Genomic DNA, 121,896 nt, shown 5'->3' with positions numbered 1-121,896 from the left:
TGAGTCTTCTTAGAGTGTACTGAAATGACATGTATTTATTTCCTTATTTCCAAGTTTTAGACGATGTCTCTTAACAGACCCTGACTGTCATTTCAATCCTGGTTAAGACATACATCAGTGCAGCTGGGGACACAGTAATCTGGTTTTTGATTCCATCTGAGTAGTCAGAAGTGTAACTGTTTGGCCTTGTAGTTGCTGGTATTTAAACAAAAGAGAGGTGACTGTGTTGGCTGTCGTACATTCCCAAAGCATGGCAGGGCAAATGACAAAAGAGCAATTTCTGTAGGGCAGATACGGCACATGCAAAAATGTAAGAAATAGTGGATCATTTAAAATTCCATCCAGACAGAAGGACCCCTGAGACACTGCAGAGAGAAGTGAGAATGATCACTTGATGCCTCTGGGGCCAAAGTAAGCAAAGGTCTGGGGAGAATGCACCACCTGCATCTAGAGGAAAGCAGATGAGTGGTCCCCAGTGGGTGGGGTGGGGTAAACTCTGGAGAACAGTCTGCTTTAAACACCTGGAGGGCTCATGCCTGTCAAGTTAGGACTTTTCTGCCTTAATCCTTATCCTTTCCTGTGATCCTAACATAGGTAATCATAAGACTCAGTGGATGGAATGATGAGGAATAGAAACACAAGCTTTTCTTTCTTTCTCTTTCTTTCTTTCTTTCTTTCTTTCTTTCTTTCTTTCTTTCTTTCTTTCTTTCTTTCTTTCTTTCTTTCTTTCTTTCTTTTTCCTTCTTTCTTTTCCTTCCTTCCTTCCTTCCTTTCTTTCTTTTTCTTTCTCTTCCTTCCTTCCCTCCATCCCTCTCACCCTTTCTTTCTTTATTTGGCGGTGCCCACAGCATTCAGAATGTTCTGGGCCAGGGATTGAATTCGAGCCACAGCAGTAACAATGCAGAGGCTTTAACCTGTAGGCTACCCTGGGACTCCCCATAAGCTTTTCTTAATAGTTCCTAGACTCCAGGCTTCCTTGTATTCAGGAAGTACAACTGCTGCAAAAGAGAAAAGCCTTAATACTAAATCACATATGGACCTTTGACAATTATGAGGGACCAGATATTTTCATTACTCATCTAAGAACTTTTATTACCTATGACTAGAAAGTCCTACCACAGTTTTCTTCCAGACAGTGCCTAGTGACTATAATAAAGTTACTTAATGAATTGGGCTTGCTTAATGGAAATGTGTGTGTGTGTGCATGCGAGCGTGCATGCGTGTGCGTGCATATGAGAGAGAATGTATCTTTTAAAGCATGACTTTGCAGTTATTTCTTGAACTCTGTAAGTCTGTGCTCTCCATTTCTCCATGAGTAATTTTTTCTCTCTTAAAATTGAATATCCCTAGCTCAGAAAACTTGTGTTCAGACCTTATCTTCAGACTGGCACAATGAAGTACGGGTTTACCAAAACCCTCAAGAATACTATCCTCCTAATACAGACATGGTAAACTATTTGCAGAATTGCTGGTGTGTGCATTAAATGCACTCTACTTTAGTAGAGAGGATATTCTATCTCTAGAGGTGTTACTGTTTTTACATATTTCATTTCATCACTAATCAGGGTTTTAAAAGACAAGCAATTCATATTTTTCATTTTACTACTTAACTTGGCATGGGCTTGTTTTTTGGCTCTATTTTGCATGAGTATGCAGAAGAAACTTTGCTAAATATAAGCATGATAATGTCTTTCTAAGGCTTTTGAAAAGCATCAGAATAATTTACACAATATTTTTATGAGTTAAGTTTTCTATTGCACCAGTAAATGCATTGTAGAATTCTGTTTTTGTTTTGTTTTGTTTTTGCTTTGTCTTTTTGTCTTTTTAGGGCCGTACCCACGGCATATGGAAGTTCCCAGGCTAGGAGTCTAATCGGAGCTATAGCTGCCGGCCTACACCACAGCCACAGCAACGCCAGATCCAAGCGGCATCTGCGACCTATACTACAGCCTATGGCAACGCTGGATCCTTAACTCACTGAGCAAGGCCAGGGATCAAACCTGCAACCTCATCGCTCCTAGTTGGATTCATTTCCACTGCACCACAATGAGAATGCCAAGAATTCTTTTTTGAAGTAAAAAAAAAAAAAAGTGCTATACAGAAGTAATCAGAGGTTTTATGGAAAATATTGCTCTTCATTGGGTCAGCATTTAAGTTTGTTTACTATTTCTTCTGTCTGGAATATTTCTTGCCCTGACTACCCTCTTGCTTCCTCTATCCCTGCATTCAGAAACTTCCCTGACCATCTAACCTAAATCTGAACTCTTATTAATTTTCTCTTTCTTGATTCTTATTTTTCAAAGGTCTTGACCTATATTTATATGTTTATTATCTTTCTGCCGCCATTGAAATATATGTTTGATAACAAGAGGGGCCATGTTTTCTTCCCTGCAGTATTTTCAGAGCCTTGGAACAGTGGGCTCTCAATAAATATTTGTTGAATAAATGAATGAATGGATGAATGAAGGGATGTATGCTGGAAATGCCTTTCCTGGTAATTCAAAGTGGCACAGCTGTCTGGGAATCAGTCCTGGACAAGAAACTTCTAGTGGTATTGCATATCCATTTGTAACTTGTTACTGAATTAGATTTAAAGGAAGGACTTGGTGAATTTATACCATGACCACTAAGATAAACAACATAGCTATGATATCACCACCATTTTTCAAACCACTATGGGCTTGGCTTAGTGCTAAAGACAATATACATTGTTACATTTACTCTTCCATGCTACACCATGTATGTACTCAATGTACTGTTACCTCATTTATTGAATTAAACTGGGTCTTATAACCTGCTCAAGGTCACATGGCAGGTGAGCTCTGGCAGCACCAGGACTCAAACTCAGGTCTGCCTTCATTTCAAAGCCCAGTCATAGCCACATGACTGTCACTGTGATTGTCATTTTCTTATATATGCTGGTTATAATCTTACACAGCTGACTCTGACAGAGGGAAGCATTCAACGTGTTCTTAAATGAGTACTGGCAGGCACATTAATGTGGAAAGCAGTGGTGCAATAGTTAGCATCAACTGTAACAATTGAGCTTATTAGTCCAGTAACAAGATAGATTCAGTGTGGATAAGTATAGAATCAACCAGATATCCTACTTGCATCATATATAAAAATAGAGGTTAAAAACTACAGAATATATAGGAGGCCAAAAATAAGTTCACTACAGGTGACTCTCTGGAAGACAAAGTTTGTCCTTCCCTCTCTCTCTCTCTCAAATCTTACACTCTCACACCACCCTGAGTCATATATTTGCTATAAGGAAAAGAGAGTTCTAGGCTTGTCAAAGGCTTAGATTCTAGTCCTGACTCTGCCTATTGTGACACTTGCTAAGTGACTGAACAGCATGCATGTGGGGAGTTCTGAACTGCTTGGGTTAATTAGTGGGTCTGCCATTTGCTGCCTTTGTAATTTTGGATGTTATTCAAACTTTCTGTACCTTAATATTCTTGGATATAAGTTGAGCTGTTACGAGGGTGAGTTAAACAGTACAAATAAAGCTCTTGGAATAGTGCTTGGAATATGGTAGGGGCTCCGTAAGTGTGAGTCAAATGTTATCTTCTCCAGCGCAAATCTTCCAGCACCTGTCCTGTCCCTTCCTCTTCTTCTCCCTCTACCTCTGCAGGGCTCCTTTGCTCCCCCTGCGGGCCAACAGCCGCAGTAGCAAGCCTGCTGGTTGCTATAGATATCGAGGTAACGCGGTAACCAAGGAGACCAAGGCGGAAGCTCTGGGCGGCTCGCTGCGGCGGGCCACAGTGGGTGACGCAGATGTCTGGGGGCTGCAGGTGGGTCGGTTGCTTGCGGTGGCGGCGGGCGGCGGGTCTCGCATTTGGCATAGCGGGCTGTATACCCCTTCTGGGTGGTGCGGGTAGCCGGGCGGAAGGGCGAGAAAGGGGGCTGGGCCCGGGGGGAGCTGGGCCGTGGGGGAGCTGGGTTCGTTGGCCCAGCAGATGTTTGCTGAGCAGTTGCCTTGTGGCCAACACGGTGCCTGCCAGCTGCAAGAAACCGCCTTGACTTCCGGAGTTGAAAGTGTTCTTTTTGTCTGAACAAAAGACTTCCCAGCCTGATGCTCTTGGAAACATGAACAAAGGTGAACACCAAACAGTGAAACCAGGGCCTTCGTCACATCACTTGTACATTTTCTACACTCCGACCTTTTCGAATGAAGTCTTTGAATCTTATTTGAAAATTTTGATTTCGTGGCAAACCATAATCACACCTCTTTGTGTAGCCTTCTTTCTGCCTGGGCGGTCACATACATCCACTTGGTTCTAAAAACCCACTCCTCCGAGTAAAGGTCACAGTGAGGGGTGTCAGATTCCTGATAAATGTGAAGCTGTGGAAGTTTTTCTTCTCTTATCAATCAGCATTAGAGGAGCTCAGATATACAAGTCAGTTTTGTGTGTTCTTATATGCAGAGTTAGCAAGACTCATTAAAAAAAGGAGTCATGTAAAGTTGAAGCCTACACAGGGTTATAAATGTGCAAACTGTATGCTTAAGGAAGACTAGGGAAAAAAAAATTCACCTGTACTTCCCTCTAGCACCTTATTGGCTAATAGAGGTCTGCCCTGACCTCGCATAATATTGCGAGTTATATTACAAATTAATTATTTGAAAGACCCTAAGTCCTTTGTTTCCTTCAAAACACTTAATACTTCCAACAATTATTTTGTTTGCTTTTAGATTTTTTTCCTACTTCCTTCACCAGAGTATAAGTTCAGTGAGGGATAGTACCATACCTGTCTTATTCCTCAGTGCTTAACCTGATACCTGGCACATGGAAAAAAGAAAAATAGATTTGTGGAAGTGGGGAAGAAGGTGTGTTTGTTTTAATTTTTTTCCCATTGAGTTAACTAGTTCAAAGCAGTAAAAAAAAAAAATTAAATACTTAAATGGCACATTATTACTGACTGTACACTGTATGTAGGCACTCTACTAATTGCTAGGGATTCAAAGGTCAATGGTAGGACTGCCCTCAAATATTTGGGATACTTGAGGAAACAACACCTATATAAGCAAAGTAGCCAGAAAAAAAAATTTTTAACACAAGGCAGCATATCCAAATGATACATATGCTGTCCTTACAGGAGGAGAAGCTCACTTCTGACAAAAGAAGCCTTCATGATAGGGGTAGCCTTCAAACTGGGCCCTGAATAGAATAAAACTTGGTAAACTGAGAAGTGGGAAAATAAAGCATAAGGCTTAGGAAGATTGGAATGCATAATGGAGGATCTTAAATACCAAGCAGAGTAGCTCAGTATTTTTTTCCTGTGTGTGTAGGGAACTATTTAGAGACAAAAATTTGTGACCTTGTATTACATGGGAGCAATTTAACACCCAGACTAGTTTAGATGATGTTTAAATAAAGTGCTATAAAATTTAGAAAGTAGTTGAGGTCAAACAATTCTTTCTCTAAATTTCCTTTTAAAGACAGGAGTGTGAAAGGGGAAAGAATCTGAATGATATTAATTAGTTATTTTATGTAGAACAATTTAGATTTCAAATCCTAAGAGGAGCTAACAGTTTGAGAATAAAATTATAATTTCTGGCATTGTCACCAATCTTGGATTATTTTCCCATACCTAAGATATTCACAAGAGAGCACCTGGTGTAACAGTGGATTGTGTTGAGAATAAATGGGGTAAATAAACTATCAAAATATAAAAGGACTTAGGTTTCTAAAAGGTTTAAACCTTGTATTACTATTTGTAATCATACAAAGTTTTTAGTTGATAATGGAATGAATAATACTTTCATATAACTTTACTATTGTGCCTTTCAAACTTTTTTTGAGCTCTTGAATAGTTTGACCCAAAAGCTTAATATGTAAAAAGGATGAAATCAGAGCAGCTGTGGGCAAAGCAAAGTCTCTATGATCCTCTCATTTACTTTTCAGGGTATTTTCTAAGCCTCCCCACTTCCCTGAACCCCGGACTCTCTGAAGCCCTTTAGTAGCCCACATCACTATAGGCCAAGGCTTGGAGACCTTCTGTTCAGTATTCAGCAAATTAGGGAAGGGGAGATCCCCACTGTTTTTACTGGATAAACAAACTGAAACTCAGAGACCCCACTCACACAAAGGTCTTCAGAACTTAAACCTCGTATCAACTTTTAATATTACTTATCATTTGTAGTTGGAAAGTATTTTAAAGGAATATCTTGCCTCTTGATATTTAAAGCCAAACTTTTTCAGTTGTTCTCAAGGGAACCTGCACATACACACTAGGTAAAAATAGTGCCCTGAAGCAGTGTTTAATTATCAAATATCTTGCTTGGTTGAAAGATTGAATGCGCCCTAGATGTTAATCTCTAATTTACTTTTAAGACCTATGGTAGGAGAAAATGGCCTATATTTTTTTATTAGGCCACTTGAGCACAGGATATTAAGCTAGGGATCATATGTTTTCAGTTCTTTCCTTAGATTTTATATATATATATATATATATATATATATATGTATGTATAACATACATATGTATGTTTAAAATAGGGATTATATCAGGGAAAATATTAAAAGTAAAATTATTTTGTTTATTTAACTCTTTTTAATTAAATTCATTTTCATTTAACATTTCTTGCTTGGGTCTCTGACTTCTAAGTATTGTGGAAACCATTCTACTCCATCCGAAAGAGCTTGCTTATTAGACCCCATTAAAGTATATGCTAAAGTAAGGAAATATCTTTATTTATTGCTTTTAGGTTTTCAGGTCTAAGATGATCTGGGTCATTAGAAGAGTCAACTAACCTTAGATAAGTTTTCAATTACCTAAAAACAGTGGTTTCCCAAATATCCCTTCTACCAGCAGTGTGATGGTTACATTCTCCAAGGCTAGAGCAACTCGAATATTCTGAGTTTCAAGATTTATAGATCATCGTAAATTCCCTATTTCCTTTCTGTGGTGGCAGGCCTTGATGCTTAGGTTGCTTTCCCCAAATGGGAACTTATGTGGAAAGATCACTGAAACCGTCATGTACAATTTTGGGACATATTGTGTGTATATGTCTGGGGAAGAACAAGTTTGGGGACAGAAAAATGATGCAGTCTAATAAATCAGGTAATTAGAAAACTTTCCAAATAATGACTGAACTTTTGGTATTTAATTATAAGAAAAAAATTGATTGACCAAAGGACACAGAATTATGAGGTTTGCATAATAGGGTTTATCTGTATTTCTCTGGTTCCATTAGGTGACTAAAGTTTTGTGCTTTCCTATTCTTCCTGCTGACATTGTTATATCCTTGCTATCCCAAGAAAGGTGACTAATTCTCTGTTGGTTTAAGGAAGGGAAACAGGCAGAACAGCTTGACTCACAATAATAATCTTCCTTTTTTCTTCATACAAGAAAATTGGCTTATGTGTGTGACTTGATAAAACATTTAATTGTGAAGAAGCCTTACTAATTTCATTCGGTGAAGTGAAATGCCCCCTGAATAAGACTATTTATTGGTTAAATCACATTATCAGCAGAGCTATGAATCTGAATCATCTCATCCTAATGAAATTTACAGATTTTTCTTTCATTCATTTCAGTCTTTATATATCTGTTCAGCTTTATGCATATGTACATACATGTATAAAATTATATATTCAATGCATTGGTGACATTAAGCAATTTAAATTATTAATCATACATTAACTTTGGAGATTCTTTTGTTTTATTTTTTAATGAAAATGGTTAATGATAACATTATGGAACTTTTCATGAACAACTTATTGACAATAGATGAGGGTCGAGAGGTTAGATTTCCTGATTAAGATCAAAAAGGGATATGTAAACTGTGTTACTCTATGCCTTGGAAGTTTTTAAAGGTACCTTTGGTAGCCTCTGATAAAAATGAGACAAAAGTTTTACCTACAAGGAAGGGGTAGAAGCAAAGCAAATCTTAGTTTTTCATTCCTGTGGTATCTTTTGTTCTCTTTGACCCTGGTTTTAGCTTTAGAGACAAAGTTTGGTGGTTGAAAAGCAAGTCTGAGTTAGATATACTTGCTTCTGTCAGAATGTTTCACAGCATTGTCATAATTTCTATGGTTTTCCCTTTGATTGTTAGTTCTTTGAGGGAAGACACCGTGCCTCATTTACCATTGTGACTTCTGTACCCCCAATTGGGTCACACAGGAACAGCTAACTGTAGATCGAAGGCTCAGATAAAATTAGTCCTATGATGCAACCATTACATTACTTACAGTATAAAATTTTTTTGAGTAATTCCATTTTTGAATTCTCCTCAGAGAATATATTCCTTCAGAATTTCCTCCAGGATAGTAAAAATCTACCCTTCCAGGCTAGATTTGATTTTTAGAGGTAGAGTAATTGAAACTAGATTTAAGTGGACAAAGCACTTGCTCCTGCTGGACAGTATCATTTTTAGTTTTGAATGAGGCACAGCAAAGTAGATTTGTGTGTGTGTTGAGTATAAGATGGACTCTGCAGACAATTTCAAAAGAGACATTCCAAAAATGTTTTGATCAGTTCTTGCACTGCTTAAAGTATAAAACAATTTCCCAGAGATTTGATCCATTCAATTGTATCAACTCTAGTGTCACAATAGACTTAAACTTGGTGACTCCTGGTCTGATGCCTTTTGTCCTTTGTCTTTGAGCAAACCTCCTAACCTGTTTTCTTTTCTTCCCTCTAAACTTTTCACTGACTCTCATTCACTACAGAATACACTACAAATGCTTTTTGTGGGCATTTAAAGTTTCCTATTATTGGGTCTCAGCCTACATTTCTAAATTTACAACAATTTCCCCCCCTCCATTCAAAAGTTGTTCTTTCTGCAATGGGGAAATTTCAACCATCCACATCCTCATATATTAGCCTCCCTTTACCTTAAAGTCCCACTTTAAATGACAGCAGTCTGCAATCTCTTATTTCTCTCCCTTTTTATGTTTTACAGCCTTTGTAATTACTACCTTGTGTTATGGCTTTTGTGTATAAGTCTTGTATGCCCTGACTCTGCAGTGTTTGAGTCCAGAAAACAAATCTCCTTGGGCCCTGACTCCTTTATGTCTCAGTAAAGTACTGAACCACAATGAATATTTATAGGGGTTATGAGCACATAGGAGCATATATGTATAATGACTGTATCAAATGGTTTGGGCATTTAAGACTCTGGACTCTATAATATTGCCTCTTATATTTCTTTAAAAGTGTTTGAAGTTTGGAAACTCTTATTTATGTAAAAATTGAATAGTGCATGCAATTCAGTAATTCAGCATTACAGAGTAAATTATTGTAGAACCATGAGTAATTGGGATACTCAGGAACCAGGGTATTCTGAATAATTTAATTTTCTGGTTAACTTGGAGTTAGGTAAAAAAATCTTTTTTGTTTTATTTCTTGTTGAAAAATTCTCTCTAAATATGCTAATTTCCAATCTTAGGCAAAGAGCATCATTAAATTTTTCTTTGATAAATGAGGATATTAGAATGCCTTTGAGTAATTATTACATACTTTAATTATCATTTTATATTAATACATATGTAAAAGAAGATTTTTGAGTTTGGATTGCATTTCTGAAGTTTTCACTATATTTAGCCTTGGATGTTATTTTTGGAAGAGAATGAGTACTTGATATGTATTTTATAATTGTAATCATAGAGCCAGAATATGTACTCTATTTGTCTTAATGAATTCATTCTTCACTTTTAGTTGAATGTTTCCACAGTCTTTTGCTATAGGATTGTTGGTAAAATTTTAGTTCCATCAGCTATGTTATAGTTATATTAGCATATAAATATTTGTTAAACATAACATATGTTATAACTTTTGCTGCTTAAACTTTGATTCAGCCTTTTCCCTCAAAATAATTTCTGGTTTTAAAGTTTTCCTGAGTTATATGTAGTTTCAAATTTGTAACTTAACTGCTTTACCTCTGACATAATTCTTTTGTCTTTGTTATTTTTTCAGAAGGTTTTGCAAATCACAATAATTTTTAAACAATACTAAGAGAGTAATCATGAACACTAAAGATTTTGTGGTTCTTCCATGGGGAAAACCTGGAAATTCTGTAAAGCTAAAATATAAGTAAGTGCACATATGTTTATTGCTTAACTATAAGTAGTTGCTGAAGTTTCTGTATGCTATAATTTAGAGTATTCTTTTCACATGAGGCTGTTTAGAGTTGAAATCAAATTTTGTGAATTTTTATCTCCTTTTTCCTCACATTGCTTTTTATTTTTATTTTATTTTTTGTCTTTTTAGGGCCACACTAGCAGCATATGGAACTTCCTAAGCTAGGGGTAGTAGAATGGGAGCTCTAACTACCAGCCAGAGCAACAGCAACGTGGCATCTGAGCCACATCTGTAGCCTATACCACAACTCACCACAACACTGGATCCTTAAAACACTGAGCGAGGCCAGGGATCAAACCCGCAACCTCATGGATACTAGTCAGGTTTGTCACCACTAAGCCACAACAGGAACTCTCCCTACATTGCTCTTTTTTTTTTTTTCCCTGAGAAAGTAGATTTGAAGTATTATAAATCTATAATTTAAAAATTAGGACTAAAAATATCTATTCTACAAGAATCAATGTAAATTGGGCTTATCAACTATTGAAGCAATATAACAAAAAGTTGCAAATATTTTTGTAACACTTATTCAAAATGTTAAAAGAATCACCCTAAGAAACTGAAAGAAACTGAAATTTAAGGAGGCTATTAGAGTGAGGGACCTTTAAACAGGGAAGAGAAATCAGGAACTACCCTTAGACTTTGCATAGTTAAAGGACATCAGGTTAAATTCACCTTTTCTGGGAAGGGTATTTTTTGTCTTAGATTACCTGGGAGATGTATTCAACCTAAGCCAAGCAATTCTGGGTATCTTGTCAATTTCATGACATGGTAGGAGTACCAGAAGGATCAATATACTGTTTCCATTTAAGATCATCTACAGTCCCTGGAAATTCCCAAGGCTTTCCTCTCAGGTATTATTCAGGGCCAATCAGCATGGGTGGGGGGCAAACTGTGGATTTTTGATTTTAGTTTCTGAGTTCCCTGATCCAGATCAATAGTCCTGTGATTATTCAGTGTCTTTAGAGCTTCCCTAATTCTCCCTTCACATTTGAGATCCCGTGTGTAAAAGCGTTGTGTCAGCTGGAAAAATGTTATATTGCATTACCATCATTAGGTTTACTAGTTTTTGGTGGGGAGGGGAACTATCCAATTGTTAGTATTACTAATTTTCCTTTATACAAAAAGAGAAGGAGCTATGTGTTATCTGATTTTGGTGATATGTTTTAAGTCTGTGTTTATACCTATAAACATTCATCCAACAAACATTTACTAAGTACACATGTTCTACACACTGTGCTAAGGAATGATGGATACAAAAGAAGGAGGTCACAATCTTTGCATTCAGGTAGCTTGTATAAGATGTGAGTAAGTAAAATTACTTTTACAAAATAGTGTTATACATGATGTAACATTAAAGCATAGGCAGCTATGAGAACATGGCCCAGACTGCTAGAGCAAAGATAAGGAGGTCTCTTGGCTTTGCTGGAAAAGCTGTTAGTTGGATAGTTACTGGGTGGAACTTGTGCAAAGGCACATAGACACGTAATCTGTGGACTTTGAGATGTAACCAGTTTACTAAGATTTGTAGAACAAGATTGGAGAGAAGGCAAGGCCGTATAGTTAATAAGTTAACTTACATGGAATTTATCTTGGAGGGGAAGGGAGACATGTTCCCTGGCCTGCATGTCTCCCTGATCCACCCATGATCCACAACTCACAGAAGCTAGCACAGGAACACCCAGTCTATGGTAATTGCTCCGGAGTTTCTTTCTTGCCCTTTCCTTGTTCCTTTCCTTGTTCCAAGTCCTTTTATTTTGACATTCTCTTAACCATTGTTTCAATATCGCCTGACATTTGGGTGTTCTCCAACCCCTTTCTACCTCTTTCTCAGCCCCCAAACCACTTCAGTGGGCTGTCTCTGGCTCTTGGATTTGTTGTATTGACATCATCTCTGTAGGACCAACTTGAGTTGTCCTTCTGACTGTATCTAAGTCTGTCTTAGACACAGGAGGAATCTTTGGTCATGTTCCAGATCCATGGAATCCCACCATCAATTTACCCAAGTGGCCAGTAAATAGGCCAGTTTTTTTTTTTGTTTTTTTGGGTTTTTTTTTTTTTTTTTTTTCAGTCTTACCTCTTTCCTCTACCACAGTGGGAGTTTCTAAAACATCAAAGCCAACAAGTAACACAGTCATATTTGTGCTTTTGAACTCTTCCTCTGAAGGCCGATTGAGACTTTGTGCAGGAAGACCAGCTTGGGGACCAATCCTGAACTGTGTCCTTAGCCCACCCCAGAAATAATGAGCTCAGGAAATGACATCACTGTCTTCCTGGTCACTCCATGGGTTGTCCCGGGCTCCTTCTTTGTCCCTTCTCTGGTCGGTCACCTCCTTCTGCTTGGTCTCCAAATTCAGTTAATTGTTTCCTTATATTTCTCAGATGTTCCTGTTTTTCTCTCCACTGTCTCCATGCAGTCAGACCAGCACAGTCTCTCTATTATTAGGATTACTTAAATAGTCTCCTAACTGGCTGCCTTGCTCTCAACCTTGTACCCTGTAATTAATATTCCATTATGCAGTAAGAATGATCTTTCTAAAATGCAAGTCTGATCAATTCCCAATTCTCTTAAAACCTTTTAAAGATTCTTATTGCTCATAGGACACAAACCCAATTCCTCATCATGACCTGCAGGGCTCTTCATGATTTGGCTGCTGTCCACTTCAGCAGTTCCATCTCTTGCTACTTTTCCCATCCTGCACTTAATGCCCAGGCACAGGGAACTTATAGTTCCTTGACTGACACATTGTTTTTTCCTTCTGGTGCCTGCAGTTTTCCTTCTTCCTGGAATACTGCTCTTACCACCTCCCTTGACTGGCTAAGTCCTTTTCATCCTTTAGGGCTCATCTTAGTCTTCACCTCCTCCAGGAACTGTTCCTATGTTCCCAGGGGCTGGGCATGTACCCTTCCTATGTGCTCAAGTATCTCCCTGTGCTTCTCCAACGAGAGCGCCATTATACTTGGCTTCAGTTACCTTCATGCATGTCTTCTACAGTGGAAGCTCCTTTGGGTCTCACATCCTATCACTTACTATAGTGCTTGTTTGTAGGATGGGTTAAATTACTCCTTGTGGAGCAGTTACAATGAAACTAATGCCTCTCTTTCTCAGTCTCTTCAGCTTCTCTGTACCCTCTGGACAGTTTTTGCCTCCTATCACTCTCCACATAGCTCTCTGGATTTGTCCACTTGGGGCATATCTTTGGCCCACTTCCTCTTTGGTAACTGCTCACAACCTCTATGAATTATTTCTCTTATCTTCATTATTCTTATTTTGGTTCCTTGCCATTGCATGCATAGGTGCCCACACTATTCAATTATATAAATACTAATGTAATAATGAAAGAAGAGATTTATACTCATGATAGATAAGGAAAGCTAGAGAACTAGGTTGGCTTTTTTCTGTAAAGGAGAGAGTCAGTGACTAATGCTGACAAGGAACCAGAGTTATAAAATGAAGAAAATGGCTTATGTCAAAAGCTTGATGAGCTTCAGATATTACTACAAAATCTCTTGTACGAGAATCTGTAAGGGGGCTCTGCTCTGTCCTCAAAAATTTTTCTTCTTGTTGCTCTCCTTAAGAGGAAACAATAGGTGGTGCATAGCTCAGCTGGAATTTATCCCTTTGATGGTACCAAAACCCTTAATATGTGCTTTTTCCCTAATAGGCCCCAAGCAGGCTTGCTCTTTTCTGTTTTCTTTGTATTATACATACACGGCATGTTTTCCAAGATGATTAGATTAGCAGAAATGTGTATTCTGCCCATACAGAATAATTCTTTTCTATTTTATATCTATGTTTTTCATTTTTTATTTTGAGAATTGCAATGTTTTTAATTTTTATTTTTAAAATTTATATTTATTTATTTATTTATTTGTTTACTTTTTAGGACTGCACCCATGGCATATGGAGGTTCCCAGGCTAGGGGTCAAATCGGAGCTACAGATGCCAGCCTAAGCCACAGCCACAGCAACGTGGGATCTGAGCCTTGTCTGCGACCTACACCACAGCTCATGGCAACTCCGGATCCTTAACCCACTGAGCAAGGCCAAGGACCGAACCCGCAACCTCATGGTTCCTAGTCAGATTCATTAACCACTGAGCCATGACGGGAACTCCCAGAATAATTATTTTAAACATTATGATTCTAACCACTTGAATCTTTCACAGTAAAGACAGTATGAAAATTAGAGAGTAATTTTTATTGTAACTTATATTTGTGTGTCATGGATGTTTTTGCATATATAAAGACATAGCTCATGTGTCAAGTGTATTATGCATTGAAATCTCTAGCAATGTAACAGGAAAAACAAAAGTCTAGGATTTGAAGCAATACTTTGTTTCAGGAGAATATTAATGGAAGGTAAATGCTAACTTTAGAAACCATATTTCAAAGAATACAAAGGAAGTTGTTATTAAAATGCTTAACCATGAATTTATTATCCATAATTTTAATGGAGGGCAAACAATGATGTAAAATTATCCCACCTTTTCTTTCTCTCTTTTTTGTTTGTTTTTTGACTCCAAATGAACATTCTGTATTAAAACCTTATTCAGAAATGCTCAAGAACTGAGAATGGAGAAAGTCCAGTTAGAGTTGGAGAACCAAGAGATGGAAAAGAAACTACAAGAATTCCAATCAACAAGGAGCAAAGAAAAGGAAGAAAGAGGGTACGTGACATTTTTAGAGAATTTTAGAGGAATAGACTGAATTATGTCATGAACTATTTTATACATTATTGTCATTCCAGTGATGATCTGATCTAAGTGAATCATTTCTGGCTTTTCCTAATGAATAAGCAGTATTAAATTTCCCCTATTTTTTCTATTTGTGTCCCTTTTCTCCAAACCTTATTTGGTCCTTAATACACTGACTTATTTCTCTTCTTACATTACCCTTCTGAACCATTTATAGTCTGGAATGTTTAGAACAGAAGTGCTAAATTTGTCCTTTGCTCCCGTAAAATTGCCGTTAACAGAAGATTGCCAGTTTAGGTTTAAGGCATTTTTATTTATTAAGAGACTTTTGGGGCAGGGGCTTATAGGTACATAGACAAGAATCATATGGACCCTCAAGCATGTTTGAAGTATTTTTAGCAATTGTGCTTTACTTGAAATTTTATTAATGAGAGCTCTCTGATATTATGTTTGCATATCTGTACAAATATTACTGAAAATTTTTCTTTGTTGTAAAAATGATAAATATCATTAAAAATATAATTAAAAGCAAGTAGAACTGATAGTTATATAGTGGAAATTATCCCTTCTTCACTGTAGGCTGACTCTCAGCCTATTTAAAATGTTTCTCTCTACAAATGTCTTATCTTACCCTTGTACAAGCTATGTGTGTATATATGTATATATGTATGTGTGTTTGAAAGTGTGTTTGTGTTTGTAGATTAGTATCTGACATGTCTCTTATGTTTCTATAAATGAGGTTATCTATAAAAATATGTGAATGGATTCACTCCCTCCTTGTTTATTTGATATCTCTTAGTGCTCTTGCCATATCAGTGCACTGTGATCTCATTCTTTTAATGGATGCATTGTATTTCTTTGTGTGGATATAACAGCATTTATTTTAAAAGTCTTGATTAAGTTTTTAGTATTTTGTGATTATACATGCTTACATGAATATGCTTCTACATTTATTTTTGCTAACATATATGAGTATCTATGGGATAAATTCCTACCCAGGTAATTTTAGATCAGAATATATGGCAGTTTACACTTTGGTAGACATTGGAGAACTTGTCTTTCCAGTAGGCTTCAAAAGTGTACAACTTTCTCCTACAGAAGATGAGAGTGTGTGTTTTGTGTGCTTCTGGTGGTACTAAATGTTACCAGACTTTTTGTGTGTATTAAATTTGCTTTTTTTTGTGTGTGTGTGCTCAAAATGATGATCGTCAAATATCTCTGAAGTACCTCCTGAACCATTAAAGAAAATTCAAAGGTGTATTACAGTGTCATTAGTATTTATTCTTATAGCTTTTCTATTTGAAAGGCTATTTATGACACATAACACAACCCTCTCAAATAACCAGAGCATGGGTTTAATCAAAGACATCTCCATGTGATACATTATCCCAGCTGCCTAAGTTTATTGTGTATCTTGCCACTCTTATCCTCATGATCCCATGGCCACTTCTCTTGCTGGTTTGTTTGTATTTTTTGTTTTTCCTTTCCTTTCTTATTTGTTTAAATCTTTACTGCTTTGGACTTAGTTTGGGCTTCTCACTGGATCATGAATATATCTGTGAATCAGAGTTCCTGAAATCAGCCCCAAAGAGCAAGTTTTTATTAGTTGAAGAACCTTTTTTTGGATGTTTTCAAAAATATTATAAAGCTTGACTGGGTTTTCAGCATGGTTAAATGCTTTTCTAAGGTCACATAGATAGTAAATGTCAGAGCCAGAATGAGAACCTACCACTCAATGGTCAGGAAGATGGAAATCCAGTGTTCTGATCATGGCTTTATTATTTATTATTTCTGTGACCTTGGGCAAGTTTTCCTCTCATTATTTTTTTAAAATGGGAATTAGACTCTCTGCTCTGTTGACTTCACAAAATTTTGTGAGGCTCAAATAAAAGTGCTTTGAAAACTGTAAAATGAAACAGTTTGACTTTGCAGTCTCTGTTTCCTTTCACTGTGGGAGCTGATTTGTGGTCTTAATAAGGAATTCATCACTTAGTAGATCTACTGAATATTTGGGGTATTGTTTTGCTTTCTTTATCTTTTTACGTTTGCAAACCCTTAGCCTTTAAAACTGCTTAGAAATCTGTAAGATTTCCTATAAGTCAGTAAAGCTTTCTTTAGTCATTGTTCAGTGTCTAAAAAAATGAAATTCTTCATTTGTGTTTGGACATTTCACTTTTATTCATTTCTTCTCAAAATTTCACAATATAGTATAGCTATGTTTTAGAATTACTGAGGATATTGTGGCCTTATTGATATTTCATTTTCATTTTGTGGTGGCCTGTTACATGGTAACAACTGAATATCCATTTCCTGAAATAGGGAAAATATATTTATTTTCATTAAAAGGGAGAAATGTATTTAGCAATTACATTTTGTCTTCTGTTTATATATATTGAAGGTCAAGTGGGTATCACTGGAAATCTGGACAAGTTAGCAAATTGGGTAATCATTCATACATGATGTCACAAAATAAAGGAAATGTTATTAAGGTAAGAAAATACCATTTGATTCTCAGGCCATTTGCTGGGAAGATATAAAACATTTTTTCAGATCTTGTGTTTCCTCCCATCCTGAAGAACCTACTAGTCCTGTTTTAATAACTTTACATATTATTGGATTTTGATTAAATTTTATGGGTTAATATACAACTTTCTTTATTCTAATGTATTTTTGTTTTTTATATGCAAGTTGATTTGTTGAAATTCGCCTTCAGTTGAATTTTTCTAAACTGAATTTTTCTATTCAGTTCTGGTTTTAAATTTGTGAAATAGAACTATGTAGTTCTACACTAAAGTGAAAGTGAAGTTATTTGATATAACAAAGAACCGACTTATTTCTGCCTTTTTATTGTTTCATATTTATTTAATGTGTTTATGTTTTGCTTGAATAATAATTATTAATAAACTTGATTCTATGTGTGAAAATACATAAGGGGAAAATGCTTAAAGTTTTCTCAGCTATAGAATTGCTTTATCTTTACTATGCATTATAAAGTATGACATTACATTATATTTAAGTTTAAAAGCAGATGAGTGTCCTTATGTAAAGAAAACTGTTTTGCTTCTCTGGATTCTTTAGTACAAGATTCGTGACTTTGTAAGTTTTAACTTATATAGCTTTTTCTCTTTTATATACCTGTCATTAAACTTTCATTGGGCCAGTTGGCCTCTACGAACATCTTACTCGGCACTTCTAACCTTTTTGCTTTGAAAAGGCATTTTATTCTTTAGTGTCACTCTCTTACTCAGATATGTTTCTTTAATTTTTGGATTAAAAGTTTTATAATCCACTTTGCAATTTTCATTATCTTTCTGAGAAGTGTTCCATGCTTTAGATATTGTTGTAAATATAGTATATTAAAAATGCTAACCCTTTGTGATTATTGATTTATTTATTCAATAGCATTTATTAAAGGCTGTCTGTCTTATGGTGAATTATCCTTGTTCTCAAGGAGATCCTTACCTAATGTAAAAGATGATGCACATATGAAAATATTTACAGGAAAAGTCACTATAATTTTTGCCATTTAGTGTATGAATCATTTGTGCTTGGGAAATAATAGTTGAGTTCTACAAAAATTTGAGTCTACTAGATATATTTATAATGAAAAAGTGACAAATAAGTCATAATGTCAGTTCCCATAATCCTCATAATTAGGTAGGAGGGTGAAAGCATAGGGGCTTGGGAAGCTACAAGGGCAGGAGTAGAAAGTAAGACTGGGGAGTTCCTGTGTGACTCAGCAGTAATGAAACGGAAGATGTGGGATGTGGGTTCAATCCCTGGGCTCACTCAGTGTTAAAGATCTGGAGTTGCTGTGAGCTGTGGTGTAGGTCTCAGACATGGCTCAGATCCCATATTGCTGTGGCTATGGCATAGGCTGGCAGCTGTAGCTCTGATTTGACTCCTAGCCTGGGAACTTCCATATGCCATAGGCACAGCCTTAAAAGGCAAAAACAAAAACAAAAAAAAAGGAAAGTAAGGTGGTAAGATTGGGCAGGCGGGTAGGGGGCCTGAGTACCAGACTCAGGAGTCTAGACTTTTACATTGGGTGAATAGAATTCCCTGATGGCTTTGGAGCAGGAGAGTAGCAAGGTTAAGGTAATGATGTGTGATCATTGATCTTGTTACTATCCAGTGCATTTGGAGTTTATGAGTATAGAAAATGTGATATTTGAATTCTTTTGATCATGTACCACGTCAATAAAAAATATATTTCAGGGCGTTCCCATTGTGACTCAGCGTAACGAATCCCACTAGTACCTTGAGGATTAAGTATCCGGGGTTGCTGTGAGCTGAGGTATAGGTCACAGATGCGGCTCAAATCTGGCATTTCTGTGGCTGTGGTGTAAGCTGGAAGCTGCAGCGCTAATTCGATCCCTAGCCTGGGAACTTCCATATGCTGCAGGTGCAGCCTTAAAAAAAGCTAAACACAAAACAAAACAACAACAACAAAAATGATATACTCAGAGAATGGACTTTCTATCCATGAACTTTTTATTTACTTATAATTTATTTATATACATACTAATTTAGTAATATATCATGTGCATTGTGGAACAAAATATGGAAATCAACCAAGGATGATATAACCATGAGTAGATATTTCTTTTTTTTTCTTTGATCTTTTCCTGCGCTCCCTCAGGCATGCATACATGCTACTTTGGAGGTCAGAGTTACAGAGTACAGAAGCAGTGATATAGAAGACTATTGAAAGAATCTAGAGGTCAGATGAGAAGAGTCTGAATTAGAATGTAGCAGAAGAAATATGAAGGAAACATGGAACCAAAACACAGTGAGAAAGAAAATGAAGTCAAATATATAACTGATATTGCCCAGGAGATAGAATAAATAAGGGAGCAAGAAAAAAGTTCTGGTGTTTAAATTTAGAGTTAGCTAGTTGGCTTCCTTCTTCCTTCCCTCCCCCGATTTCTTTCCTTCCTCCCCGAAGCTTTATTGAGGTATAATTGGCAAATAAAATTGTAAGATAGTTAAAGTGTGCAACATGATGATTTGATTTATATATACATTTTGAATGGATTTCCCCTGAGTTAATAAACACATCCATATTTACCTTTTTTTTTTGTATGAGAACATTTGAGTTCTACTCTCTTAGCAGACTTCCAAGATGTAGAGTTTTGTTTGCATTCTCAAGTGTTAGTTGAAGCTGAGAGAGTAAATGTGCTACCTAAGAATATATAAAAAGGAGAAGAAAGGTATAAAGGGCAGGTATGAATGAATAAGCTCAAAGAATATGGAAGCAAAGAGAATTTTAGTGTTTACTCACAGTTTTATATCAGTCAACAGTGCTTTTCCTGTTTTGTCTCATTAAGTGCTTGTGTCACTCTTAAGAGGCAGTTGTTATTCTTCCAGTTCCACAGATGAAGTAATTTAACATCAAAGAAGTTAAATAACTTGCTCCTGTCAAGGGTCAGGGTAAAGAACTGGAATGCAGGCTAGTTCTAAGATAATTTGTCAGCTCTCCAGTAAAGGGAGCCTGAGAAGAGAAAGAATGGGAGAAGTAGAGTCAAAGTAATATAATTTCATAGAAAACAAAAATAAATGAGGACATTTTTATAAAAAATGGAGACATCAACCTTGATTGATGTGCTGTGTATTGAAAAAAATTTAGTATAATTTATGCAGTGTTTTTCAGCGGGGCATTTCTCTCCCCCCCCAGGAGACATTTGGCAATGTTCGGACATATTTTTAGTTATCACCCCTGAGAGGAATTTTTTTTTTTTTTTTTTTTTTTTGAGGCTAATGGTGTCTTGTGGCTACAAGCCAGGGGTGATGCCGCACATCTTACAGTGCACAATGTATAACAAAGAATTATTTGGCCTCAAATGTCCATGGTACCAAGGTCAAGAAATCCTGTGCTAGATTACATAGATTAAAATCCTGACTTGCTTCCTTATCTTTATGTTTTTAGGCAAGTGACATAGCCTCTGGGCCTTGCGTTAGCATATTTGTAAACATGCATAGCCATACTTGCTGACTACTTCACAGAGTTTTGAGCAATGTGAGAGATAATGTGTGTGAAACCAATTGTAACATTAACTAAAAATCACATTAAAATGTTTATTTACAGAGACTGAGAATTTTTAAAAAAACAATAAATTTGATTTGATGGTTGGATTGTTACCAGATGTAAAATATGTATTTCAAGCGGTTAAAAAAGAAAGGCAGGTGGCGACAAGTAAAGACTGAAGTTTCAGTGAACATGAGAACAGAGGATGAACTCTCAAGGCTTTAATGGGATCGAGGGAGATTTTATTACATGTTTTTTAGAATCGGGGAAGATGAGAGCCAGTTTGTAGCTGAGGTATAGATTCATTCATGGTGACAAAATTGAAGAGCCAAATAAGAGAGGAATCAGTTGCTTTCAAGACGTAGCCTTTGAAGACGTAGCTCAGTGAGGAGGGTTGGAGCCGGGGAAAGAAGCAGATTTTCTCTGAGACAAGAAAGATGGAAAAGAAAACTGGTGGTAGAGAAGGTGCATTTTTACTTTCATTTATTTATTTAATTATTTTAAAATTTTTGGCCACATCCACAGCATATGGAAGTTCCTGGGCCAGGAATCAAATCCAAGCTGCAACTGCATCTACATCACAGCTGCGACAATGCCAGATCCCTAACACACTGTGCCGGCCAGGGTTCGAACCCACACCTCTCCAGCAGTCTAAGCCACTGCAGAGACAACGCTGGATCCTTAGCCTGCTTTGCTAAGGTGGGAACTATGAAGGTGCATTTTCTAGAGGTTGCTTTTGACAGGCATTGGGGCAGCAAGCTGTGGAAAAAACCTTTTTTTTTTTGTCTTATTGCCTTTTCTAGGGCCGCTCACATGGCATATGGAGGTTCCCAGGCTAGGGGTCTAATCGGAGCTGTAGCCACCTGCCTACACCAGAGTCACAGCAACTTGGGATCCGAGCCATGTCTGCAACCTACACCACAGCTCAGGGCAATGCCAGATCCTTAACCCACTGAGCAAGGCCAGGGATTGAACCCACAACCTCATGGGTCCTAGTCGGATTTGTTAACCACTGCGCCACGACGGGAACTCCCTGTGGAAAAAATCTTTATGGGAAGATCTTAACATTCTTAGTAAATTTGAAGGCAAGATCATTGTTCAGATTAAGGAGGGGAAATGGGGTGAATTTGAGTTTTGGGAATGGGGAAGGTTTGGAGTAGCCACTATGGGACTCATATTTGAGGTTTAGCTGCAAACGAATGGATTGCTGAATCACCCTAAGAGCCCACTGGGCTTATTCAGCATGGATTTTCAGGGGACCCAGGGAGTATTATTTCATCACAATGGTAGGTAGATGGGAGGTCTAAGAGAAAGGAGGTAAGTTGATTGTAGCTAGCACTGAGAAACTCTGAGTTTGGGCTTTTGAAGGTGTGGCTATTCAGATTGATGCTTAGGTTCAAGGTTTGGTCATAATGGTCAGCTGGCTGAAGAGGCACTTAGATATTCATAGTAGTCAGCATGTCAGAGGGTTTTCAGCATCAGGATGTCAGGTGACCAGGGACAATGAAGTCTCTGTACTCATCACCCAGAAATGTGATGGAGAGAAGCACTGAGCGGATTGCTACGGTTCAGGTGGAGGAAAATCCTGGATGTTGATAAAGGCAATGAGTGGGTGGTAAGGACCATCAGTAGAGGCAACTTCGATGAATGATGAGAGTAGAACAATATTCTGGAAGTAGCACTGAGGAGCAAACTGGGAGAGCATTTTCCTTCTCTCCTGGTGAGTGAAGGGAAGCAGAGATGGAACTATATTACCTCTGGAGAGTTCTATGGAGAAGGCTGTTTGTGAGGAAAGATGGGTCCACTTAGTGTGAACTTTTGGAAGAGATATTTTTAGGAAGGGTTTAAGACATAAGATAGTTAAATTGACTACTTAATAAAACTTTCATGGAAGGGCACATAGAAAAGAATGGCAAAGGTTAAATAGCTAATTGGATTACAAATGAGAATATTTGGAGGGGTGGCTTGTATGATGAGGAGTATAGACCCAGCATGGCAGATTTAGGCATTGGTGGCAGGTTGGAGGTGTTTGAGAATGCCAGGAAGGCTGATGACAGTGTAGTCTGAGCCCAGAGGCCCAGGTGATATGTGTCTGTGCGGTAGAGCCACCCAGCTGCCCTGGGCCCAGATGACACCCCTTGAGCATCTCCTGGTGGAGGTATCACTGAGTTAATAAGATATAGGCTTCAGTATATTGAATTCCTGATGTTTTACATATACTTTCATATGCATATCCTTATATATATATATATTTGTATGTGCATATGCATATAGATGTGTGTGTGTTTGCATGTATACGATTGTGTGTGTGTGTGTGTGTGTGTGTGTGTGTGTGTGTGTATCCCTGGCCCAGCCCTACCCCACCCTCATCTCTTTCCCCAACAGATAAAAATCAGACTCAGGAGGAAATTCTATTTACCTAAAAATAGCAGCTAGCAGTTTGTTCAGTGAAATATTTTTATGCAGTTTGATTCATGTGAAGTAAATACTCAGAGAACAGAAAAATATTATTCACAATAACAAGAAGGACCTCTAAAATTTCCCTAATAATGAGTTCAGTTTTCTTTGGTGTATCTGTTCTGCCTAGGTAGCCTATAACCACATAGATCATGTTGCAATTTGGATGTATCATTAAGGTAATAATATTGGATAATTTGGTTATAAAAATGAGATTAAATTATCTGTAACTTGTAGAGCACTGCCAGTTTAAAAATAAAAGTGTAATTCACATAAAATTGATTATTTCAATCCTATTTTCTTGTCTGCTGTGTTTGGTACATAGCATCTGAGCAGCTCCTTCAAGAATGTGAGTGAACAAACAAATGCCCTTTTGAAGCAAAACCGCTGGATTCACTGAGAATAATCAGGCCTAAATTTTCAAAGATGACTGCAGTTGGTACAGCCATAGACATAGAGGCAACCATTGTTCTCATATTCTCATGTACAAATTGGGCAATTGAGCATGCAAATTGCAAATTGAAAACGAGGCATGAATCGACAGTGTGTGTGTAAATGTGCACCATGCTCCATAAATGGCTATGTACTTCAGATGCTGGTTTTAATAAGACCAAGGCAAGAATGTGCAGCTGGCGAGTCTGTTTCATTTCCTAAAATCTTAAGAACCAAAGATTTTAAGTGACGATTTATTTGGAATACCTAGCTATGATTCTTATTTACTTTTTTTTTTTTTTTTGGCTACAACTTGGGAGAGTCAGGGATCACAAATAATATATTTGAAAGTTATTATCTATGATGCTTAAACATGTGGTTCTCTAAATTGGGCAAATAAAGATAATAATATTAGCTTCTACAGTAACATAAGCAGAATAGTTCAGTCAGAATTCAATTTAGATTTGGTCTACACAAAGTGTTTCAGAAAGATCAGAGATAGAAAAGGCTTACTGAACCTTTAAAATAATTGAACACTAGTGCTTTCCTAAAATCATTTCATCATGATATATCATTTTTGTTTGAAGATAATTTATGACATTTTATAAACCGGTTTATATATATTTCAAACATTTAGTTTTCCTTTAAAAATTTTCTTTTGATTTAATTAAAAGTTCTCTATATGCATTAATGATGATCTCCTATTATATTATTCTTTCGAAATGTTTGTTTTGTTCAAGATGCACCAAAATGTTACGGCTTTATAATATTTTCATTAGTAACTTAAACTTTGAGTTTGTATACCTGACAAATAATATCTATTTTATTAATACAGCTTTCTGCTGGAAAAGTGAAATTAAAATTACTGAGGGAACAGCTTCAAGGTAAACAGTTTGCCACTGTATTATTAGTTGCTGAAGATATAATTCCTTTTACATTTGAATTACATAGAAAATTTAAGTGTTAGAACAAGAACTGTTCATGCAGTATAGATTCTAAACACAAAAATGATAACTCTTTATCTTTGATATTCAAAATATATTTTATCTATTTTGGGGGGCACTTATGTCAAAAATCGACTTAGTATATGATTATAATACTGGTATTTTTGAAAAGCGAAGACTTTGATGATGTTGTTCCTTAAACTTTAATATAATCTTTTAACCAGGAAGAAAATTTTATCAGTACAAAATTATAAATTGAAAATTACTCTGGGAAATTAAACAAATGTTGAAATTTCTTTAGATTTTAATAAATTATTTGAAAATGGCAAATACCAAAAGTAAAGTTTGATTTTACAATAATTCTAAAAGAAATTAGATTTTTAAAATAAAGTATAAATGCATTCAATTGAATAGGTAGGATAATTTGATAGAGCAAGTTATAGAAATACATATGACATTTATTATAGAAGTTGTTCTGTGTTGCTTCAGTTTGATGGATAGATGGCACTGAATCCTATAGGAATCCTATTAAAAGCATAGTCTTTAACATTGTGTTACTTTAGTTCAATTACGTTATTTAATTTCTGTTTTTTAGTTATTTAGTTCAATTTCTGTTACTTAGTTCAATTCGGTTTACAGCAGAATGGATACTGGTGGATTTGTGTGACCCTGTGGTTGCAGGGGGTGGGAGAGAGGACCCCCCGGGAAGATTAGACTTGGCTACATGCCATTCTTCTTGGGGCAACATATTTAAATACTGTTTGGGCATAATTTCATTACTTTAACAGAAAAATGAACATCATATTTTAATGTGATTGATCTGATTTTTTTTTCCTTTCAGAGCCAGTGAAAGAGCCATTTAATTATAAAATGGCAAATTCTTCTGAAAGTGAAAAACCCAAGATAAAAGGGAAGGTTTGTGGACAGTGTGAGACCAAAGCTGCTCTGCTAGTACGTGCACTGTAATACCATCTTAGAACAGAACTTTTACCTGGGCTCATACACCCCTCCTCACTTAACCTGCTTTGGTAGCCGTGTCCTTTTCCTTCGTGACTGTTACTAAGGGTGGAGTGTGCAGGCTGCCAGGAAAGGCCAACACTGCACAGTGCACTGACTCTCAATCTCCCATTCCCGTTAAGGACACCACCTAACCTCCTCTCTCCCTCGGATCATACCTGTCAGCACATAAACATTCTGCAGTATTTCCCAAACCAAAACCACACCAAAAATTCTTCTCTGGTCTCCACACCTCCCTCTGTATCCCTATAACACTTCTAAAGACTTGTCTTCACTTGCTATCATTGTATTTCTCCTCCCATTCTCTTTTTTTAATTGAGGTGTAATTTACTTGCTGTGAAATGGATAGATCTTTTATCTATCCCCATCACGATTATAGATTACCCCATAGGGTTCCCTTGTGCCTTTTCCAATTAACCCCCACAACAAAGCCAGTCACAGTTGTGATCATTTTTAGCAGCTTACATTTAGTGGTGCTAGACCTGTTCTTGAACTTTATATAAATGGAATGCTATGGTATGTATTTTTCTGTGTGAGACTTTATTGGTTTTCTGTATTCTTGACCCCTTAACATGAGAGTGCCACAGAGCTTAGTCCTCAGACCTCTTCTCTGGTCTATTTATACTTACTCTTTAGGTGGTTTCATCCACTCTCCTGGCTTTAAAGACAAATTCTATTTTGTTGGTTCTCACATTTACATCTCTAACTCACACCTTTCCTCTGAACTTTCAACTATACTGCCTAATCAATACTTCTACTTTAGTGACTAATAAAAATTGCTAATTTTACATGTTCAAAATTCAACTTTTGAATCTCTCCATCAAAATGTCTCCCCCCAAGTTCTCCTCATGTCAGTAAGTTCAGCTCAAACTTTGCTTATCCTGGTGCCCTTTATAAAAGAGCAACAACTGAGCTGTACTCTCTAGTTTTGTGAAGCTGCCTCATCATCTGCATAACGTTTATCACTCTTTAATGTACATTTATTTGTTTGCTTTCCACAAACCTACAATGTAGACTTCATGAGAGTAGGGATTTAGTTTTGTTTGCTGCTCTGTGCATATCGCTTAGACTTATGCCTACAATTTAATAGATTCTCAACAAATAATTGTTGAATAAGCAATTTCTTTAAAACTTTTCTGATATTGAAAAAATTGTTATAATTAAAGATAACCAAAAGGAAGCTCTCCATTATCTTTTGCAAATAAAATATTATATACACTTAAGAAGCAGTTTTCCCCTTAAAGAATTTGATGATTATAATTAATATTTATGGATTACTATAACTATTTATTATAATTTCAGAGAACTTGCCTATAATCCCTTCTGATTTAAGATTGTATTACCAGCCTTATTTCATGGCAGTTTTAACTGAGCTCAGAGAGTTGGAAGGCTCTAATAAAGAGCTAATAATGTCAAATATAAAACCCTGGCTCTTGGTATAAAGCTCTTACTATTATATCATACTAATTTTTTTCTTGCTTGATATAATGATGAACAACATTTTAAGAAATTTTAACAAATTATACCTATCCAGAAATGTTTAGAAAATATAAACAAATGCTAATATTCCTGAAGCTTGAGTATAAAAGCTAAAAGGGACTTACTGGCAGAATTGAACTATTGGGAGTCCACTGCTCATGATCTGAAAAAGCATTTGCATAGGAGCTCTGAGTCACTATTTCTTGTGAATCTTGTTCTGTGTAGAACACTGTTTAAAGGCCATGGAATTTCAACAATACGGCATATGGAGATAAGGCTTGACTAGCTTGGAAATATAGGCTCTGTTTTTCCAGAGAGAAGGAAAAGCAAGTGAAGGACATCCCAGACAGAATAAATGGCATATGCCTTGGCTGGAAAGCAGATGAGAGTGATGAAGTGTGCAGTGATTACAAAACTGATTTTCCTGAAAACTATTGAAAAATAGATGCCAGGATTTAGTCTGTAACTATTCCTAAACAATTTTACCAAGATTTTAAGAAAGCGTGTTTTTCTATTTGAAATGCAAATGACATCCCACATTACTTGTTAAAGCACAACAAGTTTTTTCAAGAATTCAAGTGTGGCAGATATAATGACCTCTGCAGTGGTGAACTCTGAGGTTACCTTATGTTCTTAGCTTCCATCGTCTAGATGGTTATGCTGACTGGATAATCAGACTGAACCTTTCCGTATCTTCATCAGGGAAAATTATGTAGGGCTGGGAGGTAGGGATTAATAGCTTACATTTTGGGGGTTTGAATCTCAACTTTGCCTGTTGTTAGCTCGATGACCTTTAGCAAGTGACTTAAATCCTTTATATTTCTCTTTCCTCATTTGTAAAATGGGATAAAACAGGTAAGAGTAGTCTAGAGCTCCAAGTTGTTGAGGATATTGATTAATGTGTATGGAGTATTTGGCATTGTATCTAGCACATTGAGAGGAGATAGTAAGTTGTATGGCTTTTGCTGTTGGCACACGGTGTATACGTCTCATTCATATATGTTTATAGTAAAAATAAAAAAACTTCAATTTCCAGATTTCTTATTTTTACAAGAAATTCCATGGGCTTTGGGCTGTTTCTACATGACAAAAGTGAAATGGATAGTTTAAAAGTACATATTAATTTGGCAAATGTGGATAATTTAATTAAACTCAAATGGATTCTGAAGGCTTAGCATAACTGATCTAGCCTTGATCAAATTAAAAAGATATTTGCTAAAACTGCACTTGGGTATTCCATCATCGAAGAAGCATCTGTGGTAGGATGGGGCCCATATCTACATTTTTAGTATGTTCCTGCCAGTTATACAAACTGCCTAAAAAGATTTTCCAGTTCGCGGTCATTTTAACCCAATTTGAATCCAAATATGCTTGTATAACAAAATACTAAGCTTAGTCTGCGACTCCAGCTTTGATCTTCCAGTACATCATTCGTTTGGCTACTTTCATTAAAAGTCTGTTGTTAGCAAATACTTGGCTTAGAATTATATGCTGAAACTGACTCTCCATCCTGTATATCACACTGTAAAAACAGTGTCAAATATTTATGAGAAATTTATTAAGATATTAGCAGATATATTGCAGAATACATTTTGAAATCTGAATTAATACAATGATATTACCGTATATTTAAGTGAATAGCTTTTTATTTAATTTCACACTTACAAATTATGGATTTCGATAATGCTTTTATCATCATTTCTTTAAGAGACTATAGTTCTTGAAATAATAGTTGAAAGCCTAGGACTAGTTCCCATAGTAGGGATAGTATTTGTTTTTCTTCCACTTAAATTAAAAACCAGTCCTGTGTAGTTAATCGCATTTGAAAAATACATTTGGATTTTTTTTTTTTTTTTTGTCTTTTCTAGGGCCACTTCTGAGGCATATGGAGGTTCCCAGGCTAGGGGTTTAATCAGAGCTGTAGCTGCTGGCCTACACCACAGCCACAGCAAAGTGGGATCCAAGCTGCATCTGCGACCTACGCCACAGCTCACGGCAATGCCAGATCCTTAAGCCACTGAGCGGGCCAGGGATCAAACCCGCAACCTCATGGTTCCTAGTTGGATTTGTTAACCACGGAGCCATGATGGGAACTCCACATTTGGATTTTTTTTTAAGTTTTATTGATGAATACTTGATTTACAAGGTTGTTATAATTTTTGCCATTCATCAAAGTGATTCAGTCTTACATATACACATATCCATTCTCTTTCAGATTCCTTTCCCACTTAGACTAATAACTACCTGACCATGCAACCATTTGACATATTGGATTTTATTTTCTTGCAGATTTTATCAAGGATTTTCAATAAATCATTAGTACTGCAATTAATAGTCCCTGGTTATTAGTAATATGGGTCATGGGTAAGAGCTCAAGCTTTGAGCTAGTCTCTGGGATTGAAATCCTGGCGTGTTAGCTGTACAACTGGACAGATTCTCAGTCATTATGTTTCTTTGTTGCTTCATCTAAACAATGGAGGGACAATGATCATGCCAATCTCATGGAGCTGCTGTGAGGATTAAATGAGATGAAACATATGAAACCTTAGAATGATGAGAAATTGCTCACTGAGTATTGTGGATATTGCTATTTATTTATTTATTTACTTATTTATTTGTCTTTTTTGTCTTTTTTAGGGCCACACCTGCAGCATATGGAGGTTCCCAGGCTAGGGGCTCAATTGGAGCTTTAGCCACCGGCCTACACCACAGCCACAGCAACGCCTGATCCAAGTCGTGTCTATGACCTGCATCACAGCTCAGGATTAACGCCAGATCCTTAACCCACTGAGCGAGGCCAGGGATTGAACCTGCGTCCTCATGGATCCTAATAGGGTTTGTTAACCGCTGAGCCACGACTGGAACTCCTGTTATTGTTATTCAATTCTACTCTCTTTTTTTTTGATTTTAGTTTCCTTTTAGTTCTATAAAATGTCTTAACACTTTTAACCTTTTTTTTTTAGCGTTTTCCTGATTATTTTATATTTAATAAGCATAGCTACATTATTGTAGGTAACTGTATCACCATATGGGGACTTACAATACAATTTTTAAAAATTAATGGACTCTGGTTGGGTTTTTAATAAGAGTTTAGTCTATTTTTCTTCATCCTATACATTCTTGAGCCTTGTTACTCACTGTGTGGTCTGCATCCTGCAGCTGCAAGGGCATTACTGGGGAGCTTGCTAGAATTCAGGGTTTCAGGTCCCATTCCAGACTCCCCAAGCCAGAGTCTGTACAGTAACACAATCCCAGGAGATTCATATGCAGAGTACAATTTGAGATGTGTCACAGAATTGCACACATCAGCTACCACTGTCCCATACACGGCAGAGGAAGAGCCTCGTTTGCGTCACCCCAGTCTGTCTCAGCTGCTTTATACTTATAATTCTCTGACAGGAGGAGAGAGACAGGAGAGGGAAGAAATGAAAGCGCCAACAGAAATACTAAGCCCTCATGCTTTCTTATTCGTGGTTACTGGTTGTTCTCAACCCAGGCTAAACTCAAGGAAATGAGGGCTATTAGCATTTGCACTGTTTTTGTCCTACTGTAAAGGGTGTTGGAGTGGCTATACAACTGCACAGTAGTAATTACTCTCAGTAAAAATTCCATTTTCTTTTCTCACTCTCATTCTTGCTTGATACCATCATAGATGCAGCTAGGTCACACTTCTCAACTTATCTTCAAATTTAAAAAATGACATTTTAACATCATAGAGAATTTGCAAGATAAATATAAACTTGTCCATAGTCATTTCACCAGTCATAAACATTGCTGACATGTTGATGTAGTTCCATCCTGTTTTTTTCTTATACTTTTTTTTTCCTTTGAGGAATCTTCTAAGAAGGCTTTTGAAACCACATTTTGAGAATCACCAGTGAACCAGTGCCTTTGAAAGAAGTCTGTGGGGATTTTTGGGTACAAATAGTATATATACCCTTTGAAAATAATTGTGCCATGTAAATTCATACAGAAAGATAAAAAAACTCATCGCAATGAAGTTCTTTTGGCCCAGAGATAACACTGTTTAGTTTTTATCAGGTTAAGAAGTTCGATCTGAGGCTTCTGGGATTTTTTTTTTTGTATTTTTTGTATAGTTGTATTTACAATGTTGTATATTTACAACTTGTATAATTGTATGTTACAACTTGTATAGTTGATTTACAATGTTGTGCCAATTTCTGTATAGTTGAAAAATTTTTAGTGATTTATTCAGAAATTGTACATACATATATGCAACTAACACATATATCTCAAACCTACTTGTAACTTTTATATTTATTTTGCTATGAGAGTTATTAGAGTTTGTAAGTGAATTTTTCTCAGTTACATCTTAACTGAAAAAAATGATTGTTTCGTTTCCTTGGGCTTTCAATTTTGCTGACATACTAGGTGTGTAATTTGAGAATTAAAGGTTATAGAAAAGAGTTCTTTATACAATTTTTTCTCAAAGTTATATTTTATAAGATTGTATGATTTTTCAATATCTTTTAAGGTATGCCTTGAATGTGGAGAAGATTATTGTTCAGGATGCTTTGCTAAAATTCACCAGAAGGGGGCACTAAAGCTCCATAGAACAACTCTTCTGCAGGTATGACTTTAAAATGCTTTACTTGTGGTGTATTTATAAAATGTTTCAACACAAAGATATTTAAAATATGTTTAATTATCTAGAATTTAGGATAATTTACAATTAATTTCTAAAATTCTATTATGTACAGTCTTTACATACAACTTAAATTTATTTTACTGAACACTAATAGATTTTATTTTGCTGTACACGTTGTTTTTTAATATAGCTCCTGAAGCACTTAGCTTGATTAGCGTTTTTAGATTATGCATTCTCTCTATGAACTTGACATTTAAAAATTAGACAATATTTTTATCTATTGTGGTTTCAAATGAACACATGATTTGTTTTAAGTATTATTTCTGTCTAGTTTATAAATAGAAATCTCTTGTTTTCGTCTCGTTTATTTTATTATTTATTTATTTATTTATTTTTGTCTTTTTGCCCTTTCTAGGGCCGCTCCTGTGGCATATGGAGGTTCCCAGGCTAGGGGTTGAATCGGAGATGTAGCTGCGGGCCTACACCACAGCCACAGCAACTCAGGATCCGAGCCACATCTGCGACCTACACCACAGCTCAGGGCAATGCCAGATCCTTAACCCACTGAGCAAGGCCAGGGATTGAACCCAAAACCTCATGGTTCCTAGTCGGATTCGTTAACCACTGAGCCACGACGGGAACTCCTGTCTCATGTTTATTTAAATAAAATAGTTTTTTATTTGCTCTCCCCCATTATTGTTTAAATAAGCTTATCTCTCAGGTTTCTACTTTTCCTCCTATATATATATCAAAAGCTTTTATTTATCCTCACACAGTCATTGTTTTTTGAAATGCCTAAACTCAAATCTTGTCAGGTGGCTTTAAAATTCTAATACTTAAACAATAAATATGGCTAAAGTCAGCTATAACATTATACCAGTTATATTTAACGTATTGATTTGTCATAGATTTCATTTATTGTACAGTAATTCATTCAACTCATATATATTGAATGCCTTTTAGGCAGCAGGGTTAATGCTAGGCAGTGACCCTACACAGGTGAATAGGATCCTGCCCTTAAGGACCCGGAGATAAAAGTGAGAACCAAGGGCCTTGTATAATGGGTTAAAGAATTTAATATTATCTCATGGGGTTTAATATTATCTGTATTTAGAAGTGTCACTGGTAGACGTCAATCTTTACATGTTGCTTCAACATATATGTGTTGGTAGCTCTCGTGGATGCCAATGACTGAAGTCATAATAACCACAAAACATAAAATTGACCTCACTTATATCAGTATTTACCAATGTCAGTTACTTTCGAATAGCTACTCAGTGTTTAGCGCCTCCTGGCAAAAGTGATAGAGGGAAAAACAAAAAAACCATCCACCAACTACTCTGCTGCCTCAGAAGGTATTATACAACTGGATGGTCAAGGTCATAGAAAATGAAAATTAATGTATGTAAAAGGGAGTATAATTGTTATTATTATACAAATAATATGGAATATAACCAAAGGCACTCCACTTTAAGGATAAGGAGTATAATTATCCCACTGTGAGGTCACATTAGAATTTTCCATTCAGTGATTTGTTCACATTTCCTGAATTATCTCTCAGTGAATTTAGGCACTGAGCCAGTGTGTGGAAGATAAAGAGAAAAATGAGACATGGCTCCTTTCCTCAACTTCAATATTTGGCCTTCAAGTTTATCTAAGTCTGGTTCTCTGTCTTCCCTTCCTTCCTCTCTCTCTTCTAGCCCTCTGTCCTTTTCTGTCTCCTTCCCTCCCTTCCTCTCTCTGTCACACACACACACACACACACACACACACACACTCAATTTCAAAAGACAAACTTTGCCTTTGTGATATGGTTTATTGTTGTCCAGAGGCAGATATGACATGGGTCAAACCATGCTTACTAAAAGCAGTGAGACATAGCGTATATATACTAGGCATGAGCATTTTTCTATTCCATGTTAGTATCATTAAAACAGAAGTATTCTATATGTTAGCATAAAAGGATATGATCTCTGTCAATTATATTCTTGAAGGTTCTAAATGTGGAATTGATGGGGAAGTAAGAGAATTATTTATTGAGCATAAACTTCATCCCATCCCATATCACATTTTCTAGTTTTGGTTGCAGAAGAGGAAAGGTTGGTAAGCCAGAAATAGTAGAATGGTATTTAAGTTCCTAGTTAATCTCAAATTGTAGACTATGCATTCATTCCTAAAAATTAGCATAAATGAATTTCATAATGTGAATACAAATCAAAGAGCATAGCAAGTAATAATGAATGCTTGAGAGTTTTTTTTTCCAAAATATAGGAGTTCTTTTATGTATATATTTAAAGTTAAACAGTGGTAAATAACTATATATCTTCTATAATCATGTTACTCCTCTGGATTGCTGTCTGGTCTGTAGAAATCAAAGGTACCACTTGGTGCTTATCTTGAGGATAGTACTGGGAAATTCATTGTCTGCTAGGGATGTCAAATTGTGAGGCTAAATCATAGGAAAGAGCAGAGACCACCTGTATTGAGAGCTAAACATACATTGTTGTTGTTCTCCTTAATAGAACATGATTTCACTCACCCAGATTGCTAGGTAATACTTTGAAGGATTGCTAAGTAATTATCTTTTCCAGACAATTCAAGAACATTTGATCATTTTTCAACAAAACTTTAAATTAAAAAAGTTTTTTTAAAGGAAATTATTTCAGGAGTTTCCGTCATGGCTCAGTGGTTAACAAGTCTGACTAGAAACCATGAGGTTGTGTGTTCGATCCCTGGCCGTGCTCAGTGGGTTAAGGATCCAGCGTTGCTGTGAGCTCTGGTGTAGGTTGCAGATGCGGCTCGGATCCTGCATTGCTGTGGCTCTGGCATAGGCCGGTGGCTACAGCTCTGATTCAACCCCTGACCTGGGAACCTCCATATGCCGTGGGAGTGGCCCAAGCAATGGCAAAAAGACAAAAAAAAGAAATTATTTCAAAATCTATAACTTACTCCCTCCCAGCTTTGTAAAGTGTACAGTGAACAGAGTCTTACTGTATATCAGTGACTCCTGCCCATAATATTGATGGTAGCTATTACAACCATTATTAATATGAGGCCTCAGCTACCTGATGTAATATGTATAGCTACACATTCATCCTAAGAGATTTGCTATTCTGGTTATACTCTAATTTGCTTCTCTATCATGGCCTTACCCATTGTCTGCCATCACTTCTTGACTTTAAGCAGTTGTCCCATTAGCTGTAAGCTATTTTCTTACTATTTCTCTAGCTGTTTAGCCCCCCTTTTTTTCTCATCATCTTGCTTTTTTTTCTCTTGTTTCCATCATTCTTTTCTATGCATGAAAGTTCTTGGTACTGTTTTGTCTTGACCTGATGACCATTGTTCAGTAATATGTGGATATCTCTTCCTGTTTGGCCCTAATTTATTTTTATTTTTATTTTTTATTTTTTGCTTTTTAGGGCCACACTTATGGCATATGAAGTTTCCCAGGCTAGGGGTCGAATTGGAGCTACAGCTGCTGGCCTACACCACAGCCGCAGCAACACCAGATCTGAGCCGCATCTGAAACCTACACCACAGCTCACAGCAATGCCGGATCCTTAAACCACTTAGTGAGGCCAGGGATTGAACGTGCATCCTCAAGGAGCCTGGTCGGATTTGTTTCTGCTGCACAACAACAGGAACTCCTGTTTAGCCCTTATTAACCAGTCATAGTCTTTCTAGTTTTCTACTGTTTTGGTAACCTTCAAAGTCATGAGATTTTTTTGTTTACCTGTAGCATATACTATTGTACATCAACTATATTTCAATTTAAAAAAGATACAAATTGTGGAGACAAGGAAAAAAGAAGTCATGAGATTTTTTTTTGTTGACTGCTGCATTCATACCTAATCAGATGTTAGAGCAGGCGTCCTATATCTGTATAATAAGCATTATTATATAAAGAGCAAGCTTTCTAGTTAATGGCTACCATACTTTATATTATTTAATCTATGCTGGGGTTTCTGGTTATTATAAAGAATAGCGTATTTTGAGTGTTGTAAACCATTTTAGCCCCTGGCCTGCAGACCAGTTAGATTTTTGTTTTTTTAAGGCTGCATTATCGGCATGTGAAAGTTCCCAGGCTAGGGGTAGAATGGGAGCTGTAGCTGCCGGCCTACACCACAGCTACAGCAACACCAGATCCAAGACATGTCTGTGACCTATACCTCAGGTCACGGCAATGCCTGATCCTTAACCTAATGAGTGACACCAGAGCTTGAACCTGTGTCCTCATAAATACTAGTCAGATACTGCTGAGCCATGACCGGAACTCCCAGACCAGTTAATCTTTATAAAGTTCACATTCAGTAGGGACCATTTTGTCCTGGCATAATTTGTTTCACTTAAGAGATAAAACCCTAAAAAATTGAAGGCAAAGTGTTACCATTTCCATGTTGACTAACAATTTCAAAGGGCCTTTCTTTTGATTTACAATTGATTTATACTTGAGAGTGATTTCGGCACAAGCTTTTTTTTTTTTTTCTTTTTTCTTTTTTTACCTTCTGTAACCTCTGTTAATAATTATCTGTAAGATAATGTGTAAAAGCATGAGGGGAATTACTGAGGATAAAAATTCTACTTCTATATTTGGAATGATTTTCATCACTAAGGTTTGAAACAAAAGATTTTTCACTGGCTAAACCTCACATTGATGAAAAAGAAGGCTTTACTATATCAGGCATTCCTATTTCCTTTTTAACAACAAAAGATCAAACAGAAGAGACAAGGTTAATCAGAGATAATGGAATATAGGGGGAAAAACAAACAAAAGGCATTCCATTGTGAAGTATGACATGCACAAAGGGAGGTTGGATTAAGTAAATCATTAATAGATTCTGGTATGTATATTTTCTTAATTGGAATGGAGATTTTCTTAACTGGAAAGGTGAGACCTTGGGAAAGGAGTGGTTAGTAATGCGAGAAGAGATAATTGAGGTAGAATTTCCATGTTTTCTCATATGAGCCATTTATATGCAGCCTCTTTACTTTTTTATTTACAAAGAAAGGTATCCCTATATAAATATGGGTTATAATTGGGGATATTTGTTTGTTTGAACATACTTACAGGAAAATAACTACCAGGCAGAACCTCAGTTGTCATCAGAATACTACTATTTATGCTATCTGACTTTAGGGTAGATTTTTTTTCTTTCATTTGACAATGACCAGTATCAGCTTTTAAGTTCACTCTATCATTTTTCTGTTAATGTTCAGAAGAATATAGTATTTTTAGGCCATAGCTAGTCATTTGTGTAATATCATGGTTACTTCCTTGGATGATCTTAACATACTTGTTTTAAATGCTCTGTACACACGTGTTATAGATGCAATGTTGTGTCACCCAGAACTTCCTCCTTAGAACCGAGACACTCGCTTCCCTAGCTGCCTGGCGTGTTGCCTGCAGATAGATCAGAGTTGAGTCCCTCCCCTCAGAAATGCCCTTCCCCAAAGAGAACTGCCACTTCTGAGCCTACACTCAATCCCTGGAGGCAGCCCATCACTGGCCCAATATGTGGCTATGCTAGAGTACAAATTCCCTCAAGCCCTTGCCTCAGTTGGGGACAACTCTGATGGGCCATCACAGCTCCTCCCTTGGGGTGAGCAATTACATCAAATTCAGTTTTCCTCTGCACCCAGTTCTGCATCCTTCACTTCCCCGAAAGTGTTCCTCTCAGAGCACTCCCCAGTAAAACTCAGCCAGGCAAATCTTAGAATTTGTCTACTGGCAAACCTGACCTGTGACAATATGTAATTCAGACTCCAATTACTTGCAATTATTTGCCTTATTTTAGAGTGTACTGCAATTTTTCAAGGTCACTACAAAACCTTTCTTTCTTCACTTTCCAGATTCTGAACCAATTGAGAAACAGATATTAGAGTCAGAAGGTAGAAATCAAAATATCAATTGTATAATTGATGCAATCAGAATTGGAGGCTGTTTCACGAGTGTTCAGACAAATCCAGCTTCCTCATACTTCCTAGAATTGATTTTTTGTCACTCTCCCTCCCCCCACCAGCAACTACCATATTGTGGACAGGACCTACCCAGAAAAACTCCTTAATGGATGTCTAGATTAGGATGCATCCTCTGGGAAGGCTGCCCTTAGAGAACCCTGAAGGGCAGAGATAAGCATGTGCACTTTCTTTTCCCAAAGTCTCACAGACAAGATGGAAATATAGAGATGGGGAGTAGATGTTCTCTCAAAAAAGGAAGTACTATAAATTCACATGATTTTAGAGTCTAGGTCATGTCAGTATGTGGTATGACATGGTATGTTACATCCTAACACATATAAATTTGCTATTTATAAATATTACTATTACACATAAGGAAAAATAAAATATTTAAATATATATATAAACAACTGAGTATTGACATGTTTTTCTTCTTTCTTAAATATGCATAATGCTATTAATGAGTATTCCTTGTACTACAAGTCTGTGTTCATTGTGATTCAATATGATTATCACTTTGTACTTCCTCTGTCAAAGGAATTTTTTAAACTATATTGTTGTTATCTAGTCATTCTTTTATAAAAGCTTCAAATTTCAAATAAATTTCAAATCCTGTGAGGAGAGGAACTATTTCTGTCTTGTACATCACTGTATTTGTGGAGCTTAACATTGTACCTGGTATGTTAAAAATCACTTTTTTTTTTCTGTGGCCACAGCCACAGTCACAGCCACAGCAACACCAGATCCAAGCTGCGTCTATGACTTATACCACAGCTCACAGCAACACTGGATTCTTAACCCACAGAGTGAGGCTTGGGATCGAACCCACATCCTCATGGTTTCTAGTCGGGTTCATTACTGCTGAGCCATGACAGGAACTCCAAAATTGCATTTTTGAATGAATGAAAACATGAATGGAATCCTGAATGATATGATCAAGCTCATGAGATAACTTAAAATTACATTTTAAGTAGTAGAGTTTATTTTTCTCTGAACTTTGAAAGCCAAAGATTGGATTATTAAAAGAGTGTGTGGTATGTTAATATGTTGGTGAAGGATTAACAAAACTCTTTCCCTTTGTGTCTGAGAATTTGACCTTTAGTTAACTTTCTAGCTCTTTTCCTAGGAAACAGATAAAGCACCTAATATCATCTCTGTTCCTAGACAACTTACTCATGGTAAATGACTTCTGATTGGCAAATGGCATCTGATAGAAGGGCTGTAAATACCTGAGGAAGCCTCAGCTCCCTGAGCACTTTGTAACTGGTGAGCTTTGTAACTGGCACATGGGCTGTGGGGCTTTGTAACTGGTGAGCTTTGTAACTGGCACATGGGCTGTGGGGCTCTGGAAACAACTTACTCATGGTAAATGACTTCTGATTGGCAAATGGCATCTGATAGAAGGACTATAAATACCTGAGGAAGCCTCAGCTCCCTGAGCACTTTGTAACTGGTGAGCTTTGTAACTGGCACATGGGCTGTGGGACAGATGGGGATTGACCCTGGTCATTTTCCCATTGGCTCTGTGAAATAAGGCTTCTAAATGAGGTATATCCCTCACCTAGCTGAACGGTACTTCTGTGTGAACTATTGCAAGACTCTCAGCAGAGAACAACTGATGCCTTCCCACTGGCAAACTGTTGTTCCTGTTCTTATCTTTCTGAGCATACTGTTGCCATGAGTAGTTTGATGACAGCCTAGTGAGTCTAAAAGTTTAGTTTACCCAGGCAGACTCTTTGGAAGACATTACAGTTAAATCTTTGATTAACCAAAATTTCAAAAACCAGAATGATGGGAAACCCAAAAGATAGATGAGGAACACTTATAGAGCCATCATTGACAAGAATTTTTAAAAAACAGTTTTATCAATATATATTACATACTGTACAACTCATCCATTTAAAGTTTACAATTCAATGGATTTTAGTATATTCACAGATATGTGCAACTACCACCACAGTTAATTGTAGAACATTTTAATCACTTCAAAAAGTAACCCTGTAGCATTTTGCTACTTCTTTCATCCTCCTCTGCCACTCCTCCCAACATCCCCCTGGCTACCACTGATCTACTTTCTGTCTGTATGCATTAACCCATAGATTAATCCATATATGTACTGTGTATTGCATCACACAATATGAGATCTTTTATGACTAACTGCTTTTACTTAGTATAATATTTTCAAAGTTTGCCCATGCTGTGACATGTATCAGTGCTTCATTTATTTATGGCCAAACAGCATTCCATTGTATGGATATATACCATACATTTTTTTATCCATTCACTGTTTGATGGACATTTGGCTGTTTCCACATTTTGGCTTTTATGAATAATGCTGCTGTGAACATTTATGTACAGGTTTTTATGGGGATACATTTTAACTTCTCTTTGCTGTATCTCTAGTAGTGGAATTGCTAGGTCATATGGAAACTCTAATCGTTAATTGTTTGAGGAACTTCCAGAGTGTTTCCCAAAGTGGCTGATCCATTTCACACTATCAGCAGAGTATGAGACTTCTGATTTCTCTGCGTCTCAGCCAACCTCATTATCTCACTTTTCGATTCCCGTATCCTAGTCAGCATAAAGTAGTATCACATTGTGGTTTTGATTTGCATTTCCTTGATTACTAGTTGTGTTGAACATCTTTTCATGTGTTTATTGGCCAACTTGTATATTCTTTGGAGAAATGTTTGTAAGGATTTTTGAGAAGGCAGTTTCAATATATGGAACATTTTAAATATGGGACATTTTAAAGCCTGCCCTTCAGTGAAACCACACCTATGATGATGATATTTTTAGATGCCGGTACAAAGAGAAGCTAAGGAAAGGGAAAAGACTACATTTGAAAGGGTGTGGAAAAGGAAAGGTAGGATATCTGATACTACTAGTGAAGACTTGAGAGAACATTCGTGGTTTAATGAGTATATTACAGAATCAAGTGAAAGAGTAGCAGATACAGTGAGAAGGAAGACACAGTACATAGGTTTAATGCAGAGATGGCCTTAACTCTTCTCAAAGGGAAAAGAGGGTGTTTCTGTAATATTTATGCAAAGGGAATCTAAGATAAAACTCATATATATGCAAGCTCAGAAACTTTCAGAGATGGTGTGAGGGTCAGATTAAATGACAACAAATGTAAAAGAATTCTTCTCGCAGCAGGTGCTCCATACATTAGGTTTTATTAGTAAGGATATGGTATTTGTGGAAATTCAATGCAATTCCTATACCATCTAAATTTAGAACTTAGAAAACAAAGTACATTGATTATAATGGGTTTAAAGAATTAATGAAATATTTACTTTTGATTTTAGGGATGTTGTCAAAAGTATTCTAATAATCATATATTTTGGAAGACTTTTGTGAAAATAAAGTAAGATAGATTTTTGGAGAAGTACAGATTTCTTTATTATCCAAATAAATAATAAGAGAATCCACATATTAGAGGGGACTATAAAGAGCATTAGTCTAAGAACCTGTGAATTGCTTCTAGCCAATAGACTATGACAAAATGAAGGGGTTTTGTAGATGCAATTATGGTGCCAAATCAGTTGATTGTGAGTAATTGAAAGGGAGCTTGCTTAATCAGATGAAAGCTCTTAAAAGGGAGAGTGAGGCCCTCCCCGAGGTCAGGGAGATCCTCTTGTTGGCCTTGAAGAAGTAATTTGCCCTGTAGTGAGAGGGCCTGGGAAAGGGCCACGGACAAGAAAGTGTGGGCAGCCTCTAGAGCTGAGAGCAGCTTCAGGCTGGGAGCCAGCCTGAAAACCGGAACCTCAGACCTGCTGAATTCTGCCAGCAACCTTATGAACTCAGAAGGGAACCTCGAAAGGAATACAGTAAGGCCCACATCTTGATTCCTGGCTTCTGAGACCTGAGCAGGGCATCCAGTTAAGTTGGACTTAGACTCTGACCCATGGAAACCATAAGGTAATAAATGTATATTGTTAAAAAAAAAATCATTGGTCTAATCACATGTATGACCCTTGATGAATCAGTCACAGTGATGCTGGTTATTTGAGGAGTCTTTATAATTTGCAGGTGCTATTCATATTATCGTACATTTTTTTCATGGAATCTGACAAATTTTACAGGGGTTTTCTTAGTATATTTTATGTTCATTGGTCTTTATGGGATTAAAATTGTCCAATTATAATGTAACAGCATTATTATATATAAAAACATGGAAAATTATTGATTGTTATTTATTAGTGAATTTATTCTACTATGCCTAAAAATCTGTTATTTAAAGCATTGAGTATTAAATCATTTGTTCTTCATGCAGCTAAAATATGCATAATTGCTGAAAGCAGCTAACTCATCTGGATGCATTATACATGTAATATTAGTTGAAAACAATAGTAAGTACTTGCTAAGATAATTAATATAGTGCATAATTATATGGCATCAAAACTGCAAATAGAAAGCAGATTGCAGGTGTGAATTTCTTATGTTGTTTTCTTGTTGCTATTCTGGCTCACTTTTAAGACTGCTCTCTAAATAGAATGTTTAATGTTGTAATACAACTTGAAAGGCAAAATTATTTAGAACGAGATCACATTTTGTTATTTTTCTTAATACCAAGGGATTTAAAACTTTGACAATATATTACCATTTGAACTGTTACATTTATATGCAATATTGTCTTATTTTTAAATAGTTTAACTACATCAAGTGTGTGTTATTTCATTATTCTCACCTGTTACTTTATGACAGTACTAAATATTGAGTCCAGATTAGTTTTATTTGACACTTACTGTCTACTGAATTGTAAATTGCATTTATAATCAGAGGTATGTGTCCAGGTCCTTGCTTATTTTTATTATCTCTTTAAGTGTCAAGAAGAAATAATAATACATAAATCTTTGATTAATAAAACCTGCGCCATTAGACCTTTAGAGGAAAGGTAAATCTAAGGGTGTGAAATAATGCTGGAATAAGCAGTGAACTTCAGTCACATGAATTTCACACTTCCAGGATTTGATTTCCAGGACTAATTTGCAATAAGTAAGTTTTTGTGCCATTGACATTTTTGTACTACTTATGCAAATTCCATATCTGTTTTTAGAAATATGATGAGCAGAACTGGATTTAGAACATGATTCTCTTGTGAGTTCCTCTGTTGCAGCTTTCTTTCACCCTATAAATATTTAGTTTTCTTCTATTTCTTCATATATTTATATGGGGACTTTTACTCACACTCTATTTTTCTTTCTGGTGTCTGCTATATGGAAATTTCTGAGCAATGTTTTTCGACTTTTCAGCTGACCTGAAGTTAACTTTTTCTTTCTTTTGTTCCTAACAGTAGATGAGATCTTTGGTCAAGTCATTCATGTATATCTTTTACTTCAAGTTTCATAGAGAATTCAGAGATGACCCTATGGTAAAGCCTGTTCTTAAGGAATAAATTTGTGCTAAGACTCTCTGTAAAGATGGTGTCATCAGAAAAGCAAAATTACAGCTTGCTCTAAGAATAGAGGATAATGTGAAAAAATTGTGAGATTAAAGCTCATCTTTTTCATTTAATGGGTTAGGATGTTTAAAATTATCTATTTTTATAAATAAATTATTTTTACTTTGCAAATATATGTTTCCTAGGTGGAAATTTAATGAGCTTATTGTGTCTTATCATAGATTTATGATAATTTTAGAAATTTATCTGCTTGGTGTGTTAGTATTCCTTCTTTTCTATGTAGCTCCCAACTCAGATTAAGTCTGGTTTATAATTATTGCTTTTAGGTAAAAGGATCTTTATACTATTATCATGCACTCTGTTTAATGCAAAGTATAAACAGAAATATGCTAGCAAGATAATCTGTGGAAGTTTCTTTGGATAAATAAATCCTGAGCAAGTGTTTTGATGATTTTTTAATTAAAAAGTTAATTTTATTAGAAATTAAAGCATAATTCTTCAGTGTACATGTATTAGCACCTTAACACAATATATGATTTCTGAAAAACTTCCCATTCTGGGCAGTCCCCTACCTAACTAACAGGGATTCAGAAAAATTAGGATTAGGGGAAGGCCAATCAAATCCTATGGCACTTTGTGATCAGAGCCCTAACAAAAACAGTTGGCCATCCTTGTAAAACCCCTGGTACATGTACCTTGAGGACTTGTGCTGCCTTCTCTGTATTTGGTCCTGGTAGCAAATAATTTCTAATGACATCATATTTGTCAAAATGAAAACTCTGAATCAAACTGTTGCCTCCTTTATTAATCCATTATTTTAAATCAGAAAGAGAAGCTTTATAACTTACTTATTTACACTCACATTTTTTTCCCAGATAGCTTAACTGGAAAGCTAAAGCCATTAAAATAATCTGTTCTTGCACTGTGGGAAGGCATTTTTATAGATTTTCAACTTTTTACCTAAGGTCTTTATATATTACTAAGATTTTGGCTTTAATTGTGAGACAGCTTGTCCCCGATTGCCTCGAAACAGTAATGTGCTGGAAGAGAAAAACTTAAGAATCAATAAAACTCCGCAGTTGTACTGACATCATTCCCCTATTTACCAATTGCATATGAGGTAATTCACATCAAAGAAACCAGAGAAAACTGTACTTGGGAAAATATTCTCAATAAGAGAGGGAAGTGTTTCCTCCAAAGTAAGGCATATATATATATATATATATATATATATATATATATTTTTTTTTTTAAATTCCATTAGTGCATAATTTGATCTTTCTGCAATGATTTTTTTTTAATAGTTAAAAGCTATGCAAGTTCCAACTGTGTCCAGCAATCACTCTAACCAATCATAATGTTTCTCAGGTTCTATGTATGTGTAAGACAGTTTTTCTTTTTTTTTTTTCTGTGTATGTGTATATGTGTGTACCTCTATCTCTGTTACCTATTTGCCTAGCAAGTACAAATGAAATAACAGAACTCTTCTACAGAAACTAGAGTTTTCAGTTTTTAATACAAGACTGTGGTTACAGTAAATCTATTCAAAAATTTTGCAGCTGGAAAATCAATGAATGTTAGCACCATAAAAAGAGACATTTCAGCATTATTTTTTTTTTTTTCGAACTTAGGAAGTCGCATAGGTCTAAATTATGTGTGAAGGTCTTTGAGCTGGAACTTCTGGATCATATGAGGAGGCATGGCTATGTCAACATGATCATTAATATTTATTGCTGGATAGCCAGGGTTTGGGATGATGATGGTAGTTAGAGTTTTGAAGCACTGACACTGCCATAAAGTATATCATTTTTCTAACTGAACTAAAACTTTTTACTCTTGGACCTTAACTTCTATAAGGTGCCATCCATTCCAAAATGCTATAAAATATCAACCCTCTTTACTTTGATTAACGATACATTGTCAGAGTGATGAATTCTTCTAGAGTGTAATTTGAAAGATAATATCATTCTGGGAAAAAAAAATGTTCAGGTGAGAATTTAGAACAGTTACAAGATGAAATCCTACCATCATGCAGTGTAGTGAAGGATGTCGAGGAATCTGGAAATGCTGGCAGTAAATCACATTCTTTGGCTTTAGTTTAAGCTTCTATCCTACAGTAAGATATATGATTTCCTATGTGCCCTGAACACTGCTTTGGTTTGATTTTTGAACATTTTGAGCACGTAGAGAGGTTGCACAGATAATTTTATGCAATTATGATACTTAATATTCAGGGTTATCTATTTTAAATATTTTATAAAATAACCATTACATTTTAGTTCATTGGTTACTTAAGACTTAAAATGATAGTTGTTATATTATTAAGTGAAAGATAATGTGTTTTGTGTTTCAGATCCTTCCAAGCAGAGATAAAAGATTGACAGGATATATACCAAACTGTTACTAGTAGACACCCCTGTGAAGTACCTCTTTTTCTTACTTTTTAGTATGGTGGCATTATGATTTTTTTTTTACTGGGTTTCTGTAACTTAAGAAAGTGGTGATAATGCAAGACTAAGTCAGTGTTACTATTTCTCATTGGGAATCTCTTGAGTGTGTTGGGCAGGAACTTTTCTCACAGTGTACCATTCCTCACATTGCAGAATATATATTAAACCTGGTTATCACCCAATAAATGTCAGTAATGCTCTCCAGTAATTGTGAAAACCTAAGATGCATCCCCACACTTTCAAATCTCTTTGTCAAAGTTGGGAAGCACTGATTCTTACACTATTAGCCTTAGCAAAAGAATTTATCTTATTATTAAAGATCTCATGGAGGTCTCATTATATGGGAGTAGGGAGGATGTGGTGAAGTCATGGTAGGAACCAGGACTGGAGGTGGAAAGTTGTTGAGAGCCCATGCAGACTCTTTCTTCCACTTTTATTATTTTTTCCAAGGTGTCTACTTTGTATTTTTCTTATAATTAACAAATTATGAAAATACACAATAGGAGATCAGTGTCAGAGAGACCAAATGTTGCTTTTTTGATTCCAAATCTAACTAAATCCCCATGAGCTCAGCCTGGACCAGGTACTCACTTTTGTTCGATGAACCATGGCCCAGAGAGCAGAAGTATGTTCAGTAATTGTATCTTTCACATGGGGCTGGTGAGGATGAGCACTTCTGTGGGTCAGGGAGAATTTATGGTAGAACAGAAAAATAAGAAACTGAGCATTCACCATGATACAAGTCTCTGCTATGGTCAGACTAGCAATGCAGGAAGCTACTTGTCTATTGATTTATTTTCTAGTCAAAATTCCTTTTATTGAGGTTTAATTTATATACTATAAAATTCACATCATAACTGTACAATTCAGTGATTTTTTTTTAAAGTAAATACAAACCTGTGCAACAGTCACCGCAAATTGAGTTTTAGAACATTTTCCCGTCACACCGAAAATTTCCTGGTGCTTTTATTTATTTATTTATTTATTTATTTATTTATTTATTCTGTCTTTTTGTCTTTTAGGGCCACAGTTGCGGCATATGGAGATTCCCAGGCTAGGGGTCCAATCAGAGCTGTAGCCGCCAGCCTATGCCACAGCCACAGCAATGCTGGATCCAAGCTGTATCTGTGACCTACACCACAGCTCATGGCAACGCTGGATCCTTAACCCATTGAACGAGGCCAGTGATCAAACCCATGTCCTCATGGATGCTAGTTGGGTTTGCTAACTGCTGAGTCATGACGGGAACTCCTCTTGGTGCTTTTGTGCACTCAATCCTTGCTTCCACTTCTAGCCTCGGGCAACCACTGTCTGTGAGCTGTTGCTATAGATTTGTAATTTCCAGAAATTTCACATAAATGGAATCATTCCTATGAAATATTTTGTGTCTGAATTTTTTCACTTAGCGTAAGATGCCTGAGATTCTCCCACAACATTGCATGGATATATTATATCCATACAATATCCCATTGTATGGATATATCATATTTTGTTTATCAAGTTGTCAATTGATGGACATATAGATTTTTTTTTAGAATTTTGGCTGTTAGAATAATGATACTATGATTATTTGCATAAGGTCTTCATAGACATATTTTTATTTCTCTTGTGTAGCTACCTGGAAGTGGAATTGTTGAGTCCCATGGTTAGTATTGTTAAGTTTTCAAGAAACTTCCAAACTGTTTTCCAGTATATCTATACCATTTTATATTACTTACGAACAATGTATGAGGGTTTATAAATATAAAATTATATGTATATACACACATACACACACACACAATTATTAGCACTGTCCTAATCAATGTGAGATGATATCTCGTCGTGTGCACTGTCCTAATCAATGTGAGATGATATCTCGTCGTGTCCATATATGTAATAGGATAAGCTTGTCAGTTGCTGCAAAGAAAAATTCTCATGGGATTTTGATAAAGATTTTCATGGAGTCCATAGATCAATTTGGGAAAAATTGCCATCCTAACAGTGTTGTCTTTCAGTCTATGAACCTGATTTTGTTCCATTTAGATCTTTTTAAATTTCTTTGTTAATGTTTTCTAGTTTTTAGTCTTCAGTTCTTGTGCTTTTTTGTTAAATATTTTCCCAAGCATTTTATGATAAACTCACATATTATAGTATCTATTTTTTTAAGGTACCTTAGGGTTTTCTACATATATGATTGTATCCTCTACAAATAAAATAGTCTTACTTTTTCCTTTCCAACCTAAGTGCCTTTTATTTCTTTTTCTAATCTTATTGTGTTAACCAAAGGCACCAGTAGATGTTAAACAGAAGTAGGAAGTGTTTACTTTCTGGCCTTGTTCCTGGTTAAGGGCAAAGCATATAATCTTTCGCTATTAATTGTGATGTTAGTTATAGTGTTTTTGTAGATGCTCTCATCAGTTTGAGGAAGGCCCTTTGTATTCCCTGTTTATTGTGTATATTTCCTGCTCTTATTGAAATGATCATACTCTTTGTCCTTTATTAATATGGCTTATTACAATACATGATTTTCAGATGTGCAGTTAAGATTACAGTATTGGGATATAATTTCACTTGGTCATGGTGCATAATTTGCATGTTGGTGGATTGAATTTGTCAAATGTTTTGTGAAGGAATTTGCATCTATGTTGATGTGGAATATTCGCCTGTAGATTTATTTTTCTGGAATGTAGTTATCTACTTTGATATCAGGGTTGTATTGGCCTTATAAAAGTAGTTTAGGAGTATTTCCTCCTTTATTATGTGTTTGTATTGGATTGGTTTAATTTCTTAAATTTTGGATAGAATTTACTAGTGAAGCAGTCAGTTTGGGATTTTTTTCTATAGGAAGATTTTGAATTACTAATTCAGTTTCTTTAGTGCTCTATTCTACTTTTCTATTTTTTTTTTTGTATTAGTTTTGATAATTTGTGGGATTTTTTGTTTGTTTTTGTCTTTTTGTCTTTTCTAGGGCCACATCTGTGGCATATGGAGGTTCCCAAGCTAGGGGTCTAATCAGAGCTATAGCCTCTGGCCTACACCAGAGCCACAGCAACATGGGATCCAAGCCATGTCTGCAACCTACACCACAGCTCACGGCAATGCCGGATCCTTAACCCACTGAATGAGACCAGGTATCAAACCCACAACCTTATGGTTCCTAGTCAGATTCGTTAACCACTGAGCCATGACGGGAACTCCAGTAATTAGTGTTTTTCATTGAATTTGTCCTTCGATCTATGTTGTCTGTTGGCATAACTTTTCCAAATTCTTTTATAATTCAGAAATTATTGTAGGTCTATAGCAATGTTCCTTATTTCATTATTGATTTTGTTAATTTATATTTTACTTTTTTCTTGGTCAGTCAGTTTAGCTAAAAGTTTATAAATTTTTAAGTCTTTCCAATTTTAGTTGAATTGATTTTTTTCAATTGTTTCCATTTCATTGATTCTACTCTGATCCTTATTTTCTGAATTCTACCTACTTTTTGGACTTTTTTCTCCCCTTTTTATACTGTGTTGAAAAGAAGCTTAGATTATTGATTTTAGCTCTTTCTTCCTTTCCAAAATAGCACTTAAAGTTATCTAACCACTGCTTTTACTGCATACCATACATTTTGATACATTGTATTTTCATTTCCAGTCAATTTTCTGACGTTTGTTGTGATTTATTTTTCATCCAAAGGTTATTCAGAAATGTGTTGTTCAACTTCTAAATATTTTATGGTTTCCCAAAATTATGTGTTGCTGATTTCTATTTTTTTGTTGTTGTTGTTGAGGTCAGAAAACGTACTTTCTATGAATTCAATTCTCATGAATTTACTAATACTTATTTTATGTGGAGCATATATTTGTTTTAGTTTCATATGAACTTGAAAAGAATTCTTAATTTAATATTGTGAGTTTGAGGATTCTTTAAATGTTCCTTAGGTCAAGATAACTTGGTGTTGTTAAGTTTTCTATGTCCTTACTGATTTTCTGCCTATCTCTTTGATTAATTTCTAAGAAAGGGATATTGAAATTTCTAATGACACAGTTAGGTAGAAAATCAGTAAGGACAGTCTAATGATTGTCTGTATATATATATAAATTTATAATTATATAAATTCTATTCTATAAAATTTATATATATTATTTATAATTATATATAATATATTTAGTTTTATATTTATGTTTCTGGGTCTGTCTTTCCTCTGGTGAATTTAATACATTTAAGCCTTAAAACCTTTCTGTAGTAGTATGGCTGGTATAATAGAATGAATGAGCTCTTTATCTATTTGGGAATGTCTTTATTTTTGCTTTCACTTTTGAAGGACAGTTTGGTGAATATAAAATTATATTTGGCATCTCTTTCCTTTGAGCACTTTGTGTCATTACACTACCTTTTGGGTCTCCACTTTTTCAGATATGAAATCAGCTTATTATTCACACTGATGTACCCTTCTATGAGATGAGTCATTTTTCTCTTGTGTCTTTCCAGTTTTTTTGTGTGTCTTTGGCTTTCAGTAGTTTGATTATGATATGTCTTGGTCTGGCTCTCCTTATGTTTATCTTTCTTGGGGCTTATTGAGATTCTTGGATTTTTGAAGTAATAATTTTCATCAAATATGACAAGTTTGTGGGCCATGAGTTCTTCATATTTTTTATGCTCATTTCTCACCCTCTGATACTCCTATTGAATGTATGTTGGATGCTTAATGCTATCCCATAAGTTCTCAGCTGTGTTCATTTGATTTTTTTAATCTTAAATAAAATACATAATTTTTATTTTTATTTTTGGATCACTCCTTTTTATTTAAAATTTTTTTAGTGAAGTATAGTTGATTTATAATGTTCCTTCCAGTTTCTGCTATATAGCAAAATGACCCAGTCATACATATATGTACATTCTTTTTTTAAAATACTATCTTCCATCATGTTCTAACCCAAGAGATTGGTAATCTTTTACATTTTGTTTTTCATATTAAATTAGATGATTTACCTTGGTCTGCCTTCAAATTCATTGAACTGTCTTTCATTTCAAAACTGTTGTTAGCATACATAAGTCATGCTCAAGAATTTTCATTTGGGGTTTTTTTTGTGATTTCTATTTTTTAATCTATCCTTATATAGCTCTCACTTTTGGTTTCACCCCAGTAAGTGTTTGTGTGGCCCACTGCTCATCCCAGTTGGGACTAAAACCTCAGGCTGTCAGAGCTATAGCTTTTTCCATTCATTAATGACCAAATTTTCTAGCTCATGCAACTTCAAGATTTTTCTCTCCACTGGAAATCAAGCATACCCCCTGTCCAGCAAGGCCAGTTGCTTTTGTGACAGTAATCCGCAAACTTGGGAAGGGACATTTAAAATAGGAGCAGCCCCACACTAGGAAGCCATACATTCTTGATGTTCTTCACTAATTTCAGCATAGTTCTTGAATAAATGTTTCTTAACTTGTTTGCTTTTGGTTAATTTCCAGAGTTCTGAAATAGTTTTAAACAAATTTATCCAGTTTAACATTTGTTTTATGGGTATAGAATTATTTACTGAACTTTTCATTTCACTGTAGTCAGAAATCTGTTGAAATTGGCAAGACTTCTATTTTCTGGGTATTTAAGCTATTTGTTTTATTTGAAGAGAAATAGTATACTATTGTGATCTATATAAAATGACAACACTCATTTGAATGCTCTGCTTTATGTCGTCAGTCTGCTAGGTGTTTTTCATATGAAATATGTATTCTTCATAACAGCTCTGCATGATAGATATTGTTTTCATTTTACAGGTGCAAACATTTAGGCTAAGAAAGGTAAATGATTTGCCCCTTTGTGCTGTATTTAATAGTACCATTGATTTTTCCTGTGTTGACATTGACTCAGGTAGCCTGGGTATAAGGAACAAATGTTCACATGGAATTTTTAGTCACTTTTATCTCAGTAAGTCAGTTAGATTCAACCAACATTTGTCAAGTACTTATCAACACCAAACAATGTTCTAGTTGCAAAATGTGAAGGACAGGGCTTTAGGGAGGAGAATTGAGAGAGGAATATGTGTGTGTGTGTGTATATATATATGTGTGTGTGTGTGTATACACAGACCCATACACACACACACATATATGGCACACACACATGTAATTGGTATAGAAGACAGAATAGACATGGTCTCCTATCTCAAAGAATCAAGGGATTCATCCTCACAAAGAAGACAGATGTATTCAAACACCTGTAACACAACTGATGAATAAGCATTCTGACAAATGATACTCAAACCTTAATGTACATTCAAATTCCATATCAAACAGCAGATTTTGATTTAGTGAGTTTAAATGGGACCTGAGATTTCATATTCTTAGCAAGTTTTCAGGTGATGACTGATATATGGATCACACATTGAAGAGAAAAGCTCTAGCATAGATGTAAGCTGAGAGTTATAAGAGCACACAGAAGATATGAATTTTTTTTGTTTTGTTTTTGTGTTTTTTTTTTTGGCTGTAGTTAGTTGAGGAAGAAAACTTCATCTCAGAATGATTAATCAATTTCTCTTAGACTAACGTCAGCATCCTGGGAGCATAAGATGTCTCTCTCCTTCAATCAACAGCTAATAAAACATCCATAATTCAAAAAAGCTTCCTCTGCCCAACATATCAGGATGCCAGAAAACTCCACACATCTGAGTGGACTGGAACATAAAGAAGAGGTGAAACTGATGAAACAGCAGAGGTGGTGCTCATGATCCCAGACCCCTGCCCATGGCGGGTAAGCCCACAGCCCTAGAGAACTCAGTAGCAACAGGAGAGATGGAGCATACAACTCCAGGATCTCAACTGCAGTGGTGCCCATGGCTACAGGGAACCAGGCAGAAATGGTGGCAAGGACCTACCACCCTGGTCCCTCCAGTCATGGTGGGTGCCTGTGATTCTGGCATCCCCTTAACCTTTGGTAGTGGTACCCTTGGACCACAGATGCTTCAAGGGTGCTCATTACCTCTGCTCCTCCCCACATCATGGTGGCAGTGCCTGCAATTCAGGTGGCCTTGGATGTGGTGCAGGGGCCTACTATCATGTTGGCAGTGCTGGTGACAGCAGTAACACTGGCAGAAGCAAAGTACCAGCAACCCTGGAAGCATAAGCAGTGACAACTTGGACACCAGTGACAGCTCTGACAAAGGCAGTGGTGGATGGAAAGTCCTCATTCTCAAATATAGGCAGAAGCAACTCAGGTAAGAGAAACCAAAAAGTTGTGCTATAGTGCCACTTACTGAAAAGCAAGAGAAAGTTCTTTAATACCAACTTGTTTAATTGTTAGAATCAAAGTTAAAGAGCTTTTATCTAAATAAGAAAGGTGTTTGCTACTTCAAATGTACTGGCCGAGGAACAACTCATCAAACACTGTGAAAAATCATGATAACATATTATCACAAAAGAAAATGATAATTCTCTAGAAATCAAACCTAAAGTCATAGAATAATGCAGCCTAACTGATAGAGAATTCAAAATAGCTGTCGTAAGGAAACTCAGTGAGCTACAGGAAAACTCAGAAAGGCTGTTCAATAACCTCAGGAATAAAATTAATGAACATAGGGAATGCTTTAGCAAAACTGAAACTAAAAAACAAATTCTAGAGCTCAAGAACTCTACAAATGAGATGAAGACTGCAGTAGAAAACACTGGAAATAGAGACCATAGGGAAGAGAGAATTAGTGAGCTCAAAGATATAAAAATAGAAATGATTCAAGTAGAAGAGGTGAGAGAACTAAGATTTTTTTTTAAATGAAGAAATTCTATGAGAACTATCCAACTCCATTAGGAAAGGTAACATAGAGATAATGGGTATTCCAGAAGGAGGGAAGAGGAGGAAAGGAGCAGAAAGTTTATTTAAAGAAATAATGCTGAGAACTTTCCAAATCTGCAGAAGTTTTGCTCCTCCCCACATTATGATGGCAGTGCCCACAATTCAGGTGACCATGGATGTGGTGGAGATGCCCACTACTCTGGTGGCAATGCTAGCGACAGCATCGATAGCAGTAACAAGTCTGGAGATACAAGTCCATGAAGCTATGAGAACACTTAAATATTTCAGTGCAAAAAGACCTCCAAGACACATTATATTAGAACTGTCAAAAGTTAGTGATAAAGGTAGAATTTTTAAGGCAACCAGAAGAAAAAAAAAATGTAGTAACCGATAAAGTAACTCCATCAGGCTCTCAGCAGATTTCTCAGGAGAGACTCTACAGGTCAGAAGACAGTGGAATAGCATGGAGAAGTAAAGTCTTTCCAAGACAAAAACAGAGGAAGTTTATTACCATTCCCTTCCAAAATGTTGAAAGGGCTCTTCTGTTTGAAATGAGAAAGCAAAAGTACACATGGATTTGAGTAATTTGAGAAATAGAATTAGCAAATTATAACTCTATTTCAGAATATGTTAAAAATTATAGAATAGAGATTAAAGGGGGAAAAGTAGTAAAAATAACTATAAATACTTATTTTAGTTACAAACTCACAATATAAAAATAGATAACTTTTTAGCCAACAAAAGCATAAAGGGAAGAGGAAAAGAATGGAACTAAAATAGGCAAATGAAGATAATATGCTGTCAGTAGAAAAAGGACTATTTATCTACAATACTTTTATATGAACTTCATACTAACCACAAAACATAAATCTAGAGCAGAGACTTAAAATATAAGGCAAGAGGAAATTGAAAAACATCATAGAAAACTGCCAAAGTAAATGGCAATCATAGACATAAGGAAAAAGAAACAATGGAGATATAGAGCAACTAGTAAACAAAGGATAAAACAGCAGTACTAAGTCCTCATCTGTCAATATTCACCCTCAATGTAAATGGATTGAATTCACCAAAAACACGGAGTGGCCAAATGGATTAGAAAACAAGAACCAACTGTATGCTACCTCCTGGATACTCATTTCAGCTCTAAAGTGAAGGATTAGAAGATGATACTGCAAACAAATGGCAGCCAAAAGAAAGTGCTTGCAAACAGATTCTTATCAGAAAAGATAGACTTCAAGCTAAAAAAAAGTAGCAAGAGACCAATATGAACATTATATAATGATAAAGGGGACAATTCATTCAGAAGATATAACATTCATTAATATATATGCACCTAACATAGGAGAACCACAATAGATAAAGTGATTATTAACAGACCTAAAGGGAGAAATTGACAGCAACAGAACAATTGTTAATAGCAAGAAACTTTAACACCCCACTTGTATCAATGGATAGATCATCCAGACAGTTCACAAGGAAACAGCAGCCTTAAATGGAACATTAGACCAGTCAAATTTGACAGATTTGTATAGAACATTTCATCCAAATGCAGCAGAATACACATTCTTTTCAAATGCACATGGAACTTTCTCAAGGATATGTTTGGGAACAAAATAAGTCTTCATAAATTTAAGAAGTTTGATCTCATATAAAGCACCTTTTGTGGTGACAGTGGTATGAAATTAGAAATCAACCACAAGAAGAAAGCTGGAAAAATCACGAATATGTGGAAACTAAACAACTTTCTATTGAACAACTCTTGGTCAATGAAGAAATCAAAAGAAAATTTAAGAAATACCTGACGACCAAGAAAAATGAAAATATGACCTACCAAAATCTTGGGATGTAGCAAGAAGTTTGTAGGATTACAGGCCTATCTCAAAAAACAACAAAAATTCTCAAATAGACTTTGCAGTATCATCTTCTAAACTTACATCTACCGGAACCAGAAAAAGAAGAGTAAATGAAGCTCAAAGTCAGTAGGAGAAAAGAAATAGTAAAAATTAGAGAAGAGATCAATGAAATGTCAAGCTTGTTCTTTGAAAAGATTAAAAAATTGGCCCACTTTTAGCTAGATTCACTAAGAAAAAAGAATACTTAGATAAATAAAATCAGAAACAAAAGATTAGAAATTACTGTGGATGTACAGAAATACAAAGGATTATAAGAGAATACTATGAATAGATACCCAACAACAACAATAGGACAACCTAGAAGAAATGGACAAATTCTTAAAATCAAATGACCTTCCAAAACTGAATCATGAAGAAATAGAAAATCTGAATAGACACCAATCACTAGTAAGGAGATTGAAACAGTAATCAAAAACCTTCCAAAAAAACAAAAGTCCAGGCCTGGATTGCTTGACAAGTGAATTCTTCCAAACATTCAATGAAGATTTAATACTTAGCCTTCTCAGACTCTTTAAAAAAATTGAAGAGGAGGGAGTGGTTATTTTACAAGGCCAGCATCACCTTGACAAAACCAGACAAGGACAACACAAGAAAATACAATTACATGCCAACATCTCTGATGAATGTAGATGCTAAAATTTTCAACAAAATATTAGCAAATCAAATACAACAATACATTAAAAGGGTCATATGTAATGATCAAGTGGGATTTTTTCTAGGGATGCAAAAATGATTCAATATCTATAAATCAATCAACACGACAAACCATATTAACAAAGTGAAAAAAATGATGATTTGGTACCAATTTACAGTAACAACTCTCAATAAAACAGATATACAAGTAATATAATCAGCATGATAAAATCCTTATATGCCAAACCCACAGCTAATATCCTACTCCTGAAAGTTATCCTTCTAAGATCAGGAATAAGACAAGGATGCCCTTTCTTACAGCTCTCATTTAATAGTATTGAAGGTCCTAGCCAGAGCAATTAGATGAAGATAAGAAATAAATAACATCTCAATTGGAAAGAAAGATGTAAAACTGTCATTATTTGTGGATGATATGATTTTACTTATAGAAAACACTGAAGACTTCATTGAAGAACTATGAGAAATAATAAATACTGTAAGTTTACACTAAATTTTCAGTGAATATAAAAAAGGTTGCATTTCTGTAATTTAGCAATGAACTAGAAGAAAAATAAATTAAGGAAACAATTTATTTAAAATCACAGCAAAAAGAATAAAATACCTGGGAATAAATTTGATCAAGAGGGGAAAGAGACTTATACATTGAAAACTGTTAAAATATTGTTGAAACCAATTGAGGAAGACACAAAGAAATGGGAATATATTCCATACTCATTGGAAGAATCAACATTGTTAAAAATAACATGTGTGATATATTTTTTCACATATCTAGGAACTTTTAGGTATCATAGCCTGCTATTGTGAATTTCTAATCTCTATGATTGTTACATTTTATACCTCTTAGTTAAGAGGTAGATGGTTTAGGTTTGCTCTATAATTATCTTCTTATAGGATACTTTTAACTTTGGTGCTCAAAAGTTTTATTTTTTCAAAGTTCAAGTTGCCCTCCAAGTCCCCTCTCCCTTGCTATATGGCAGTGAGATGAAAGCAGAATCTCACCTCCTCCCTTTAATTAATTGCTTGTACCTGGTCAAACATGAAAATAAATAAGAAAATTAATTAAAAATAAAAACTCAACAATCTAATCTCTGCACAAGCAATTACATATATAAATAACACTGTTGTATGTTTTATATGAATATTGTTAGGAGAGGAAATTCTGAGTTCTTATCACATGGAAAAACTTTTTTTTCTCTTTAATTCTGTATTTATTTGAGATGACGGATAATTGCTAAGCTTATTGTGGTAATCATTTCATGATTAATGGAAGAATAATGTTCATATCTATCAGATAAAATGTAATAAATTTTAAGTTTTAGGAATCAAAAGTAAAACATATTTTCTGTGTTTACATAATTCAGTAGAGAAAAGGGATTAAGATGATAAAAAGAAGGTCTTAATTCTAACTCAAGCTCCAACATTTTGTATCCATTTGGCTTTGCTCTAAGCTTTATGAGCTTGGGTTTTCTTATCTAAAAAATGGTGATCCTAATATCTGTTCCCTTTCCCCGCATGCTTATTTTAAGAATGAGAAAAATAAAGTATACATACTTAGTCTGATAACTAAGAAAAGTAATATTTAAAAGTAAATTGTTGCAGGAAAGAAAATTCGTACTTATTGGCATTTCATTTATATTGAATTGAAAGACTTTTCAGACATTTAGATATAGGATTTCAACTTATCAGCTATTCATCAGTTATTTATCAGTTATTCATCTTATTTTCTAGTGGTAAACTTAATTTATGAATAAAGTCATTTTGGGGGACATTCCAGAGTCTCTTAGTATGCTACCAAAATAAAATCATTTTGGGGGACATTCCAGAGTCTCTTAGTATGCTACCTAAAAAAAAAATTATTGAAACATTGATAGCAAGATTCATCTTAGGACAGGAATAATTATTGTTTTTGTTATGTAAATATATATTTGAATAATAATTCTATCTTGATAATTTATATAAAATTAATACTATTGTTTTTTGATATTTTTTAAAATACAAAATGTAAGCTAGAAATTTTAACCACCTTTGAAATCAACAGTCCTTTATTCTAGGGAATTGAAAATAAAGTTTAGATTGAATTACTTGGATTAAGAATATTTGTTCAAATGCAGGTATTTCTGGAAAAATGAAGTATTACCATTGGCTTAATTTCTTTTTTTTTTTTTCTTCCTTTTTTTAGGGCCACACCTGCAGCATATAGAATTTCCTAGGCTAGGGGTTGAATCGGAGCTGCAGTTGCCAGCCTATGCCACAGCCACTGCAACACCAGATCTGAGCTGCATCTGTGACCTATGCTGCAGCTTGTGGCAACATCAGATCCTTCACCTACTGAGCAAGGCCTGGGATCAAACTTGCACCCTCATGGATACTAGTCAGGTTCTTAACCTGCTGAGTCACAACAGGAAACCCTTTTTCTCTATAAATCAATTTCATTCAGGTTTAATTTATGAACAATAAAATGCATCCATTATTTTTGTGTTCACATTATTTAAAAATTGTGGTAAAATACAAATAATGTAAATATTACTGTCTTAATCATTTTTAAGTGTACAGTTCAGCAACATGTTCACGTTGTTATGTAAAATGCACCCCTTTGAAGTGTGCAGTTTGATTAGTTCTGACAATACATTTGTCAGTGCACTTGTGTAACCCACCAGTTACACAGTATTTCTGTCATTCTCAAAATGTTCTTCTGTGCCTCTTTATAATCTCCACTAACCCCAAACTAATTAATATCATCAAGTAGACAGTAAGTGCCAGCAAGGATATGGTGGAAAGGGACCTTTGTACACTGTTGGTGGGAATGTAAATTAGTCCAATTTCTATGAAAAATAATGTGGTATCTCCTCAAAAAATAAGATTCAGCCATTCCACTTCTGGATGTATATCCAAAGGAAATTAAAACAGGATTTTGAAGAGATAGAAGCACTCGTATATTTATTGCAACATCATTCCCAGTATCTAAGATATGGAAACCTATATGTCCATCAGTGGGTGAATGGATAAAAAAGATGTGGTATATCTACACACAATGAAATATTATTCAGACATGAGGAAGGAGGATATCCTTTTGCCATTTGTGACACCATGGATGGACCTTGAACACATTATGCTAAGTGAGATAAGTCAGACAGAGAAAGGCAAATACTGAACAATTACATTTATGTGGAATCCAAAGTCAAACTTGTAAAAAAAGAGAGTAAAATGGTATTTACCAGGGGATGGGTGGTGGGGTGGAGGATAAGATTGAAGTTAGGCAGTAAATAAGCCAGGGAGGTCTAACGCACAGTATAATGAATATAGACAATAATGTCATATTATAAATGTGAATTTCTTTAAAAAAATAAGGACTACTTTGGTCTGTAAAGGTTTTTTAAAGATTCTTGGGAAAATTTTGAGCAGATACCATAGGTTTGTATATGGATAGCAATAATGTGCATAGATCACATTAGACACTTTTCATAGATAAATTTATTAATTCAGTGTGAAATAACGCTAGTTAATTTGATGTTCACTGATTTATTCCAGAATCAGATTGCAGTGAATCTGAACGGATTTATAGAAGGTCATAACTGAAAGTTTCAGGGTAATCTCAGCTATTTAAACAAAGTAGATGAAAATTTAAACATAGGAATATTTACATGGGAGAGTATAAATACTTATTTCTGATCCCTGTTGAAGTTTTCTTCTGTCTTGACATTTGCTAAGGAGTAAGACCTATTTATTTATTTTTATTTATTTATTTTGCTTTTTTAGGGCCGTACCTGCAGCATATGGAGGTTCCCAGGCTGGGGGTCCAATCGGAGCTATAGCTGCCAGCCTTTGTCACAATGTCAGATCTGAGCCATGTCTGCAATATACACCACAGCTCATGGCAACACCAGATCCTTAACCCACTGAGCAAGGACAGGGATCGAACCCACAACCTCATAGTTCCTAGCTGGATTCATTTCCGCTGCACCACGATGGGAACTGCGAGACCTATTTATTCCATTATGTTCATAAAGCCGGGTTTTCAGAGAGGACTCTGAAGGGCCTGCATCTTCCCTCTGGAGTTTGTTTGGTTCAAGCTTAGATGGGATCTGAATCCTGAAGGGTCCTTGGGAAGACCAGGGTTATTGCTGATAGGAGACCCCTTAGTGAACAGGGGTGTCCTGAGATGAACCTGCTCATCTAAAGGCATTTGACAAGGGGTTTTTGTTTGTTTGTTTGTTTGTTTTTTGTCTTTTTAGGGCTGCACCTGTGGCATATGGAGCTTCCCAGGCTAGGGGATGAATCAGAGCTGTAGCTGCCTGCCTGCGTCATAGCCACAGCAATGCAGGATCTAAGCCGTGTCTTCAACCTACACCACAGTGCACGGCAACACTGGATCCTTAACCCACTGCCCACTGAACAAGGCCAGGGATCCAACCTTCAACCTCATAGTTACTAGCTGGATTTGTTAACCACTGAGCCACGACAGGCACTCCTAACAAGAGTTCTTGAATTCTCTTTTTCAATTATTTATTTTAATCCTGAAGTTCTTCCTCTCCTCTCCCCAGCACCTTATTTTGATGTTACTTTGCCATATGCTATTTACTAGGCACTGGGGTAGCCATCCAAGGATTTGAGAGGATGTGATTTTTTTTTTCTTTTGGGAGTTTTTGGTATGATAGAATAGATAGACATCAAAAGATGATTTTACACCAATATTGTGTGGCCTGGCAGAGAACTCCTCGGGTAGGAAGAGGGTAGAGAGAATGGGTAACTTATGCAGCTGGGGGAGGAGGGCAGGGAAAGCTTCCTGGACATGGGGGGTAATTCAGGGTGATTCTAGCATAAGAGTCACAAATCTGCCAGGAAAAGAGGGTAATAAAGGAGGGAGGGCCTTTCTGGTAAGTGAAACTCCTAAGCAAAGGCATGACAAGAGACACAGCTTGGAGTTTGCTAGGGAACCACAGGCAGAGGCACTTTCCAATGTGCACTTTTTGTATAGTTAATACATTCTAAAAATATTTTATCGCCAAGAAAATACTCATTACTGCTTGTTCAGTCTTCCACAAGATGAGCTATATTTAGTTCTTTAGCTGTGATGTGCACAAATTAGCACATTATCTTTTTGGGGTCGACATAGTAGAAAGGCTGTGAGTCATTAGAATTACACACACTTCCTAGCTCTGGTCACTTCCACACTCATCATGTGACCAAGGGCAAGTCATTTAATCCCTCCAAACTTCTTTTTCTTTATCCTGAAAACAGAGGAAAAAGAAAAGTTATATTGTAGTGTTGACTTAAGGATTAAATGATATGTTTTTAAGGTACTTAGCATAGTATGAGCTCAAACTAGCCCTTCAGCAGATGGCAGCTCTCGCTATTATGTGGTTGATATAAATGACAACTTGTACTTTTCAATGATAAATAAAATACATGGAATTTTATTCATCACAGACTAATGAGAACATTATTTAATATAGCTAACTTATTTAGGCTGACATATCAGGCTTTTTATTCATTTTTTTTAATAGGCAAAATCTCAAATATTATCCAATGTGTTGGATGTTGCCCATCGGTTTATAAAAGAAGTTAATCCAGATGAACTCAAAGGGGAGAATCATTCTGCAAAAGAGATGAGTAAAAGTCAGCATACACCCAAATCTCTTCTTCTTCAGGGGAACAGCTCTGAGGTAAGCCGAGAAAAATATAGTAGACATTTTCCATCATACATGATCACAGAGACGGTCATTCATATAGTCAACTAGAGCTATAGAGTTTTGAAGATCGTTTGATCACTTTGTCATTTAATACGAATTTGTTTTTTTATTAATCAAAAACATTTTTATTGGGAAAATCCTTTCAAAGAGATTTGCTTTTGTTTCACTGGCTATTGTTTGTTTGTTTTTAATTGTTATATTCCCAATACGATTTTTTTTCTACTGCACAGCATGGTGACCCAGTTACACATACATGCACAAATTCTTTTTTTTTTTTTTTTTCTTTTCGTCTTTTCTAGGGCTGCATTCATGGTGCATGGAGGTTCCCAGGCTAGGGGTCCAATCAGAGCTGCTGGCCTATGCCAGAGCCACAGCAACACGAGATCCAAGCCGTGTCTGTGACCTGCACCACAGATCAGCGCAATGCCAGATCCTCAACCCACTGAGTGAGGCCAGGGATCAAACCCACAATCCCATGGTTCCTAGTTGGATTTGTTAACCACTGCGCCACAACGGGAACTCCTACACATTCTGTTTTCTCACATTATCATGCTCCATCATAAGTGACTGGACTTAGTTCCCAGTGCTACACAGCAGGATCCCTTTGCTGATCCATTCCAAAGGCAATAGTTTGCATCTATTAACCTAAGCTCCCAATCCACCCCACTCCCTCCCCCTCCCCCTTGGCAACAAGAAGTCTATTTTCTAAGTCCACGGTTTTCTTTACTTTGGAAAGGTTCATTTGTGCTGTATATTAGATTCCAGATATAGATGATATCATATGGTATTTGTCTTTCACTTTCTGACTTACTTCACTCAGTAGGAGAGTCTCTAGTTCCATCCACGTTGCTGCAAATGGCATTATTTTGTTCTTTTTTATGGCTGAGTAGTATCCCATTGTGTATATATACCACATCTTCCTAAACCAACCATCTATTGATGGACATTTGGGTTGTTTCCATGTCTTGGCTATTGTGAATAGTGCTGCAATGGACCTGTGGGTGCATGTGTCTTTATTAAGGAAAGTTTTGTCTGGATATATGCCCAAGAGTGGGATTGTTGGGTCGTATGGTAGTTCTATGTATAGATTTCTAAGGTGCCTTCTTACTGTTCTCCACAGTGGTTGTACCAGCTTACATTCCCACCACCAGTGCAGGAGGGTTCCCTTTTCTCCATATCCTCTCCAGCATTTGTTATTTGTGAACTTATTAATGATGGCCATTCTTACTGGTGTGAGGTGGTATCTCATGGTAGTTTTGATTTGCATTTCTCTAAAAATCAGTGATGTTGAGTATTGTTTCAAGTGCTTGTCGGCCATCTGTATATCCTCCTTGGAGAAATGTCTATTCAGGTCCTTTGCCCATCTTTTAATTGGATTGTTGGCTCTTTTGCTGTTGAGTTGTATAAATTGCTTGTATATTTTAGAGATTAGAAGCCCTTGTCAGTTGCATCATTTGAAACTGTTTTCTCCCATTCTGTAAGCTGTCTTTTTGTTTTCTTTTTGGGTTCCTTTGCTGTGCAAAAGCTTGTCAGTCTGAGTAGGTCCCATTGGTTTATTTTTGCTTTTATTTCTGTTGCCTTAGAAGACTGACCTGAGGAAACATTTGTAAGGTTGACGTCAGAGGATGTTTTGCCTATGTTCTCTCCCAAGAGTTGGATGGTGTCTTGTCTTATGTGTAAGTCTTTAGCCATTTTGAGTTTATTTTTGTGCATGGTGTGAGGGTGTGTTCTAGTTCCATTGATTTGCATGCAGCTGTCCAGGTTCCCCAGCAATACTTGCTGAAAAGACTGTCTTTCTCCCATTTTATGTTCTTGCCTCCTTTGTCAAAGATTAATTGACCGAATGTGTCTGGGTTTATTTCTGGGTTCTCTGTTCTGTTCAATTGGCCTGTATGTCTGCTTTGGTACCAGTACCACACTGTCTTGATGACTGCGGCTTTGTAACATTGCCTGAAGCCTGGGAGAGTTATGCCTCCTGCTTGGTTTTTGTTCCTCAGAATTGCTTTGGCAATTCAGGGTCTTTTGTGGTTTTTTTGATGAATGATCCTTTGACTGTATTGCTTTCTGTGCATTTTCACCCCATCAAGAAATGAATATGTGGGAGAAACACACAAAAAAAATAACACAATGCAATATAGCAATTTTATATTCATCAGGATCTCAGGCTAAAAATATAAAACTATGCCAGTTATTTTAGGTGACAGGCAGTTTCACAGTTATTTAAAATCAGATTTATGCCAGATAACCTTTTATCAGCTCATGTCTATATATTTTAATAATATTGTTATATTGATTCTTTAGCAAGATACAGACTTCCTCAAATGTTGATCCTTGTAATAATCCTCACTTTTTTAAATGCCACATCATTTTTTCATTGTAGTTCAGAAATAGTAACTTGGCCAGAGTTACAGGGCTTGTTACTTTGTGACAGAATGAGATTTGAATTTCAGTCTAAGTTCCAAATCCTTGTTCAGAGAATATAAACCATGCTGTATGTTAGTAAGGCCTCTTTACAGCATAGAAACTGAACTTGAATTGTCCAGGAAGATTAGCATTTTGGCATGAATTTCACTAATAGAACTGCCAAGGGTGTTTGTGAAGAATCGCTGAATGAGTTACAGCCTTATTATGGGAATAACAATGTACTGAGGACTGATAGTGTGTCAGACACCATCCTATATATTTTATGTTTATTATTTCTTTTTATCCTTTTAAAATTATTTCTTTTTTTCAGAGAAAATAGTGGCAAATTGCAGTTTTTTATATTGCCCAAGATATCATTGATAGAGGGAACTTTGATTTGAACCCAGACCTCATGACTCCAAATTACCTACTTTTAACCATTCCCCAGAGGCTGTGGTTTTAAGGATTTCTCCTTTGTGCCTGCCATCTTACCCATTTGTCCCATCAATAAAAATAGTGATGCATCAATAGTTAACATATATTAAACACCTTATGCTAGGCATTGTGCTCAACGCTTTAATTGCTTTCTCTTATCCAATAATCACAATAACCATATAAGTCTTGAATTATAATTACCTCATTTAACAGATGAGAAAGAGAGGGTTTAAGTAATTCACTCTGCTAGAGAACTATAGAGCTTACTCCTTTGCCTGTGCTTTTAATCTCTAAAAGGAATGCTGCTTCTTACCCCCATGGGTAATTGTGTATGCTTATAGACACTCTACCTTAACTTAAAAACCATTAATTCAGTGGTTTCATCCAAGAGTGCACCTTAGAATCAACTGGAGAAATGTTAGAGAAACATGTAACTAAGTTTGGCATCTCTGTGGATGGGTCCAGACCTGTGTGGTTTTAACAATAGCTCAGTCATTCTGGTGGACATCATTGCTCTCAACCCTCAGGTGTTCACCTGTACGTAGTGCACATACTAAAGAAATGCCCTCTCATATGTTCGGTCCTCCTCTGTGCTAGAGAGCAGAGGTTCTCCAACTGCAGTAACCATCAGAAGCACTTGGTAAGTTTGTTTAAAATGTGTATTCCTGGTTTGCTACGCAAATTTTGATGTTTTATGTCTGTTGGGTCCAGGAATCTGATTTTTAATTGGCTTACTAAGCATTTTGAATGCTGAGAAGAGTCAAAATGGTATTAAAGCCTGATATCTGTTTCAGGGCTTTTCTTATGGATTCAAGCCAGTGGATGTCCTTAGAAAGGGGTCCAGTTCATTAAAGAGATTTCCTCTTACAGATGGAAACCTGAATTTGAAATCCTGACTCAGATTTTCCTATAGCTTTGTAACATTGGGCAATTTACTTACCTTTTGATCCCCTGTTTCCTTTTCGGGGGAAAGTGGGGATAGTAAAACATATTTTGCTGGGGTATCATGTAGCCTAGAGAGGTAATGAATGTACAGCAATGGATACCAAGTGCTCCTTCAAATTTCCGAGCCTCCGAGAATTGGGCAGGGTCCTAATGGGCTCTGAGTGGAAGTGACATATGACAGTTTTGGGCTGAAATATTTAAGAGCCAATGTACAATCTTTTGCCTTTTTCCTATCCTGTCACCACACTGTGGAAGCCAGGTATTCCATAGGCATAGCTGTAGAATGTAAATGTCTTTTATCTCTGATTGATTGCTTGGATGGGAGCTGCCCTGGAGAGCTGCTGGAATCACCAGAATACTTAACCCATTTTGTATTAAGCACTGTTTTCAGTGCTTTTTCATTAGTACAGCATTCATATGTATACACACACACACACTCACATATTGTTTACTGAATACCTCCCCATGTACTTCTAAGGCTTAGTATTTCCACACTAAATTCGTTACCTCTTCTCCAAAATCTATAGATGTTTCTATGGGTGGCAGCCTCTCTCCTAGCTTTCTGAGCCAACAAGAACAGTTATTTTCTATAGTCATTTCTCTTCCTCCTTTGCACATCCAACCCATTACCATGTTTCATTTTATTTTTATTTATTTATTTAATTTAATTTTGTCTTTTGCCTTCATTTTACTTTATATTTATTTATTTATTTATTTTTTATTTTTGTCTTTTTGCTTTTTCTAGGACCGCACCTGCAGCACATGGAGGTTCCCAGGCTAGGGGTCTAATCTGAGTTATAGCCACTGGCCTACGCCAAAGCCACAGCAACGAGGGATCCAAGCTGTGTCTGCAACCTACACCACAGCTCACGGCAATGCCGGATCCTTAACCTACTGAGTGAGGCCAGGGATCGAGCCCCCAACCTCATGGTTCCTAGTCGGATTTGTTAATCACTAAGCCATGATGTAAACTCCCACCATGTCTCATTTTAAAACCATCTGAAAACTCTTGAATATTTGGTCACTTCTAGTCTTATTGCTATTCCAAATACTGAAATTAGTTTTTTTTTCTTAAAATGAAAATGGATATTAAAGTGAAAAGTGCATATAATTCTCTCCCCTTATAGCAGTTAATCATAATTCCAATTTGGTATGTATGTATTTCTTAACACAGTTATTTGTTGCATACTGCTCTGCATAGTGCTTTTTATAGTCAGCATAGTTCTGTACTTCATATAGCATACTCCACAGCCTTCTCATTCTATGCAGTGGTTGTAAGATACTATATAGATATTGTAAGATACTTTACTATATATTGGTTATGAAATAACTTTTCTGCTGTTTCAGTCTTATGCTGGTTCAAAGTATAGTATAAAGAGTAGTTTCGATGAGGACACAGAAAGAAGAAAGAAAAAATAATTTTGAAAAATATTGTTTTGCATATGTATATATATGTATATCTATAGATAAAATCCTAAAATTCCTAGGTGAAGAGGGTTATGCACTTGTGACATTGATAGATATTAACAAATGGATGTAAATTTTAATTGGTTTCCTTGTATGTGAACTTATTATTCTCCAGTTTTTTTCTCTCCCACACTGCTGTGTGAGGCTCTTCAGTAGCTTTGCATTTCCAGTATGTTTAAGTGTTAATTTCCTCTGGATGGTAGCAGAATCCTTCACAATCTGACCCTGCTTGTCTTCCCATGCTTTATATTTTCTCATATCCTGTTTGTTTGTTTGTGGGTTTTTTTTTCTTTTTCTTTTTGCTATAGCAGCACAGTTCTCACCACAGGAACTGTATACAGTTCCATACCACTGTGCTCTTTCACTCCATGCCATATGTATATATATATATATATATACACACACCGTTCTTCTGTTCTGGAATACTGCCCCTGCTTCTTTTTGCCCATAGGATTCTTATTTACCTGCTTTTTGCTTCTGTTTCTATTGGGGGCTTATTAACATGGATTTCTGTGTCAATGGCTAGTATAGTGTCTATAGATTCCAGATGCTTTTTGTTTATTCTATACAGGCATATACAGTCTTCTCTTAATTGTTCTCTAATAGTCTGCCTGTTTATTGTGCAATTAAGGGCTGAACATAGAGGATTTACTCTTGTATCTAGAAGATAATGCACTGGAGATTTCACAGTTTGATCAGTGTAGGTAATCCACATTTGATAATTCAGCATCGGTGTGGAATTTCTTTTGCTTTAGTTCCCTAATTAAGCTTTTTTCTCTGATTCACTGGATAACTGTCAAATCCTACCTTTATTTTCTTCTGTGTGTTCACCATGGAACTGCATTTTGTTCTGAATTCATCCTTTCCCCCATCATTATACTGAGAAGCAGGCAGTGTTTCATATTTATTAATTTTTCCATTCATTCAACTAACTTTTAATGAACACCTACTTTGGGTCGGACGCTTACTTACTTACTCTTGGCATTGAGGGAACAGAAGGAATTCCTGATCTCATTACATTCTGTTGGGAGGGACAGATGATAAGTAAGCATGTAAATTCAGGATATGTTATTAGGAGAAAAATACTTTAAAAAAAAAAAACAAATTTTAAGGATAGGAGGTTGGAAAATGGGGTAGAAAGAGGCTGTATTCTTAGGGTCATTGTTATGGTCCTCATGCACTCTCTAAGTACGTGACGTTTGAACTGAGACTGAATGAAAGGAGTTTCTGGCTGTGTGAAGATATAGAGAAGGTTCATTCTCTGAGCTCATGAAAGACCCTCAAGTGGAGTGTACTTGATGGGTTCTCAAAACTGCAAGAGTATAAGTTTGGCTGAAGCAGGGTGAATGAAGAGGGGGAAAATTGAAGAAACTGAAGGAAAAGGCAGGCGAGTACAAAGTTATGTAGGGTCTTGTATGTTCTAGTAGGAATTGAGGGCTTCATGGAGAGTCCATGGAGGGTTTTGGGCAGAGGAGTGATTTACCTGTTAAGAAACTGCTCTTTCTGCTGTAGGGAGGTTACAGGGAGTGGGAGATTGAAGAAGTCAGAAGATTGGATACCAGGCTATCACTGCTCTCTAGGGAAAACACTGGTGAATAACATAATTATAAATCCTTAGTCCTGAAGTCTATATTTTTATTACTTTCTGAAGAGACCATTTATAACTGCTTATAAAGTTTTAAAGTAATCAGTAAAGCATATATATAAGTACAACTTAAAAGCATTTTTACTCAAAGTTAAAAAATAATGTGTGACTCACAATGTTCAAAATTAATGCTACCTGCATTTTAATATACAGAGCACTTAGTAAAACATACTTAAGATACATTGTTATTGGTTTAGGTAGAAGTTTCAACAACAAAAAAAGAAGACTGTGCAAATCCACGAGATAGGCTTTTGTGTGAAGGGCCATTGGATGAAGAAACTTCTGCCCAATCCTTTCATGAAGTTTTAAATCAGTGGAGAACTGGGCATCGTGATGACGAGAAATGGAATGTACATGCAGCAAAACCAGGTACAGCTTTTTTTTTTTTTTAATAAAATGAATGCTTTAAAATAAAACTGAAAGTATTTTCTCTCCATTCTCTGTGAATATAAATGCAGTGTTCAGAAACTATTAATATTGAGATAGCAATTTGATATAACTCTTCAACGAAGTAGTCACTGTATGACCATTGGTTACTGGTTTAATATTTATAGGACCCTGAATTGGGTGTTGGGGATATATTTGCCTTTGTATCCTATGTAAATTCAGGCTGTCAGACGAATAGAGAAATGGCTCTTTCAGCTCCTCTACTCTCAGCAGACAGTTTTTGTTAGAACAACTATTCCTTTATTGAACTGTAATTACAATACATAAAACAGGAGGATGTGTGAGAGAGAGAAGTAAAAAATTTTTTTAATGTGTCTGGAGAAATATATTTCAAGAACTGCTGTGAAGTTCAGGGGGATAATTAATTTTTTTGTTTTTTCTTTCTTTTTGAAGAAATATTTCTTGTTTTTATTTTTCCTTGGTGATTTTCACACCCATATTCTAGACAGTGAAGATCTAGATGACTGAAGTGTGCTGTGTTTCCCAGTATCTATTAAGGGAAATCACACTTTTAAAAGTACTCAATTTATTAATTTTATTACCCAGAATCTTGAGACATCCAATTGCTTTTCATTAAAATAAAATGTTAGTAATACATTTAAATCATGTAACTTAGTTGATAACATCCAATTTTATGATTTTTATTTTATTTTTTTTCCAATGGAGGAAGTCCCTTGATTATTCTTCTTTTGTAACATGGTTAATTCCTACTGTCAAGATATCACTTGACTTCTTCCCAATTAGAATTTGATTTTTTACTAAGTAATGTTATCTCCTTCAAATATTTTTCCTATATTTGTTAATGATGCATCAATTTTGTTAATATTTCTGAATTTATTTTTGTATCCTTTTTTATTATGTACCTCAGTATAACTCTCATTGACTGTGTTGTTTTATGTGCTCTTTTATTTGTGCTTTTACTTTTTTTTTTTTTTGTCTTTTGTCTTTTTTTTTGAGGGCCACACCCATGACATATGGAGGTTCGCAGGCTAGGGGTCTAATCAGAGCTGTTGTCACCGGCTTACAGCAGAGTCACAGCAACGTGGGATCTGAGCCGTGTCTGCGACCTACACCACAGCTCATTGCAATGCCAGATCCTTAACTCACTGAGCGAGGCCAGGGATGGAACTCTCAACCTCATGCTTCCTAGTCAGATTTGCTTCCACTGCGTCATGACAGGAACTCCTGTCCTTTTACATTTTGATGTTTATTTTCCTTTTCTACTTTGAAAGGGACTAAGTCTTCTATAGAAATCCACCTGGAAGACATAGTATTTAAAAATAATAGGAGAACTGATGTGTTGTAGCTGAAGGCTGAAGATGATTGTGGATGGAGATGCTTAAATGGAATTGAACTGCCTGATTTCAGAGGAATCATGGCAGCCTGGAATGGTATAAGCCAGATTTTGGCATATAATCATCAAAGTTGTAGTGGAAAAATTACCAAAATAAAGGATAAGAAAGACTAGTGATTGGAAAGTTTCAGTTCACAGAGATCTATAATACTAATTGGAATATGTAAGAATTAAGGAGTTGTACAGTCTCCTATTTTTTCTTTCTGAGGAGAAAATATTTACACTTGATGCACAGAGACCCAATTTGAGCTACTATGTTGGGGGTTCAGGGTTTTTATGAGGTTCTTGTCCCTAAGCCACACCATAGATCTGGAGTCCCTTAATTTAGATAGAAGCTGGGTCCTTCTGCAGGATTTTGTAGTGTGGCCACAAGGGTATACTATGTATCTTCCTCTTAGCCTTCACTACAAAATTTTAACTATTTACTAGGATAAACATGCAATGAGGAAATGCAATGCCAAGACCTGCAGGGGGATATTAGATTCTGGGCCTAAACTGACATTATCCCTGGTGATCCTAATTACCACTGTAGTCCATCAGCTAGTCTCAGAAATTTAAGGAAGTAAGGTGATGAGTGGAATCTTTATTCTGTCTCATAGTGCATTGGGACTGTGGGGCCATTTTGTGGTTATTTTCTCAGCCCTGATTACATATTGGGGATGAATATACTTAGTAACAGATAAAATCTTTCTATTGAAAGTCTGACCTGTTGCGTGAAGGTTGTTACAGTGGTACCTAAGTATAAGATCCTAGAACTGTCCCTCCACCCCACCATCTTTGCCAATGCTCATGATAAAATACCATGCCAAAAGGCATTGCAATTTCTGCAGATTGCAGAGATTAATGCCAACATCAAAGACTTGAAAGATGCAGGAATACTGCTTTTTATCATATTTCCATTTAACTTACCTATTTAGTGCAAAAGCCAATGACTTTGAAAAATGACTATAGGTTAGAGTGAACTTGGTCAGATGATGATGATACAGGTCACTGTTGCTTTGCTAGATGTAGTGTCTTTACTGGAGAAAACCAACACATTCTCTTTGGGGAAGACAGACAGCTATTGACCTAGTTGAGGGGTTTATTTTTCTGAAAAGTGACAGATTGTAAATATTTTAAGCTTTAAGGGCCTTTCAGAAGTACTCTGCCTTTCAATCATGAAAGCAGACATAGATAATGTACAAACAATTGAGTGTGACTATTTCCCAATAAAACCTTGTTTATGGACCCAAATTTGAATTTTTATGTAATCTTCATATGTCACAGTGTATTATCCTTCTTTTGATTTTTAAGCCATTAAAATATGTAGAAACCACTCTTAGATTGAATGCTCTGCAAAAATAGTTAGTGGGCCAGATTTTGCTACTCCTTGACATATCAAATATATTATTTTCTATTTATATCAATAAATATAATCTGAAATATTTTGATATTATATGGCAAAGGTAACAGTATACCCTCACAATCTTGCTCCAGACTTACATTAGCTCTCCAGCTCTCTAGCATTATGTAAGTCCCAAAGGACCTTGATTGTCTTGCTATTGCACAGAAGATAATGCTTGCCCATTAGACTGATGGCACGATGCTAAGTGGATTTGGTGAACAGGGAGTATCTGTTACAGAATGATTGTATTGTATCCTTTCCATCATGGATGGGGCAGTAATTAGTCCTCATGGGAAAGACTGGATATTTCAGAAAAGGATTTGCTTTCTCTCCCTGTAGTGTATCTGCCAACAGAAGTTTTGTCATCATGGTATCTCACACAACATTGTCTTAGAGAAAAACACTCATTTTATTATGAAAGAGATACAGGAATAGACTAATTTCTGTGGAATTCAATCATGTTACTATGGGCAGCAGTATTCAGAGGGCTTAATAGTTTTGTGGACTGACCTTGCTAAAGGTTCAATGTGGGTTCCAGCTGAGAAACAGCGTCTTTTAAGTTTGGGGTGCTTTTCCTACAGGGTGCTCTGTATTATAAGAAACTCCAGCAAAACTTTCATTATAAAAGAAAGCTGAAACTACCCACTGCCATTTGGGGGCTCATCAGCACTGAATTAATAGTCAGAAGGGGCCACTGTACTGCTGGCCATTTTATTTGAACACAATTACAAAGGAACAATTGGATTGTCATGACAGAAAGAAGATAAACTTCATCTGCAAGCTGTTCAACAGCATACTTAACTTTTCTTTGTTTAGTAATATTGTTCATTGGAAAAATGTGGCAACCCAATGAAAAGAGGGCTTCTGTGGTCTTGAATCCTTTGGAATGAAACTTTAAGTCACTCCACCAGGTAAGAAGATCTTGGCAGAGAGTAGCACAGAATGGTCGGTGAGAGAAGGATACTGTGGTAATCAAGTCAAGGTAGGCTTCCAAACCAGCTACAAAATGGAGAACCCCGGCAGCTATGTTTTATATTGAATGATTGTTTTTTTTCCTGTCTCTTTTACGTGATACCTAATATGACCTGTATTACTGGTATCTAACATTTAAATTTAGGTTCCAGTTGAGAGTGTCACTAAACTGATCTCCCTATGATACAGGATGGCCATAGAACTTTGTGTTAGGCCAGCAAAGAAGACAAAGAATGGCATAGGTATTGGAGGAAAGTTGGTAGAATCTGTGTGGTCAACAGTGTGCTTTCTATGGAGAAATCATAAAGATAAGGACTTCTACTAATATGATTTTTTTCTTGCCCCAGAGTATTATGATTAGGATGTTTTTTGTTTGTATATACTATATGTATATGTTTATAAACATTTTCCTTTTCCTAAGATATTAAGTAGATACAAAAGAACATTTATAAAATTTATATAGCTTATGGAGAAAACAAAACAGAAAGCCCTTTCTCTCTCCCTCTTTTCTCCCCTCTAAGAGATTATCACTTACTTGGGTTTTGTGTTTTTTCATTTCCTTGATTTCCTTGTGGTTTACTGCATGTGTGTATGTCTAAACAATATATTGTTACATTTGCACATATTTGAACATTGTGTAAGTAAAAAGCCAGTGTATGTATTCTTTAATTTAATCAATATTATTTATTGAGATTCACTCATGAAGATGTGCATTGTTGTATTTCATTCATTTTTACTGCTAAAGAGTCATCTGTTATATGAACATACCTACTTATCTGTTTAAACACTGATAGTTTATTAAACTTTGATCTGTTTAAACATTGATGGTTTTTATTATCACAAGTACTGTCTGGTATGAATATTCTTGCACAGGTCTCATGATACACCTGTGCACTCTTGTCCAGGTGTCTGTTCCTGGAGGTAGAACAGCTGGGTCTGAGGGTGTGCATGTCTTCAGCTGTACTAGGTAAAGCTGAATTATTTACCAAAGTACTTGTATCAGTTTATGCTCCCACCTCCAGTGTATAAGAGGTATGGCTGCTTCCCATTATTACCAACACCCAAATTGTCAGATTTTTTTAAACGTTGCTGATCTGATAAGGGTGATATTGTATATTTAATTTGTGTACCTCTTTAGAAATGACATTGAATATGTTTTTCTCTGTTTCTTGGCCATTTAACATAGTAGCACACTTGAATTTTCATTTTTCAGTTGTCTCTGTTATTGATTCCTAACTTCATTTCATTCAAATGTAAATTCTCACTTCCTTCAGTATGAAAGGCGGTACTTACGATGGCCTAGAAGGTTCAATGTAATCTGAAGTACCTATCTCTGTGATCTCATCTCCCATTACTCTCCCTCCTTGTTTTGTTTCAGTTGTACTGGCCTCCTGGCTATTCCATCAGAGGCCTCAGGCACATTTTTGCCTTAAGACTTTTGCAGTGTCTATTAAGAAAAATACCACCATCCCATCCCATCATTATGAAGAGAGCATCTCACACAAATTCTTACAAAATGCAGCCAGGGAACCAGTAAACAAGGGAGCAAACCAAAACCTAAGTTACCTAGCATATGTGGCATTTTTCAGGGAAACATGCCTCATAAATCCATGTGTTCTAGATTTGTTTTCTATAGGCAATTCAAAACAAAAGTTATCCTGCTAAATGCATTACATAGCTAAAGACACTCTTTCTAGAAAACATCATTAATTTACCAGAAGGTCTAGTTATTAGCATATTCACAAGCAGGTTAACCCAGGCCACCTGCCATCTTTATTTCTGGGAACATGCCATTGTGATGAGAGAAGAGTGAATCACAGGCCAGCTGCTTCATCTGCTTCCTCCTCATCACCCTTCTGGACTTGGTGGTTATCTTGCAAGCCAAGTGGCTCTTCACCATGACCTAGGGAAAAAAATAAGTGAGTCCTCATTTTTTTTTCTTTTTGCTTTCTGGTGGAGAAATGTTTTGTTTTCTTGTGGAAAGGAGGACTCACAGTAGACAGCTTTTTTTAATCCCCCATAACTTTCTCTGGTCCTTGATGCCTGCTCTTTCAGTTAATGCATTCTGATGGTGATTCTCAGAACATCCTCTAATTGCTTTCTTTGGAATTTGGGAGGAATTACACTTTATTCACTTTGGGAAGAATAGGAGTGGGGTTACTTACATTCTTTTGGTTTATTTCTATTCCTGGCATTTAGCTCTTTCTGAAAGATATTCATTAAAGGATACAGTGTGAGCTTGGGATTATTCTCTACTTTAGACTATAAAATTAATTTTTTCCCTCTTTACTATTTCCATTTCTTTTCCAGCATATTAAGAGGAGTAATATTTAGGAAGGTAGAGAGACTCGTGACTCTGGATGTACACTGCTTTCTTTCCCAGAAATCTCCATCAGTTTTAAATATCTCTGAGTAGTGGTTCTAATTTAGTAGTACTTCAGAAACATCTTAAGCATCTGGAAGTAAATTGCCATGTAGATATAAATTCATGAGGACAGCTATCTCCTCCAGGTGCCATTCTGAGTTATTTATTTTCTGTTTCCCATAATGTGTAAATATTATTGTCAGTGGCTATAACACATACCTTTATGTGTGTGTGCATTTGTAGAATATATAATGAATCTGTTTGTATTTATTTTTATTGTTTAAAATAATTAGTTGCTTTAAAAAGCTGTGTGAATCAAATTTTTTTATTTAAAGAAATTATTGAAGAAAACCATCTATACATTAATATAATACATCATCAATATTTAACACATTTGCATAATTTAAGCCTAGAACTATTGATTATATAGGTAAATATCAAAGCACATTTGCCTCAAAAATGGTGAGTTTTGCCTCTTGAGCAAAGTTATGGTAATTTATAGACTAGCTTGTATTAATTATGTATGTTATGTTTATTTTTATAGACTCACTGGAAGAGTGTGAAGTACAAACTAATATGAAAATTTGGACAGAACCACTTACAATTGAATTTAAAGAAGACAGTCTATCCTATATGGAAAAATTATGGCTTAAAAAACACAGACGGTATTATCTGAATTTTTGTTATTAGAAATGCAAAAGCTATTTACAAAGCTATTTACATTCCTTGCTTGTGTGACATGCTTTTTTGCAATAATTTTACATATGTGCTTCCCATTTGCATAAATAATTTTAAAGCAATGTTAAATTCCTGTGAAGTTTCTACTGTTCTGATAAGAATTTTTATTCAATTTATGTATGTAATCCATGATTGATTTAGGGTTTGCCTTGAGAAATAGAAATGCATAGGTGGGAAAAAAGGCACACATATGGTATAGAATTTAAGAATAATCACAAAAATAATGTGATAAATGAAAGATTACTCTGGAAAGGTATTGCTCTCAGTTTTTTTACATTGGCATAAATTTTTGAGGCTGTACTTTTCAGAATCTACCTTTAAGTTAATCAAACCTTTTATTCTTTTATTCAAAGAGTATATCTTTAGATGCACCATTTCTTAAACCGTTTAAAAGTTACAGTATTAAATAGCAAACATAAATTATGACTGAATACATGTTAGAGTCATTCGTAATTGTGCTGTGATAGAAGAGCCATATTGAGAGGTACCTTTAAAGGCCATGAGTTCCGTTTGCCCTTGTAGCAGTACTACTTACACTCCTTTGTGCCTACAAATCAGCTAGAGACTGGCAAAATCCAAATTCTTCTTCAGTATGTTTGGGCGGAGACAGATTTTGCATTTCTTGGCATGAGTACGTGCCAGGTATTTCATAGAACACATTCAATGTGGGCCTATCTGGTGTTTTTTCATAATTAGATTGAGGTTGAATATTTTAAGGAGGAATGCCACAGAGAGGGCATGCCCTTCTCAGTGCGTGATACCTCAGGATCATACTGTTGGCAAATCTCATCACCAGGCTGTTAACCTTAAGTGCATCATTCACATGGTGTTCACCCAGGTTCTCTGCTATAAAACCACTCTTTTCCCTTTATATCGTGGTCTGTTCAGGCTGTTAGATTATCATAGACTGAGTGGCTTATAAACAGCACACATTTATTTTTCACAGTTTCCTAAGGCTGGGAAGTCCAAGATCAAGGTGCCAGCAGACCTGGGGACTGGTTCATAGATGGCTATCTTCTCCTCACAGGGCAGAAGGGGTGAGGGGTCTCTCTTGGGTTTCTTTATAAGAAATCCCATTCATCAGTGCTCTACAGTCATGACCTAATCACCTCCCAAAGGCTCACCACCTAATACCATCACCATGGAGGTTAGAATTTCAACAGATGAATTTTGTGGGGACACAAACATTCAGAACAGAACTTTCTGCTCGTGGCCCTCCACAGTTTATGTCCTTCTCACATGCAAAGTATGTTCATTCTATACTTATAGCCTCCAAAATCTTAACTTGTTCCATTATTAATTCAAAGGTCTAAAGCCTTATCTAAATATCATCTGAATCAGATATGAGTGAGATTCAATGTCTGATTCATTCTGAGAACAATTGCTCTCTGTGAACCTATTAAATCAAACATGTTACATGTTTCCAAAATACAGTGGTGGGTCAGGCATAGTATTGATATTTTCATTCCAAAAGGGAAAAATTGGAAATAAAAAGGAGTAACAGGCCCCCAGGAGGTCTGAAACCCAATGGGGCAAATTCTGTTAGAACTTAGGTGTTGACAATTATCCTCTCTGTCTATGCTCTTCCATCCAGGCCCACTGGGCAGGAAGCCCCACTTCTGGATGCACTAGCGCAGGGTCACCAGGGCAGTCTTTACCCTGCAGTTTTCCTGGGCTTGCTCTAACAGAGGCTCTCTGAAAAGGGAGGGATAGACCTGATGATTTCTGAATTGCCTTCAAGATCGTTCTCGTTTCTAGCTTGTGATTAATTCTGTCTTGTGCCGAGACCAGCTCAGCCGGTGAAGGCTGAAGAACAGGTGCTGTGAAACTTAAAAGATTAACATAAAACAAAACACAGAGACATTTATCTTAATTACATGTGGGGACCGGGGCACTCAAGGTCTCAGGGACTAAGAGCGCCGCCTCAAAAAACCACACAGGTTTTATTGTGCTCTATAAGATGACATCAAGCGAGGAGGGGGCTGTAGGTGCAGGATATAGTGTTTTATTTATTTTTTAAAAGTCACATAGCTGGTAGTTGATTAAGCTTTTACTCTAACCTTTAGGCATCTAACAGTCATTAGCATTGAGGAAGCCTGGCATCAGCTATCTATGAATAGCATCTAGAGAATCACCATTGTGATTCTGCTGACAATCTGTGTGCCTATCTGCAACAACCCTGCTTGCCTACGTTTGCACCTCATTCTCCTTGCTAATGCATATCCTGTTAATGACCCCTCATAAACCCCTTAGGACCATGAGGCTCATCTTCCTCTTATTCTTAACAGGACATATCATGCTGTGCAAACGGCATGCCTAGACCAATGCATTAAGTCCTCATTCAGCTGACCACATGAATAACTTATGCCTTTAGGTCTTTGTTCTTAAGCTTATGTTATTTACCAGCACTGTGACTGTTTTTCAAGCAGGAATATAGAGTAAAGGTAAAGCAGAACAAGATGGAGTTTTCAGCATAGAAAATAGAAACAGAGAGGCTAAGAAAAGATTGTAGAAACATGTCTCCCAACAGTCTTGAAGTCATTTCTCTCTTATTGCATTTTGCTATGAGCAGTCAAGAGAAGCCAGGCCTCTCCCTTAACACTTTGCTTAGAAATTGCCTCAGCCATATATCTAATTTCATAACTCACAAGTTCTACCTTCCATAAAACATTAGGACATGAACACAATTCAGCCCAGCTCTTTACCAATTTATTAGCAAGGATTGCCTTTCCTCCATTGTCCAACAACTTGTACCTTACTTCCATCTGATACTTCATCAAAATGACATTTACCATCCATATTACTACTGCCATTCTATTCAGAATTACTTGGGTATTCTCTAAGACTACTGAAGCTTTTTCTAAAACTCTCTTCTTTTTTGTGAGCTCTTATCAGAATTGTCTTTAAAGGTCTATTAATAGCAATGTAGCTTTTTTCTAGCATGAACTTCAGACTCCTTCCAGCCTAGTTCCAAAGCTGCTTTCACATTTTAAGGAATTTTATAGCAGCCCCCTCTTTTGGTACCAATGTCTATCTTTGTCCATCTGGGTTGTTATAATAGAATACCATAGACTGGGTGGCTTATAAACCACAAACATTTATTTCTCAGTGTTCTGGAGGTTAGGAAGTCCAAGATTAAGATACCAGCAGATTCAGAGTCTGGTGATGGCTTACTTCCTGGTTCATAGGAAGAATCATTTTACTGTGTCTTCACAGGGCCCTCCTGGACCCCTTCTTCTTTTTTTTGTTAATGGCTACATCTGTGGCATATGGAAGTTCCCAGGCCAGGAATTGAATCCCAGCTGCAGTTGTGGCCTATGCCACAGATGCGACAAGGTGGGATCCTTAACCCACTGTGCTACAGAGGGAATGCCAAGCCTCTTCTGTAATTTCATGTAGGTGCTCTACCTTCATGACTTATTCACCTCCCAAAGGCCCCATCTCCTAATACCATCACACTGAGTGTTAGAATTTCAACATTTGAATGGGGGGGGGGGCATGGTCACATCAGAGTAATTAATAAATATTTCAAGGGAGATACTTTGAGACTTTGAGATGATGCAAAATTCCATTTTCCTTAAACTTTTATCTACCAATTTTAGCTTTATTGGTGGATTTTTGCCTGTAGCCATAATTACTCTGTTGCTCTGTTGGTGATTTTCTATTTCCCATATTCCTTCTACATTTATTAATTGCAATTACTTGAGGAAGAAAATCTCTTCTACCACTTTCATTTATTTATTAGTTGTTTATGTTGGTTCATAGATGTTTATTTTCTTTGGATTAATATCCAATACTATTTTCATTTATTTTGTGACTCAAATTATTACTACTTTGACCACTGAGAGCTCTTTCAGGGTGACTCCTCTCTTCTCCCAATATGTCCTTATCCTTTTGTGTTTGTTTGTTGATTTCCATTGAACATCTCTTTATTTTTCTGTCATCCAAAGTGCATTTCCCTGTCCTAACCTAGGAATCATTTTTCCAAAGAATCATCATTACTTTTACTGGAGACTTATGCAGAACTGAAATCTTGACTTGGGTGTGTACCTTGTCATAGGTCCTAGGTTTTCTCAGAGAACATCTAGGGGATATAAGTGTATGAACTAACTCAGTGTACACACACATCTAAATTTATTTCTGCACCTGTCTACCTGGATATCTATTAAGTAAACATGAGTTCATGTTCATACCTCAGACTCCAGACTGGCATCATGTAGTTCACTTACATTGTCTCTTTGCTTATTTGTATTTTCTTTCCTGCAGTGAGGAGAATCTTGGCCCTCAGTATCTATAATATATTTATTAATTTGTCACACCTAATATGTATATAAGGCAGTTTCAGAATTGCTAACTAATATCACCGTGAGAAACAAATTAACCAACTAAACTACCCTGTTTGTGTGCAATGCTTTCTATAGTATCCAATCAAAATTCTGCTTTCTAAAATTGCTTAGGCCATGACATTCATTTCTTTCCCACCTCCTTTAAAGTGGTTCTACCATTCTTTGGGGTACATGCATATCTTGAGCACTTTAAAAAATTTGAGCAGTTGTCTTGTGTACAGTTCTGTGGGTTTTTTTTTTTTTTCTGAAGCTTAGAGCCACATATTCTCCACAGTAGCACACAGCACCCCCAAATTCCTATGCTTCTCCCTTTTTAGTTAACCCTTCTTCCTCAACCCATAGCAACCACTGGTGTGTTTCCATCCTTATATATTTGCTCTTTCTGGAATGTCATATAAATAAAACTGTAATATGTAGCTTTTTGTGTCCTTCATTTAGCAATATGCATTTAAGATCTATCCATGTTCCTGAGTGAGTCAAAGTCTGGCCCTTTTTATTTGCAGAGTAGTATTTTGCCATCATGATGTATACTTTATCCATTCATCTGTTAAGCAACATCCTGCTAGTTTCTAGCTTTGGCAATTATAACTAAATCTGTTATAAACATTTGCATATAAGTTTTTGTTTGAATATAGGTTTTTAAGTCCCTGGGTAAATACCTGGACCAGGTTGGCTGGGTTGTATGTTAAGTGTATATTATCTTGATGAGAATCTGCCAAACTATTTTTCAAAGTTTCTGTACAGTTTTGCTTTTCTTCCTGCAATATATGAGAGTTTTAGTTGCTATCCATCCTTGCCAGTGCCTGGTATTTTCAGTGTTATTTTGCTTTTTTTTTTTTTTTTTTTTTGAGGGGGGCGGTTTGCTAATTGTTTTAATAGGTGTGTAGTTGTATCCCATTGTGGTCTATATCACAGGGTTTTAAGTTCATTCATTTACTATTCTGGTTATTCCTATATAACTATTGTCCATGTTGTCTATATCTCTTTTAAAGTATGATGTCTATAATGGTTTTTCAGGTGTGAAACTGAGTAGTGTATATCTGTCAATTGCCTCTTTCCAGCTTGGGAATTAGTACATAAAAGTAACCCCAAGGCCACTTATCTTTTTCAGTGGCTGCCTTTCAAGGCCTTTCAGTTGAATTTCTTAGACTATAAAAGAATGACAATTTTGTTAGTAAATGACCAGCATCATTTGTGCTTAAGCACATCCTAGAAGCTTTAATCAGGGGTGCATGAAATGCTGAGCTCTGCTGAGTACTGAATGTTGGCAAATTTTCTTAGTAAAGAAGAATGGTTAGTGAAAATATTCACTAAAGTCTTATTTGCACAGCTCCTATGTTTTAAAATTTTATTGGTATATAGCTGACTTCCTGTGTTGTATTAATTTCAGGTGGACAGCAAAGTAAATTGGTATACATATATATATACAGAGAGAGAGGTGTATATATACAGTTTTTTTGCATTCTTTTTTTCCCATATAGGCTATTATAAACAACTGAGTATATTTCCCTGAGCTATACAGTAGGTTCTTATTAATCATCTATTTTATACAGTAGTGTGTATATGTTATTCCCTACTATCTCAATTCCTCCCTCCCCACCACAGCTTCCCCTATGGTAACCATAAGATTACTTTTTTTTTGCTTTTTAGGGCCACACCTGTGGCACTGGGACGTTCCCAGGCTAGGAGTTGAATCAGAGCTGTAGCTGCTGGCCTACGCTGCAGCCACATCAACGTGGGATCCGAGCCGCATCTGCGACCTATACCACAGCTCAAGGCAATGCCTGATCCTTAATCCACTGAACGAGGCCAGGGATCAAACCCACATCCTCATGTATAGTAGTTGGGTTCATAACCTGCTAAGCCACAATGGGAACTCCCCATAAGATTCCTTTTGAAATCTGTGAGTTTGTTTTTGTTTTATATCAGTTCTTTTGTGTCATTTTTATTAGATTCCACATATAAGTGATATCATATGATATTTGTCTTTCTCTGATGCATTTATGATCCTTTGTTTCAGAAGAGTTTCCTATATTGTTAACCATAATCATGGTTTAGACTTCATTCCTGCCTATAAATGTCATGTTTTATAAAAGGCTTTAAGGCTCATAAATATATGTTCTATTGAGTTTTGGTTTTGTATTTCTTTTCTCATTTGTAAAGTAATATTTTTGTACTTTACCTGCCAATTCATAAGTGTTGATAGGTATTAGTGGTGATCTTAATATTTTCGGTGGATCTTTTTTGTTATTGTTGATGAGATAACATTGGTTTATAATATTTTATATTAGTTTCATATGTACACATCATGTTCATCTTCTGTACACACTACAGTGTGTTCATCACCAAAAGTTTAGTTTCTATCCATTACCATAATATTGACCACCTTTATTCATTTTGCCCACTTCCATAACTCCTCACCTCTGGTAACCACTAATCTGTATTGCTGTTTTTGTTTTTGTTTCATTTATTGATTTTAATATTCCATTTATGAGTGAAAACACTTGACTTTGTCTGACATATTTCATTTATCATAATACTATCAAGGTCTGTCCATGTTGCAAATGGCAAGATTTTATCTTTGTTAATGGCTAAGTAGCATTCCATAGTGTGGAATCTTTTTTTATCCATTTATCTGTTGCTGGGTACTTAGGTTGCTTCCATATCTTGCCTTTTATATTATAAATAACACTGAAAAGGGATACATATATCTTTTTGAATTAGTGTTTTCATTTTCTTTCGATAAATACCCAGAAGTGGAATAGCTAGATAACATGGTAGTTCTATTCTTAATTTTTTTTTGCTTTCTAGGTCCACACTCATGGCATATGGAGGTTCCCAGGTTAGGGGTCTAATTGGAGCTATAGCCGCCGGCCTACGCCAGAGCCACAGCAACTCAGGATCCAAGCCGAGTCTGCAACCTACACCACAGCTCACAGCAATGCCGGATCCTTAAGTCACTGAGCAAGGCCAGGGATTGAACCCGCAACCTCATTGTTCCTAGTCAGATTCGTTAAACCACTGAGCCATGGCGGGAACTCCTCTATTCTTAATTTTTTGAGGAATATCTATACTGTTTTCCAAAGCAGCTGCCCCAATTTTCATTCCCACCAACAATGTATGAGGTTCCCTTTTCTCCACATCCTCTCCAACATTTATTTCTCCATTATTTGTTGATCAACAGTGTGTTAATTTCTGTTATTTCTTACCATTGAAATAATAGCTATCCTAGTAGGTGTGAGGTAATATCTCATGTGGTTTTGATTTGCATTTCCCTAATGATTAGTGATGTTGGATATCTTTTCATGTGCCTGTTGGCCATCTGTATTTCTTCTTTGGAAAATTGTATATTCAGAGCCTCTGCCTATTTTTAATTGGGTTGTTTAATTTTTTCTTGTTGACTTGTGTGAGTTCTTTGTGGGTTTTTTAAACCACCGAAAGATATTAGTTCCTTACTAAATATAAGATTTGAAAATATCTTCTCTCATTTGTAGGCTGTATTTTTGTTTTGGTGATGGTTTCCTTTGCTGTGTGGATGCTTTTTAGTCTGATGTAGTCCAGTGGTTATTTTTACTTTTGTCACCAATAGATCTTTTAAATGCTAGGAAAGTTTCAAGAAGATCGTATGATTGGGATTTAGAGTATTTTAAGGGTGACTGTTACAAATTAGCTGATATTTCTAGTCCAGTTCCCCTACTTTTTTCAATATATGTACTTCTCTGTTCTAGCTGATCTTCAGAAGTTCCAGGATAAATTTCTAGAATGCTGATTTCTAGACCCAACCCCAGACAGACCTAAAAATCAGTGTTAAGGGTAGGGATGAGATTCTGCATTTAAAAAGACCTTCCATGGTGATTCTGATGCAAACTATATAACACTGATTCACACAATAAATTTAGAACCTCTTATCACAAGAATGATTTGGTGTATTTGGTTTCCCCAAAATGAATTGTTCAATGCTCAATAAATATTTTTAATTTTAAAAGAGGAGAATCTGGTGAGGTAATCCAATTCCCAAGCATATTTCATTTTTTTATTTATGTGGCATGATCTTTTTGTTTTGTTTCATTTGTTTGTTGTTTTTTAGGGCTACACATGCAGCATATGGAAGTTCCCAGGTAAGGGGGTGAATCAGAACTGCAGCTGCCAGCCTATGCCACAGCAACATGGGATCTGAGCAGTGTCTGCAACCTATACCATAGCCCATGACAACGCCAGATCCTTAACCCACTGAGTGAAGCCAGGGCTTGAACCTGCATTGTCATGGGTACCAGTTGGGTTTGTAACCCCCTGAGCTACAACAGGAGCTCCCTGTGGCATAATCTTTTATCAAAGTATTGGTGCAAGGGTCCCAATATCCAGAATATAGACTTAGTTTGTCAGCTAACTAGCTGTTTGTTCATGGGCACATCGCTTGAATTCTCTTGGTCCACATTTTCTCACATGCAAAATATTCAGTTTAGAATATGGGGCCCCGTCAGCTCCAATACGCTATTGTCTGAACTCTCTAAGTCTTTGGTTCAGGGCTTTCCTCCTATAATTAGATAAGTTTTCACTTCAGAACGGGGAGTATTTGGATATTAGTACAGTTAGGTGTATCTGTGATTGAATTTTTAGTACGGTATATCCATGTCAAACTGAAAAGAGTTTTCCAGTGGCCAGATGCCAGTTTTGTCTTTGACCTTTAATCTCTTTAATATTCATTACTTAATTAAATTATGGGTGTAAGATGATAGTGCTCTTCATGGGAGTTCCAAGTGTGGCTTACTGGGTTATGAACCTGACTAGTATCCATGAGGATGTGGGTTCTGTCAGTGGCCTTGCTCAATGGGTTAAGGATCCGGGATTGCCGTGAGCTGTAGTGTAGGTCACAAATGTGGCTCAGATCCCCCCTTGCTGTGGCTACGGCATAGGCCGGCAGCTGTAGCTCTGATTAGACCCCTAGCCTGTGAACTTCCACATGCCACAAGTGTAGCCCTAAAAAGCACTGCCCCCCAACACACAAAGACATGCTCTTCAAAGCTGAATAATGTGTAATGCACATAGTCACAGTTTTCCAGGAGATTATTAAAATTTCAATGCCTTTACAAATTGGGAGAGAGAGAAAAGCAACAGAGAGTAATGATTAAGAGCATGGGCTTGGAAGAGTTCCCATTGTGGCTCAGCAGTAACAGACCTGACTAGGATCCATGAGGATGTAAATTTGATCCCTGGGCTCACTCAGTGGATTAAAGATCTTGCGTTGCTGTGGCTGTGGCGTAGGGCGGCAGTTGCAGCATGGATTCGACCCCTGGCTTGGGAACTTCCATGTGCCACAGGTTTGGCCCTAAAAAAGCAAAAAAAAAAAAAAAAAAAAAAAAGAAAGAGAAAAAAAAAAGAACACGGGCTTGGGAAGGCAGACTGCTTTGGTTTAAATTCTCTTTGTCTTTACTACCTGAATGACTTAGAACAGTTGGTTTACTTCTTCGTGCTTCAGTTTTCTCATCAAACTAAGATAATGCTAGTGCCTATTTATATGCACATTAAGATTCAGTACCTCAGATTGTTTAGAACATAGCCTACCTAGTAAATTTTAAATTTTTTTTTTTTTTTTTTTTTTTTTTGTCTTTTTACCATTTCTTGGACCGCTCCAGCGGCATGTGGAGGTTCCCAGACTAGGGGTCGAATCGGAGCTGTAGCTGCCGGCCTACGCCAGAGCCACAGCAACTTGATATCCGAGCCATGTCTGCAACCTACACCACAGCTCACGGCAACGCCGGATCGTTAACCCACTGAGCAAGGGCAGGGATCGAACCCTCAACCTCATGGTTCCTAGTCGGATTCGTTAACCACTGCGCCACGACGGGAACTCCTAAATTTTAAATTTTATATAGATGTTACTTGCTCATCTTATTAAGAACCCTCTGACTTTTATATGGGGACTCCATGAGCATGCATAGTCTAGAGGAGCCATGCAGCTACTTATATGCTTAGTTAAAAAGTTAATCCCTTCCCCATAATTTGGGAATATCCTCTGGAACCAAATGCACGTGACCTCTAAGAATTCTTGAGCTTTGTTGCCTTGTATTTGAGACAGGTCACATCAGACCCCATTGTTAATTAGGTGATAGATACTGCAGACAGAACACCTCATGCTCATATAATGAGAGCCTATTTTATTGCCCTGTTGGCTTGGTGGAAGTTTAGAAAAATGTCTTCAGGAGTTCCCATCCTGGCACAGCAGAAATGAATCTGACTAGGAACTGTAAGGTTGCAGGTTCGATCCCTGGCCTCGCTCAGTGGGTTAAGGATCTGGCATAGCCATGAGCCATGGTGTAGGTCACAGACACAGCTCAGATCTGGCATCGCTGTGGCTCTGGTGTAGGCTGGTGGCAACAGCTCCGATTAGACCCCTAGCCTGGGAACCTCCATATGCCACGGGTGTGGCCCTAAAAATACAAAAGACAAAAAAAAAATGTCTTCAGTTCTTTTAGAATTTATCAATATAATGCAAAAGCCATGAGATACAACACATATTTGTAAATAAGTTTTTTAAACAGTGTGATATGTTTCATGGACACAATGTGTTTTTTGCCAGAACACTGAATTCTATCACAACTTTGATTTTCATCCTAAATGAAAAACAGTAAGATATGCAATTAAAAATTTCATGGATGTTATTTTGATTTACAAAATTGTTTTAGTAGATAAAGATTCTGTTATATAGTTGGACTTTTCTTCTGGAAATTAGAAGTACAACTATTGTTTGAACATTAATTTCTTAGATTCACTTCCTTGAGAAGTAAATCAAGATCTTGTCTGAGGAGGTTTCCGATAATGTGCCTTAGGCTCTTAATTGCTTCTTTATTGTTTTGTAGAACTCCACAGGAGCAGCTTCAAAACATGGTGCCAGAGACATTCATACCTCCGAGTAAAACCACTGGCAAGGCACAGTGTTCTCAGAGTGAAAATGATGAAGATAGTGAAGGTTAGTTCAGTCTTAATTGGATATGTTCAAATTTATTTCAAGCTATATATACTGAGCATTAATCAGCATCTGCTTTTGGTTTTATTTACTGTATCATTATCAACTGTACTATGTACACTTTATCTCCAGATCAAAATCATGCATACTCTTCTTCCCATTTCTAGTTTTGCTTTGTCTTAGTTTAAATAAGTTTTATTTAAAAATTCAATATTGTAGCACGGAGGGTTAATGAGAAGAACATTCTTCTGTCGTTTCCTGTGTTATCTGAAGATGAATTGCCAGATAAGGTATATTCTTTGTAATCTTGATATTATTTTGTAATCTTTTTCTAGTTGAGGATATCAAAATACAACCCCCAGCTCTTTTTCTGCCAGTAGAAGAATTAAACATAGAGAGACCTGAACCATCTCTAAAAATAGTTGAACTGGATGATGTAAGTACATAATGACCACTCATTTTACTTAACAAGCAGGAAATTCATAACATACAGTTACAACTACATATTATTTTCCACAATATTCTTTTTCATAATTCAACATAGTTTAATAGTTTAAGTTTACCGTTGTTTGAATTTAAAGGTGCCAATAGGAATGAAACAGAGTGTTGTTTTAATGTAGACAGTAAATTTGTGAGCTTAATTGATTTCGTGTCATAGCATGGGAGCTAAGAAGACATCTCACTCATTTAACTTGTAGAAGTGTACTCTGGTGTTTCTTTTACTTAGTGCTTTATGTTATCAGGCTTTTAAACAAAGATTAGACTCAGTATGTGATACCTACTTAATGAAATTTGTATACATTTAGTTTGTTGAATGTCATTTACTACTATTTCCTATTTAAAGGAAATAATATTAAGATTTAGGGGATTTAGTATAATAATAACTTGAATACAAACCTCTAGAAGATACCAAGTAGAATCAGCTGGAGCTAGAGCCAGCCAGAGATGGAGCTCGAGGCTGAAGGTTTAAGTTGTGAAAAACTCGGCATTTCTCTGCCTTTCTAGCCCTGTCACCGCTGAATGTACCACCCATCCTCAGTGTAGATCTCACTGTGGTTGTAACAAAGACTAGAATGTAGGAAGTACCTTTTGAAGTACCATTTTCTTCTTTAGGTTAATGACTTCTGCTGTGTGTGCATGTACATGTGGCATGTATGTGTGTGTGTGTGTGTATGCCTAGCCACATTTTGATTTCTGCTCTGTATAAATTGAAGATACTGAACAAATAAATACATACATGCATATATATGTGTGCATGCCCTTCATTAAATTGTTGATGCATGGAGTAAATTTATGACATGCTGGCTTATGCTGAGCAGAGAATTAAAAACATGAGTCACTAATTTATATGGCACTCAGTAGTCACATAATAAAACCTAAGTTGTTATTTTTTGGTTCTGGGTGTGTTAGTCATGATAAAATGACCTGACACAGCAAAAGCACTCAACAAATATCTATTGAATTTGTTTAGTTCTTCTAGAACTTATGTTCTATGGCACATAGCGTCTGACATTCTTTGTAAAAGGAAAGTTCTCTAAATATTATGTACAAGCTAACTAATATATAATAAACTTACTGAACATACTAATATTATACATCATGTGTTTAATAAGACTTATGAAGAGGAACTTGAAGAACCAGGAAATATTGTGCCTTATAAAGTTGAATTAGCTGATGCAGACAGCCAACAAAGGTAAGATCTTTCTAACTCACTTTTTTTTTTTTTTTTTTAAATCTGGAAACTCTTTAATAAAGGAATCATGGACTCCACCCTCACAGAGTTAATCACCTTCCCAAGGTCCCCACCTTATAATACTAGCATATCTCTAACTTGTTTTTGATATTTATTAAAAACACACAAAAAATCAGCTACCTCTTGACAAATTCGTGACATAAACATGTGACTTTAATGTTAGAACATATTTTACTTAAGCCATTGTTAAATTTGGGTACAATATTACTAATGTTTATCAACATCCAATAATTAGAAAATTACTTATAATGATATATTTGTATTCTGACATAATGTCTGGATTATTTAATGAGGACTTCTGAATTTAGGAATTATTATTATTTGAAATGGCTGACCAAGTCTTATAGATTTCATATGAACTTTCTCATGTTCTCCAAAGATGCTCTTTGGACTTTCCTTACCTCAATTTTTTATGAACCCTAAATAAAAACAAGTGTATTAACAATTAATTTGCAAGACAAGAAGAGCCCTCAACCTATAGACAGCTTCCCAGGCAGATTTTACTCTGTAATAAATAAATGAATTATAATGATTCAGTTTGTACATTTTTTAATAATTTTGTCATTTCCAAATGAAAAATAACATCTAGCTCTGTTAGTAATGTTAAAAATTACTCCAAGTCCTCTTTGCTAGGATTTCAGGTGTTTTGACTACAGAGTACTAAGTTCAGTAAACAGCAAAATGAAGTCCCTACTAAGCAGCCCCTACACCAATTCTTTGTGTATATGTTCAGATCAGCTTAGGCCCCTGTCTGCATTTTGGAAAAGCCATGGGCCTAAGTGATGCCCTTGGACTCAAAAAGTCCCATGTTTGGACACATAGACCCAGATATCTAGCAAATGTGACAACCTTCTGGTCAGTAGATACGAGGTTTATATGAACTTCTGGATTCCTCAGAAAAGGAATGACATTTCTAATCTCTAATTTGATTCTTTCATATATCGTTTCACACGTCTTTGCTTTGACCTCCATGTCAGACAAGGCAGAGAAAGTGACTGTTATGGTTTGACAAGTTCTGCATCTTGGGTTTGGAGGCCCTTCTAGAGCTTCTTCTCTATGAAGAGCCACAAAGGATCATAAGTGATACAAGAGGACCTTTTTGCTTAAGCATAATCCATGACTTTTTATGGTGGTACTATGTGGAGCTTATATAAATATCAAGTATTATAAAATAGATTATTTAATTCATAGAAAATGTTATTCAATTTTAACTGTGCTTGTATATGGTAATCTTCATTAAAATTGAAACATAAATGCTGCATATAGATTTTGAACTTATATGGTTCATGATGAACAAATAAAAATTGTATTTAAGCTTATTAATTGATTCTCTGATGAAATTGAAAAATAGCTCTCCGTTTTTATAAGAACCTAAGAAACAACTTATTTAAGAATATTAAAAAAACTTTCAATTAAAATTTTGCAGTTAAATCAGGTTTGTCAAAGTTGCCTGTTTCTTTTAAATTCATAATACTGTTTAGTTACTTGCAGTTTAGACTGTGTCCACAGTATGTTAAAACAAATATTAATGTGAATAACCCTATTTCTTTAAGGTTTTATTATATTTATTTTAACAAGCTGGGTCATTTTGCTTTCTGTTTTATATACTCAACTCTTTTTTTTTGCTTATCCCTAAACATGAAAGTCGTGCATTTCATCATTACCAGAATGCTTTTCTGTATGAAAAGGATATCCACCAACACCATGTTTTCATCAAGGAGAAAACAAACCTCTTACATCTTCTGAGCAACAGCTCCTCTCACTGTAAAGATAATTCAAAAGGTAACTTATACTTAATATTATTAAGAATGAATGTTAGTAACTTTATAAAAATAATGTATATTTCAGTATGTAAAAGCTTTGCCTATTTTGCCGTTCATTTTAAAGCCATAAAATTTAGTGCTCAGAAGGAAATTGGTTGAAAATACATAATTTTGTACTAAATAACCCTTTTAATCAATGGAGAAGAGTATTTGTATTCAGAGGAAAAAGCAGCCAATATAGAACACTTTAAAAGTTATTTTGGACTGAGCTAGCGTTTAAAAGATTACATGGATGGACTTTTAATGACAAAAGTCTGATTGGCACCCCTTTGCTCTTCCTTGCATTACATCTTTTTCTAAAATATTTAAATTTGATGTAAAGTTTATGTAAGAGATAAAACCAAACCAAAACAAATCATCTGTTTATGTATCTGCATTAATTTTACTAGTAGTACCTTTGGAATCTAGATTAGAATATTGTGTGCTAATGTTTGGCTTCATTTCCACAAGCTGAGATCATCATTTAAAGGCAATCATACCAACATCTTCTGGCCTAGGATTCAGATTTTTTTTTTCGTTTCTGCCTTAAATTTCTATGTGACCTTGAACATAATCCTTAGATCTTATTTTCCTAGATGAAAATATAGGAACTATATTATTTCCAATATGCTTTTCAAATATTATATCTACTTAGGATTGGTAGAAAAAAACCAATAAATATATCTTAGGCAAATAATTTGAGAGAAACTAGAAATTATTAAAGTAACTAGTTGTAAAACTGATGATTAACTTTTCGTTTGGTAACAGATGGTAGAGAATAGTGATTTGTGGTAATCCTGCTGGTTTTAATATCTTTAGCTACTAAGCCTTTAAATCATGTGACCATGAACTCTACCCACATGGGAATTTAGAAATTTGAAGGGCTCCAGATCTAGGCCAGAAGGTATTTTTCAAACTACCTAGAGCATGTTGTTCCAGTTGCCTTTTAGAAATTGCTGAATATAAATGCCCATTAAGTGTTAGACTTTAAAGTTTATTTATTTATTTTTAATTTTTAAATTGTTATTTCCCCAGTACAATGTTTTCCTACTGTACAGCATAGTGACCCAGTTATGCATACATGTATACATTCTATTTTTTTGCAATTATCATGCTCCATCATCAGTAACTAGACATAGTTCTCAGTGCTACACAGCAGCATCTTATTGCTAATCCATTCCAAAATCAATAGTTTGCATCTATTAACCCCAAGCTCCCAATCCGTCCCACTCCCTCCCCCTCCCCCTAGGCAACAAGAAGTCTATTCTCCAAGTCCATGATTTTCTTTGCTTTGGAAAGGTTCCTTTGTATTGTATATTAGATTCCAGACATAGGTGATATCATATGGTATTTGTCTTTCTCTTTCTGACTTACTTCACTCAGTAGGAGAGTCTCTAATTCCATCCATGTTGCTGCACATGGTATTATTTTATTCTTTTTTTATGGCCAAGTAGTATTCTATTGTGTATATATACCACATCTTCCTAATCCAGTCATCTGTCAATGGACATTTGGGTTGATTCATGTCTTGAATATTGTGAATAGTGCTGCGATGAACATGTAGGTGCATGTGTCTTTTTCCAGAAAGTTTTGTCTGGATATATGCCCAAGAGTGGGATTGCCAGGTTATATGGTATTTCTATGTATAGTTTTTAGTTTGTTTGTTTGTTTTTGTCTTTTTGACTTTTCTAGGGCTGCTCCAGTGGCATATGGGGGTTCCCAGGCTAGGGAACCGAATTGGAGCTGTAGCTGCCAGCCTGTGCCAGAGCCACAGAAATGTGGGATCCGAGCCACGTCTTAACCTATACCACAGCTCACGGCAATGCTGGATCTTTAACCCACTGAGCAAGGCTGGGGGTTGAACCTGCAACCTCATGGTTCCTAGTCGGATTCATTAACCACTGAGCCACCACGGGAACTCCCATGTATAGTTTTCTAAGATACCTCCATACTCTTCTCCATAGTGGTTGTACCAATTTACATTCCCACCACCAGTCCAGGAGGGTTCCCTTTTCTCCATACCCTCTCCAGCATTTGTTATTTGTGAACTTATTAGTGATGGCCATCCTGACCAGTGTGAGGTGGTGTCTCATGGTAGTTTTGATTTGCATTTCTCTAAAAATCAGTGATGTAGAGCATTGTTTCAAGTGCTTGTCGGCCATCTGTATATCCTCCTTGGAGAAATGTCTATTCAGGTCCTTTGCCCATCTTTTAATTGGATTGTTGGCTCTTTTGCTGTTGAGTTGTATAAATTGCTTGTATATTTTAGAGATTAGAAGCCCTTGTCAGTTGCATCATTTGAAACTGTTTTCTCCCATTCTGTAAGCTGTCTTTTTGTTTTCTTTTTGGGTTCCTTTGCTGTGCAAAAGCTTGTCAGTCTGAGTAGGTCCCATTGGTTTATTTTTGCTTTTATTTCTGTTGCCTTAGAAGACTGACCTGAGGAAACATTTGTAAGGTTGACGTCAGAGGATGTTTTGCCTATGTTCTCTCCCAGGAGTTGGATGGTGTCTTGTCTTATGTGTAAGTCTTTAGCCATTTTGAGTTTATTTTTGTGCATGGTGTGAGGGTGTGTTCTAGTTCCATTGATTTGCATGCAGCTGTCCAGGTTCCCCAGCAATACTTGCTGAAAAGACTGTCTTTCTCCCATTTTATGTTCTTGCCTCCTTTGTCAAAGATTAATTGACTGAATGTGTCTGGGTTTATTTCTGGGTTCTCTGTTCTGTTCAATTGGCCTGTATGTCTGCTTTGGTACCAGTACCACACTGTCTTGATGACTGCGGCTTTGTAACATTGCCTGAAGCCTGGGAGAGTTATGCCTCCTGCTTGGTTTTTGTTCTCAGAATTGCTTTGGCAATTCTGGGTCTTTTGTGGTTCCATATAAATTTTTGGATTGTTTGTTCTAGTTCTGTGAAAAATGTCATGGGTAATTTGATAGGGATTGCATTGAATCTGTAGATTGCTTTAGGTGGTATGGCTATTTTTACGATATTAATTTTTCCAATCCAGGAGCATGGAATATCTTTCTATTTCTTTACATCTTCTTTAATTTCTTGATTCATGTTTTATACTTCTCGGCATATAAGTCCTTTACCTCCTTGGTCAGATGTATTCCCAGGTATTTGATTTTTTGGGGTGCAATTTTAAAAGGTATTGTGTTTTTGTATTCCTTTTCTAATATTTCACTATTAGTATACAGAAATGCGACTGATTTCTTAATGTTAGTCTTATATCCTGCTACTTTGCTGAATTTGTTGATCAGTTCAAGTAGTTTTGGGGTTTAGTCCTTTCGTTTTCTATATATATAGTATGTCATCTGCATACAGTGACAGTTTTACCTTTTCTCTTCCTATTTGGATGCCTTTTATTTCTTTTGTTTGTCTGATTGCTGTGGCTAGGACTTTCAGTACTCTGTTGAATAGCAGTGGTAGGAATAGGCATCCTTGTCTTGCTCCAGATTTTAGTGGGAAGGCTTTCAACTTTTCTCCATTGAGTATTATATTTGCTGTGGGTTTGTCATAAATGGCTTTGATTATGTTAAGGAATGTTCCCTCTATACCCACTTTGGTAAGAGTTTTTATCATGAAGGAATGTTGGACTTTGTCAAATGCTTTCTCTGCATCTATTGAGATGATCATGTGGTTTTTGACTTTTCTTTTGTTAATATGGTGTATGACATTGATTGATTTACTTGTGTCAAACTGTCCTTGTGAACCGGGGATGAATCCTACCTGGTCGTGGCGTACGATCTTTTTGATATGTTGTTGGATTCGGCTGGCTAAAATTTTGTTGAGAATTTTTGCGTCTAAATTCATCAAAGATATTGGTCGATAGTTTTCTTTTTTGGTGGTATCTTTGTCTGGTATTGGAATTAGGGTGATGGTGGCATCATAGAATGTCTTTGAGAGTGTTCCTTCTTCTTCAACCTTTTGAAAAAGTTTAAGGAGGATGGGTATAAGTTCCTTTTTGTATGTTTGGTAGAATTCTCCTGTGAAGCCATCTGTTCCTGGACTTTTATTTGTAGGGAGCGTTTTTAGGATATATTCAATTTCATTTCTAGTGATCGGTCTGTTCAGTTGATCTATTTCTTCTTGATTCAGTTTTGGCAGGCTGTAGGTCTCTAGAAAGATGTCCATTTCTTCTAGATTGTCAAATTTGTTGGCACATAATTGTTGATAGTATTCTCGTATGGTTTTTTGGTATTTCTGTAGTATCCGTTGTGACTTCTCCTTTTTCATTTCTTATTTTGTTTGGGTTTTTTTCTCTCCTCTTCTTGGTGAGTCTAGCCAGAGGTGTGTCTATTTTGTTTACCTTTTCAAAGAACCAGCTCTTGGTTTGATTGATTTTTGTCTATTGTTTTTTGAATCTCTATTTTATTTATTTCCTCTTTGGTCTTTATGATTTCCTTCCTTCTGTTGACTTTAGGTTTTGCTTGTTCTTCTTTTTCTAATTCATTTAGGTGGTGGGTTAAGTTGTCGATTTGAAATTTTTGTTCTTTTTTGAGGAAAGCCATCTTTGGCCCATTTTTTTAACTGGGCTCTCTGTTTTCTTACAGTTGAAATTTTAGAGTTCTTTTGCATATTTTGGATAACAATACTTTATGTATGTCTTGCAAATATTTTCTCCAAGTATGTGGCTTGTCTTCTCATTCTTATAGCAGTGTCTTTCACAGAACTGAAGCTTTTAAATTTTAATGAAGCTTATCAGTTATTTCTTTCATAGATCCTGCCTTTTGTATTGTATCTTAAAAACTCATTACCATAATCAATATTACATGGATTTTCTCCTATATGCTAGGAGTTTTATAGTTTTTGATTTTACCTTTAGGTAAAATCATTCATTTTGAGTTAGTTTTGTGATGATTATAAGGGTGTGTTCAGATGTATTTTGGAGCATGTTGATATTCACTTGTTCCAATGCCATTTGTTGAAAAGGACCATTTTTTCTCCATTGTATTGCCTTTACTCTCTTGTCAAAGATCAGTTGACTATATTTATGGAGGTCTGAATATGGATTCCTTATGCTGTTTTATTGATCTATTTTTAAACTTTTGTTAATACTGCATTGTCTTGATTACTATAGCTGCATGGTAATTCTCAAAGTTGTATAGTGTCAGTCCTCTGACTTTTATTCTTTTCCTTCACTATTGTGTTGGCTATTCTGGGTCTTTTGCCTCTTCATGTAAATTTTAAAGTAAGTTTGTCAATATATACAAAATAACTTACTGGGATTTTGATTGGGATTACAATGAATCTACAGATCAAGTTGGGACAACCTTCCGTCTTAATAATATTGAGTCTTCTCATCCATGAATATGAACTATCTCTTCACTTATTTAGTTTTTTTATTCCTTTTTTTTTTTGTCTTTTTAGGGCCACACTGTGGCATATGGAGGTTCCTAGGCTAGGGACTGATTTGGAACTGTAGCTGCTGGCCTATACCACAGCCACAGCAATGCCACAGCTGCCTCTGCAACCCACACCACCGCTTATAGTAATGCTGGATCCTTAACCCACTGAGCAAGGCCAGAGATCAAACCTACATTCTCATGGATACAAGTCAGATTCATTTCCACTGAGCCATGATGGGAACTCCTAGTTCTTTTATTCTTTCATCGAGATTTATAGGTTTCCTTTTGTAGATCTTGTACATAATTTTTAGATTGTAACCTAAATATTTCATTGTTTGTGTCCTTGTAAGTGGTATTGTGTTTTTAATTTTAAATTCCACTTGTTCATGTTGGTGTGTTGGAAACCATTGACTTTTGTATGTTGACCTTGTATCCCATAGCCTTGCAATAATCACTTATTAATTCCAGGAGTTTTTTGGAGTTTTTTAATCAGTTCTTTTGGATTTTGTACATAGATGGTCATGTAATCCGTGAACAAAATCAGATTTATTTCTTCCTCCCCAATCTGTATACCTTTTATTTCCTTATCTTATTGCATTAGATAGGACTTCCAGTACAATGTTGAAAAGAAGTGGTTAAGAGTGGACGTCCTTGTTTTATTCCTGATTTTAGAGATAAAACTTTTAGTTTCTTTTCATTAAGTACGATGTTAACTGCAGCTTTTTGTATGTAATCTTTGTCAAGTTGAGGAAGTTACCCTTTATTTCTAGCTTGCTGAGAGTTATTTTTTTTTATCATGAATGGGTGTTAGATTTTATTGAATGCTTTTTCTGCATCTATTGATAACTGTGATTTTCCTTCTTTAGCTTGCTGATGTGATAAATTAGAATAATTGATTATTGAATGTTGAACTAAGACATCTAATTTTAATGACTTTACAGGGCTTCCAATTAATAGACTAAATTAAATCATATATATACTTTCTACATCACATTTTAAACATTATTAAAAGGCTATGTTGTCACCTTTTCAGCAGCAATAAATCCTAATATTGGAATTTTACAATCTTGAAAAAATATTGTAGAGGTTGGTTATAGGCATTTACATATAGGAAATAGCATCTATTTCTACCAAGAAATCAGATTCAGGTAATTTCTATTCAAGTTTAGGAGGAAAATACAGTACTATCATAAAAGTTTCATTAACTTGAATAGCTTTTATAAAGTTTTTCTATAAAAATATTTCCCTTATATACAACCTACTGCATTTCTCACAGTACTTTTGCAGTTTAAGAGGTGATATTGGAAGTGGAATTTCTAAGTACTGCCTGTAATTGCTGAGTTACATAAACATTTGCAACAAGAATGTCCCTTGGCTGTAGGGCAGAGTTTATATCACCGGAGACTATTTTAGTCATATAGAGATAAGACATGTATGTTGGGAAGAGACTAAGCAATGATCAGATGAAGCTGTACTCTATCTGAATAAGGAAGGATGTGTGTGTGTGTGTGTGTGTGTGTGTGTGTGTGTGTGTGTGTAAAATGAAAGCAATCTGGTGTGAACATTTTTAAAAATTTTCCTTCTTAAGAAAATCTAGACTAATATTTCACAACTTTGCGTGCACATTATAATCACCTGGAGAATTTTGTGGAAGGGAAAAAAATAAAATAAAAAACAAAAAAACAATGTTTAAGTCTCACTCTCAATGTCTGATTTAATTGGTTTGAAGTCAGGCCCATACACTGACAGATATAAAGAGTACCTTTAGATGATTCCATTGTGTAGCCAGGTTGAAAACCAATGATCTAAACCAAGTGATTTATTTAAAGAAGACATAATGAGGTGGGTGACTAATAAAATCTTGCTCATTTTGTAGTTTTCCAGAGGCAGGTGTCCCAGCTTTAACATTTTCTAGGTCCCTAACTGCTACTGTTTCATCTGGCAGATTTCCCTTTGCCCTTCTTCATCACTAGTCAGGCCAAGCAAAAGAAGTAAAATGTGGAAATAAGGTTTCCTCTGTGGTATATATCATAAATTGCTGATAAAAAATGTGAGTGGGAGAGGGGTAGGAAAACAGGAATTAAACCGCAAGCTGAAATGGAAATTTGCATCAATTTCAAGACTGAATTACAAAACAAAACCTTATCTCCCTCCATTAGTCTAAATCATTTAGGTTTGAATGTATAAGTAATTTAAGATTGTAATTTATGAGTATAAGCAGAGTAAAAGTATTTTAACACTGAGGACTCAGTAAAGAAACATTGATTAAAAAATAATGTTTATTGATAAAGGTTTACACTGTTTCTGAACAGTTTAATCAATTTATTTGTTGAAGTTTATTTAGTTAACTTTGTAAATGTGTGTCTTCCACAGCAGGAAGTTCAAGTACAGATTTTGATGACATTGTGGATCCTGATGTTTACTCTCCTGCTCAAACATTAGAGGAAAACAGCTTTTTTGAGAGAAATTTCAAAGAAGAAAGCATAGATATAGAAACTAATCAAAAGCATGACTATCCCTCTATCTCACTTGAGAGCAAGGATTCTTTGCCAAGTACAGATTTAGAAAAACCCTCTATTAAGGAGAAATTATCTCAAGAGGACAAGGAATCCTTGGAATTTAGCAACCTGCATGAGGATTCTAATACTACAGAGTCACCACTGGTAGATATCTGTTTATTATGTTAAAAATGTTGTAATAAATGTCATAAAAATTTCATATTGACACTATATTCTTAAATGTTACTTCCTATTGAATTTAAAATGTGTGACTTTAGAGTTGAAGAGTAGCTCATATGGGAAAGAACGTTAATGACTTACAGAACAAATTCTAATATGGTAAATGCCATTATAATGAAGGGATTTCTGTGACAAATACTTCAAGGCCCACCTCGTGCACCATGGTAAGAGTGCTGTTTCTTTTCTAAATGAAATTCAGTATTATGAATAGTTTAGCATAATAAATCCTTTCTAGCTTTTTACTCTATAGTCACTAGTTAAAATGAAATAAATGCACCTGTGTAGATAAAACCAGTTTTTGTGACTTAATATAAGATTTAAAAGGTAATTCTTCAAGATATGTCTAATAAAGAAACAGGAGTATAGTTTTTGTTTCTTCTCAGAGAAAAAAAGATGAAGTAGCTCATTATTGCATTATTGCTGAACTTAAAAACTATATTTGAATCTCTATTCTATGTACTAAAAACCTTAAGTGGTTGTTTAATATCAATCAATCAATAATTATTTAGAAACTGGACAAATCAGGAATTCCCATCGTGGCTCAGTGGTTAACGAATCCCACTGGGAAACATGAGGTTGCAGGTTCAATCCCTGGCCTTGCTCAGTGGGTTAAGGATCTGGCGTTGCCGTGAGCTGTGGTGTAGGTTGCAGACGCGGCTTGGATCCCGTGTTACTGTGGCTCTGGTGTAAACCTGCGGCTATAGTTCTGATTCGACCTCTAGCCTGGGAACCTCCATATGCTGCGGGAGCGGCCGAGGAAATGGAAAAAAGACAAAGAAAAAAGAAATTGGACAAGTCAAATGATAAATTCTTTGAAAACTGCGAAAGTAAGACATTTTAACCAGACTTTAAATCCATGAACAACGAGTCTCCATGGTGCCTAAACTGAAGATGGGACCAAAAAAGTAGAAGAATGAATATTGAGCTGCTGCTACTTCTGTTTAGGGTATTGGATTTCTGTGCCCACTCAGTGACAGGTCTTGTTCCTTTCCAAAGTGGGAAATTGGAACTGAGACCTCTGGAAAAGTCTCAGATCCATAAAAGTCTGCTCAGTCACTGAAGAAATACACAAGGAGACATACTCACAGGTGCAGAAAGATGAAAGGAAACTCATTTCTACAGGGAATCTGGCCCAAGTCAGTGAATATCTTATCTGAAAAGCAGAAATCTTGAGTTTTCATCTACCATTGGGCTAGAGTTTAAATATACATTTCTTGCTTGAAATCATCAAGCCAATAAATTAACACTAATGTTAATCCATGTTTATGGATGCCCTAATGTATCTGGCAAAAATAAACCCCAGTCCCATCTAGAAAGATATTTCTACAATTTAGCCAATATTAGATTCCTTAACATAAAGCTCCACTTCAGCTGAGCTTTTCCTCTTTCCCCAGTTAAGAAAAAAGTTGATCATCGAATTAATTTCTGCCTACAAAATAAAGAAGAACTCTGACTTTCCAGTTCCCACAGGGCATCATTCTAACAGCTAGGTGACACATGCACATGTTCTGTGCTGTTATAAGAGAGGCTTCCTGAGAATACAGGGCCCAGTTCTTTTATACTGGGCATAAGCCTGCTGGACCTCTGCCCTAGGTGGAGACATTATTGCCTGTAACCTAATAAAAGACTTTTGGCAGAAACTCACAGATATATAATCTGTGGAAAGCAATGAAGCAATTAAAATGAATGAAATAGAACCACTTGGGGAATTCCTGTCGTGGCTCAGCGAAAATTAATCTGACTAGGATCCATGAAGATGCAGGTTGGATCCCTGGCTTTGCTCAGTGGGTTAAGGATCTGGTGTTGTGGTGAGCTGTGGTGTAGTTCACAGACGTGGCTCAGATCTGGCCTGTCTGTGGCTGTGGCTGTGACATAGTCCAGCAGCTACAGCTCTGATTCTACCTCTAGTTTGGGAATCTCCATATGCCGCGAGTGCAGCCCTAGGGAAAAAAAAAAAAAAAAAAAAAAAAGAAAGAAAGAAAGAAAGCAAGCAAGCAAGCAAGCAAGCAACAACTGTATTAACATGGATACATCTTAAAAATGTGACATTAAAATTTAAATGTAAAAGGATATATAGAATATAAGTCTGATAGCATTTTTGGAATCATTTAAGAAAATTGTAACTTTTAATGGATTTATTAAGTTGTAATAATAGAAACTTATACTGGAATAGTGTATGTCAACTTCAATACAATAATACATTAAATTCCACTTATGAAGTGTTTTATATGTATATTTGGTATAGATACCCAAAGCAAGTCTTTTATTGATATTGCATGATAAAGTTATATTATGTGTTGTATGTATCTACATAAAGCATTTCATAGCTAAAATTGGAACATTAAAAAACTACTAGACCTTTTAATCCCGTATACTGCTGTTATTAATAAAATAAGTGATAAATGTGTATATCAAAGAGCACAGTGCTTTATACGTAGTGGTAGAATCTACTTTCTTTTCATCCCTAAGCACTAAACATGAACTGTTCTTACTCTCTTCCTGTCCTAGTAGAAACCATCCCCTGAGCAAAAACTGTTTAGAAATCTGTTGTGCTCCAGTAGAAAATTCAGGAGTGGGCAGTAGGGGCAATTTTTAGCAGTGGCATACTTGACTTCCAAATGGAGTGAAAGACAATTCATTTTGCACTAGTTTCCAGAAGTTGAGTTCTTCATAAAGGGAGAACTTTATGCAATTGAGTACTAAGTTGTAGAGCAGCAGCAGTGAGGTAGGGGCGTGTGCCGGGAAGAACATGGACTAGTCAGGAGTTCTTGGTTTTGGATCTAAAATTACCAACTTGGTGAGTTTCGGAAACAGATCCATTCTCATTGTTTTTCTCTGTTAATCTAGGCTTTAAAACAAACTTTCCATATTTTCAATTGTTTAATCCACATTTGAGCTCCACTAGACCTGAATGTTTCTGTGAATTGGTGATCAGTGTCTGGGAGAGCCAGTGAAGATGTCATGAGTAGGATGGACTTGGACTTGTCTTTGAAGGAAGTGCTTTATTGGTCACTAGCTTGGTTTTATAATATCATATCACTTATATGACTTGCACATTTCGTTAGAATTATAATGATTTTCTTTGTGTGATTGCTCCCTTGAAGCAGACTGAATTTAGGTATTATTTAGATACATTAGGGAACTGATAAATACTGATAGCCACTCTGATTATATTTTAGACCCATCTAGAGCTCTCACTAGTGCATCTCTAATCTGTTTCCTACTAGACTCATGTATTTTTTAATCCCATTTTTATTCTTCTAGCATGAGGGCATATCAAAATACAAATTCATATAGTGGTGGAATAAACCTAGGCTTCACACCAGCCACATCTGTATTCAAAATCCTGTTCAAATTATTTAGTTCACTCTTGCCTGTTTCCTACCTGAGTATTTTCTTAATGGTGAATGTTTTTTAACTTGGATTTTCTCTATGGCCATAATCAGATCAGATTTATTTCCATCAGTATTTTACTTTTGTCTCTGGATTTATTTTACATGTAGACAGAGACACTAGTTCAAAAGCACAGTATTTGAGAGAGACTCTGTTTTCCAGCGTAATTAATGTGCAAAGAAGGGAGAAGGGAAAACTTTAGTTTGTTTCATGACCTTCTGTCCTCCTTAGATTCAATGGCAACTTTCAGATAATTACTATAATTGTTATTTATACATTTTTCTGAACTCACTGTATATAAATCTTGTGTTATTATTTATGTCTCCATAACAAGAACCTAAATTTGATGTGGGCAGAATCTGTGCCAAGAACATAGTAGGTGCTTAGTGAATGAATGTGCTGCTTTGTGTTGATGAGATAAAATATACTTAATTTTGTTGAATATTCTGTTTCCTAGTTGTTACGAGAAATAGCCCTCAGAAGTAAACCCATAACTGAACAATATCAAGGACTTGAAAGATTCTTTGTTTTTGATAAAAATGAAAGACTCAGCTTACTTCCTTCTCATAGCTTAAAATGCAGCTACTCCAGTACTAGGATTACAAGTGCAGGTAAATTCTGATGTAAAATCAGATGTTAGCCTGTGGACCAAGCTAACAATTTGTAACACCTTTTTTTTTTTTTTTTTTTTTTTTTTTTTTTTTAAACAGTATGTCAACATCTTAGGAAATTCTGGGCAATTCTGTTCAACAAATAAAATCATTTTCTTCTTGTCTAGCTGAAATTATTAACCTGGTGTGAGTCGCCATATATTTATATTTGACTAATATCAGAATTAAGAAAACATGGCTGTAATGAGACAGAGAGAGATTATTTTTAGATTTTAGGAGTGTGGGCTTTAGTAAATTAATAGACGTTAATTTATTTTTCAAATCAACTTAACTTCAAGTAAATTAATTCTTCAAATCACTTTATTAACTGTTAATTGTTTAATGATAATTCTTAAAAGCCATATTAAGAGCAAATCATAAAATCTTAGGATCTGTGTGATTTCTGCGATATATCCATAATTTCCTTTTAAAGCCTGGACTTAGTGTCACCTAATTTTAGATTTCCTATGTATTCAAATATATTTATTCATGTACAAACTATGATAGTTTGTTTTATTGCTATATAATTTTATAAATATTTGTCTCTATTCAAACTTATATGTGTAATTTTGTATGTGCAATATCTTTGCAATTGAGAATTCATTTTTTCTTTTTACTATATAATTATGAGATTTTTCTCTTCCATAATATATGCCTCACTCTTATAACTGATTTTATTTAGCTAAATATTATGCAAAAAGACAATAAATATAATCAAACAATAACATGAATGTATCCTCTTTTTAAACTTTATATGATTTTACTGTTTTTTTTTTTCCATTTTAGGAGACAGAGAATGGATCCCAGACCATAGTATAAATGCACATGTTGATAATGCAGTTGCTGTAGGTGTTCTGAAGAGTACCCAGCACCCATCATCAAGTGGAGCACAGCAGAAGACAGGTAAGATTGGCTGTAAGGTGCCATATTGGTGGCTCACTTTGTTTATTAATTTGTCTCTTAGCAGTATACTAGGCACTTGAAAATTAGTTTTTGCAGTTACCTAATTTAAACTTATTCATTTAAGCTGTCCTGGACTTTTCTTCCAAAACCAAGAAATGAAGAATAGTCATTATTCTTCTCAAAAACTTAAATTTTATAGTCAGTTATTTTTCTATAACAGTGTATTAGGGAATATTTTTAAAATGTAGCTCAGGATATGGCATATATTTTGAACAACCCTTATAAAACACATACTCAATTTCATTACACTTTTGGAAGCAATATATTTATACTAGATATTTCATACCCCTCCGCTTAATTTGTATTATAATCAGATACAACCATAAGATTGCTACTTGCTGCTATAGTTAAGACACCTCTGCTTTAAAACCTAATGCTTAATGTGTTGGCCCCTGGGATCTTGATTTCTGCTCGTTAATTCTATTCTCTAGTCAGAATAATTTCAAGATTTTCTATAGGTTAACTCTTTTGATGTGTTGAGTGCTCATTGCAATATTTTCCTAGTGTGCATGTACAGAGAATTTTGACATTATTAAAATCAATAGTATTATTAGATCATTATTGTTATCCTAAAATACCTGCTAAAGTAGATTTACTTTTTGCAGAGTTTCATACAAAGTTGCAATAGATGACTGATAAATTAAAGCAGTTCAACTCACATGTTGAGTATGATAGCATCATGCTGGGCCCTAAAGGAAAAGTGTGGCCTAAGTCATGTTCCCCTATCTTTAGGTGCTCACGTTTCAGGAGAAACATTTGACAAAGGGGGCTTTTTGCTTTCATCTGAAGGCCATTTCAAGCTAGAAATTTAATTATGTATGATTTGTCCAAATATTTAAGATTTATATATCTTTCTTGCCCTGAATCCTATGATGAAAACTACTTGGCTAGCTTAGTTTCTTTGCATATGCATTTATGTTAAGAATCTGTCAGATTTAAAAGGTTTTTTTGGGGGGGAGGAAAATCAATTCATTTATGATAAATGTTTCTTGGCTATATAATTAGATACCTATTCTCACATCAGACAGTCCAGGGCAGCTTTAAAAATTCTGGTTGCTTCCTTCTGAGGCAGTCAAAGGAACTGTTTTAAGTAGCTATATATTGATAAAAACTAAATCGCATGCATGCTATGGGAATTTGTTACTAAGACAAATCTTTATACATAAGTAGCCAGATGCCTTTATGTATCAATTTGGAATGATTAGATGAAATCAATAATTTACTATTAAGAACATTTGAAGGAGTACCTACTGGTGGCCTGGTGCCAATGGTATAAAATAAGCCATCTTTCTGGAAGCCTGAGGGCTTAGGGTCCAGTTCAGAGCCTCTGGAATGTCAATGTGAACATAAGCACCTAGGAAACCTGTTGTAATGTGGACTTCTCCACCTGACTCTTAGAAATGACCATTCGTTAAGGCTGAGATAAGGTCCAGGAATTTGCATTTATTTTATTGACAATTCCATGTTATGCTGATGTAGATAATCCAATAATCGTACTTTGAGAAAACTGCTCTAGAGACATGTAAATACATAAATTACACCATATATAATGAAAGTTTATGGAAAAACTGTGAGTAACATACTTCTGGAGGCTGATAGGTAATTAATAATAGTGTGCCTGTTTGATTATAATAGAGGTAGATGCCTATGCAGTGTTTTAGCAATGGTGATGGTAACATAATTGGTTTGCCATTGAAATGCATAGATATTCAAGATGTTAGAGAGTAGGTAACATTTTATCCATATTTTACAGATCTTCAGTTAGAGATGAAGGGATATGACTTTCTGGACAGAAATAAAAATGAAAATTTCCTGGCTATGCTGCACATTATAGAAATCTCTGAATTTATGCCAATATACAAAGGAATTCCTATTTCATGAGATTTTTAAGTTTGTGTCAAAACATGATAGCTATAAAATACTGTATTTAGCAGCAAGTCCATTGATTCTCCCCACTCCCTGCCAAAACCTACTGCTCCCCCATCCCATCTTCCTATCTCTATAATCTGAGGAAATTATAGATTAACACTCTTCATAGTTACACTTTAAGTATAGAGAAGAAATTGTCCTTGGTATTAGCTCAGGAATATATGCTATAATTATTAATAAGACCAGCCAAATATTGGGAAGATAATGTAAAGAGGTGCTTTGGGTTAGATTAATGGGCACAAGAATGCTGCTAAAAATATGGATTACTGCATAATCTTTAACATAATAATAATTATTATTACTATTCTAAATAAAACATTAGAATTAGATGAAGCATAAGTGGACCCAGCATGCTTTTTGCATAGTGTTTCAATAACAAATAACAGTGTGATCAAAGGACTCAATATTTTTTTCCTGAATAAAGGTTATGAAACATTATTGTCTTTTTTTTAATTTACTTTGTTTTATTTATTTATTTGTCTTTTTATGTTTATTTATTTATTTATTTATTTATTTATTATTATTATTATTTTTGTCTTTTTGCCATTTCTTGGGCCACTCCCATGGCATATGGAGGTTCCCAGGCTAGGGGTCGAATCGGAGCTATAGCCAACGGCCTTCGCCAGAGCCACAGCAACGCAGGATCTGAGCTGCGTCTGCAACCTACACCATAGCTCACGGCAACGCCAGATCCTTAACCCACTGAGCAAGGCCAGGAATCAAACCTGCAACCTCATGGTTCCTAGTTGGATTTGTTAACCACTGAGCCACCATGGCAACTCCCATTATTGTCTTTTAATCTTCTTTCTCCACTGCGTAAATTACTGGGAGTTTATACACTAAAAATGTATTTTCTGAGTTCCTGAAACATGGAAATTTTATTTACATCGCCAGTTATTGCATGCTATTCCAAAGGGAATTTCCTGTGTATATAATCTACAAACTGGACTTTACAAAAAATATATGTAATGATCCCTTTAGTTGTGGGACTTTTCATTACTGCTCGCCTTAACTCTGCCTCAGATCTTAACCACAGCAATAATATAAATAAGCTTATACAGGAAACATAGGAGGGGAGGACATTCTCACCTAAATGAACAAAATAAGTAAAATCAAGGACCAAATTGAATCCTTTCTGTCTCTTACTACATTTTAGGTACTTTAAATTACACTTTGAATATATTTCCAGGAAGAAAGATAGTCTCTCTCTTTGCTGTATGCTAAGCATAAGTCTGACCCACCCCCAGTGTACTTTTTTCCCAATTGGGATCAATTAGCCTCTAATAATGTGGCAACCAGATGTTATGAGTTCAGCAAGCATTTGTACTCTCCTGAATTTTCTGAAGGGCATCGACATTATGTTAAGTTTTTCCTCACTTCATATTTGCCTATGTTGGCAGAAGTCCATTTCTTCCTAATATAATCTTTTGTTTATTTTAAGGATTTTTAAATTCCTTTAAATTTTATTTGCCTGAGACATAGCACAATACAGATAGAAACGTATGTTGTTTTCCATAGATCTAGAAGTTAATATTTATATAGCTGAATTACTGTTAGACTCTCTGAGCTGCACTTCTACCATTGTTGTTCCCTACTACTGCTTCACTATTGGGAGTGGCAAGTTTGCTTTTCTTGATGACTATAGGCAAAATATTGATTCCTTACATATTACAGATAAAAGGGGAAATCATTTTCAAATTCTAGTCATTAAGATAAGTCTTAGGGATAGTAACTTTTTTTAAAACATTAGTCACATTTTAGTCAGTTTATCTTTGGAATTGTCTCTGAGCACAAATAGACACAAAAAGTCAGAATCTTAATTGATTCACAATTTCATTCCAACAAAAATTGTTTTCAAAATTGATTTCTGAAATGTTCATTAAAATTGCTGCTCTTTGGGACTTACTTAGTTTTAATTGCTTAAATAATTACATACTGTATTGAGATTCTTCTTAGGGTACTAGCTACCTTGAAACTAGATCTTTTAAGTGTAAAAAAGGAAGACAAATTCAAGAATCATTAACTGTTTAATACATGACAATTTCCTGTAGCCACCATTCTGAAATTTACATTTTCCTTTGAGTCAATAGAATGAGCATAATGTTATATGGCATATGTTCAGTCATGATGATTTTTATGATAATGACAATAGCACATTAAAGAATCTAGTACTTTACACAACACCAATTTGTATTAAGGGAATGCAAGATTATCTTATAATATAAATTATGTGTATTTACTATAAATATATTTATCTAAATCAGAACAATGATTCAGTATATTAAAAATATACCTGCACTGGATACACAATTAAATACAGAAATCGGTTGCATTTCTTTACACTAACAATAAAATATCAGAAATGGAACGTAAAATAAAAAAAAAACTTAAAGTTGCACCCCCAAAATAGAATGTGTAGGAATAAACCTGACCCAGGAGGTGAAAGATGTATGCTGAGAACCATAAAATATTAATAAAGGAAATTGAATATGATACAAAGAAATGGAAAGATATCCATGCTCTTTGATTGGATATAATTAATAAGAATTAGTATTGTTAAAATGGTCACATTATCCAAAGCAATCTACATATTTAATGCAATTCCTGTCAGATTACCTATGATGTTTATCACAGAACTGGAGTAATTAATCCTAAAATTTATTTGGAACCATAAAAGACCAAGAATTGCCAAAGCAGTCCTGAATAAAAAGAAAAAATCAGGAGGGATAACTCTCCCAAACATCAGACAATTCTACAAAGCTACAATAATCAAGACAGTGTGGTGCTGGTACAAAAGCAGACATGCAGATCAATGAAACAATTGAGAGCCCAAAAATAAACCCACACATCTATGGTCAGTTAATCTTTGACAAAGGAGGCAAGAATATGCAATGGGAAAAATTCTCCTCAGCAAGTGCTGGGAGAACTGGACAGCTGCATGTAAATCAGTAACTAGGACACACCCTCACACCATGATAAAAATAAACTCAAAATGGCTTAAAGACTTAAACATCGGAAATGATATTATAAATCTCCTATAAGAGATCATAGACAAAGCATTATCTGACATAAATCATACTAATATTTGCTTAGGTCAGTTGCCCAAGGCAATGGAAATAAAAAAAAAAATGGAGACAATCAAATCTACAAGCTTTTGCTTGGCAAAGGAAACCATGAACAAAATGAAAAGACAACCTACAAAATGGGAAAGAATATTTGCAAACAAGGTGACTGACAAGGGCTTAATTTTCAAAATATACCAACAGCTCATGCAACTCATCAACAAAAAACCAAAACAACCCAATTGACAAATGGGCAGAAGACTTAAATAGACATTTCTCCAAAGAAGACAAATGGCCAATAGGCACAGGAAAAATGCTCAACATCATTAATTATTAGAGAAATTCAAATTAAAACTACAATGAGGTACCCCCTCACATAGGTCAGAATGGTCATTATCAAAAAGTTTACAAATAAGAAATGCCAGAGAAAGTGTGGAGAAAGGGAACCTTCCTACACTGTTGGTGGGAATGTAAGTTTAGTACAGCCACTATGGAGAACAGTATGGAAAGTCCTCAGAAAATTAAAAATAGAATTACCATATGATCCAGCAATCGCACTTCTGGGCATATATTTAGATAAAACTATGTTTAAAAAGATGTATATATACATCAAAAAGATATATATTTAAAAAGACATATATATTTCATAGCAGAACTATTCACAATAGCCAACCAGAACATGGAAATAACCTAAATGTTCATTGACAGATGAATGGATAAAGAATCTGGTACATATATACAATGGAATACTACTCAGCCATAAAAAAAGAATGAAATAATGCCATTTGCAGCAACATGGAAGCAACTAGACATTATGATACCAAGTGAAGTAAGTCAGAAATTATGAAAAAGACAAACATCATATGAGATCACATATGTGGAATCTAAAATATGACAATAATGAACTATCTATGAAACAGAAACAGATTCACAGACAGGAAAACAGACTTGTGGTTGCAGAGGGGGAGGGGGAGGGATGGAGAAGGATGTTGGGGTTATTAGCAGATGTAAGGTATTATATACAGAATGATTAAACAACAAGTACAGCACAGGGAACTATATTCAATATCCTATGATAAATCGTAATGGAAAAATATACCTGCAGTATGAATTTCTAAATTTGTACCTTAAATATTCTTTGGGTCTTTATTAAAGAATCTTGCAAACAATACCAAATGATATATATAGTTATGTTCTGTTAGTGAAAGTTTTGAAGGGATTATTTTTTCCTACTATGAAAGAAACATACACATTGAAGAAACCAACCAAGTCAACCTATGAAATAGATCAATTGTCGTGGTAACTGCCCTAGTGGAACAAAGTAATAACCTAACTCAGATCTGTGCTTCTGTAACCTTTTCACTGAAGTGCCTTATAAAATAGCACCTGAGAGTGAACTCATATTTGGAAAATTAGAGATGTGCTCTCAATTTCATTAAAGACTATGTTTTCTAAAAGATTTCCAAACTGGTCGATTTTGTCTTCCTATTTGTTTTAATAGAAGAATGTTACACTCCATCAGATAAAATTGGTTCACTGGGAAATGGTACCATGTTTATCCTACAGGTTTTTTTTTTTTTTTTTTTTTTTTTTTTTTCTCCTCCAAGGCACAATGTGGTATTGTCCTAGAATTTAAGAAACATGGCACAGTGATTGTCTATGGGATAGATGATAAGATTGGAATTTGAGTTGTTCTGGAATTGATGGGTTTACAGATGTTTTGTTTTAGTTAATATTAAAATTAGCTTTCCTTTTTTTTTAATGCCAAAAAAATCATTAGAGAATAACCCAAAAGTGTTCTTTATGACATAGGGAAAGTAATTTGGGGTTAACAAATTGAGTTAAACCAGAAGTTCATTTTCTTATAAACTCCGTTGCATGAGTTTGACTGTTCTAAGTTCAGGGAGATGATATTATGTAACTTTAAGTATTCATTCAGAATTTTTAAAAGAGTAGATTTGCATTTTTTTATTTTGTGTTTTAGGCCAGACATCACAGAGACCTTCAACGGCAAATTTACCACTTTCCACCTCTGTGAAAAGAAGTTCCAGCTGTCTTTCCTCTTCTCATCCCCAATCAAGAAATGCAGCTGCTCAATCACTGTCTAGAGCTGCTTCTGAAATTTCAGAAATTGAATATATTGATGATACTGACCACAACGAGCCTTTCTTAGATGACACTGCTGATCAACAAACCTTAGATAGTTTGGAAGAAGAATTAAATGTGCTGAGAAATCTTGCAGGTGATGATTTTTTTTTTTTTTTCACTGCAGGGAATATTAACTCTGTCTTCTGCCTGATTCTTCATACCATGCTCCAAGAAAACAAGCCTTTCCTTTTTCGTCTTTTAACCATCGATCTCTGTCTGTTTTCTTGACTATCTTCCAGTGTCACTCTGATAATAAAATATGTGCTATAAAATAAGTGGATGCTCAGCCACATCAGAGATGGTCCCCTCAGCTCACATAATTCATGGTTAAATTGCAGCTTAAGGACCTTCATATGGACAGAAAAAAATTTTTTTTCTCCTTTCTACAAACTCACTAAGCATCCAATCTCTGTAGCTTTAAAAGCCACTGTTCAACATGTTTGTTGGAGAATTGAATTGTTAGATCTTTTGAAGCAGTTTCTCAAGATTCAGTATGTATACAAATTCCCCAGGGGTCTTGTTAAAATGTAGACTCTGATTCAATAAAGCTAGGGTAGAGCCTGGGATTCTGCATTTTTACTAAGACTTTCCAATTTTGAGCCTTTTATTTTGATTCATTTCTAGAAGTTTCTATTGCGGCATTCTTGAGAATGTGTGTTATCTTTATGGTTGATTGGCAGGTCAGCAAGATTAATTTAGTCGATTACAATTTCTGTTTCCCTCTGCACTTAGTAGACGTTACTCCACGGTCTTCTGTCCCTGGATATGATGCTACTTAGTCCTTTGGCACAGTTTTTGCATTTACCTTTGGTTTGGTTGAATTTAATTGTCAAATAGTTTTTTTCCCCCAGTTAGAGCTCTGGGCAGCTCTATTGTTTGAGTCCTATCATGTTTGAGAATGCATCCTACCATTTTCAAAATTTTTTCATTATTTATTTATTCACTTTTAATGTTTTTATTATAGTTGATTTACAGTGTATGGCAAATTGTGAGTAATTTCCTTCAGTAACTTTTCTCTTAAACTTTGCACTCACTGATTCATCATTTCCTGGGTCTGAAATCTGCTGTGAAGTAGTCTGAGATCTCTGATGTTTCCCTTCACCCTCTCTCTTGCCTGTGACATGCTTCTTTCCTGACTGGGTGTTTGAAGAATTTTTTTTCTTAATCTTTGAAATTGAGTTACTGGACCAGGATTATGTTTCAATGTCAGTAATTCACTATTTCTTAAAGCGCATAAGTTCCTCCTTATTTTCAGAGAAATTTTCTGCTATTGTGTATTTGAATTTCTTTTCTATTCCATTTGGCTTTCTCTTGCTGAGAAATGTCTATGTTAAATCTTCTTTATACAATGGATTTACTTACATTTTCTTCAACTGTTTTAACCAGTTTGTATTTTCTTTTGCATTTACCGTGATTATCTCAAATTTGTCTTCCATGTCAGAATTTCAGTTTTCAGCTGGTTATAGTCCATTCTTTATTGCTTAACTTAATAAATGAGATCTTTATAGGTATGTTTGGATTTTTTTTGTAATTTTTACTTTGATACAATTTTATACTTAACAGAAAATTTGCAAAAATGCAAGAATAGTACAGGAACTCCCATATCACTTTACCTAATTAATCATGTTTGTCTTTTCCTCATTTGTATACACACACACATACACAACTACTCTTTTTTTCCCAAACATTTTGAGAGGAAGTTATAGACATCCTGACCCTTTAAAATTACTTCAGTGTTTCTCACGGACAACAGTATTGTCTTATATAACCACAGCACAGAGATCAAAATCAGGAAATTTAACATTGAAAGTTTATAATTCTCTAATCCACAATGCATATCTAATTTTTTTAAATTGTCTCAGTGATATTCATTACAGCTTGCCTTTTTCTGATGTGGGATTCAATCCAGGAATATGACTGTTTTCCTTTTTGATGTCTGATATGTTGTTTGATCTTTGAAATAAGGTTTTATTCTTTTTAAAAATGTCATTTTCATTATTTCTTTTGTAGCCAAAGGATTTATGTGGGAATTTTCTTTTGGTCTTGATCTGTTATCTATCAGATTGGTCTTTCATTTAGTCATTCTTTGTGTGCCGTGGATTCTTGGATTGCCGTTCATTTGTGTAACTGGCTGTTGTCATTTCTTTGTATCTTATTTGAACACATGTGTTATGGGTGACTTTGTTCATATCCTCTTCTTTTCTGATATAGTGAGACTGCATTCTCCCTGAAATGCTCCCCACAGGATGTGTCCATCTTCTCTTTGGAGCTACTATTTGTGGGTTGGCTGTTGCACTCTTTTCTGTATCTTGCTGGCTTAAAGATACAGGGAAGATAGATGGACTGGGGAGCTTAGCCTCCTTTATTGAAGGATCTGGGTTCTCATTTTTTTTGGATTTTATTAAATGCCCAAATTCACTGAACCTGATTTCAAGTGTGTAGTGTGTTTTGTCCCCAATAGCAGGTTTGCAATTTTCTTATTGCCTTTGCTAAAATTTTATGGTGGATGTTTAAGGCTTTAAAAATACTTTGCATATTTTCTCTTTACATCCCACTTTTTTCCAAATTGATGTGGTGTTGTTGAGACATGTAAACACCATAGATGACTCTTCTTTTCCCATTACTGGTTTGTGTGGATACTGGGTGGGAAGGGAGGATGGACAGCAGTAGCCCCCAGCTATACCTCAGTGACTTTTCTGTTTATTCCTTTGGTTGTCCTTAGTCAAAGTTTATTGTACGAACTTGTACCTCTTTCTTTGGTCCCTTTTATGATTTTATTTTATTTTTACTTCGCTGCTTTTCCTGTTTATTTCATTAGGAGTTGGAGGAGGAGGGTCCTTGATCCATTTTTACCCATCATTCATTTGCCTTACCTCACATGACTAAAAATCAAATATAAATATCCTTGGAGGTAATTTTCATATTAAAAGCTGATTCTTAAATGAAGCATGTCAGATCTGAATTGGATCAAAAGGATAATCATACAATTTTTAATCAGAAGATGAAAGCCTTTTATTTTGATAAATTGATGTTCCGTTATTTACAAATGAAATACTTTACAAACAGTAGTCTTTTTTTTGTTTGTTTGTTTCAAACTTCTTAGCTTTTCCATGTCCTTTATCAGGTTTGTCCTTACATGCTTCACTTTTCCCCTGTGTCACTCATTTCCTCACACATCAACACTAGCATTTTCACTAGACTATGTAACTTTTCATATACATAAGCAAGCAGACTCCATGTAGCCTGTGAACTGCCAGGGCTTTTCAGATAGTCCAGGAGCAGAACACAATCCCTTACTCATACTTGACCCAGGAATGGCTCTCTTTCTATTCAGGAAGGTTGGCTTTGGATGAGTGAGGGCACAACTTCGGTGACATTCACCTGGAGCCAAGGAAGGAAGAGGACAACATCTCAGCTGAATCATCCCAACAACCAATGAGGCAGCAGATGCTGTAGTACAATCAGGCCCTATTCTAGAAAATTCACTGATTCTGCACAGGCTTTTGTAGTCTGCTCAGCATCAATGGGCAGAAAAATCCCACCCACGTGTGTCACTACTCAGGCTGTATTCTGGAAAAAACCCTTCAGGAGGAGCTGCACAATTGGACTCTTATACAAATGGAAATGAGTTCGCATCCCCAAAAAGCTGCCTTTTTGTGAGCAGCAAACCTTCTGACTGGTTTTCTGTTGGCTCAAGGATACAGCCACTTCCTCTAAGTTCTAAGGAAACAGCCCTGCCAAGAAGCCTGGAGAAGAAAAAACAGAAAATAACTACATAGACTCCAGTTGCAGAGGCTGATGGTAGAGCCTTTTCAGGGGGAGGCTGGGCCGGCTGGCTGGGGTGTGTGCATTGCAGGTTGCAGACACAGCTTCCCTATGAGTCAGGAGACAGAGGCAGCAAAGCAGGGTGGTTGAGAGCCAGGCTCTGGGGCCAGGGGTCTGGTTTTGAAACTTGAAACCACCACTTCCTGGGTTCCTGACAGTGAGTGAATTACTTTCTTAACCTCACTTTGCATTGGTTTCCATGTATAAAAGATGAGTATAGATGAGTATAAATAATGGGGCTATCATAAGATTGTTCAATGATTGAATTCAATTATAAATTATATCATATATAATTCAATCGTATATTATTAAATATTCATGAAAATTTTCTTTCTTCTACACACACACACACACACACACACACACACACATTCTTAACAGTTAAATAACCAGTAAATAAGCAGTCCTGAAAAAATTTAAATTATACCAGAAACCAGTGAGTCGGGCTTTTGGTATAGTAAAGTAAGGTGCTCTTGGAAAATCCAATTTTCAGTCAAAAACATGTAAAATCTTTTTCCGTTTTAAAACTGTTTTCTTCTTGGCCACTTTGAGGATAATAGTGAACTATAGCTATAGTTCATAATTCCCATCACAGATATCTTTAGTAATACTATAGTCACTCCCTTAATGATATCAACCTATGAACATAATTATCTTACCAAGGCACTTTGTCAGTTTTTGGATGTCATTATAGCCTAAAAAATTGGAAAATATCAGAAGATTATAAATTATGAGAAAGAATCAGTAATAGTACATTGTAAAGCATTTGTTTTAAACTCATTCTGGTTTGTGGTTTAAGAGAGAGTTCTTGTAATCCTTAAATTCCCATGGCAATCTTATATTTGTACAAGTCCACAGGTACTGAGCCAAGTAATTATAGAGAGGAAAGGACTTTTTCTTAAATAAGAAAGAATAAAAATCCACCTGATAGTAGCAGAAGTAGCCATACTGTCTATGATGTAAAATACAGAGGCAGTGGCTACCTGAGTAATTGGAGCCTTTTATTCATACAGGTTGACCATCAGGTAAAATATTAAACTATAAAAGGGCTAATCAGGATTTATAGTCAATGAATTAACTAGCTAACTCTTGTAAAGGCAGTCAGGTTAGGATGGGCTAGAATGACAATCTTTTTGCTTTAATACATCTTTGAATTTCAGAAAAAAATATTAAATGCTCCATATAATTGAAAGTCAACATATTAAAAAATGCTGTTATAAGGACTATGAACCCATTCAATGAACACTAATAATCATAGTTCTTACATGTAATGATGCTCTGTGATCTTCATAGCTACCCTGTGGGGTAGAAGGGACAGATACTACTTGAATCTCACCTTTGTGGATATAGTACGTGACATTCTGGGTGATGCAGTGACTGCCTCTCTTGGGTGCCCAGAAGCTCCCAGGCAAAAACCTGGGCAAGTCTGCCCCACATTCCTTTGTCTCAACACCAGACCATAGTTCCACTTAAATAATTTGAAATCCTTACTTCAAATTACTCTTGTGACCAGCGGAGAGAGAGAAAGTGTGGGCAGAGTAAAACAAAAGAAAGAAGGCATGGAGGGTAAACAAGGCAAGACAGTGGTGAAGGGGAAAGAGGCTGACAGGCTGGACCTGTGCTCACAGGCTGCAGGGCTAGGGTCCTGGTTGTCACACCTCCCGAGCATTGAGATGTCCTTTGTAGCTGTATGTCATCCTTTAGAAGTTGTTCTTATTTTTGTTATTGGTTTCTAATTGGGAAATATCCTGTCTGCTTTGTTTCTGCTCTTTGAAGTTTTTGACCTGTTTCTTTGGTTCTTCTTTTCTTCTTTACTTGGTTCCTTTGTTTATATATGTGTCTATTTCCCCATAGAATAAAGTTTTATGTACCTGTTTTAAATGGCCTGAGTTTTATAAATTCACTGTAGAACTTAGTATATACCCAACTTTTCCCCTTTGCCATTCTCTATTACTGCATTTAAGAGATTTTTCAATGATCACTCTTATTCCAGTGTTAGAACAGATTGAACTTGAATCCACTCCTCAACAATTGTCTGACTTGATTGTTCTAAATCAAAACGTCCAATATAAACATCAAGGCAGCCTTCCCTGGCCCTGTATGAGAAAAATCAGAAGACTTAGTTTTAACAGTAAACTATAGTAGGATTTTGTAGGCAGTTTTATTTTTCTCTGCCTTGAAAAGTCAAGTAATATCACCTTTGTACCTGTTAAATTCACAAGGTGTTGCGAAATATAATTTTGAGAATAGGTAATAATACAAAAATAGCCCCATTCTACTTGCACAATTTGAACTAGGTTTGCACTCACTCAGTTAGGACTCAAGTGCCTCACAGAAGTTGAATATCACTCCTGGTGGGATTCCTTGGACTAAGTATCACCATTGGACCTTAGCACTGTGTTCTACCAATTCCAAACCCTAAACTGACTGCTTTCCCATGAGTAACATTCTTTATCATTGGGGTATATAAAGGGACCTTGCATAGCTGTCTTCCTTCATCTTGTGGAAAAATAGGAGAGAAAATAATAGACTAATGCTAAAGAATTAGATTCTGGAACATAGTGATTTATTACATTGTTGAGCTAAAAGAGCTTAGGTTGAGTTCCAGTTCTTCTATTATGTAGTTGTGTGACATTGAACAAGTAACCAATCCCCTGTAGGCCCTCAAATCTCCAATAATGGGGGCTGGGACAAAGTTTTAGCTAAGGAATCTTTTGTTTTTCTCAAAATTAATCTTATATGGAGTTCCCAAAGATAAATGAGAGCGAGGAAAACTGTCCTGATTGCTTTGGGGTGGTAGGAGTGCAAGCCTTGTCCTTCAGCCTACTGAATTTCTCCATGTATCACAACTTGGAAGTCACTGAGCTTTCAAAGACACTGCCAGTCATAAATGTATTGAGGTCTATCTTGCAGAAGAAATAATCTGTTACCTTCTGTTTTAAAATTTAAAATTTTTTTTTTTTTTTTTTTTTTTGTCTTTTGTCCTTTTAGGGCCACACCAGTGGCGTATGGAGGTTCACAGGCTAGGGGTCTAATCAGAGCTGTTGCCGCCAGCCTATACCAGAGCCACAGCAACACCAGATCCAAGCCATATCTGTGACCTACACCACAGCTCATCCCAGATCCGTAAGCCACTGAGTGAGGCCAGGGATCAAACCCGCAACCTCATGGTTCCTAGTCGGATTCATTTCCACTGTGCCACAAGGGGAACTCCAAAGTTACCTTCTGTAGGGGAATCTCTACTTGCTCAAAACCTTCATGTTAATACTATTCACCCCCCCCCCAAAATTATCTTTAGTCAAGTGTATAATACAAGCAATTTGGTGTTTGGTCCTTCTGATCTTGGCACTTTTATGAAAATGAAGGGAAGAATATCAACCAGTAACTTTAACAGTTTTCAAAGTCACCATAGCATAACCTCATGCATAAGGTAATAGATCTTACAACTTTACCAATGGTAAAAAGAAGGCATCATGGCCTAACATAGTAATTGTATTTATTCCTATACTTGACTTTTTGTTAGTTTATCTAAAGGTGTGTTTGCTTATGCATTTGCTTATTTAACTTGTACTATTTGTCCTTACCCAGGCTGAATCACAGGCCAACTTCCTGAAAAAGAAAAAGATCTAAGACTTCTCCCCTTTCACAACCACGTGGTTATTATCTACCCAAACAAAGCAAGGAAGTCTAAAAAGAAAGAGCAGCTTTTCCAAGACTAACCTTTGACTCAGATTGTTTGGGGGAAAACCTCTTATTTCTCAGAAGACAAAAAGATATAGTAAAGTGTTTAACATTCATGCAGGTTGAGGAGTTGCACAACATCTTAGCTTTAAAGAGGATCACTTGATATTTCTTTGGGATTTTGTGAATTTTCAGGGCATTTGACACAAGTGTAAAGTATATTTAGAACTCAATATGGCTAGGTAAAATAAGTCAGATAGAGAAAGACAAATACTGTCTATACTATACTATACAAATACTAAACAAATATTACTTACATGTGGACTCTAAAAAAGCCAAAATCATAGAAACAGAGAAAAGTGTTGGTTACCAGGGGTGAGGGGTAGGAGAGATGGGGAGATGTTAGTCAAAGAGCACAAACTTCCAGTTATAAAGTAAATAAGTTCTGGGGATCTAAGGCACAGAACAGTGTTTACAGTTAGTGATGCTGTATTATATACTTGAAAGTTACCCAGAGAGAAGATCTTAAATATTCTCACCAAGAAAAGAAATGGTAATTATGTGGCATAGTGGAGGTGTTAGCTAACACTGTGGTGGTAGCCATTTTACAGTATATAAGTTTTTCTAATCAATACATTGTATATCTTACATTTATACAATGTTACATGTCAATTATATCTCAACAAACCTGGAAAAATGGAGGAATTGCTAAAAAAAAAAAAAGTCTATGTGATTAAAGTGATATGATACCCATCTCCTAATTTGGAATCTCAGATCAAACTTAGCTCATATTGTGCCCATGCTACAAATACTAGAAAATTTAGATTATTGATTATCTGTACTGACAGTCTTTGTACTGCTGTGGTTTACTCTGAGTAAACTTTCAGCACCATATGCTATACATTTGTTTCTTGAACTTATGTGTTGACAATGTATGAAATCAAATATTTCAGATCCTTTGGAACAACTTTACAGCCTAACCACAGAAGAATTACCAGCCTTCCACAACCATTCGCTGAGTGTAAGTCAGACTACCCTAGATTTCCTTAAGACCTCATGTGCAAGGAGCCCCCATGAAGTTGAGACACAGAGGTAGGTTAAATCTGCAGCTTATATGTACAGATAGTACACAGTAAAAATTTTGACAATCTCCAACTAGTTATCTTTACTACATAAAGAAAAATTATCCTCATGTGTGTACTTACATATGGCCATTCTCTGTAAAATGTTTAGGACTTTTGCTGACCTATTATCAGGATTTAGTAAAAGGCTTATGAAGTGGTTACTTTAATGTGAAGAGATAATTCTCTGCTGCACAATGTGTGTCAGGAAAATGAAAAGACATTTGGAATTTAATAATCCTTCAACCTTTCTTCTTATATTGAAAAGCAATTGCCTTACTTGCATTCATTAACTTGCTAAATTTCAATACTTTCCATTAATAGACTCTTACTCAATGTGAATAAAGTTTTTCAAATAGAATATTGAGAAGTTTCCTTCTTGAAATCGTCTAGATTGTTGATGATAGCATATTTTAATTTGCATAATTTCATTCTTTCTTTACATAAGCTAAGGTTTAGAGATGGTTATCAGTTTATAAGGAACATGGCTTATACTAATAAGTGCTTCAGAAAAGTACTCATGTCAGTCTATTTTTGACATACTAGAATTCCTTGAAAAAGGAGGAGGGATCCTTCTAAAAAGACTAAAATAAATGTAAAATAAAAGTGCCTTGAATTGTAAATTCCTCTGTTGGTTTGAGGTCTAATATTTTGGTAAAAGGAAATGAGGAATCCATTACACTGTCCTTCTGAAGGAGGGAATCATTTAGCTGTGCTCCTAGAATTTTTTTTATTTCTAACACCACCTACATTTTTTCTAAGGGATCAATACAAATTTTCTATTTTTCCCCTAAAAAAGTCATTAAGAACAAAGTAAACCAACAACATACTCTCACCATGATTTCATAAAAGAAAGGACCTTTAGTACTAAAAATATAAGGAGACCATATTAATAGAATAAAGAACAGTTCTTTAAAATTAAAAATTTTAATGAAAAATTTGTTACCTTGTCCTTTTTTTTTTTTTCTTCTCTCCTTAGACTAGTGAAAACATTATAATTAGATTGAAATCCACTGGTCCACTGACAAGGGCTTAGGAAATTCTGATTTAGCCTGTATTGGACATAAAATCCAAAAAAAGGGTTATATCCATCACAGAGTGAAGTATTTTGTATTATTCAGTAGTATTCATGGGCTGAATTTCTAGATACCTTGGACCAAAATATATGAACTCTACAGGCTTCTCTTTTTCCCTTCATTCTCTGTTTTCCCCCAGACCTCAGGAAGCAATGCATTAGAGTTTCCACAAGTTCCTCTCCACCATAAAATACAACAAAATAAAATAACTATATAATTGCTGTCATTAATTTTGGTTTTGGCATATCTTGACTGGCTATCCACATTGTCCTAATTTACTGTACATGAAAGAGGTGATTTGTCTGGCAGTCTATTCATTGGGATTCTATTAAACAGCCAATGTAATGACGAATGTTCTTAATGATGACCCTGAGGCTCTGCAAGTTTCTGAAGTGCCTTCTGAATCATCAGTGAAAGACACAACCAAAGACCATAAAAACTCCTCTCCTTAGTTCCTCTGTGGCTTTATTTCTTGGTAGAGGGAGAATGATGAGAATTTCTCATTAAAAGGAGGCTTGGTATATTGGGCACATTGAAAATTATGGTCTCAGTCTGAGATAGCCCCCTTACAGCTGTCTGCCTCCAATGACTTCAACTTGTGCAGTATTGATCAGAAGATAAATGAAGAGTTGAAACCTGGTTCTGTATATTGTGTATTGATCTTTTAATGTATTTCCAGCTCTTCTGAAAAAGATACTGAAATTCAGTCTTGGCAGACACTTTCTGAAAGCAGTACAGATGAAGAGGAAGAAGATTTTCTTGAGGAACAACATGTCATGACATTCCCATGATCACAGGTTACCTAGTGATCATTTGTTCATTACTTTTTCCACTTTGTATCCAGAGTAAAGCAAACAACTGAAAAAAGTTATCAAGTGATTACCTGTCCTAGAGACTTTGATTATTGTCTCTGATACTTCAAGGTTTGCAGACTAATAAAAGTTAGTGAAATTACAAGTTTAAGAGCATTTTCTTTTTTCTTTTTCTTTTTTTGATTTTTAGGGCCAAACCCGTGGCATAGGGAAGTTCCCAGACTAGGGGTCCAACAGGAACTACAGCTGCCGGCCTACACCACAGCCACAGCAACTCTGGATCCCTTAATCCTCTGAGCTAAGCCAGGGATCAAACCTGCATCTGCATGGTGCTAGTTGGGTTCATTATCACTGAGCCACAGTGGGAACTTCAAGAGCGTTTTCTTCTAAATTATATGTGTCAAACACTAATCTATATATAGTATGTATCATATTAGTAAAATTTAGTGAAACTTAAGAGGTAAGTTATAACTATGTCTCTAAGAACTTAAAAGATAGTATATGATTATCTTTTAAACATTACCTAATTAATTTTATATTGAGGTATAGTTGTATAGT

The 121,896-nt window shown here is 35.7% G+C and overlaps 1 protein-coding gene across 5 annotated transcripts; it reads left to right on the top strand.

Annotated features, from left to right (window-relative positions):
* On the top strand, positions 3,710-121,413 carry ZBBX (zinc finger B-box domain containing). 5 transcript variants are annotated; one of them, XM_021069754.1, is made up of 20 exons: positions 3,710-3,797; positions 9,925-10,041; positions 14,645-14,758; positions 17,184-17,274; positions 24,538-24,586; positions 25,488-25,597; positions 31,638-31,733; positions 61,388-61,546; positions 68,666-68,837; positions 75,535-75,655; positions 86,932-87,041; positions 87,374-87,474; positions 88,652-88,731; positions 90,437-90,573; positions 98,317-98,603; positions 102,529-102,682; positions 103,508-103,624; positions 110,660-110,917; positions 119,283-119,421; positions 121,206-121,413. In XM_021069754.1, the coding sequence occupies exons 2-20, from the start codon at positions 9,974-9,976 to the stop codon at positions 121,315-121,317; spliced, it is 2,475 nt and encodes an 824-aa protein (XP_020925413.1). In that variant the 5' UTR covers positions 3,710-3,797; positions 9,925-9,973; the 3' UTR covers positions 121,318-121,413. The 5 variants fall into 5 exon arrangements, with proteins under 5 accessions (XP_020925413.1, XP_013837631.1, XP_020925416.1 ...); XM_013982177.2 differs by having other exon boundaries at positions 98,314-98,603; XM_021069755.1 differs by lacking the exon at positions 9,925-10,041 and having other exon boundaries at positions 3,728-3,797; positions 98,314-98,603.

The sequence above is a fragment of the Sus scrofa genome, chromosome 13 (assembly GCF_000003025.6).
Source record: "Sus scrofa isolate TJ Tabasco breed Duroc chromosome 13, Sscrofa11.1, whole genome shotgun sequence".
Lineage (NCBI taxonomy): Eukaryota > Metazoa > Chordata > Mammalia > Artiodactyla > Suidae > Sus > Sus scrofa.
The sequence above is the reverse complement of the archived record's forward strand: the minus strand, read 5'-3'. Positions and strand labels throughout refer to the sequence as shown.

Coding starts and splice junctions, on each gene's coding strand:
- ZBBX (XM_013982177.2), top strand. CDS start 9,974: ATGAACACTAAAGATTTTGTGGTTCTTCCATGGGGAAAACCTGGAAAT. Junction 87,475..88,651: donor AAATAGTTGAACTGGATGAT/GTAAGTACATAA, acceptor GTGTTTAATAAG/ACTTATGAAGAGGAACTTGA. Junction 90,574..98,313: donor CTGTAAAGATAATTCAAAAG/GTAACTTATACT, acceptor TGTCTTCCACAG/CAGGAAGTTCAAGTACAGAT.